The sequence below is a fragment of the Cydia pomonella genome, chromosome 27, assembly GCF_033807575.1.
Source record: "Cydia pomonella isolate Wapato2018A chromosome 27, ilCydPomo1, whole genome shotgun sequence".
Classification (NCBI taxonomy): Eukaryota; Metazoa; Arthropoda; class Insecta; order Lepidoptera; family Tortricidae; genus Cydia; species Cydia pomonella.
Window position 1 is genome coordinate 2,743,144 of NC_084729.1, and position 114,548 is coordinate 2,857,691.

General features: G+C 37.5%; 1 protein-coding gene across 1 annotated transcript; it reads left to right on the forward strand.

Moving 5' to 3' along the window:
- The first annotated feature begins 5,346 nt into the window (after nt 1–5,346).
- On the forward strand, nt 5,347–77,716 carry LOC133532734 (uncharacterized). The gene is made up of 10 exons (XM_061871515.1): nt 5,347–5,544; nt 39,899–40,497; nt 43,571–44,331; nt 60,439–60,566; nt 61,800–61,936; nt 65,101–65,224; nt 66,433–66,474; nt 67,548–67,654; nt 75,610–75,743; nt 76,715–77,716. The coding sequence occupies exons 2-10, from the start codon at nt 39,922–39,924 to the stop codon at nt 76,809–76,811; spliced, it is 2,106 nt and encodes a 701-aa protein (XP_061727499.1). The 5' UTR covers nt 5,347–5,544; nt 39,899–39,921; the 3' UTR covers nt 76,812–77,716.
- Nucleotides 77,717–114,548: the final 36,832 nt, after the last annotated feature.

Consider the following 114,548-nt stretch of genomic DNA (forward strand, 5'->3'; position numbering starts at 1 on the left):
ATTGCGTTTTTATTAAGTCATTACACAGTATACACTATTACTACATAAATATTTGCGCATCTATCTACTTTCGAATATTCGTTTGCGCTAAAAGTTGCTTTAGTTCCAAATGATAATCAGGCGGCGGGAAAATATTCTTTAGAACTAAGTTGACGCCCATTACAGATGGTCTTGTTTGGACTCGTGTAACTTATTGTGAAATGTTTTAACTAGGGCTATCATTTTAATGACAACTTTAAGCTGATATCCTGTTCTATCATTTAACAATAAAAAAGTACAGGTCAACGACCTCTTTTCCGAAAAAAAAGATAAAATGTAAAATAAAAGTAAATTTAAGAAGACGATTTTTATATTTTTTATTAATTATCGAGTAATTGTGGAAAATTCTTTATGACATTTATGCTTCAATTTATGCCCTAATTCATAAGCTATCGAATGATTATTATTTTTTAGATGTGCGATAGTTAAGGTGCAGTATTAAAGTGGTTGAGAAAAAACATAGGTATGGGGGGTGATTTGTCGATAAATTTAATCGTACTTGTAATACGTGGTTGACGGCTCCACGTACACAAACACATTGTATATATATTTATTCACAAATTTGGAAAGAGAGCGGGGAAGGAAATATCACACAGATCCTTAACTTCAGTAGGGCTAAGATGGTTGGCTCTTTATCATTTGTCACTTTGGCTGCCACGTTCTAACAACAAGTATGTAAGCGCCAAAGTGACGGGTATAGTGACAAGTGATAAAAACGGAACCAATGCTGCCACCGCAGGACGCAATTTTGGCTAATTTCGACAGCAAAGATAAAAAATATTAACTTTTAGGTTGGAAAAAAATAGTATCCCGATCTCACAAATGTATTTTCAAAAGATCTTACCTATTTCGTTGAGGTGTACTGAAGGCCAAAGGCCTATTTTGTTCCCGCGGGAGTTATGGATTGTGAAATAAAAAGCTATAACTCCCTAGGGAGTTATAGCTTTTTTAAATTATGACACTTATTCATACAAACAAAAAAGTATTTTAAAAGTAAAACTCACTTATACTACCTTTTAGTATAAGTGAGTTTTACTTTTAAAATACTGACGTTTATAATTTAATATTTTTGTTTATATTTAAAATTATTTATTTTGTTTAATTTAACAGCTATTTAATTTTTTTTATACATAATTTTCAATCGTGGCTGAATGCCGAATAGGTCTGTGCCTTCGATGCCTAACCTGTCGAGAAACTACAAAATGGCGGACGAAAGTTTGATGTCACCGTATTTAAGAATTATTTCGCTTAAAATTTAGTTTTTACTTCACAAGAGTGATGTAAAACATTGTGTGTAACTCCGGGGGTAAGAATATTGCAAACTCGGGTCTTTAATTCCCTCCATCCTGCGGCTGTCGGGAATGACCACCCTCGTATCCAAAATTTCACTTACCCCCCTCGTTGCACAATGTACTATTACCTTAAGAGGGATTATATTGAAAAGTAAAAATAATAATGTCTTAATATTTTATTGATAAGTCTTCCATTCCACGAACCATTGGAATTAGACCTCCTTTTATAGGAACCTGATTTGGATATAGTCTTGTAATCTTTGCAGATTATACATCGCGTTTTTTTTTATTTCCGTCAATTTCAAGGGTGCATTCTTGAGCTTAAATTAAGTAACTATTTGTTCCTCTTTTTGCGCCGAGGAAATAAAATAACAATCTGATATTGAGAACAAAAAATATTTTTATTCAAAGTTGGCAGCGATTTTGATAGCCAAGACGGTGCGAGTGTTAAATAAAGTTCATCTTTTCAGTGAAGTTTGACGTTTGAAATAACACTTGCACCTTCTAGGCTATCAAAATCGCTGCCAACTTACCTAGCGTCTGACTCCAGAATTTTGACGTTTAAAATAACACTTGCACCGTCCCGGCTATCAAAATCGCTGCCAACATAACTTGGTCTGACTCTATGAGTTTATGATGTTTAAATAGACTTAATAATAAACTAGTTATATATTGCATGTTATGAAATAAGTTACTGTTTATATTAGTCTTTTTATCGATTGAAAATAAAAAATTATATGAAATGCAATAATAAAAAATAGACGGTATAATTTGAATTAAAATATATTTAACGTTGTTGTTTGACTCAAGATAATGATGTACCCTAGATAAGTAATAGATAAATAATGTTTAATTAGAAAAATAATAGTATGTCTAATCCCATTAGCTGTAAAGTGTTGACATTTGTAAAATACCTATATTTTATCAATAAATATTTGATTGACTGATTGATTGATTGAAATAACACTTGCACCGTCTGGGTTATTAAAATCGTTGCCAACTTAGCTTGGTCTAACTCTACCTACTTACCTATGAAGTATTTACTTCACTTTAAATAAATTGAAGCCTGCTCAGAGATCAGACCTCTCACGATAGCCATCACAGCATTCATAGCCCATAGCCAAGCTATTTTTATCAAGTTGGTGTTATCCAGATTTGTCAAATCTATCCTTTAATAACATGGCAATAAGAGTCAAGCCTCGCGTCGTCGTGTATAACACGATCTATAACTACCTAACATACTTATCAATGGTAAAACCACGCATAATATTACAAACATAGTAACCAAATTAAAAAACCACAGGAATGTACTCACAGCCGTATATCGGCAGTGTTTTTTATTTTGCCGCGTGTTATTTGTAAGCACGTTGTATCTGTTTATTGATAATACTGTCTCTGTCTGGTAAAGTTGCTAATTAATAATGCTTTCTCGCTCTAAGCTATTTGGTAAAAAAAACCTAGTTATGCTTGAGCGGTTTTACAAGACCCATGGGCCTACCTACCACGAACTACGTTCGACTTGTTGCCTCTGTCGCACTTGTAAATTCGTAGGTACTACGTTCGACAGGGAGGCAACACGTCGAACGTGGTTCGCGGTAGGCCCCATGTTACATGATGGTGGTTGGTTTAGCCACTGCAAAGCTGCTAAAATCCGTAAAACGTCGAAAGAAAAGGTGGTCAAGTGGTCATTAAACAGAGTTGATGTTGACGTCATTCGCTAAAAATATGAGGTTGACATTTAAATTTAGTGTTGCTAGCTGATGAAGACATACCGTAATTGAGGGGTTTTATATTACGATTGACACATTTTTTTTGATATTTTCTGTTTCACTCGCTTAACCTCACCGGCTAGTCGGAATATGGAAAGTAAAAAAAATCGCTTATATATAAATACCTATGGCCATTTTTGCATACTATTCATTTCATACTGAAGATATTAGATTCAAGCGCAGTACTTGACGCTTATGCGGCAATAGTATATCTGTGAGTTTGAGTTAGAGTTTTTTTTTGAATTGGACTAATTTCTGTTAATGAATACATGTCTATTAAAGGATATTCAGTAATTTTTAGCCCAAGTCAAAAATAACTTACGCTTATAAACGATAACTTACGCTATGTATTTTTTGTATACCACGTGTGACAAGCAAGCATACGGCCCAACCGATGGTAAGCAGTCACCGTAGAATGTGGACGCCTGCAACTCCAGAGGTGTTACATACGCTTTGGCGATCCTTTATAAACCTGTACACTCCTTAAGTTGAAGAATCATATACTGTAAACCCTCGGGAAAACCTCGGCAGGGAGCTCATTCTACAACTTAAGCGTCCTCGGGTGGATATTCCTCTTAAACCGTACAGTGTGTGACTATTTAGACTCCAGGATGTGAGCAGTGGCGTAGTATGGGCGAATGGGGCTCTCGCCCACAGCCTCGCACTTGGGCCCCGTAAAGTCAACCTTTTTATTACCTTGGGAATAAACATTGAAAAGGGCCACACAGTCACAGGCGTAGTTTCGCCTACAGCAAGATTAGTTCACGCTTCGCCACTGGGTGTGAGGATGCCCCGTCCGACGGCGAGCGGTGCGGTGATAAAAAGTGGCCGGTAGCATAATGTCAAAACATCTTCAGAGAATAGCCTATTGTACAAGCAGTAGAACACACACAAAGAGGCAAAGTAGAGTAGAGTAGAGAGCGTTTATTCGTGGCAAAATAAAAAAGAAAACAACAAGTAACATAACATAACATATAAGCCACGAAATAGTCCCGACTCAGCATGGTGCTAGCCTGGCTGGGCTAGCACTGGTCTTCCAAGTCTCTCCTTAAACTGAAAGGTTCAATGCCGCTTGTGAGTTTGGGATCGTCAACGATTCGTACAGCGCGCCTTTGGACTGAGTCCACGGGTCCAAGCTGGCATCCAGGTGCTCCTGCCCAAAGGTGACAGCAGTACTCCATTTGGGGTCTATGTGTTGTTTCCAACCTTCACAGTCTCTTGATAGATAACTGGCAATGATTATTTGAATTCAGAACTATCGCCCTGCTGAAGGAATAAAGATCTGCAGGCGAATTCATTCAGAAAGTAACAAGCATCTGAGTTCGTCGATATTGATGTACTTAATTCGTTGTTGAAGAAAAAAGATCATAATATATTATCAGAAACCTACTTTGAGTGTTTTCATTCCCCACCTCAGATAGACCGTAACCCTTTTACAGTACTATATAAGTACAAATCGAACTTCCCTTTTTTATGGAACTGTATATCATTTGGGGAGATCTTCACCTCCTTTAAATATATATTACAAATAAATTATTATTAAAAAAAAAAACTATAAGAAATATTGTGGCTAGAGTCAGACCAAGATAAGTTGACAGCGATCTTGGCAGTGAAAGTATTATTTTAAACTTCAAACTTCTATAAAATTATGATGTTTACGTAACACTTGCACAGGCTGAGTTATCAAAGTCGCTGCCAACTTATATTGGTCTAAGTCTAGTACCATTTATAAAATCGTGTTTTGCTATCGGGATTTGACTTGCAAATGAAAGTGACGCAACCGCACTACGTAAATCCAAATTCTTGGTTTGGATTTACGCCAATGCCATTACAATAATAATAATATAATATTATATAATAAATATTATAGGATATTATTACACAAATTGACTACGTCCCACAGTACGCTCAATAAGGCTTGTGTTGAGGGTACTTAGACAACGATATATATAATATATAAATACTTAAATACATAGAAAACACCCATGACTCAGGAACAAATTTAATATCCATGCTCATCACACGAATAAATGCCCTTACCAGGATTTGAACCCTGAACTATCGGCTTCATTGGCAGGGTCACTACCCACTAGGCCAGACAGGTCGTCAATTATATAATAAATATTGTAAATATGAGTTCAGTTTCAGTTTTTAATTTTAATATACGTTTACAGTAAACGTCAAATTAAATATGGGGGAAAACTTTGGATTCCACTGGCAACATTAATGACGCAAACATTTTGACAGATCTACTTCGGCTGTTAACGCTGTCGCTGCGTTGCGTGGTCCGTGCGTACTCGTGCGCAACAAGCCAATATTTTGCAATAAAACGAATTAATTCCAGGAAAACCCGCGATTACCGGTTGTGATTTGTGAATAAACTGGATTAAAAACATTGGAGTGCAGTGAGTGTTGTTTTTGGACGGACCTTTGTCTATACGCAGGTAAGTGTTAAAAAAAAACAACTAGTTCTCTGTGGTGTTTTCGAAAGTTGTTTTTGCAAATTTAATTCGCTATCCGCGCGTCACACGTTTCGTACCTAGTTCTCAAGTCTCTAAACAGTACTTTTATGAGTTAAATGCGATCAGTATCTTGCTTTTTGCTGGTTATATTGTGTTTGAATAAATATGCGTTAGGTCATATTTGTTATGATAATTATGACTAGGTGCCTACGTTCGTGGTTTAGGTAAATTAAGGATTACTTGTATATTTGTCATTGAACTGACTAAATTACTTATAACTTTCATGTTAGGCTGTATTTTCTGTTCTGCGGTTTTCTCGTATTTTACATACTGGTTACCTACTTTATATTAAAACCTGTACTTGGTTCTTGCTGTGCTTAAAATACTTAAATAGCCTTTGGGAATTACCTGCTGTGGACTTGTTTACTGTAATTGTAGGCTGTGATTACATTTCTTAAACGGCTTAGAATGTGGAGGATATACAGGGTGGGCGCTGTAACATGAGCAAATAGTTAAAATATATATTGTACTCGTCAAATGATAAAACTTTTGGCTAACATACAACTTAATAATTATCTTTAATGTATGCTAACATCATTGTAATTGATGTTGCTTGTCACTCTTTAACATAACATAATTCACAATACATTGCACCTTAGAATAGAAACTTTACAGTGTACTATAAATCAAAACAAATTATTTTTAAAAGTAGCTGAACAAATGTTGGTGAGTCTGACACCTATATCTTGTTTTTATAAAAAAATTCATAGTTAATACTCTTTCACAACACAATTACGTTGAGGTCACAACTTACACTATTTAATATTTGTTTATTTGTTATTATTTATTAGCATTTCAGCAGCGTTTTCAAAGTAGTTATACTTAAATGCATTGCAACATGTTCCAGAGAGTTTAGGTTTATTAAAGAATTGCTGAGAACAGAAGACCTAGTAATCATATTTATTTTAACTTTACTGCACAAATATACAAAAAAAGTAACATATTGAGGCATTCCCTACCAGTCAAACATTGGGCTAAATAGAAACAGTTAGTATGGTGCAGGATTGTAAAGAGTTGATATGAAAATAGACACAAGTCGAGACTTTTATGATACTGACATAAATATGCATTTTAAATATACCTACATAATTATATACAAATTCAATATATATAAATAAACATACATTATATAATAATTATGTACCTAGTGTGAGATATCACACAGACATTTAGTCGCAGATGTTTCTAAAATTGTTTACACAATTTGCTAATAAACTAAATAATAAATAAATTAATATTATAGGACATTACAACAAATTGACTATGTCCCACAGTAAGTTCAAGAAGGTTTGTGTCGGTACTTGGTACATTGTTCGTCTATAAAGGTAGATACACAAACAAGACAAAAACAATAACAAAATATAATTTTTATATATTTGCGGTACACCATCTGTCCAAACTGAAGACATCGCAGTTGTAAATGGTTTTGATTGTTTTTTTGTTTTGTTTGACTGTAGTATTGTTTGACTGGTAACTTTTGGTTTGGTTTGGTTGCTCAGTATGTAATGTACTTGGCGCAAAACCTTTTAATTTCGGTTTCACTCGAAAAACCGTTATTTTTCAATCGGTTTTTATGAGAACAGTTCTTGTCAAATTAACCGGTTTAGAACAATAAAAACAAAATGTTCGGATTAAAACGGAAATAAACCTTTACCGGTATTTAAAAAACCGGTTGCTATTGCTATTAATTTGTCCTTGTTATAGGTACTAGGTTTATAATAATATATTTTTCCCTCAATTGAATCTGAGTCTTTCTAAATAGAATGAACCACACCATTAGTTATTTATAAGGTTCACTTTTATATAAATCTGTATGGAAATAATGCCTTATTGACAACGGAAAATAAGGACCATTATGATTTAAAAGGCGTTTTCGGTGATTATGCTATCAATAATGTGGTCAATATGGCGGACATGGCGGTACATTAATATCCTTAATAGTTATTTATGTAACTGCTCTAGAGTTCTGATAAGTGGTAGGTTTTTTTATTAAGTAATGCATCGAAATAACTGTAGCAATGCTGTAGAAATGTAGCAGAACTGTTGCGGAATAAACAGTACTACAATGTATCTTTTAGACAACATAAATCAAAGTAAATCTAATAAAAAAAAAATAATAATAAATAAATATTATAGGACATTATTACACAAATTGACTAAGTCCCACAGTAAGCTCTATAAGGCTTGTGTTGAGGATACTTATACATAGAAAACACCCATGACTCAGGAACAAATATTCATGCTCATCACACGAATAAATGCCCTTACCAGGATTTGAACCCGGGACCATCAGCTTCGTAGGCAGGGTCACTACCCACTAGGCCAAACCGGTCGTCAAAAATAGACAACAAATTATTGTTTCTGGTCATTAATTAATTATTTTACTATTTATATTTGACTTTGTATTTCAATTCAATTTTATATGGTTATAAAAAATAAAAAAATAAAATAAAAATAAAAATAAAATAAAAATAAAAATTATTTATTTTCAGATTCCTCCGATCCATAGATTGTTAGTTACAAGACACTTATAAAACTACATTAGTAAACTATCTTATATTACAGGTTTCATACAAATATATATTTCTTAGGTCGTATGATATGGAGTTCGGTATAACGGCGGAGAATATCCGAATCCCACCTCTCTGCTATCATTCTCAGGATTCAAAAATTCAAAATTCAAATTCAAAATTCTTTATTCAACAAAAACACGTAAATTATGATCAAAGGGATGGAGTCTCCCTGTAAGCAAAATAAATGCTTGTGTTGGGAGACACCGCTCTTCCTTTGGTAAGTTTTTTTAAGTACGAGTATAAATATCTTAGGATAACCAATATAAACTATTAACTAAACTAAACTAACTAAAGAACTAAAGGAGCGATAATACATTCTCTGAATACAGATAAAGTGCCTTACTGTACTAACAACAAACTATCTTAGAGATATTCTCTGTGTGTGTGTGTGTGTGTGTGTGTGTGTGCGTGTGTGTGTGTGCGCGCGCACGTGCGTGCGTTTGTGTGTGTGTGTGCGTGCGTGTGTGTGTGTGCGTGTGTGGATGCTGTTTGCGCTCCCCCTCATCCGCCTCACCACAGATGCCGTCTTCTTCCTCACTATAGCATAAAAGTCCTCTACAGCGGCATCGGCAAACATTCCAGAGGCGCTACAGAATCGAGGAAGCCCAAACAGCATTCTGAAAATGTTATTATATTAGATACGCAGGGTATTATAAGTCTTCAGCCTGAAACTGGCCCACAGGCCACACGTTATGCACCCCCTTCTTTATTTTATTCTTATTTCTGATCTGAAGGCGTTGTATAGTACATTACGATACAAGTGCGAAAAATAGGAAATTGGAAACGAGTGGCGATAAATTAAAACACGACCGAAGGGAGTGTTTTAAATCGACACGAGTTGCGAATTACCTAGTCGCACATGTATCGTACAACGTTTTACAGTACATATGGCCCTTTAAATGTTCGACACAGTAACGTAATATGCAAATTTTCGCACTAGTGCTATAAAGTAGCACCATATGTACTGTAAAATTATTTATTAAATTATATTGTTGTTTAAGGTATGATTGTAAATAAAATTGTTATTTTTATAAAATATTTTGATTTAGGCTAGTTAGTAAAATTTGCATGCTGTGTATGGACGGCTAAGAGGATGGACTTTCTTGCAAATATAAAATAAAATTTATTTATTTCAAGCTATTTGGCTCATATTTGTACAATATTTACACCACACACACATTATATAATGTAATATAATGTACCAAATATTGTAACTCCTTTTTTCGCAAATCTTATACCTTTAAACGAGTAATTCTTGTGTATATATCAGGGGTTCCCAAAGTGTGCGCCGCGGCGCCCTGGTGCGCCGTAGAAAGTAAAGAGGGGCGCCGTGAGTTCTATCATTATCCGAAACCACAAATATTCGCGGGTACTTATTTGAGCGCTCGCATCGGTAAATAATATAGCGTCGTGTCAGTCTTTTTCGACCGTGATTTTAAATTGACAAGGGCGCCGTTGCAAAATACTAAACTTGTAACTGCGCCGCATGTTGAAAAAGATTGGGAACCCCTGGTATATATATATATATATTTCTGTGATCTCGGAAACGGCTCTAACGATTTCGCTGAAATTTGGTATATGGGGGTTTTTGGGGGTAAACAATCTATCTAGATTAGTCTTATGTTTGGGAAAACGCGTGTTTTCGAGTTTTCATGCGTTTTTCTTTCGACGCAGAATATGGTCGGTAATCGGTTTCGTGTTGCCGGCCACTGTCCGTCTGGTCCAGCGGGTTAAGACACGGACTGCTAAACGAGTGTTACGGGTTTGAATCTCGCCCGGTGACTAACTTTTGTTTTTTTTATATGTTCAAGTTTATATAAAAAAAATTAATTTTTATTGTTTTAGACAAGTTTAATTTAATAAAAAAAATTAGTTAAAATTATCACCTATACACCACCATATTACAATAAATAGTTATAACCGAGCAAAGCTCGGTCGCCCAGGTACTAAATTATTATGAGTTATGAAACAACTGTTAGATCCTTCGAGGATATTTGTTACATGATTGGATGAACATTGATGAAGGAAAGACCGCCCAGCACGTGGAATTTCGTACATTTTCTCGCAGAGTCAGTGTTTAAACAATTTAAATGGCAGTTTCACAAACTATGAAATATAAGTAATGAAATAGCCACATTTACTTAATAAAGGATTGGTATTTTAGCCTAAGCCACAAACTGACGCACAAAACACATTTGATAGCAACACTATAGTTATTCATGTTTGCAATAAAGTCATATACGGTCATTTACGTGGGCAATGCATGGTCAATAATTACATTAATTACGTATTATTGGCTTACTTAATTACCCGTCTTATTCAGTGCCGGATTAAGACATTTTGGTGCCCTAAGCATTTCTAGACCATGGTGCCCCCTCATCAAGATTACATTGAATTTTCTTGGTAAATTGAGTGACGTTTATTGCCGCATTACTTCTGAGAATAGAATTTTCAATCCGTCACATCATTTTATCACGGAAATTGACAGAACTGCAGTATTAATGTTCCAAGAGTAGGTAAGGTCAAGTGTAAGCAAATTCGAAGACCGTGCTTCGCATAAGTCCGGAGGCCAAGCCAACCATGGTCCAAGTGTAAGCGAAGACGTAAGACATAGGCAGTATCCGCACAGGATTTTGGAACCTCTAGAGCTTTCCTGCGAAGCTCATTCATGTGAGGGCAAAGGCCGAGCTTCAGTAGGGGCTTAGCCATTGGCCGTTGGTTTTTGTCAGAACAAGTATGTACCAATGGCCACAAATGTTTTAAATAGCAAATTATTGTTTACGAAAACGGGACTTAATAGGGTAAGTTTTAAAATTACCTCTGACCCGACGTTTCAAGGCCGGCGTTGTCCCCATGGTCTCGGAGAAGACTGTGTAAAGTCGACATCATTATTTTGACGTTGGAGGTAATTTTAGAACTTAATCAAACGCGAATAAGGTTCGTTTTCTTAAATAATAATGTGTCACAATTAGGCCAATACAATAAGATTTTTTCGACCTAAAAATACGTGTAATCCGAGTTTTCTCCATTCCAGGAGGTGTGCATAAATGTTTCCTCCTTTTCAGTTTTTTTGCTTGTAAATCGAAAACGGTACGGCCGACGGAAAATTTGTTCTAATTACAAGTATTATTAAAATTTATATCTGAGGATCCGAAATGTAATTTAACTATGTTCTTGCAATAAAATATATTGATTGATTGATTGATTTAAGGTACCTTAATATGTATTCGTAGTACCTAAATTGTAAATTAGGTCGACATTTTTTATTTTTGGTAAAATCATGTTAATAATCCTAAAACGCTTTCTTACCAGTGTCTGATCCACCAAGTGCTATTGTAATTGATAGTGGGTTCCTTCTACATCAGGGGTGGCCAACTTGATTAGACCCAAGATCTCCTGTCTACCAATTACATATTTCGTGAAACCTTAAATGAAACTGGTCTACGTATTTATATTTTTTGCCTTGCCACGATCGACTGGACTAACAGTCGCGATCGACCGGTCGATCGCGATCGACCTGTTGGCCACCCCTGTTCTACATCGAGTGGTTTGGCAATCCAAAGGAAAAAATTATCTCCTTAGGATCCCAAAATGTATGCACACCTCCTGGGATAGAGCAATCTGATGGGATTACACGCATTTAGGACCAAATAAATGTATTAAAACAATTTCCAGCTTGCTGGGAATTAATTCCTCAAAACGCTATTTTTGGATCTAATTTGATTGGCCTAAATCGTGAAGGTGTTTTTAAAGGCAAAGTCTAAGGCTGAATGCGCGGAGCGTTCGATCAGCGCTTACGGATGAGGCCAAAGGTCGAGCTGGAAGAAAGCAAGGCTTGAATTTGACCAATGGCGAGGTATGAATAGCTGGACGTCCGCAGCGTCAGATCGCGGCGCGTTATCATATAATACAACTAATGGCGAGGTGTGAGCAAGGCAGCCCAGCTGCGAAAGAGGACAGCATGGATTTGGATCCATGGCCAAGCGAAAGTGGGGCAGTTTGCATAAAGTAGAAGGCCTGGCGTCGCATAAGACCTAACTAGGGTTGAAAAAACTCGGAATAATTCCCGTTTTTTCTAAAAGCCATGTTTTTTTAAGTTTTATTCGGAAAAAAACAATGTCACTTAGTTTATGTATTTTTCCGAAAAAAAAAACAAAAAAATCGGAAATAAACGGAAAAAAACGCATTTTGAAAAGAACTTGTGAATTTTTCCATTTATATTTAACCCATAGTTTACACCTGCTTAGTCGCGTGTTTTGTAATGCACATTAATACCTGTGACTTAATGGGTAAGTTTGCTGAATACCAAGCAAAAGGCGGTTTCTGGGCCAACGAATTCATATGGCAGCCTGTAATGACCATAAGTCCTCTGAATTGGTGGAAAGGTTTGTGTGGAACAAAACTTCTGTCAACTATTGCACTTGCAAATTAACAGTTCCACTGTCGACGACGTCATTGATTCGGGTATGATAGATTTAGATGATGGCAGTGACAGTGATTAATAAATGTAATAATTAGTATTAAAGTTTCATTTCTTTCCCAAAAAAACTGAAAAATACGGAAAAAGACGAAAATTTCAAAGCGTTCTGAAAAAACGATTTGATTTTTTCGAGATTTTTCAACCCTAGACCTAACGCCGAACTGCAAAAGAATGGCTTGAAATCGAACCTATGTAATCAAGGTCCTCCTACTGCTCGGCCTTTGCCTTAACTCGAAAGCGCAACTTGATAAGATGCTTTTGTTTTTCGGCCTTCGCAGGACCCTTTATTACACTTTGACAATTAGGTCACAGGATCGCGGCTCTGCAGCAACTCGGCCTGGCCGACACATCTGGTGTGCAAGAGACCAAAATACGCTACAAAATCGGTAATCTACGTCGAGAAAATCGGTTGGCCACAAGTCCGACGGTAAGATTTTTTGGCCATGAGCTTTGATGGCCTCCGCGTAAGGTTGGAGATGTGCTTACGTGTCCTCACTCTCTTACGATCCTTCGTTATTAGATGGGTACTTGCACACGTATCAAAAAGTTTCGTGTACATAAGTACTATACTACGAATGCGATGCTGATGCAGCCTGCGCGTTTTTTTTTTCCTATGATTTTGGTGCCCCCCTAGACGTGGTGCCCTAAGCAAGTGCTTATTTTGCTTATTGGTTAATCCGGCACTGGTCTTATTAAAACTATAATGGGAGTGGTAATTTCTCGATACACACGTACAGTCAAAGAATTTAATTTTCGTACCATTTAGGACCTTATCACAGTGACAATTAATATGAAAGTCGCTAGAAACCCTATACTATTGTCACTGTGACAAGGTACGAAATGGTACTGAAATTAAATTCCTTGACCGTACCTACTACTCTTTCCTGCGTTTTTGATCCTAGAGCACACAATAAAGTAATACCCGAGTAAAGTACTATCGTACAGAAAGGAAACTTCCTACAAAACCCTTTGTTAAAAAATGTTGTCCCTTTCTTATCTATGGAACTATCCCTTTCGGCTATTTAGGGTTACCAAAATTTATGTAATTATCTTATCTGTGGTTGTGCACGCAAAGGTCGTCAAGTTGTGCTAACCCTAATAATTGCTCGGAGCAATGCGTGGCAATGCTGAGCCGAACGGAACCGAGAAAGCCCGAACGGTCTAGTTTCCTCCCTCTGCCTAGAGCAATGATTTTTTTCAATACATATTCATATTATCAATATCTGCTTCCGACTGTTTTATTTTTTCTGATCATTCAAAAAGAAAAGCATCATACAAAACTGATGTAAATTAGCTCAAAAAGCAAAACGGTCCGAAACAGATAATTTCATTACCATTTAGATTTCAAAATGTAACGATTGGTTAAATTTTGGAGAAACAATCTAGAGAAACCTCGGTATTTTAAATTTTTCGCCTAAGAAGCAGTTGTCCTTATTGCTCTAATTGTAGGTGCCACCCCCTTAGCGCGACGGATAAAATGGGCTGTTGAATTTTGAATTTCTATGGGAGAGTAACATTTTTTTTCGCGATTTCGGGGTTGGTCCCATAGTCAAATTTGTGTCTGTGAACCTAGCATATCAAGTTTTTTTTTAGAGTTCTAGTAGCATCCCGAGTAGTTCTATAGTTCTAGGTAGTTTTTTTCATAGTTCTACTTATTTACGCGAAAAAAATGAAATTTGAAAATGAGATGCTAACTCCCCATTTTGACACATCCCAGCCGTTATCCACTCCACAGCCTCAAATTCAAGCTAAATGCAAGCTAGTAACATTTCTAGACGATATATAATGAGTACTCTTTAACTCGAAAAAAAAGAAAAAATTGTCACGTGTCAACGAGGCCTGGAGAGAAGCATGCAAAATATTAAAAAAATCCAAAAAATACGGCACTCTGAAATAAGAAGCATATCAAAAGCTATAGATGCTCTAAAATATGCCAAAAAGCTAAAATGGAAATGGGCCGTACATGTAGCACGACTGACAGACGGCCGATGGACCCAAAGAGTGACATCGTGGAAAGGCCCACGAGGGAAACGCGGTAGCGGAAGATTAAGAGATTAAGAGAGATTAAGATATTTATTAATAAAATTATAAATAATTTTACATGTGGAAGACCGCGAACAAGATGGGCGGACGAGATAAATAAAATAGCTGGTCCAAACTGGATGCAAATAGCCCAGAACAGAGCAAACTGGGCATCTTTGGAGGAGGCCTTCACCTGCAGAGGGGTTCTTGCACTTTACGTACTATTAGTTTTAAAAAAAAAGTTAGTGTTAATCATAATCTAGATTTAGTGTTTTTAGCTATGTGAAAATGTATAGTCTTAGTTTGCAGGAAATAAAAGGCTTTTTTATTTTATTTATTTATTTTATAATGAGTTCTAATCAAACTGTAGAACTATTAGGGATGCTACTAGAACTCTCAAATAAAATTAATTAATTAAAAATTAAGAAACGCCACATGCAGTTTAAAAGCGAACTGAAAAATGACAAATGGAAGTAATAGACACGTTTCGATCCCATCAGCGCTATTAATAATAATGTGTATTCAAAACGTGCATTTTATTAATTTCAGTGATTGTACACTTTTGTTTGTGATTGTCATTCATTCTCCGTTACTTCTGTTTTACTCATTTCCTCAAAGGTTAACTGGAAGAGATCCCAGGCAGGGATAAGTTCGCCTTTGTTGGATTTAATATACTATGTAACTGTGTTTTTCGTGTTTTTATTACTATGTACAATAAAGTATATACATACATACATAATAACATATTGGCATGTTTTCAAAACTTGGCCAATAAAACCTACATGATTATAGTAAGTATATGTATTATTTTTATAATCAATCAATAATATTTGTTCTTGTGGGATTATATTTTCTTAAAATATTTTATAAAATTCTTATTTTCACAAAATTAGATACGTACATATTGTATTTATATATTATGAATTGTGTTTCAAAGTTCTTCATTTTGATACCCCACTCGAGAGGTTTGCAAGTATTTTTTTTCTAAAGGTTGCGATATATGACGTATTTAGTCCGCCATATTAATTTTCTAATGACGTCACATAGCCTATGTCACCCGAAATGACGTAAGGATTCTAATGATATATCATACATCTAAATCGGATAAGGTATTCATAAGTTATGGTGGAATAAAGAAACTTACATACATACAAACATGAACTCTGAAAACAATACACTTCTTTTTTGGGCAGTCGTGTAAAAAAAGTCGTGCCATCATTTGATATGGTAGTTTCACAGACACCTAAATCACAGACTAAATAATACCATGTATAGATGGTAGACGCCACGACGCAATAATGTTTATTTAATTTATCGCAGCTAAGCCAATTAACAACTTATTCATGTCAAAACGACGTAACAGCTAAGAAATAATATGTACCAGTGTTTTGTAATATTGGTATTTATCTGCTGTATTTGTTATTATGTTATAAAGTCTTCCTATTGGCAAGTATTTTGCTCCACGGAGATCCCAAGACGTGCCAATACAAGGAGGATAACTCGCCAAGCTTAACGCAGATGGCGCTGCAATAATTTAGTTGCCAAATGCCCTGTTTTGAATTCCAGGTTTTAATAAACATTAGACCATTTCTTAACTAAGTACTCACAAATACATATTATAACTTCATTGAACCTCACGGTGACAATAAATCTCGAATGCTATCGAATGTCAGGAATTGCTTCTAAATTATCTTCCAAACTTTAACCAAAACTCATTGACATATATCTAAGGACGGGCCTTACGGGCTACAAGAATGAGGCCAGTATAGCGGTGTCACGCACACGAATTCGAGCCACTAGCGCGGTCTAACGCCACAACGCGATTGGTTGATGAGTACGCATCACGCTCGCGTTGGTCGCAAATATACTCTGTATCTTAAGATATTGAAATAAAAGTAAACAATCAATTTGTACATTTTCGGGTAGTTATAACATTTATAGATAAACTAACCAAATACAAAACCGCCTGGATCTGTGACTGAACGACCTGTTTAACCTACATTATTTGATGATGTAATGTTTTTATCTACCCTCAACTGTTTCAACATTTTGTTTACTTTTATTTAAATACCTAAAGAGACAGAGTATAGTTCACTACTGCACGATTGGCTTGAATTCGTGAGTGACACCGCTGAACTCGCACCAATCTTAGTACCCGGCTTGTCCTTAGATATATGTCAATGTCCAAACTGATTTAAATTTAAGTTTGTTATGTAATAAAAAAAAAAATCCCTAACAGTCTGTTAACGGAATTACAATTTTCGAAATAAGGAACCATGGAGAAAAATACCAGCTTGGGCTAGAGTCGCAGTAGGGTAAGGATGACTCACGACAGACCGGACCGTCATTTTTATTTTATTTTAATTTATTGATTCAAAAAATGTACACAGCATTACAGCGAATAATACACTGTGAAATTTATAATAGTATTTATACAAACTAGGTACATGATACAGTCTAGAAAGGAAAAACAGAACAAATGTAAGAAAGAAGACTAATACAAGACAGAAGATTCTCGCTTATCCATCGTCTCACAGAACTTCATACATTCTTTACACAGATCCATCCAACTACATGCAAATACATCACATTCCGGTGCTGATGCGAGGAGCTCGTTAATATATTGTAGTATCATAGAAAATAACGCCTCGGCCCGAGCCTGGCCCGGTCTAGTGCGAGTCATCCTTTAATTCGATAGCTCAGATGAGTGGTGGGCCGGTGCCACCGCGAGTTCATATATCAGTTTTTACACGCTTTTTTCTCCCCGCGGTTTTCATCGATTTTTGACTAGTTTTGATTCGTTACAGCGCGGCTTACGTGGGCGATGACTCGCGAATGCGACGCGGCGCGGCGGCCCAACGGCATTCGGAGATCGGCCACGTAGGACACTTCCATAGGTATCAAAGGATTGAATTCACCCGCGCCGCGCCGCGCTGCTTCGCGTTCGCGAGTTATTCGCTCAGATCAGACACTGCCTATGCCTTACTCCAACATTTACAACCATCCAACAACCCTATAGGCCGTACACCCTATTGTCCGTATTGTGCTTGTGTGTCTTTATTTGCTTATCCGTTGCTGTATGTACAACTTTTCTTTGTTTTTTTTTTGCGACAATAAATGACTTTTGATTATGTTTTTTTTTTATTTGCATTATATATAGAATTATAAGACAAACGGCTATTGGTTCTTCAATCTTCTATTTCTATTCTAGTCTGTCGGATTTTGAAAGAAATGAACACCTATTTTTTTATATTTTTTTATATATTTTTTAAGCATTGTCTAAAAAGACGCTTTTTTCGTTACTAGATTGCTGTGAAGGATTTCACATGTACGAAATCTACACATTTGGGTTCGTCTTTGACGTCTCTTAAAACTGGTCAGAGATTTTAATTTTAAACTAATTTACACACAAGTTATGGCCGGTAAACCAGTTTTTTGGCCTATCATTGTTCAACTTTGATGCCAAATATCTCGAAGACAGTAAACTTTGAAGTGAATATGGTATACTATTGTAGAAAATTACATGAAATATAGCCCGAATGAAAACACGCACGAAACGTTTAGCCATTTATTTTAGAGTGACATGTGTAAAAATCATGAAAAATATAAATTTAAATATTTGACAGCTGATCTCAAAAAGAGTTTGCAACATCCTCCCACCTTGGGCAAGAGGCCCAAAACTCTTCTCTATACGTCAGACTGTACTTCAAGTGGGTACAGGCGTTGCACTGCTCGTGTGAACTCTCCATCTGCTGTGCGTACCTTAGCCACTCTTACGCAACCGTCTGTACCAGGGAAAGTTTCGACAATCCTTCCTAAAGGCCACTAAATACGCTTTGAGTCAGTTTCTATCAAAACTACATCACCTACCCTTAAATTAGAGTCCCTCTCCTTGCCCTTCTGGATAAGCAACTGTATGTTCTCGTTACTGTGAGCCTGTTGATCACTGTGGAACTGGTAAGGTAAGTTTCGTTTCAATCATGAGGTCCTTCAAAAAGCGTATGAGGCGCTTCCACCAATCTTCCCGCCATGGCGCTGCAGGAGAACTAAACTTCCTCTTAATGTTCCTAACGTTCAGAGTCTTCAGAAGGTTATCAACTTCGTGGAAGTTAGAATCATTATCCGTGTATTTTGTGTCAACTCTTCCACGTCTCGGGATAAATCTTCGTAAGGCTATGAGAAAAGCTTCTGTCATTAGTGGTTTGGTCAATTCGATATGCACGGCTCGGTAAACTGCACACATGAACAAAATTATCCCAACCTTCCCTCCGGACCGCAGAAAAGAAAGACCGGCTATTAGGTCTATAATGTACTTAAAGATGAAAGTCAGTGTAGATAGAAACGTACTATAATCTGCAGTGTTGTTAGCGAGCACTACTTTCTTACTTTCTTTCAACTTATATTCATTTTCTAATACTACGTTCATTAGGACACTGCATGTGTTCATAACAGGTCCTTGAAGCGTCCATCCAAATTTAGTTTTTATTGCCACGAGGTTATTGTTCAGTTTTAAGAAACTCTCCGTGAGCAACACGCCTGCATGGTCTGCGCCGATCAACAGCCCGATGTCAGGTGCTGCCGCATCGCCGACGTCGCTCAGCGTAATATTATTTTTCTGTAACTCTTTAAACATCTCATGGTCTACATTTAAACGAGGAACATACCCGCAGAGCGTAGACTTGTCTCGCGCGGTCATTGTACATTCAAATTTCTTATCCAAGCTTGCTAGCGTGAACTCATAGGTATGAAATAGTTCCTTCTTAGTTTCAATCCCGCCAAAAAGACAATTTGATACGATTTCTTTGCCGACAGGTTTCAAGTCTAAATTTTCTATTATATCGCGACGTAAATAAGTCTTCTGTGCACCCGAATCAATAAAGCATCGTACTCGTATACATTTCTTATCGCTCATAATATTCGCCATGAACGTTTGCAACAGTGTAGTACTAGCCTTATATTGAGTTACATTATTATTTAAATTTGACGTTTCAACATTCGAAGTTTCTTCAGTTTCATTTTGACTTGACGTTTTAATGTCAGGGCACATCAATACAGAATGACGTTTGGAGCAGAAAAGGCATTTTGTGAAATTTTTGCATCTTTTCGCATTATGTCCGGTTTTTAAACAAATAAGGCACGCTCCTTTTTTATTTAGCATTTCCTTCCTAGCTTCATACGACATTTTGTTAGCTTTGTAGCACTCGAAGCTGCTATGCGATGCCTTTTCACACCAAACGCAACAAATCTTCTTACCTGCGTCTTCCGTTGACACCAAGCATGCCGCGGTGGGTTGAGTAGAAACGCTATGCAAACTGTTACCCGATGCTATCCCGGTGCGCGCGAGCTGGATCCGCTCTTCCGACTCCACTTCGCGTTTCAGGAACTGCATAAGCTGGTTCAGATGATCGTCGCCCTTCTCCTCCAGTACATGGGATCTCTGCCATGCTCGTAAAACAGATTCGGGCAAGGCGGACTCAACTAAAGGGAAAAGTAAAGCAGCGTATTTATCTATAGTGACACCTAAGCTTTCTAATGCTTGCAATTGCGTATTTAATTTATCGTATAAGTGGCCTAATTTATAAGAAGTATTACCTTTTGCTTGTGCTAGTACAAGATTAAGCAGTTCGCGCACATAAATGTCGATCAACATTTCGTCACGTGCAAACCTGGACTTCAATTGCTCAACAGCCTTCTTGTAGTTATCTCCCGACGGCGGAAAACTCTCGACGATTTCTCGCGCTGGAGTATCTGGAACAGTGCATTGGTAAAGGTACTGAAACTTATCTCCATCGTCTATTGTTTCGTCGTCGTCGATTTTCTGAAATTGACACCAAAAACCAATCCAATTTTTCGTATTGCCGTCAAACTTCCGTAACTCAAATTTCGGTAGACGGAATCGTCTTGAATGACAAGCACTACTGCATGCCGACTTCTCACAACATTGATGAGATTTTTGTGTGTTATTCGACACATCGCTGCCGCTAGACTTGCAAGACCTCTTCATGCGTTCGTTCTTCCGAGAAACGTTTTCGTACATGACTTTTATACGCTCCCAGTCGCTTAGATACTTATCGCTCGTCATGCAATCTTCATAAATTTCATCTTCAGTCATCTCGTCCGTTTTTAGCCATTCAGATCGAAGGTCATTGGCGTTAGGGACCTTGCCCTGTTAGTATGTATGTGTGGGTGAAATCTTGGAAGCTAAATTTGACCCACTTCCCGATTTGCGATTGAGCTGAAAATTTGTATACATACCTAAGTCGGATGACAATGCAATATTAATGTACCATCGAGCTGATCTGATGATGGAGACAGGAGGTGGCCATAGGAACTCTGTGATGAAACAACGCAACCTAATTGTGTTTGGGGTTTTTATAACTGTCTAGATGAGTATTAGTTGCCCGTGGTAAGAAAGTACAGTCAGCGACAAGTGTACCAAAAATTACAATTTGGAAAAAACGTATTTCCTTAATTTATTTCAAAGTCCCGTTGTAAGTAAAATGTGTGAAAACCGTGAAAGTTTATACAGCGCTTTAATAATTGGCATTTTTAACACCCTCGCGTAACCTCGAAATCTCTCGGCTATCTATATATAGCACAATATGTTGTTTTGTAACCTGAATTCGTTTCGCGTCTGTACGACCTTGCTTCTGTACACATTGGTCACATACTGTTAACTCAAAATATTTAATTGATTAATATAAGCATTTAATTTTAAAATTGAAGCGCTGGTGGCCTAGCGGTAAGAGCGTGTGACTTGCAAAACTGAGCTCGCGGGATTAAACCCCGGCTCGTACCAATGAGTTTTTGGAACTTGTGAACGAAATATCATTTGATATTTACCAGTCGCTTTTCGGTGAAGGAAAACATCGTGAGGAAACCGGACTAATCCCAAAAGGCCTAGTTTACCCTCGGGGTTAGAAGGTCAGATGGCAGTCGCTTTCGTAATAACTAGTGCGCCAAATCTTGGGATTAGTTGTCAAGCGGACCCCAGACTCCCATGAGCCGTGGCAAAATGCCGGGCCAACGCGAGGAAGAATATAAGTATTTCATTGATCTCACTGACGTACTGCGCTATATGTTATTATTATCATTTAAGTACTTTTTATCATTTAGTTACTTTTTATCATTTAAGTACTTTTGTAAGTTATTAAGTTAACTTCATGTTTACAAACATGTACCTACTTTTACCAACCTAATAAAATTCATTATTTACAATAACAATATTGACGACCGCTCTGGCCTAGTGGGTAGTGACCCTGCCTATTAAGCCGATGGTCCCGGGTTCAAATCCTGGTAAGGGCATTTATTTGTGTGATGAGCATGGATATTAGTTCCTGAGTCATGAGTGTTTTCTATGTATTTATATATTATATAGATATATCGTTTTCTAAGTACTCTCAACACAAGCCTTATTGAGCTTACTGTGGGGCTTAGTCAATTTGTGTAATAATGTCTTATAATATTTATTTATTTTATTGTGTTTTTTAATTTCATGTCCTTTTCCGCCTGCCTGGGGTCTCTTCTTAATCGGTCCAGCGGTTTAAGCATGAAGGGAACAGACATGTCGCAAACATACAAAAAAACCGGCCAAGTGCGATTCGGACTCGCGCACTAAGGGCTCCGTACCATTACGCAAAAATCGGCAAAAAGCACGTTTATTGTATGGGAGCCCCACTTAAATATTTATTTTATTCCGTTTTTTAGTGTTTGTTGTTATAGCGGCAACAGAAATACATAATTTGTGAAACTTTCAATTGTCTAGCTACCACGGTTGATGAGATATATGTACACCCCAAGGGTATACATATATTTCATAAATATGTATACATTTCTTCACCTTAATCCATTGCAATAAGGTGAAAAAATGCATACATATTTATGAACTCGACCGTACATATGCTCCTATACTAATAGGTCTACTCCCCATTTCCGACCGTTCCCGGAATCTCCCGAACCCGTCCGACAGGCATGACGTCACTATGATGACGTCACGTACTAGCCGGTGCCTGGTACAGCCGCCATCAGATATTATCGGAGCGGCTGACTTGTTCACAAATATCTAAACACGCTTCTATTTTACGACCGGTCTGGCCTAGTAGGTTAGTGCCTATGAAGCTGATGGTCCTGGGTTCGAATCCCGGTAAGGGCATTTATATGTGTGATGAATACAGATATTCGAATAACTCGCAAACGCGAAGCGGCGCGGCGCGGGTGAATTCAATCTTTTGATACATGGAAGTGTCCTGCGTGGGCGATCTCGTTGTGAACGCGAATGCCGTTGGCCGCCGCGTCGCATTTGCGAGTTATTCGCTCACGTAAGCCGCTGCGTAACGCGCTGGCATTTTAAATGACTAAGTGTGGCAATGTCATTATTAATGTCAAATATCTATGAAAGTATATGGTTTAAGATATTTATTTCTCAAAAGATTTACATAAATAACTTAATAAGACGTTTATAACACTCCAACACTGTTCTGTTTAGGTTTAGGGAGGTTCTTATAGGTCTGTGTTCCTCTTAAAGAGGTTTCTAGTTACAGAGGTAAAAAGCATGAAAGGTTCGTGGTATAGAGGTAATTACAAACATATTAATTACATTTTGAACATACAAGGACCCGGGTATGTCCTTAAATTACGTCTAAAAGAGAGGTATGGGCACTGTGAATGTCATCTCGCTTTGTGTACACACAGTCGGGCGCAGCACAGATGTCATTCCAGATCTAGAGCAGAGCCCAACTGGAGAAGTACCTCCAATTTACAGAAAACCGCAGCCAAATAACACTAGACCCTACTCATAGTGTTGTGTTTCTGCCGGTGAGTAAGGTTGCCAGAGCTCGACGAGGGTGCGGCATACGGTTGCCAATTTGTACTATATATTATACAAAAACAATATAGTATAAAAATACTATATTTTCATCATTAAAGAAAGGGGAATACAAAAGTGCCTGTGGTACCTTACTGCGGAATGTCAGGGTCCGCAACGCGCATGTAACACCTCTAGAGTTGCAGGCGTCCATAGGCTACGGAGACTGCTTACCAAGTAATGCCCGACCAGAAATATATGATCATTGTCAAGAGGGCGCTGTTATTCTCATGTATAGGGTGACAGTTCAGTTAAGTATGCAAAATTTAATTCCAATGAAATTCCGCAATATGGCGCGTGATCATATATTACTGGTCAGGCAGCATTGGACCCGGGTACGTCCTTAAACTACGTCCAAAAGAGAGGTATGGGCATAGTGAATGTCATCTCGCTTTGTGTGGTAGGGCACAGCCAGTGGATGTCATTCCAGATCTAGAGCAGAGCCCAACTAGCAAAAATATGTCATATAAATGTTGTACAAACGTTTTTCATAAAACTTGATGGTATGCAATTTAAGGCATACAAACGTTTAAATGACGCGATTTTGGCGCAGTTTTTATGGCTAAATAGTCGTTGAGTGGTCACTCAATCGTCATAAGCAAGCACATTTAGTCCTACAGCTGTCATAATAAATATATTAAACGACTTTTTAGTCGGAAAAGTATCGTAAGTTCTCGATTTGTAAATGCAATTGCTTGTAGAGTGATCATAATGCAGACGTTTCTACGACTAATGAGTCGGTGAAATGCAATAGCGAAGCAGTTTCAATCATAATATAATTACCTGTTTGTGTGTACTGTGCATGGATGATTGCCGGTCAAACAAGTCGTGAAAAATATTATACTTTTTACCATTTTAAGTACTTAAGTATAACCGACTCGACATCTATTACTGCAACTAAAATGGGTAATGGGTAAATCAGATACGCATGCGAAAATAATATTTTCGACGAATTTACTAGGTTTTCTAAGAAAATTTTAATGCCCCCTTTAAATATTGTTTATTTATTATATTTAATTAAATAAATTAATTTAATTTTTATATATGAGTAGTTATATGACTCATTTATAATTAAAAGCACTAGCTTACGACTTAAAACTCTTAAGCTAACACGATACGGCCGCCATCACCCTAATTCAGGGTTCCCTGGTGAACTTGGTGAACCTAATAGGTGAAACAAACAGTTTTGAAGTTAAGTCTGTGCTAGTAAGTAAAGAAGCACAACTCTGACGAACTTTGCATCTATAAGTACCGCTCCTTTTGAACTGCTTCCACTTTTTCCAATCTAATTTTAACATTTTGCGTATCAACACTGTATTAAGAACTGAAAATTTATGAAACAAATAAGCCGTAATCCCTATCTTTTAGCTATAAGACGGTCGTGTTTATGACTGTTGTATGGCACTTTAGCAATTTAACAGCTGTAAAAAGCTGATGTTATGATTAGTTGTACAGTAATCACTCATAAAGCTTTTCTATGACCAAAGTGCTGTAAGATGTCATATTGAGGTTGTAAAACCGGGAAAAGGTCTTGGTTAAAACTTTTGTACGACAGTGATTAAATTGCTTTATTACTATATTATACAAACGTCTGTACAACTGCGATTTAAGAACAATTTGCATTTAAACTAAAGTGCGGTATAAATGACATTTATACAACATCACGTTTTAAAACTTGCTTATTTACGACGCACCTACGATGAATTAGTCGTAAAAGGTTCAGATGTTATTACCAATTTGCTAGTTGGGAGCCCAACTGGGCAAGTACCTCAACCTTACAGAAAACATCAGCCAAATAACACTAGAACCTACTCATAGTGTTGTGTTCCTACCGGTGAGTAAGGTTACCAGAGCTCAACGAGGGGGGGGGGTTTAGGGTCGGCAACGCGCATGTAACTCCTCTGGAGTTGCAGGCGTACATAGGCTTATCTTATAATTTCCGGGGGCCCTTGCGGATACACTTCGACCCATAGGGCGTACATAGGCTATGGAGACTGCTTACCATCAGGCGGGCCGTATGCTTGTCTGCAACCGACGTAGTATAAAAAAAGGCACTACTTTATCATCACTATCAATAATCAACATCGTCTGACGAGATGACATCACTGATAGCCAATCAGGACTGTTATCAATTTTACCTATAAATTTACCAACTTAGTATCATCAGTATAACACGGGATATGACATCACTATCAGCCATAACCACTCACTTGATTTTGGTAACTATAGTTACCAGTACCCCTAGTGTAAATATTTTCGACAGCGAAACGTGACGTACGCGTTTGCGTTAAGTGTCATTTTGTGTGAGATTTTTGACTTTCCAAAACGTCCCGCTTGGCGCGCTGTTCAAAAACCCATACAAAATGAGACTTAACGCAAACGCGTACGTCACGTTTCGCTATCGACTAAAATTACACTAGGGGTACTGATATCACACTTATTTTATTATAATAATAGAAGTCACTGAAAAATATGAAGCATGTGAGTGGTTATCATTGTCAAACACTGTTTAGTGTTTACTTTGCAGTTTAGGATTTATTAGGATACTAGCTTCTACTCGCAACTACCTAGTTAACATTTAGTACTTAGTAATCCCAGCGCGCACAAGTTATTTGCGGAAATCGCGAACCGTCTGGTTGACGTAACTGGTGACCGAAGAGCTGGCGGCTTCCTCGCACAACGTATGAGTATTGCGATACGAGGAAATGCCGCCAGCATCCTTGGTACAATGCCTCAAGGGCCTATTTTAGAATTAAGCTAGTTATAGTAATACCTCTGCATGTATCTAATATGTAAATAAAGATTTTAATTTTAGTATAATTATGATTTCCGTTATAGAATCTCTCCCATGTCTTTCTCTAAGGCTCATTAGAGTTAGACCAAGCTAACTTGGCAGAGATTTTGATAACACAGATTATGCAAGTGCTATTTTAAACGTCATAATTTCATAGAAGTTTGGCCTTTGTAATAACACTTGCATAGTCTGTGCTGTCAAAATTGCTGCCAAATCGTAACAAATTACATCTTAATATATAAGCTGTTAAGGCGCCGGAACTTTTAGCGTTGCTCACGTACCACTACAGGCGTAGACAACATGCCAATCGTTTACGCTCCATAGCGAACGAAACGCAACTGTCTCTGTCGCACTAATATGGAAGATTGATAGAAAGAGATAACTACGCTACGCTACGGAGCGTGAACGATTGGCATCTTGTCTACGCCTGTAGTGGTACGTGAGCAACGCGTGGGCGTAGCCAACATGCCAATCGTTTACGCTGCGAAGCAAACGAAACGCAACTGTCACTGTCGCACTTATAGTTGTGCCGTTCTCGCGAACGCTCCCCGTTTTGTATAGAGAATGTTCTCGGGCGAGAACATTCTCCATAGTAAAAGGCGAACATTCTCGAGAACGGCACAACGAACTCGCACTAATATGAAAGAGTGATACAGACAAAGAGTAAACTAAGTATGACAGAGACAAAGCGTTTCGTTGTCATAGCGCAAGCGATTGTTAACTTGCCTAGGCACACACAGACGAAACTACAAAATTCAAAATTCAAAAATTTATTCTGCAAGTAGGCCTCAAGGGCTCTTTTACAAGTCAATACAACATTTATAGTAACATCATATAGTGACATGAAAAATACATAACAACATTTATAAATACAACAGCCAATACCTGGGTAAACATTACATAATAATAATCTTAAAATAAATAATTAATACAATACAATAGAGATGTATAGTCTCTATAGTTAAAAACACATTAAATCTGGAGATGTAAAAGGTCCCCAATGTCAGAGTACTAATACTAATAAAATTTGGAGGTGTAAAGTCTCTCCAAGTGTCAAAATAAAATTTATACTAAATAAATAAACCGCGTCTGGACTGTTAAACTAGCAGTCTCATAAACTACGTAGTAGTGAGACATTGGCATTGAATATTTTACAGAAATACATTAGAATTGCAAAATCGGGGCCTATTGGGAGATATGTACGAGTTGGCATTGCAAACTAGGAGAGTACAATACAATTATATGAACAGAATGCGAGATATGATGTTATAAAGTATTAGCCTGCATTGGATCTGTATGAAAAACCTCAGTGAAAAACGGCGTCACGGTCAAGTTTCCTACTCTTTATAGTTCTTTGGGATTAATTAAATAGAAATTGTGTCCGAAAATAGTAGTAGTATTAACCTTATCTTTGGCTGTATGTTACCGTAGTAACTAGCTATTTTAGGTAACTACTTTTGCACCAACATACACAAATGTCTCTGTTTGACCCAATGGTTGACTGGTAGAGAATGCCTTTTGGCATTAAGTTCGCCATTTGTACATTTTTCTTTGTGTGCAATAACGTTTAAAAAAATAAATAAAATAAATACTTTTTTCAAACCGAATCTGGCTGTCACGTGACAGTCATAGCCTAGTGTAGGGCCGCAGGATATATTTTAAATGTTAATAAGGTCTTTTCTTTTAAATAAACAATTCTTATTCGTATTGTTATTCTAAAATAACTGCGGTTTAGGTTTTTCTAATATTGTTTCTGGTGTTTTATTTCGTATTTCGTGCATAATGTGAAATAATTTATTTTAAATAAAGGCAACGTCCATATTCGCGACTAGTATGGAAGGTAAAGGCAAGGAACAAAATCTCCATATACCAAAACGTGTCCGACAAAAAACCATAAATAGGTGGCGCTACAATACCTAGAATACTTGAGAAAAAATTCTAATCATAGACAGCGCACTTCACTCCGTCAATAACGCCTAGGTTCTTAGCTACTCTAGCGCTACTGTGGAGAGATTCGGAACTATTATTTATAGCTGACAGCTGGACACTCCTTTTGTTATAAGTATGTAACTTTACTTTTGAGTGGCATTAACGTGAGACACTTTATTCGGTTCTTGTCTGTTTGTCTGATTTAACTTTCGTAACAATTCTGCCTATGGCGATCCTGTTCCTTGCCTCTAACTTCCGTAGATGCGATATTGATTAGATATGTCAGTGTCAAATCCTATGTCCGTCGTTAGATCAGCTCGATGGTACAGTGAGCATCAAAAATAGCGGATCAGATAACGCTTCAAAAGTATCTACCATTCTATAACAGCTAACAGTTCTGCTAATGGAGATTGTATTCCTTACCTCTACCTTCCATAGCTCGGAGCAAGAGCCGAAGTAGCCGAACCACAGAATAAATAATAGTATATATATTAGGGTCGGCAACGCGCATGTAACACCTCTGGAGTTGCAGGCGTACTTAGGCTACGGAGACTGCTTACCATCAGGCGGGCCGTATGCTTCTTTGCCACCGACGTAGTATTTAAAAAAAATAGGGGCATGTAAGCGCGAAAGTGACGGGTATAATGACAAGTGATAAAAATGGAACCATGTGGCCACCGCAAAATTATCTGGGGTTCGTTAAAATTATCTGTTTATTCACAACATTGACAACTTACGGCCAAAGTTCAGCGTGATAAAGTGATAAGTATTATATCGACTAGTCTTTAATGAGAGGGGTTTTCCAAGTTATTGGTTACGTAAACGCATAGATTATTTCGCAATGTCTGGCTTCTGTGTACGTAGAGGCATTCTGGCTAGGTTGGTAACACGCATTAGACATATCATATTAGACATATGCGTAGTGCTAATTGTTAATACATATTGTATTAACAATTAGCACTAGATATATCGTATCATATCTCTCGTATCGTATCTAATATCTCGTATTAGAGTTGAAGTCACGCACACAACAACAAAATTATGTAATAGCAGTGAGTTTTTGAAATTAGTATTCTTTTTTCGTACTTACTCATACGAGTATAGTCTGTTTTTTTTACCATTAAAAAGAAGGTAAGCGATTTTAGCGTGTCTTTTTATTGAAAAACACTTTTGAAAAATAAGTCACGGCAAATATGTAACATTTAAATCCTTTTGCTTTCATAAGTAATAGTTACCGATTTAAAAAAAGGGTCCTTCAATAAAAACATGTCAAGATTGATTAAGGTAGAAGTACTAGTGCTCGACGCTGCACTAGTCACCGACACGGGCACTTTATTTCATGGAAATATAGGTTAAATTTGAACAACGAAGATTTTTCTGTATTCGAACTTAATCCTTGTCCCTTTGACATAAAGTGCCCATGTCGAGTATTAGTGCAGCGTCGAGCTCTAGTACTTCTACCTTACCCTTTTTCTTATGCAAAAAAAAGGGAACCATATAGCAAGTTGAACAGCGTACTGCAAGATGGACCGAGGTTCTTCAAGGTGTATTTTATTTAGCTTAAATCGTGCGCGTGCATTACATTTACTCATTCATTCAACATTGTTTTTGCTATTAGTATCTAATCATTTACCTTAAGTCTCCTGCCGATACCGCCTATATATCTACATACACGTGTAGATGTGTCCTGCCCACCATGACATGCGCTGCCGAGACATGGATGCTCACTAAGCAGGCTGTGCATAAAATACGAATAACACAGAGAGCCATGGAGCGCGCCCGCCATGCTAGGCATTAAACTTCAAGACCGAGTGAGGTATGTCGAGATCCGACGCAGCACCAAGGTGAGGTCATTACCAAGCTGAAATGGAATTGGGCGGGACATGGTGCCAGGCATAGTGGCAGCATGGCAGGTGGACCAAAATGTTTAGGGATTCGGATGAAAGAAGCGCCTGGCGTCCGTTGGCAAGTTGGGCGGACGACATTCAAAAAATCGCGGGACACTTCTGGACGAGACTAGCCCAGGAGCGGGATATGTGGCGTACATGGAGAGAGGCCTGTGCTCAGCAGTGGGCGGCTGGAGGCTAAAATGATGATGAATGATAGGTTAATACGGGTAATTTGCGGGATAAGAGTGTCTGGCCTTCAAATTGGGGCCTGTGTGGCACTTCTATCGGCCGACTGTAGCCGGCTAACTAAAACGGCATTAAATGAAAACTAGGTTCGTATAGTAAAACAATATAATAGTAAAAATATATTCAATAAACTAATATTCGTCAGTATGCGAGTCTAAACCAATAAAATATCGTCACTGGCCTTAACGTTCTTGAATTCCAATCTTCGTCGAGCTGAACAATGAATTCCGGCAGCGGCGGCTCACCAGGCGCAAGCAGATTTAAACTTCAGCAGCGAATATCAAGAAAATAAGTAGCTTCAATCATGCCTTCAATTATAAACCATAAGAAAGGGCTACGTTGGAGGCAACCCATTAAGTACTAAGTAATTTTCAACAATAGTACAGCATTTCAGTTTGAATAATATTAAATAAATGTAATTTGAGTTGTGCGATTCGCCTTCAAATTGTCCAGAAAATTCACCTTAAAAAACAAAAGACCAGCGAAAACGGCATGTTTTTATACTACGTCGGTGACAAACAAGCATACGGCCCGCCTGATGGTAAGCAGTCTCCGTAGCCTATGTTAGCCTGCAAGTCCAGAGGAGTTACATGCGCGTTGCCGACCCTAACACCTCCACCACCTCGTTGGGCATGTTTTTTAGGGTTCCGTACCCAAAGGGTAAAACGGGACCCTATTACTAAGACTCCGCTGTCCGTCCGTCCGTCTATCTGTCACCAGACTGACATCTCATGAACCTTGATAGCTAGACAGTTGAAATTTTCACAGATGATGTATTTCTGTTGCCGCTATAACAACAAATATTAAAAAGTACGGAACCCTCGGTGGGCGAGCCCGACTCGCACTTGCCCGGTTTTTTATTACCGGCCAGTGCGCGCGGTGACTGCACCATGCAGGTTTGCCGTGTTACACCATCTTACAAGAAAAACCTGCATTTTGAATCAATTATAAATATTTAAATTTGAATCAAAGATAACTTTTTTTTTAAATTTATTTAAGGTCGCTTTTTAACAACAAAGGTCATTAGCGACCACAAGAGAATTACAATTTTTTATATATATCGATTAATTTTATAAACCTGAGTATATGTAAATATCCACTATTTAAACAATCACTTAAGGTGTTAGGCAACTTACAGATGTCTTTTTCTTTCTTATATGCTAAACACTCAACTAAAATATGGCTCACAGTCAACTCCAAACCGCATTTATCACATTTATTTTTTTCTTCCTTAGTGATAAGATAGCAATGGGTCAAGTTTGTGTGTCCTTTTCTTAACCTAGTAATCGCGATCTGATCTCTTCTACAACTTGTGTAAAAGTTGACTAATGATTTGGTCAGAGTCAGGATCCTTATCATGCGACAAGAATTTTCTGTTTTTCGATGATAACTTATTATATCCAACTACAAGATTGGCGTCGTTCCACAGTGAGACGGGAAGTTGATTTTGGAAATGCCCACAATTTAATTTGTTAGCACAACACAACTAATGTATGATCCATCTTTGAATTTCGAGGACATCATTGAATGCAGGTTTCCTCACGACGTTTTCCTTCCGACAACTGGTTTAGGTCATTGTTCCTGCAATGCGACTTGAAAACGTCTAAGTCTAAGTCAAAAAGTATAAGTATAAGTAGTAAACTCACAGAGAGACAAAATTTTCCGGTCTTAAATCTTGACAATAATGTACATAAAACATTTTTTTTTATTTTTTTATTTACCTAAATAGATGCCTCAACCTCACTGTCCAAGGCCCTAGATCACGCGGCCGCGGTAGGCCTAAGAAGCGCTGGCTGGAGGTCGTGAGAGCGGACATGGTGGAGAGCAATCTCACGTCTGAGGATGCCGAAGATCGGGCAAAGTGGAGAAGATTAAGTAGGAGAGCGGACCCTGGCGCTAGGCCGGGAAAACGCTAGGTTGAAGAAGATTTACCAAAAAAAAAATACAATATTTTAAGTACCTTAATCTAATTTTTCGCCAAACTGTGAAAACAAACTGTGCCAGTTGTTGGTTTGTTGGATTTACAATAGCCTGTGCTTGTTACTACACTGGGATGCTACCTGCGTGGACACAAGGCTCTGAAACCGGTTAAACTTTGCTTGCCGCATAACCTTTTAATTTCGGTTTCGCCGGAATAACCGTTATTTTAAAACCGATTTTTATGAGAACAGTTCTTGTCAAATTAACCGGTTTAGAACAATAAAAACCGGTTTCCTCCTATGTCGGTGTCTTTATTTACGATGGGACACCACCAGACTGGCCGGCTGTTTCGTCGCTCTTCGAATAAATCGTTTTTTAGTAAAAATACAATAAATAAAACAAAGTAAATAAAAAATGTAATAAAGAAAAAATAAAGTAAAAAAATGTAATAAATGTAAATGTAATGTGTGTAATAAAGTTCATAAAACGTTCGCGTTCTTATAAAAGTTCGGAGGAAAACCGATATAAACCGGTTTTTACCGGTATTTTATAAACCGGTCCCGAGCCTTGGTGGACACACTGGCACCGTCCCACCTCCAACGGACTTAATGTAAAAGCGGGCGGAGCGGCGGATAGTGCCGAAATTTCGAAACGTAATAAATATAAGAGCCTCGGTAGAGTACCATTTGGTATTAAAAGTCTAAGTCCAAGTTTTTTTACAGAAATCGCGAAGCGTCTGGTTGACGTAACTGGTGAGCGAAGAGCTAGCGGCTTCCTCGCACAACGTATCCGCATTGCGATACAACGAGGAAATGCCGCCAGCATCCTTGGTACAATGCGTCAAGGGCCTATTTTAGATTTAAGCTATTTATAGTGACACCACTGTATATATACATTATGTATACTGTTACACTGAAGTAAAACATAAAGTTAAATTTGATAAAAAACAACATAGCATATAACTATAGAAAATGAACTTGCCTAGGTCGCCCTTGACTGCGGTCGTCGTTCGGCCGATCGATATGTTTACGACCTTCACTTGATCGCTTCTATCATTTGTCGCGCGCCATGTCATGTCACGTTTTACCGCCATAATAACGAAGAATGTATCCTTCTAAGACCATATCCAGGTAATTAAGTAGTACTACTTCTATGTAATTTAAACCATATTTAATGGGTACAGAATTCCTTTTGTATCCACCTAACAAAAACTGCCAAATTGGGTACTTGAGAGTTACACATGTTGAATATTATAACAAAATTTAGTTAAATGGATAGAAAATGAGCCATCCATTATAAAAAAGTGGAATTTAAAAAATTATATTGAGATTATAAAAAAATACAAGGAGATTATAAAATATATATATATTTTTTGTTTTTCAAAAATAGAAAAGAAAATGTCACCATTCGATTCCTCACATTTTATTGAAAAATAAATTGTATCACAACTATACACATAAACGCAATATTTCAGGGTCAAAATGGCAATTTTCTTGATCTTCCATACATTTAGGACAGACATATGATGTGACGTCACATCACCTTATCATTTTGTTAGAGGCGTTTCAATCGTCGAGTGCGAGCGTCAGACTTTAACTCTCATTTCTGATCTTTGTGTTGCTTACATTCCATGAGTACTATATAGACATTTGATCCTCAAGAAAATCAAGATCGTTTGACATTATTTACAAAAAACAGTCGAGTAGCTAATTCGGGACCCACCGTTTTAAATAGAGGCATGAAATATTATTCGCGACCCATAGTTTGGGAAAATATGCCTTAGTTAAAGTTAAAGGCGTGTCATTACAATACAGTTTTTCCTTATAAACCAGCTGTATAAATACTAATTTAAATTGCTTGAGTATAAAGGTTTTTTAATATTTAATCTAGAAACATACAAACAAGAAAAATAACCGTCACTGAAGCATATTACGCTTATTCGTGCTGTACGTGGTTTTAAAGTGAATTGCTAGTGCCTATCTCATTTAAACCGCATCCACACTAGACGTGTGCGCGGCGCCGGCGCGCTGCCGCCGGGCTTTTTTTGCTACGCCGCCGCCGCCGATAAATGACCGGCGTGAAATCGGCGTGACCTTGAGTGTTGTTAATTAGCTATTCCAAGTTGGTATTTGGATTACAATATGGATTTTTTGTATTATATATGTTACAGTCTTCAAATATACATCAATTGTTAATTCAATGCAACAGAATAGCCAGTTGCACAAACTATTTTACACACCGATTAAAGCAACTGAGTAATCCTCAGTATTCAGCGTCAAGAAAGATGAGAGAGCGATATATGAACATGAAGTAGGATTTTTGCCTTTTAATTATGAATTCACATTGCCTCACATACGAAGGCAGCATGCTCCGTCATGGAAAGAATTAACTAAGCAACAAAAACCATGGGCCCTCAAGGTGGAACAGAAAAGGAAAACTAACTGCCTAATGTTGCGTCCATCATCCTTGCTTATTTGCTTGCGTCTTAAACTGTAGTGGAGTCCAGCACAAATCTGTGAACATTGATGGGCGAAAACTCTCGAAACCCTTAGGTTCCCAAAAAAGTCGTGAGTAAAAATATCGAGATATAGAAGAGAGACAGAGATTAACTGTCAATCTGGCGCACCGCGCAAATGCTTGCCCTGCGGAAATGTGCAAGCTGTAAATGGGTGAGGTAACATTTTCTTGTCACTCGATGGTTACCCAGGTTACAGTCACCTGGGTCACTGGGCTTTCAATAAACCAAACATTTTTGAAGTAGATACGCCCTTTCCATAATGGGAATGATAATATGACTTAGTACACAAGTTCTTCTAAGACACTGTGCCTGCCTGACGAGAATAACAACAAGAAATACATCGAAATGGCGGCTCTTCTGAAGAAAACTGAAGATGAAAGTTCTAGAGAGGTTTTAAAATCAACTGGCACTTTTGAGATGTGGTATTAACGAAGACGAAGACCTTTCTCAGAGAGCTCAATATCGCCACTGAGCTCTTCACAACATGCCTTGGGTGAACCCTTAGATTTTTTCGGACATATTATGCGGTTTCCAACGCATGATGTGAAGAAACACATGAATTTAGGTCGAATGAATGGCAAACTTGCTCGAGTTGGAGCATGTGTGAGATGGTCGAACGCTATGAAGAGGTCGGCTTGCGGCAGTCTGCACCGTGCATTCCATACGGCTTATGACCGCACGAAATGGAGACAAATAACATGTAGTCGCGATCCTCAGCAATGAGAAAACGAGAAAGAACTACGTACGACAAGAAAACCATTAAAAGAAAGCAAATCCACTGTGACTACTGTGAGTGATGAAGAAAATCTATCTATAGTCATTCGATTTGAAGCTGGCCCCGAGCGGCTAATCTTTTGTCAATCGTAACTAAAACCGCGCGTGCCACTACCTGCAAAATAAAAAGGGTCGTATAATTCTAATTGGCACCTGAGCGCGGGCTGGTCCAATGCTCAAAAAACCACTGTAGATGTAGGCGCGGTCTCCCATAACGCGCCCTTGTTCCGCATATCGAAGACACATTTTAGACTGGTTCGGTAGCGTTCGACTTGCCGGCACTCAGTAAAGGGACCATACAATGAATAGAAAATAAATTATTTTTCCGTTTGTTCATTTTGAATCTTATTTCAAGTAAGGTGAGGAAGGTTGCCAGAGCTCAACGAGGGGGGGCGGGTTTAGGGTCGGCAACGCGCATGTAACTCCTCTGGAGTTGCAGGCGTACATAGGCTACGGAGACTGCTTACCATCAGGCGAGCCGTATGCTTGTTTGCCACCGACATAATATAAAAAAAAAAATTACCATAGGAGCTGTAATTCAATTACCGGTTAAAGTGACCGGAACCTTTTTTTGCAGGTAGTGGCACGCGCGGTTTTAGTTAACAATAGATAAAGGATTAGCCGCTCGGGGCCAGCTACAAATCTAACGACTATAACAAATTTCAAGGATACTTGGAGTTCTGTTTTGTTAAAGTACGTTATTTTTAATACGATAAGCCATGGAAATCATGAGAAAATGGAGAGTTACAGATTGAATCGAAACTCATTGGGACCAGGTAACCAGACTTGCATTAAGGCAAGCCAGTTACTAAGGAATTATCCTATATTAATTTACAAATCCTGTTTTACTCACAGCCTATTCAAAACTATACCTAGTTCACTGACCAGCATTCTTAGATTGATCATATCCTCAAGAAAAACAACAAATCAATGATTTTTTTTAAGAAACCTGAAAGTCAAGGTCACGCCGAAAACACGCCGCCGCCGATTATTTTTTAATCGGCGGACACGTCTACTGTGATCTTGCCTCCAATTCTAAACAGGAAAGACAAATGCGAATATTCTAAGCCTGATATTGATGATATAATCGCTACTTTTAGGTATGTGTCTGTATTCGATAAGGCAAGCTATCTTCCGTATTATGAGAAGCCTATACAAACAGCAAGTGATCAAGTGATATGTTGACCTTGGGTTAATATTAAACATGGCCAGTGGGGGGAAAACTGCAGCGTTCCGGCGTTGTCGGCTCAGCGTTGCTACGAGGAATTATTAGGGTAGGCAAAACTTGACTTTCCTTTGCGTGCACAACCACAGATAAGATAATTACTGGAATTTTGACAACCTTAATAAAGGGACAACATAATTCGTCCCTGATTCGCTGTCAGATTTCGGTTTTGCAGGAAGTTTCCTTTCTGTACGGTAGTACTATTAGTGAGTATTATATTCTTTGATAATATGTATAAATATCAAATATTTAATTTAACATACACAATTAATAGCTATATTATCAAAAAACTAAGCCTGTACTATTATTGAAATTAAAAAAACTAAGCCTGTACTGTAGTACTATAATTTATTCTGTGCCATGGCGAATGGATGCAGTTCAAGGTAGCATTCAGGAATAAATTATACTAGGGTCACCACGCACAGTAAAGGAAGCAGTCAAGAGAATTTGAAAGCTTTTTTAGGTTTCGTAAAGGAGCTGGAATTGTTTGTTTTCCGGACAACATGACAATATGGAGTTAGCAATGTGCGAGTTGCCGAATTTCTGGAAACTTTCATCAGAAAATTTTCATGCAAGTTTCGACTTAGAAAGTTCCCGTTCAGGGGCTCATCTCTCGCACGGTATTAGACTAATATTATTAGTCCACGAACTGTCAAGTCGTATGGGTTACCATGGCAACACACTAATAATATCTATTAGACTAATGAGTTCGAGAAATGGACCCCAGATTAGGGTTTCTTAACTGTTGACGACTGTTTCATTTAACATGTACTTACATTATATTGGCGTCTGTTTCAATTGTCATAGAAATATAAACTAACTGTAAGAAGGTTTGTCAATACGTACTGAAAAAATACCGATAACATTTCATGAGAACTTTGCTATTTTTGAAATTTCTCTTTGGCACATTGCTATATGCAGTATGAAATTGTTTCTTAAAACACATCATCTCTGATTTGAGAACAGTTATCATTTCCTGTTATATTTCTTCGCAGTAATCCGGCTGATACGATTGATAAATAGCTGTAATCTCTTATCTGTGCATACTAGCTGGAAAATAAACAATAGAAAGTAATACTTAATCTACCACTTATTGCACTTATCTTATAGGCCGTTCGTATAGAAGTTGCTCGGTAATTTTCTAATAGAAGTTGAGTTTTTGGACTAAAAGCGGCAACGAAATTCTGCCACGAGTTGCTAAAGCTCGTATACATTTCGATATGCCAATCGATACTATCATACTGCAATGGCGTGTGGGGTGGCTCCACTAGCTCTGCACTAGGCACTGCCTCTCGAAAGGGCCCAAATGTTTGTGCTCAAGGTCATGCTTGGGAAGCGCCGGTGGTTCCTGACGGTCACCCACGTGACAGGCATAGCCTAGTGTGGCGCCGTAGGATATTTTTAAATGTTAACAAGGTTTTTTCTTTTAAATTAACAATTCTTATTCTTAAAAACTAGTTTGTACTAGCGAACCGCCCCGGCTTTGCACGGTCAGTGTCATATTTTAACCAAATTACATAAAACCTTAATAAATACCCCTAAACCTACCTCAAGAATCACTATATTCTATAGGTGAAAACCGCATGAAAATCCGTTCCGTACTTTTCGAGTTTATCGCGAACATACAGACAGACAGGCGCGGCACTTACTTGTCGAAGTCCGAACATATGCATAATAATATGAGAATGAGCAAATAAAATAAGAGAAGAATGACATAGACAAACGATCATTGTGTACAAAAATGTGTAATGCTATCTACAGTGTTGACCCTGTGATTGAAGCTAGACTATGACAATTTCGAGCTTCGAGTCGACAATTGGCGAGAGGTCGCACAGGACCGAGAAAAGTGGCGCTGTCTTGTGTCGGAGGCCAAGTCTCATTTTGGGTCGCTGAGCCAACGGAGTAGTAGTAGTAGTAGTAGTATGACAATTTGTCGAGTGAGACGGCTTCCTACACAGTTAGTCATATATACAGACGTATTCGTCCGTAAATTCGCAATAAACATGCCATCGCCCGAGCTTGGCAGCGTGCCGGTTGCTTGTTTACTAACAACGACCTACAGTCACACCGATGGCTTCTTCTGGTGCCATATCTATCGGATGTCGGCGATCATCATACGAAAGTTTTCTCTACTCTTTGCCGTTCTAGAAAGATCCGCGTCCGATCCAATCCCTAATATTTTTACTTCATGTTGTTCTAGGTCCTTTACCTCCGTTACTTTCTAATATGGCTAATTGCTATTTGAACTTGTAATAGAAATATCTATAGGACGATGACAGTAGTACAAATACTAATATGCCATCGAACTTTCCGTTTCTAAAAAAATCCCATTTTAGTTATTTCTTGTTATACTCGTATTTTAATGAAACGCTGTGTGGTATATACCTTGGTATGCCATTTGTGTTTTTCCCAAATAAAGTGATGCAAAAGTTGTGATAGGGTAAATTTCACCCATTTTGCGAGATACGTTGTCATCACTACTGTTGCACACGATTCGAACAAGAAGCCTAGCAGATACGCCAAACCCTTTGATGGGAAGAGATTTTTTGCGCCAAAGTTTTCGTCTATACATTTTTAATTCGGATCGATGTGACTCGAGAAATTGGTTACGCAACGGTGTGATACACACTCATTCTGATTTATTAACATAGTGGGTGGCGAAGTGCTGATGTGATACCGGGAAATTCTTGAAATAGAGCGTTTCCGACGATATCAGGTTAATTGTTACAGTATTTGTTGAAATTTACTTTTTATTAAATGGTGTATCTGTGAAGAGATAATTGAAGGGGACTTAATAGCTCTGTTGAAATGTTTTTAGTTTGTGCTATTTTTAAATTCAAATTATTCACGTCGACTCTAATAAAATGCTTTTTATTTCTCTCTCGTTTTTTGTTATTTAGGTTTTTAGCATTTTATACAGGTACATTAGACATACACCTGTTGGAATTTGAGATAGAAAATGAATTCTAAGCATTATCAGTGTGCTTTGTGCAATGTATAAAATAAGTATACTCGTATTTCAAGTCTTTTTTCTTTGTTTCAGAATGACATTAAGCTAAAATCAAGATGGGCACAGCTACAATGTTACACACAACTCCGATGGAGAAGGAGAAGAAGCCCAACTTGTTCAAACTCGTCCGAACACTCTTTCAAAAGAAAACCCAAAAACATGAAGAGAAACAGGAAGAGAAAAGAGAACCAAAACCAAAGACAACGCTCAAAGTCACCCCAGTCGCAACTCTGCTAGAAGAGTTTCAGAAAATATCTATAAAAGAAAAAGAAAACATCAACGAAGAAGATAAAAACGAATTGAACAAATTTACATACACACGAGACAGAAAAGATAGCGAAGATGACAATAAAGAATTCGAAAGAATCGAACCCCGTAACGATAGAGTCGGTTCACATTCCTCACAAGACAGTGGCTATTCTGAACAGGGTGATCAAAATGCAAAAGAAAACGACCAAGATGAAAAAGAAACGGATGAAAAAGACAGTGACGATGTGGTTAAGAAGATGGAAGCCTTGAAGATTGGGAAGAAGAAGCTGCAGACGGTGTTCTTGCCAAGAGCGCCGATAAAGACGAACAGGGAGGTGCCTGTCATGCATCCTTATAGCAGGGACGTGGAGAAATACAAAGAGGTATGTTGAAATTATTTAAATTCTTCGGACCAAGCTAACTGAAGACTTTGGGGTAACAGTGTGTTGAGTGCTACTATGACATCAAATTCCTGTGAAAATATGTCATTTTTGCACATATACACTTTGTCACGTACATGGTGTTGTAGAATAACAGTTTTGAATGATTCACGGTTAGTTTCACTAGACTTGAATCTACTGGGATATAAACCGTGATTACCTTTTATATTATTTTTGAGCTCCCGATATTTCGACGCAGTTACATTCAGTTACACAACTATTTATGTAAACTCCCCTATTCGCAAACTCCCAGCCGATTCCGCTCAGCAGTGATATTGACGACCGGTTTGGCCTAGTGGGTAGTGACCCTGCCTACGAAGCTGATGGTCCCGGGTTCAAATCCTGGTAAGGGCATTTATTCGTGTGATGAGCATGGATATTTGTTCCTGAGTCATGGGTGTTTTCTATGTATTTAAGTATTTATAAGTATTTATTTATATCGTTGTCTAAGTACCCTCAACACAAGCCTTATTGAGCTTACTGTGGGACTTAGTCAATTTGTGTAATAATGTCCAATAATATAAAAAAAAAGTTATGGTTGTAGAAGTAACTTGGCACGGTTAATGAGATGCTGATAAAGCGGCATCTCCTGGGAATTTGCGAATAGGCGAATAGCCATAGCTAGGGGAATGAGATTTTTGTACAATGACCCTTTTATCGTATGTCAGTCTGCTGTCGTGGCCGTTACTGTCAAGTATTTTAAGTGCAAGAGTGACGATATAGGGAGCGTGCAGGAGGCAGCACAGGAGCTGTTAGATTTATGGCGCGAAGCGTAAATGTGATGTTTATTGTTCCGATGTAGCCCACAAGATGGCAGAACCTACTATGCACAAGAAAACACTTGACGTGTAAATGTGCCTGTTTATGGTTCCGATTCAGACCACAAGATGGCAGACCCTCTAACGCGCACGGTCCCTATAACCGCAACGTCCGCAAGCATAATACCCAAATTTCGAGTACTACAGTGTTTTTAATCATTAGTACTGAAAAGTGAGTAGAATAGAATAGATTTTATTTGTATTAATTGTATATCGTCATATTACCTAAAACTACTTTTTACCTACGACGGAACGGAGACGGTATATGCGTTTGGGGTGAGAGGATGTTTGTGCAAACCATTTTTCTCAAAAACTTCTAGTCCGATTTTGATGCGGTTTTCAGTGATGGGTTCGGGTTTCATTGATGGGCTCGGGTTTGTTCGGGTGCATGCTCTTAGATAGGTGTTACGGTGACAACTCACCAGGGGGCGCTGCAGTAAACATTTATTTGTGCAAAATCACAACTATGAGTCCGATTTTGATGCGGTTTAATAATAAATTTCTATGCAAGTCAATACATGTCTATGTACTCGTAAGTTAATTGGATTATATATATATAAAGTATACTGAACACAAATTAATTTAAACATATTTTCATTAAATTGAATTATAAAGATTAAAATATCATATCCTCGTAAGGCCCAAGGTCCTACCTATAGGACTTATTCAGTTCGATTAAATTTAAATCATATTCAATTAGGACAGAGTTGCATTTGTTTTGTTTCGTGCAATTTTCAAACAAAATAAAATCCGTGCACTATAGGTTCAAATTCCAGTGGCAAATTTTGGATTTTTCATTTCTATGGCTGGGCCTTAAGAGGTTAAAAACGAATACAAATTACAAATATATATATAATTATTCAATTGTTTCGACATATTCATTCAACCAGGAATTCTTTTACTGAGTAATAAGCCTTTGTTGTGCAAAACGTTTTGACCTCACGTGTGAAGCGTCGTTCAGTACTAAGTTTTTTTATTATCTCAGGTAATTTATTATAAAGTACCCTCTAAATAGATAAGGTGAGTATCAAGGCTCGAGGCTCTTTATAAAATACCGGTAAAAACCGCTTTATTTCGGTTTCCCTCCGAATATTTATAACAACGAACGTTTAAGAACTTTATTGTAACCTAAAAAAACCGGTTTATTCGACGAGCGACGAAACGGCCGGCTGGCCTGATGGTTTGCCACGTAAACATAGACACCGAAATAGGAAGAAACCGATTTTTATTGCTCTAAACTGGTTAATAGTATGGTTTTTAAGATAACGGTTTTTCAAGCGAAATCGAAAATAAAAGGATTTGCGCCAAGTACATGATAACGGTTTGGAAATTTAACCGGTTTCCGAGCCTTGGTAAGTAAGTATATTTATATTTGTTCATGGAAGGACTCAGTCAGATGCTTTCGGTGGAACCTTGAGCCCCGAAGCTACCCTGAAACCCTATCAATACCAACCCTAGGGCGGATGTACAAAGATAGGGATTATATAACCCCAAAATGACAAAGGCACTACCACTACCAACAGAGAAGAACATATTCTAGTGGTTTTTATTTCCTGTACATCGCAAAAATAGAATTGTCTTCGGAGAACATAAAGAAATATTCAAGGAGGAAAAATTCAAAATCTGATTTAAAGAGTGTTGGTGCCAAACATAATTAAGATAAGTCAGTTTCAACTATCAATGTTGTTGTAACCTACTGGATTTACCCAACCTCTTTGGCCAACGCTCTCAAAATAACTGATAATTTGTTGGGTTTCATACCTATGTTTATATTCAGTAGCAGCTTAATAAATCAACCATGCGGTCTTTGGTAATATTTAGTACCTGATTTCACCTTGATTTGTCTTCCCTATTAATAAATAAACTAAAATCTGTGATCTCTAGGATGACTCACGCTAGACTGGGCCGGGGCCAGGCCGGAGCTACCGGCGCTTCGTTTTCTATGGAAAGCACCACGTGATCACCGATCAGCTGTCATAGTAAATGACGTGTCGGACGCCTCGGTCCGAGCCGGGGCTGGTCTAGCGTGAGTCATCCTGTCTTCTACAAAACTATGTCAGGATAGGGCGTTAGGGCGCCTTTGAAACAGCCTCCCTCGAATGTTTAACCATTTTCTTTTATAAAATCTGTACTTTCTTTAGCATATCATTCTTGGATATTCGGACCTTATCCAAATCTAATTAAACTATTTTTTTCAGGTGGTCAACACAAACACATTCTCCGGCGGCCAAGTCTTCGTCAAACCCAACACGGACCTCGCAGAGATCTCCCGCGCCATCTCCACCATCGAAACTAACGTCCAGAACTTCCCACTCAATAACGACCAGCGGGACTTCCTCCTAGAAACCGGCTTAGACTTCGTTACTCAAGAAATCAGTCCGCAAAAAGAGTCTGAACTGCCTGAGGAAATTCATTTCTGCATCGATGAACTAAACATGCTGAACGACACGCTAGCGTTCAGAGAGTACACAGATGTCTCTAACACCATTCTCAATTTCGATTTAGAGAACTATCAGATCACAAATCAGGAGCCCCAAGCTCATACTTTCCCTACTCCGCCTTACTCTGAGAACGCTTTAAGCCCTCTATCTCTAAACTTAGGCTCACCTCCGCTAACATCTCCAGCATATTCATCATCGCCTGGTAGATCGCCGAACTATAATGACTTGGAAAGATACCAGGAGATATCCGAGGCGTATCAAGAGCTCCCAAACTTTGAGAGTATAGAAAAACCTGTTCTAGAGAAGAAGAAATCCAATCCAACATCAATAATGTCGATGAAGCAATATAAAGATCTTCAGAAGGAGTTGTCGGCTGGGTTCTCAAAGTTTGAGTGCTGCATGATGACCCGGAAGGCGTGTAAGGAAATTTTCGAAGAGCACGCGAAGAAGCTAAGGATTGAAGAGCGGAAGGGGTTGTGCGTGAAGTTAGCGCGCTTGGATACACAGACGGCGTACGGGTGAGTACATTATTGTTACACGCTTTAAACCCGTGGTATATTAATCGATTTTTGGAGGCGCTCGGCTCACGACTGCTCGGAGCAATAATTGAGACACAGTACCGAGCGAGTAGACGTGCCTATATACGGATCCTTATGAAAGATTGCACACCGCTTGCGTGACGTGTGCGCGTACGGCTTCAACATTTTAGGCTACCGAACACATATTTTTATTGCTTTTACTCTTTAATAAAAGTTAGATTAAATTATTATATACAAAAAAAAACACATTATGTTATTAATTACATCCACACTTGATTAGCCAAAGTTTAATGAATAAATTAAATTAAATTATCCTTTTTGAACAAACAGTAACAATGAAACTAAGTGAAATAAATAAAATACGAGTATGTTAACTACTGAATGTCAATTTAAATTTTAAAAGGTTTGCTTTTACTTAATTCCACTCCGTGTCCTTATTTACAGTTTTATATGGTATTATTCAAACATTTCCTGATTGTTAATAATTTTCACAAATTAGAAACGCGAAACCTTCTTGATAGTTGCCAACAGAAAAAATAACGTATGAAAACTTGTAACAACTAATAGTAAACTTACAAAAAACGTAGTTTGGTTACCTGCACAAATGTACCAGTTGGAACAAGCTCTGCACCGATTAGGCAAACGACAGAGTGGGGCAGTGACACCATAAACGTTAAATAATGACATTTCCAATTCCGAAAATGCAAAATTATTGCAAAGTTTAGACGGGTTCTAAACAAGAATTCAACCTAACAAGTATATGAATAATAATGTATAATCCTTACCTTTGCAGAAAATGCTATTTTTGTCCCAGACTCGTGGGCCGCGATGACGCAATGCGCAGTTTTCCTCACTATGATAATGCGACCTCTCGATTGAAGGAATATAAATGCGAATTGGTCCATAAAATCGGTGAACAAATGTATTGAATTGAAGAAATTTTGCAGAATATTAAAGGATAAAGGGTTAATCCTGGTAAGGGCATTTATTCGTGTGATGAGCGTGGATATTTGTTCCTGAGTCATGGGTGTTTTCTATGTATTTAAGTATTTATAAATATTTATATACTTATTATATATATACCGTTGTCTAAGTAACCTCAATACAAGCCTTATTGAGCTTACTGTGGGACTTAGTCAATTTGTGTAATAATGTCCTATAATATTTATTTATTTATTTATAAAGACGATGTTAGACAAATAAACCTAGTCCTACAGTAATCTCAATAAGGTTTGCGTTGTGGGTGCTACCAAAAATATATAAATCCGTATTAGGGTGGTCAAAGTTTGTATGAAAAAAAAAGTAGAATACATTTTATCTCCACAAGGGACCCCCTTTATTCTGTTACGAAATAGTAATGTGTGTGCCATATTTATACTCATTTTGTCAATGATTGTGTGGTCGCTATAATTTTGTGATTTGCCAAAATCTCATACAGCATTGAAACAAAAACATACAAACTAACACAAAAGTAAACAATTCGACCGGCAAGTTTTTCCATACTTATAACTAATAGATAAAACGTAAAAAAAAGCAATTAAAAAATTTCTCTAGAACAGAATTATTGATCGGTTAATTTATTTTCATACATTTTTAAAGGCAGTAGTAGCTTAGTAGGGAATTGTAGCGCGCGTGTAAGCTCATATAGACCAAATGTAGAAAAAGAGACCAATAGACCAATTGTGGGGAATAGTAACGCGCGTGTAAGCTCGTATAGACCAATTGTAGGGAATAGTAACGCGCGTGTAAGCTCGTATAGACCAATTGTAGGGAATAGTAACGCGCGTGTAAACTCGTATAGACCAAATGTAGGGAATAGTAACGCGCGTATAAGCTTGTATAGACCAAATTTAGGGAACAGTAACGCGCGTGTAAGCTCGTATAGACCAAATGTAGGGAATAGTAACGCGCGTGTAAGCTCGTATAGACCAAATGTAGGGAATAGTAACGCGCGTGTAAGCTCGTATAGACCAAATGTAGGGAAAAGTAACGCGCGTGTAAGCTTGTATAGACCAAATGTAGGGAATAGTAACGCGCGTGTAAGCTCGTAACGCTGAAACGAACATATAAATACGCGCAGAAAACTACGCTAGACAAAAATAACCGCCATATTGAAGCCGGCAACCGACGGTGATATATCATACTTTTAAAAATGTATAACCAAAACAAGTAAAAACGTTTATAAACAGTTTTTTTTTGTTAAGTGTGTCAAACAGGATACAATAACATTCGATTGACATTGACACCATTCATTCTTCGTGAAAATTTGAAAAACAATTTTTTTCCTTGAATGTAACCGAGTTTTGCCGATTATTCGCTTTGTAAGCTCTCAATAAATGCCATGAAAATTGTTAGAACCATTTTCGAGAAATGTTTCGTTAATATTGTCTTAGTTATCTTAAATAAATTAATATTATAGGACATTATTACACAAATTGACTAAGCCCCACAGTAAGCTTAAGGCTTGTGTCGTGGATACTCAAACAACGATATATATATTATAAAAATACATAGAAAGCACCAATGACTCGGGAACAAATATATATGCTGATCACACAAATAAATGCCCTTACCGGGATTCGAACCCAGGACCATCGGCTTCTTAGGCAGGGTCACTACCCACTAGACCAGACCGGTCGACCAATCTTAGTAGGTCAGGAGAAATGTCTATTAAATATTAAGAATGATGCCTTTATAATAAATCTGTTTAATAAAATAATGAAGGGAGCGGAGTCTTTCAATCCGGAGGTCGCCGGTTCAAATCCTGGCTCGTACCAATGAGTGTTTTGGTACTTATGTACGGAATACGGAATATCATTTGATATTAACCACTAGCTTTCCGTTGAAGGTAAACTTCTTCCTCCTGTTGTCCCGGCATTTTTGCCACGGCTCATGGGAGCCTGGGGTCCGCTTGACTACTAATCCCAAGATTTGGCGTAGGATCTAGTTTTTACGAAAGCGACTGCCATCTGACCTGCCAACCCAGACGGTAAACTAGGCCTTGTTGGCATTAGTCCGGTTTCCTCACGATGTTTTCCTTCACCTAAAAGCGACTGGTAAATGTCAAATGATATTTCGTCCATAAGTTCCGAAAAGCTCATTGGTACGAGCCGGGGTTTGAACCCGCGACCTCCGGATTGCAAGTCGCACGCTCTTACAGCTAGGCCACCAGCGCTTGCCTTGCTTAAAAGCGCCTAGTAAATATCAAATGATATTTCGTCCATAAGTTCCGAAAAGCTCATTGGTACGAGCCGGGGTTTGAACCCGCGACCTCCGGATTGCAAGTCGCACGCTCTTACCGCTAGGCCACCAGCGCTTCTTCTGCGTTGAAGGAAAACAAATTCAAAGGGGTATGTAAAGTCCCCAATCTGCAGCGTGGGGACTATAGCCCACACCCTCTCGCGCATGAGAGGTCTGTGCCCAGCAGTGGGACGTATATAGGTTGAATTATTATAATGATAAAATAATGAACTATGTGTTAATAAAACTAAACGTAATTAACTTATACGGCAGCTAATTAATATCGCAACAATAATAAATATGTTTCATTGTCCTTAAGGACGATGGTTAATTATTTAATTTAAAAGTACTTTTGATCACATCCTAAAATAAGGAAACATCTAATGTTGTTTAGAATATTATCGTTTTGTGGGACTTCCCATAGCCCTTTTGGCAGGATGTTGTTTGGATCGAAAACCCTGTTTGATATATATGGGCGTACAAAAATACGATACCATCTGATCTGTACCCCTAGTGTAAATAAATTCGATTTCGAAACGTGACGTACGCGTTTGCGTTTAGTCTCATTTTGTATTGGATTTAGAAAGAGCGCGCCAAGCGGGACGTTTTGGAAACTCAAAATCCTATACAAAATGAGACTTACAGCAAACGCGTTCGTCACGTTATGATGTCGATCAAATTTACACTAGGGGTACTGATCACTTTTCAAACAAATATTTATTTCTGACATTATGATGGCATTTTTAGTACCTAATTAATGCTGTGTTATCCCTATTAATATATGTATATTTTTTACATTGTACACCACATTTTATTTACAATAACAATATACATAATGGATATATACAGAGAATTACTATAACTAACTTAAGAGGATACGGGAGCTGCGATTTAAATATATTAGGTGAATATATCCGTCTCGCTAACGGAAGCGGCTTCTAAAACTAGTGCGATAAGGGCAACGCTAGGTTAGGCGAATAATCCTGCGTACTCGTAAAACTCCCAAAAAACGATGTTTCATATTTGACTGTTTCCTCCTCCAAAATATAACCAAATGTAATAAAATTTTGAGATCTAAATGGTAATTAAATTATCTGTGTCCGACTGTTTTGCTTTTTGGGCTAATTAATGTCAATTTTGAATACCATGCTTCTCTTTGCGGCCTAGTAAATTAGGCCGTTTTTGCAAATATTTGAAGTGCACTAGCGCCTTAAGAAACAAAATTAAATATATAACAATATCTTTATAATGTGCTTATACATTTTTTTCATTGTTTTGTAAATATTTTACTTTTATATTCATATAAAAGTCGTCAAAAGATATGTCCCGCCGAGTTTTTTTTTTTAATACCACGACGGTGGCAAACAAGCATACGGCCCGCCTGATGGTAAGCAGTCACCGTAGCCTATGGACGCCTGCAACACCAGAGGCATTACATGCGCGTTGCCGACCCTTTAAAAACCTGTACACTGCTTTTTTGAAGAACCCCATACTGTAGCCCTCGGGAAAACCTCGGCAGGAAGCTCATTCCACAGCCTAAGCGTTCGCGGGAGGAAATTCCTCTTAAACCGCACAGTACGCGACCATTTAGGTTCTAGGGTGTGAGGATGAACACCCTGCCGACGGCGAGCGGTGCGATGATAGAAAGCGGCCGTTGGCATCATGTCAAACAATTCTTCAGAGCACAGCCCATTGTACAAGCGGTAGAACACAGAAGGAGGCAAAGTCTCTCCTTAGACTTAAAGGTTCAATACCGCTTGTGAGTTTGGGATCGTCGACGATTCGTACAGTTTCAATTCGTGAGTTTCTTGCCGGTCCATATTGGGATACCCTCCTCCAATTGAGGGGGGATTTAAATCTTCTCGGGTCAGAGGTGTAGCGTTAGAGCCGGTGTAGCTATATTTGACGTTCATAAGCGCATTGTAATATGCCTACTTGAATAATAAACTATCTTTATCTTATCTTTACGCCCATGTCCCATTATGGGCAACAAATAACCCGTCCAAATTACGTAGGTTTGTTTTTGGTATGTTGTCAGGAATGTTGAAACGTGTTTTTAATTTTGTCGCATTGCGTATGCTCTGTTCCTCACACATCTATAGCACATCTATAGGACCCGACCATCTATGAACCAGATCCATGCATTTTAGCCCTATGGTCAGAGGTACCCAGTAATAACTTATACAGGGGCCACACAAAGGCATATCCTTTTTATAATCATGAAGTAAAGCATTGTTTGAAACAATATCCTCAGGTAGAACTTGAAATGTACATCGAGTTTCAATAATAAGACGCTGGGATGGCTACCTGCGTGTTGAGAGCGCGAAAAACAACCGTATTTCATTTAAATCAAGGTTCAAAATAGAATGACAAATGGCAATGGACAGAGGCATAAGTAGGGGCTACTATACCTGAGGACTTACCGCGAAAATCGTCATTTCGTTACCTGCGTCTCTATCTTGCATATTGTAACGATAGAGAGGCAAATCAAACAGCCATACGAACGAAATGGTTCGCCGGTGTAGATGATTGTGTCTGAATAATATGGATACGTATTGTTTGATATTGTAGTATTGGTACCATCAGATTCAGATTTTTATTTATAAAACATAGTATTTTACATGTCAAAATTAGGTGACACATAAGTTAAATAGGTGTTTAACAGGTACATACATAGTATTTTTTAAAGTCTGCAAGTATTATTTTCTAAGTATTAACAAGAAAAAGAGGTTTAGTTTGCAATTTATAATTTCGGGTCGCTACACGTCTTGACAAATTCGTCAATAGTATAGCAAGCAAGATTTGTTAATAACGTTTTAAGACGATTTGCAAACGTGATATCGCTTCGTACTTGTTTTAACTCGACTGGTAGTGAGTTATATAATTTTGCACCCATGACACCAAGCGACCCTCGAATCTTTGCGAATCTGCAACGCGGCACGACTAAAAAACTACTTCGACGGGTACTGGAGTGAGTGGTGTATGTGTTCGGGTTTGCTCTCACATATTTGCAGGCGTTTAATATATATACGCTAGGCAGGGTGATAATCTTCGACTCCTTAAACAGATCCTTAGCGGGAATGTCGTACGCCTTTCTCATTATAATTCGAACAGCTCGTTTCTGGGTGAATCAACTTTTTTTGTTTTGTTATCCTGTCCCGTTGTCCAAGGGACAACAGTGGCACAGTTTGTTTGAAGAGACGTTGTATGCCGTTCTATTAACATGCTTAGTAGGGGGCCCATTATGGATATTGGTTATAACGACCACAAAAACGCAAGTTTAATTCATTTAAGTACCATAAAATCAGTATTTCAATGAACTTTTGTCCCCTGGACAACTAATCGTAACCATGGCAACGAGTGACGCTAAAAAGTTGATTCTCCCTTCTGCATCCTAAAGGCGCATCTAAAGGCATCAGCGACGGAATGTTAAAGTATACAATAGACGAAGCTATTAGTACCTACATTTATAGAGATTCAGACTGAATTAAAGCTCACAAAATTACCCCAAAGCGACTCAACTGTATTGCGCGCGGCTTGACAACGACAAATATTGTAATTAGGATTAACACGAGGGACCGCAATTTCGAGATCTCGCACAAATTTTCACGATTCAATCCCGTTGACAGGAAATCTCGATTTTTTCAGGCAATTTTTTTTTTTTATACCTCGACGGTGGCAAACAAGCATACGGCCCGCCTGATGGTAAGCCAGAGGCATTACATGCGCGTTGCCGACCCTTTGCAAATTGCGCGACCGAGATTGAAATATTGATCCGTGTCAATTACTTTGTTTTGAGTTATCTTTTTGACCTTAGATTCATAATGTGCAGTGCTATTGTGTGCGGCCTGCTTTAGCTGACGATAAATGTATAAGAATAAGAAACCACTTATTGCCACACAATAAAAAAAAACCAGATAGGTCACAAAATACAATGATTAACTTATAAAAAATTGGCATGCGCGGCAAAAGGAACGGGCTCAGCATACGCTGCGTCAGACATCTCATTACAAATTGACTGCGCAGCGCTGATTTTCAGTCCGTCCCCTTCACTGAACCACATTGATATGACATGCGGGTAAAACGGTTTTTTTTATTACCATAGATAGCTTATATGTACAATTATAGTATAAAAATGAGGACATTTTTATTACAAGTGAATATTTAATGTTTTAATTTGGTATTTACTTAACATTGACAACAGCCTTAGTGTAAATTTATTCGATAGTGTGACGTTAAAGTCGTGACGTTTGCGTTAAAGTCTCATTTAGTATGGTATTTAGACACAGCGCGCCAAGCGGAACGTTTTGGAAACTCAAAACCCCATACAAAATGAGACTTGCTTAACGCAAAGTTCAGTACCCCTAGTGTAAATAAATTCGATTTTGAAACGTGACGTACGCGTTTGCGTTTAGTCTCATTTTGTATTGGATTTAGAAAGAGCGCGCCAAGCGGGACGTTTTGGAAACTCAAAATCCTATACAAAATGAGACTTAACGCAAACGCGTTCGTCACGTTATGATGTCGATAAAATTTACACTAGGGGTACTGAACACTAGAAACATAAATTTACACTAGAAATTTATTCGATAGCGTGACGTGACGTACGCGTTTGCGCTAAGACTCATTCTGTATGGGATTTAAAAACAGCGCGCCAAGCGGGACGTTTTGGTACTGGTTACATTTATAACTTAAGTATTTTACTGAAAGCACTGCTGTGCGGAAGAATCATGCAAACTTTACGTACCGTAAAACCACCCAACTATAGTACAAAGCTCCCAACTATGGTCCACAAATAAACTCAATTTTTCTCGTTCAGGTGTGTATTTTACTATATTTTTGTAGTTCTAAGGCAAAGTATGTTTACAAATGGAAGGTAAAACTAGGAGTAAACCGAAAGGAACATTGGTATAGATACTTAATTTCCTTTTGAACTTGTGGACCATAGTTGCAGTATTGGACTATAGTTGGGTAGTTTTACGGTATCCACAATTATTTATATGATTTTTGCACGCTTATCCTAAATATTTTTATAAGTTGCTTAGTGCTATAAGTAACGTTTGTAGAAATTGTCCTAAACTCACAACATTTTTCCCTCCATTTGGCCTCAGAAATGCTGGTAAAAGCTTTCGGGTTCCTCCTGTTATATTATCTATTGTGACGGCCCTTTAATAGTACATTACGATACAAGTGCGAAAAATAGGAAATTCGAAACGAGTGACGATAAATTAAAACACGACCGAAGGGAGTGTTTTAAATCGACACGAGTTGCGATTACCTATTCGCACATGTATCGTACAACGTTTTACAGTACATATGGCCCTTTAAATGTTCGACACAGTAACGTAATATGCTAATTTTCGCACTAGTGCGGTAAAGTAGCACCATATGTACTGTAATAGTATTTTATGCAACAGTTGTATAAGAAGGGTCAAAAAAGGCGAGTGGCGTGAGTTACAATGTGAGCCGGAGCCGAAGGTGTAGGCGAACATTGTAAAGGAATACGCCACGAGCATTTTTTGACTTACTTATACAACGTTGCATACAATATTTTTCCTACGAGTTAACAAAAATAAATCTTAATTTAGGTAAACAAATTACAGCAAAAGTATATAGCCAAGACGCGCGAGCATACCTTGTTACGCGTCCGGCCCGCCCCGGGCCGCGGCCGGCCGGTCAGCGACACCTCGTAACTCATGAGGCCCTGGTACTTGCTACTTGCTAAATTAAATTTTAGGACAGTTTTTTCTCAATTTTGGCCACTGTAGCCTACGGAGACTAACAAGCAACGCTAAGCGGTCTTCGTAGTCTATGGGTGTTGCTATATTACGGGTGTCACATACGTGTTTCTGACTTTTGAAGTAATTATTTTTACTATGCAACCAAATGAATATTTTTAAGTTGGCAGCAATGCACTTAGTTTAAAACTGTATTCGTTTTGGTTTTGTTAGGTTGGTAGCCATTAATATTCGCAGTAACGTTATAGCGATTAAAAGCACAAGAGCTTTTATGAGTAATAGACAATATAGACTTTTCTTGAAACCTTTTATGTATGTTCTTATATTCGTGTTAATGAATGCATAAATGACAGATAACAGTAGAGGAGTAGGAAAAGTTCATTAACCCCGCGGAATCCAGGAAGTTCCAGATTCTTTGGGCCGTAATGTTCTGTATCTAATAGGGTTGCCACAGGAACAGAGAATGTGCATTGCAGTCTCCTCGGACTCCTGGCAGAACCTGCATTGTTATATATCCTGTCGCTGTTTTTAATACATAGTAAAGCAGTCTAGTAAACTGGGTGCTATAATGACCACAGCAAACGTCATAATAACGCTAAGTACGTTTTTCCCCGCCTTACTCAGTGGCACGTAATTTCTGACATGAATGGATATACGTATTTCTTTATTTCCCCATCGAAATAGGTACCTAAATCGGTCATTCATAGGTATAAAAATAGAGGCGTTAGAGTTCAGGTCACAGATGTCATTTAAGACGAATTGGTCTAATGCTAGTGGTTTTTTTTATAACAAGCATACGGCCCGCCTGATGGTAAGCAGTCTCCGTAGCCTATGGACGCCTGCAACTCTAGAGGAGTCACATGCGCGCTGGCGACCCCAACACTCCACTGTGCACACCCTTGTTGAGCTCTGGCAACCTTCCTCACCGGCAGGAACACAACACTATGGTATTGGTCCGCAGCAAGCTCGGTTCTCCATACAAACTTAGTTACGTTCTCATATTAAAACGACTAGCTAGATTGCTCTGAAACTTTGTACTTACAATAGGATAAGGTATATCTAGCCCTGTAATTAGTTTATGTAGCTTCAGATACCATAGTTAAAAAAATACAGCGAATTTAAGTTTTTCATACAAAACTTGTTTTTGCTCTATTTTATTTGTTTTATAAGCTGGACCTATATAAACTAATTACAGGATTAAAAAATAAATTTCCTGCTACCTAAAGGTTGTCTGGAAGAGATCGCTTTTTAGCGATAAGACCGCCTGTTCTCACCTGGTTCTATTTTCCTTTAAAATTCATTTGTAGTTTTACATGTATGTAATATGTATGATTGTTGGTGCAATAAAGAATATTTACTTACTTACAGGCATGGATATGCCTCATGTCATTGTACCTCCGCGGTGGGCCCAACATGGCGGATTCGGCATATATCTTTAGGTATTTAAATAAAAGTAAACAAACAATTTGTAAATTTTCGGATAGTTATAATATTTATTGGGTAACCAACCAAATACAAAACCGCCTGGATCTGTCACTGAACGACCTGACTTTAACCTACATTATTTGATCATGTAATGTTTCCATCTACCTTCAGCTGGCTTAATGAGCCATTTGTGGGTAGATTTTGTTTAATTTTATTTAAATACCTCTTTAGGTATCTTTATACAGAGTATTGCTTCCCGGACCAGGTGGTATGTAAACGCATTTCCCCCCAGGAAATTATAAGGGGGAAAAACGATATGGCGCGCCGCGCGAAACTTGCGACACAAATGTCAAAATCTATGTTGCTGTCCGGATTTTTGCCGTTTGCCAAAAATCCAAAATTTGTTACTGAAACTGTTTGAAAATTAAAGGAAAAAAAAATGCAATGAATTTTTAATTTTTAAGGCACTAGTTTTTACGAAAGCGACTGCCATCTGACCTTCCAACCCAGAAGGTAAAACTAGGCCTTGTTGGGATTAGTCCGGTTTCCTCACGATGTTTTCTTTCACCGAAAAGCGACTGGTAAATATCAAATAACATTTCGTACATAAGTTCCGAAAAACTTATGTACGAAATGTTATTTGGCAATGCATTTTTAATGTGGTTTGTGTTTAATCGAACTGAATAGGTCCTATAGGTAGGACTTTGGGCCGTACAAGGACATGATAATGAACCCCCGTCACTACAAAAACTAGGTAAATAAGTATAACAGTCCGTCAAGTCTTTTATAAGGAAGTCAAATGACTTTACATGTAATATAACAAACTATAATCATTTACGAAGCAGCCGGAAAATGCTTGCGCTACATACAACGTGTCCCAAAACTCAACGATAAGCCGGCACCAGAGGATGGAGCTGCTTATGATTAGTCGAGAAAAAATAAGGAAAAAAATATATCTCAATTATTTTAGAAATTACAGAAAAAAAATGAAATTCATTGAAAATCGACATCCCTAATGGTATTTTTAACGACCATGTCTACAAATATTCAAATATTACTGTTTTTTATTTTGTTTTTGGAAACTTCAGTAGCCCTGCTATCTAACACAGTTCTTAAAAATACCAAAATACATGTAGTTTTTACACAAAAAATAATCAAAATTCATTTTGTCCCTACAATTTTGAAAGATTGTTTCTTACAGTCCACTTTCAATCATCATGGTGTAAAAAAATAGTATCGACACCACTATGGCAATTATTTTCAAAAGTTGACGCAACTAACCAAGATTCCAAAATGGTATAATACTTTGGGAAACCTAGTCACAACAAAAAACAACGAATTTTTAAACAAGAACCGACATTTTTAAATGTTGATAATAATCACTTTTGAAAAGGGTTGTTGTTGCAAGTTTTAAAATTTCAATGGAAAATGTGGGTAGTTAATACAATTTTCAAGTCAGTACACTCTGATCCTTTGTTCGCTGTGCACCGTTCCGTATTAATTGATGTGGCTCTCATACTAACAACTCTTGGCTTTGCTTTTTGGACTGGTGATCTGCAAACTGTACTGACCTGAACATTTACTGTAGTATTAATAATGTAGTAAATGAATTTAAAAAAAAGGAAAAAAAATTGTACCATTTCTTTGCATTTATTCAACATTTTTCAACAACAAAAATCCTTTTTTGGGTACAGTAAAAGTGATTACCGCCAACATTAAATAATGTCGATTCTTGTTTAAAAATTCGTTGTTTTTTTTGTGACTAGGTTTCCTAAAGTATTATACCATTTTGGAATCTTGGTTAGTTGCGTCAACTTTTGAAAATAATTGCCATAGTGGTGTCGATACTATTTTTTTACACCATGATGATTGAAAGTGGACTGTAAGAAAAAATCTTTCAAAATTGTAGGGACAAAATGAATTTTGATTATTTTTTGTGTAAAAACTACATGTATTATGGTATTTTTAAGAACTGTGTTAGATAGCAGGGCTACTTAAGTTTCCAAAAACAAAACAAAAAACAGTAATATTTGAATATTTGTGACATGGTCGTTAAAAATACCATTAGGGATGTCGATTTTCGATGAATTTCATTTTTTTTCTGTAATTTCTAAAATAATTGAGATATATTTTTTTCCTTATTTTTTCTCGACTAATCATAAGCAGCTCCATCCTCTGGTGCCGGCTTATCGTTGAGTTTTGGGACACGTTGTATACGTACGTGCATACCTATATATGTATTATCTATATTAATAATTCCGTCGAGGTTTACGTTAGACCCGAATGAAATTATACTCAAATAAAAAGCGATAAAAAATAAGAGTTTTGAATCGACTACATATATTGACAAAATTCGGATTACCGCGTATTTTGCATTTAAAAGTGTTAATTTAATGACAAACACATTACGAAAGGTAGGCCATATTAATTGGTTTGGATAATGAATGACAGAGACGGGTGCGTTCGGAAATTGTGAATACGTTTGCGACGGCATGTTGGTTGGCACCCAGTGTGTAAGATGCACAAACTTTTTTTAAAGAATGACTATGTATGTCACTGTTTGTAAATGATGTATAAAGTAAGGCGCGGTAAATAAAATTTTCTATGGGAGGACAACCCTTCACGCCTACATTTTATAGCTGCATTTTTCTACTAACTGGGTGTGCCAGAGTTATTATTTAACCCGAGCAAAGCCGGGTTTTCGTCTAGTTATTATATAATTATAGGCGAGCAGCTATTTAATAGCTGATGAGCCTATGTTACACAGTGTCCTGTATTATACAGTTCAAAGTTTGTAAAGTCGTATCACATCACTAAGTAACATCAGTCTAACTTATTGTTTAAAAGCCACTTGTCCAATCTGTTTTTAAAACCATTGACCGAGGGAGCAGTTACAACGCTATCCGGTAAACTTCTCCAAGCCGCCACGACACGGTTGGACAAAGAATGATATGCAGCTTTAGTAGTAGTGGGAGTACGAACAATTCTTAGGCTGTGACCTCGGGTCTCGCGGCTGATAGTTCTCTTGTTGATTATATCGTGGATGTCGGGGAGGTTGTAACAGTGGGTAACAATCTTAAAACACTCGATAAGGTCTCCTCTCGCTCTCCTGGCTTTGAGTGTGGGCAGCTTCAGTACCTTTAGCCTTTCTTCATAAGGTAGGCGTTTGAGCATAAATTATGTATTGTACATATACACGAGATAAGGATAGTTGATACACTACAGCAGAGCATCTTTAATCCGTACCCACGCTAATACGAACACCTCTATAATCCGAACGACCGCGACCCCCCTCTCCACCCGCGCAACCGCTCAGGACTCAGGTTCTGACTTGCAGTGCCATGAAGTGCGTTTTAGGTGTTACACGTATTGTTTTATCGTCCGCAACGCGTCCGTTAGGCATTTTGTTATCGAATTAAAGCACCATACCGGAATTCTTCAAAAATACTGAGTGATTATTTTGTAGAATTGTTTGTAACTTACTTAAATATACGAAAATTGTCAAATATGCGTGTTTTATTCTGAAAAATTTCTATGAAAATTTCTGCATACTATAATCCAAACGCTCCGTGAGTCCGAACAGGGTATACATTTTGGGTGTTCGGATTAAAGAGGCTCTGCTGTAATTGCTATTCGACCTTGATTTGTATATTAAGACATGGTGGGGGGAAATGACCGAACGGGTCTGGTCTTACGTATACTTCAGTAGGAGTAGCAGAGAAAGGGCTATTAGTGTTTTTCCTTAACCCTATTACTAAGACTCCGCTGTCCGTCCGTCTGTCCATCTGTGACCAGGCTGTATCTGCTGAACCGTGATAGACAGCTGAAATTTTCACAGATGATGTAGTTCTCTTGCTGCTATAACAACAAATACTAAAAAACAGAATAAAATAAATATTTGAGGGGGCTCCCATACAACAAACGTAATTTTTTTGCCGTTTTTATAGATAATGGTACGGAACCCTTCATGACCGAACTTGGCCGGTTTTTTCTCGTTCACCACTAAAAATAAAATAAAATTGCGGACTTGGTTGACTTGGCTGTTAAAACAAATCCACCATTGCCTTAGAAAAAGTAATCAAGACTCGTGAAAGATTTAAAGTAATAGAAAGTAGGAAAGGCGGAGGTAAGGAATACAATTTCCTTAGGCAGAACTGTTGCAAAAGTGTCCAGCTGTCAGCTATAAATAATAGTTCCAAATCTCTCCAGAGTAGCGCTAGAGTAGCTAAGAACCTAGGCGTTATTGACGGAGTGAATAGCGCTGTCTATGATTTGATTCTTTTTCCTAGTATTCTAGGTATTGTAGCGCCACCTATTTAAGGTTTTTTGATGACAGTTTTTGATATATGGAGATTCCATTCCGTAGGCAGAACTGTTGCAAAAGTGTCCTGCTGTCAGCTATAAATAATAGTTCCAAAACTCTCCAGAGTAGCGCTAGAGTAGCTAAGAACCTAGGAGTTATTGACAGAGTGGTGCGCTGTCTATGATTTGTTTTTTTTTTCAAATATATTTAGTATTAAATATATTTCATATTTAAGGTTTTTTAACGGACACTTTTTGGTACATGGAGATTGTATTCCTTACATAATACCACCTTCGATAATAGAAAGTAAAGAAGCAGAACGTGACATATCATTGGTAAATATAAAAAAGCCATTACTCGATTGGACACTTAAGCTATCGGGACAAACAATTACGCTAATGGTTAATTAATTAATACATCGCATTGTTTCACTTTGTGTTTGTTTAAGTACTTATATCACGTAAATGTGTCATACACCAACATAGGAGGGGATGCATTCACGCGATTCGTTCGCAATTAGACAACAAAATAAGTAAAAAGTGGCCAAATGCGACTCGGACTTGCCCATGAAGGGTTCCGTACCATTTATGACGTATTAAAAAAAACTTCTTACTAGATCTCGCTCAAACCAATTTTCGGTGGAAGTTTGCCTGGTAATGTACATCATATATATTTTTTGTTTTCTCATTCTCTCATTTTAGAAGTTGCAGGGCACATTTTACCACTTTGGAAGTGTCTCTCGCGCAAACTATTCAGTTTAGAAAAACATATTAGAAACCTCAATATCATTTTTGAAGACTATGGGTTATAACGTATGGGTTTGATGAAAAAAAAATTTTGAGTTTCAGTTCTAAGTATGTGGAACCCCCAAAATGTATCGTTTTTTTTTCTATTTTTGTGTGAAAATCCTAATGCGGTTCACAGAATACATCTACTTACCAAGTTTCAACAGTATAGTTCTTATAGTTTCGGAAAAAAGTGGCTGTGACAGACGGACGGCCAGACAGACAGACATAGAGAATATTTTTTCTACTCTACTCTTGTCTGTCAAAAAATTGTCTATGGTAAACTTTGTTTTTAATTGACGTTCACTAGATAATAAAAAAATAGTTTTTGTAAGTTGGCAGCAATGCACTTAGTTTGAACACTATTAATTTTCATTTTGTTAGGTTGGTAGCCATTCATTACAGCATCGTCTTAGCGATTTTAAAGCACAAGTGCTGTTAATAGACAATATAGACTTCTTCAAACCTATTATGTATGTCCTGATATAAGTGTTCATGAATGCATAATTCAGATAACAGTAGAGAAGTAGATTTTTTTAAAATGGAATAGTTATGCCATTGACAATGAAACTTATATTCTATTCCTTTTTTACAGAGTCCTCCAACGAGTGTTGCTAAGTCTGTCGACAGACGGCAAGCAGGAAGACTTGCAGTGCGTCCTATTCAGTCTGTTATGCGAGAGAGTCCTGGCTCTGCGACCTGAGCTGTTCTTGGGAGACTTCGGTATGTCAAGGTTGCTCCAACAAGTGTTGCTAAATCTGTCGACAGATGGCAAGCAGGAAGACTAGCCGTGCGTTATGTTCAGTCTGTTATGCGAGAGTCCTGGCTCTGCGGCCTGAGCTGTTCTTGGGAGACTTCGGTAAGTCGAGATTCCTCCAACAAGTGGTGCTAAGTCAGTCGACAGACGGCAAGCAGGAAGACATGCAGTGCGCCTTGTTCTGCCTGTTATGCGAGAGGGTCCTGGCTCTACGACCTGAGCTGTTCTTGGGAGACTTCAGTAAGTCAATTAAGGTTCCTCCAACAAGTGGTGCTAAGTCTGCCGACAGACGGCAAGCAGGAAGACTTGCAGTGCGTCCTGTTCAGTCTGTTATGCGACAGGGTCCTGGCTCTGCAGCGTGAGCTGTTCTTGGGAGACTTCGGTAAATCAAGGTTCCTCCAACAATTGTTGCGAAGTCTGTCGACAGACGGCAAGCAGGAAGACTTGCAGTGCCTTCTGTTCAGTATGTTATGGGAGAAGGTCCTGGCTCTGCGGCTTGAGTTGCTGGCCTAGCCAAGATGACAATCGCTATAAGGTGACAACGAAACGTTTTGTTTTTCTATCACATTTCCATATTAGTGCTACAGTGACAGTTGCGTTTCGATCGCTACGAAGCGTAAGCGATTTGCATGTTGGCTACGCGGCCTGTTCTTGGGAGATTTAGGTAAGTTACCTACAAGGGTCCTAACACGACCCTACAAGTGTGGTTAACATTGCGATTCATAGCATTTAGATTACCCGCCTAAGTCTGGTGGAGCGGGACGAAAAAACGTGGATCACAAAATGTGGATTGCTATTGGTTGATTCCCGCTCGTCTGCTCTCATCTCCGCCTTAGAGAAAGGGCCTAATTAGCGACATGCGCGCGAGCATATAAATTTTGTTTCAAGTAGGTACCCGACAAATGTTAAATGAGTTAACGTACATGCGCCGAAGAACGTCCAACGTTTTTATTTATTATTGTTTTTAATATGAACTTGCAGTATAGTCTATAGCACCTACTAGCGAACATGGGTGCAAAATTGAACCTATACTATTCACACTTATAAAATTATGAAAGTAGACAACCTTAAGAACCGGGCTTTCTTAGCCGCAGATACCCTTTTTTCATATCTTTAGTCCCACGTTGAATTCGTAAGAACATTAGCGCATGCTACCGCTTTATGAGCAACTATTAAAATGTTTATCTCACCTGTTCCAGGTCTTGGTCTATTGAAATCCGCGGCTCTTCGCTGCCCTGGGAGGCCTATATTCACGCGCTATTTGGTGCAGTGCGTGAGGACCGCTCTGCAACTCAACCCCTCCTACATGGAGGGGCGGGAGAGCGTATTCCATGAGGTCAGTGTCACCCCTTACCCCAGGATTCTCCATCAGGACTACTATCTTCTCGCTGCCGCAGGACACATGAAGTCCCCTGCCCTGAAGGCCTATATTCACTTGCTACTTGGTGCAGTGTGTGAGGACCGCTCTGCGACTCAACCCCTCCTACATGGAGGGGCGGGAGAGCGTATTCCATGAGGTCAGTGTCACCTCTTACCCCAAAACCATCCATCAGGACTACCATCTTCTCGCTGCCGCAGGACACATGAAGTCCGCTGCCCTGAAGGCCTATATTCACGTGCTACTTGATGCATTGCGTGAGGACCGCTCTGCGACTGGGGTTGAGTCCTACATTGTGGGGCGGGAGAGCGTATTCCATGAGATCAGTGTCACCCCTTACCCCAGAACCATCCATCAGGATTACCATCTTCTCGCTGCGGCAGGACAGACACATACAGGCCTATATTCACGTGCTACTTGGTGCAGTGCGTGAGGACAGCTCTGCGACTCAACCCCTCCTAAATGGAGGGGTGGGAGAGCTTCCATTAGGTCAGTATTATCCCTTAATAAAGATCCCTCGTACTTACCGATGTTTAACTGCGGAAGGTCACGTATCACATACATTAAATATGAGTTTATTATGGAAAAATAACATTCACAGCTACCTCACATCCACTCCAGCTTCGTCATACTCGTAGCTGTTGCATGCAAAGATAGTACCTTTATCTACAATACTTTTGGTCAAAATATATATAAAATAATCCGCAATTAGCTTCGTTAAAGATTACAAGATATCATCGTATCATGTTGTAGGTATGCGTCATATCGCAAGCATACTTTTAGACTTATTGAATACATTTAAGCAATCAGCGATTACATTACTTACCTCGAAAGACCCGTGCCGAGATCCTTAGGAGGTTCCTTGACATTGAGGTATCGTATGCTCAGAAAGTGGAGTTTTTTTTTTAAATCTTACCGCTTCTTTAAATAAGAATACGGTTGCCAAAAATTTAATTAGCAATCTTGAGGATTTTTTCTAAACTCTGTATCTTTAGGTTTTTAAATAAAAGTAAACAAAATCGACCCTCAACCTCAAATGGCTCCTTAAGCTAGTTGAGGGAAGAGGAAAACATTACATAATCAAATAATGTAGGTTAAAGTCAGGTCGTTCAGTGACAGATCCAGGCGTTTTTTGTATTTGGTTGGTTAACCAAGAAATGTTTTAACTGCCCAAAAATGTACAAATTGTTTGTTTACTTTTATTTAAATACTTAAAGATACGTATAGAGACTTCAGCGATTAGAATCATGATTTTTCTTTCTAATGTTATGTCTAAAATTATGCACTTTAAAAATTTGTAATCAACAATGATGGCACGGACGGTGGGTTTCCGAGTAAAAATCTTATTCAATAACTCTTAAAAAAAAAATATATATTTTTTTTTTATTATGGCAACAAACAGTCATTACATGAAAAGATACAATAAATGGACTACGGAGAAGACAAACAGTGCCGAAACATTTTTCAAGTTATATTGTGGAAACATAGGAGTTGATACTGAGTGGTAAATAGATTCATTGTGCAACACAACAGACAGGTTTACAGCATTTAAACTGATCTATTACTTTATATACATATATGTATATAATATATTTATATTGGAAACCTTCCGCTGTCAGTTAAGTTGCCGACGTAATCCGGTTAACAGTGTAATTAAATGACAGTAAATAGGAATATTAAATGATTTCTTACAATCTTTATCCTTCTGATACAACACACACACACACATATATATGTATATCATTTAGGTTTTACAATATTCAATGTTCAAATTATCGGGGATTTCAATAAGCAATTACGTATTTCGTTTTTAGGGTTCCGTAGCCAAATGGCATAAAACGGAACCCTTATAGTTTCGCCATGTCCGTCTGTCTGTCTGTCTGTCTGTCTGTCTGTCTGTCTGTCTGTCCGAGGCTTTGCTCCGTGGGCGTTAGTGCTAGAAAGCTGAAATTTGGCATGGATATATAAATCAATAAAGCCGAGAAAGTCGTACAATAAAATCTAAAAATTTAATTTTTTTTAGGGTACCTCCCCTACACGTAAAGTGGGGGTGAACTTTTTTTTTCGCTTCAACCCTAGAGTGTGGGGTATCGTTGGAAAGGTCTTTCAAAACTAATAGGGGTTTTCAAGAAACATTTTTTGATAAAGTGAATATATTTGGAGATAATCGCTCCGAAAGAAAAAAAATGTGTCCCCCCCCTCTAACTTTTGAACCATAGGTCCAAAAAATATGAAAAAAATCGTGGAAGTAGAGCTTAAGAAAGACATTAAATGAAAACTATAGCGGACATGATCAGTTTAGCTGTTTTTGAGTTATCGCAAAAAGTTTTCCCTTCATAGTAAAAAGACTTATTTTAATTAGGTACTGATTATGCAAATTTGCCTATTTGTTTAACTCAGGTGAAAGGTACCGTTTCATCCCTTGGTTAACAATTTACTATACTTTAAGCTCTAGTTTAGCTTATTGTGACGGAAGAGTAACTACGGAACCCTACACTGAGCGTGGCCCGACATGCTCTTGGCCGGTTTTTAAAAGTTAAAGTGGATACATTAAAAGGGTTTATATGCAAAAATTTAATTTTTGATTTTTTTTTCTAAACTGAATAGTTTGCGCTAGAGACACTTCCAAACTGGTAAAATGTGTTCCCCCCCCCCCCTGTAACTTCTAAAATAACAGAATGATAAAACTAAAAAAAATATGTTATGTACAGTCAACCAATTTGACTCCCAGGCCACTATAGAACCATGCCATAATGACTTCTATGACAGTGCTTATTGAGTGATGCGTGTCAAGTATCTAGTAGTTAAAGCGACAAGGTTCTATAGTGGCCTAGGATTCAAATTGGTTGACTGTACATTACCATGCAAACTTCCACCGAAAATTCGTTTGAACGAGATCTAGTAAGTAGTTCTTTTTTAATACGTCATAAATGGTACGGAACCCTTCCTGGGCGAGTCCGATTCGCACTTGGCCGGTTTTTTATTGATTAAAATGTAAAAAATTTTTTAATTCAAAAACATGATATTACGCACGGTTCATGAGGACAGCGGAGTCTTAGTAATAGGGTCTCGTTTTACCCTTTGGGCACGGAACGCTAAAAACATGATTACTGATGTTTCAGACGGATGCGCTGGGCGACACACTCGTTACCGCCTGCGCTCGCGCCGGGGACACATATGCCGATGTACTCAACGAGCTAGTGTGCGATCCCCCAAACTCCAGACAAGGCCACGCTAACACTGAAGGTAAGTAATGTGGCACACACGCCTAGGACACGCCAACACTGATGTGGTTCGATCCGGTCGGGCCTCTTACATACCTAAACCTAGTAATATTCTCTAATCTTTTATAGTGCTATCTACAGTGTGCTACTATTAATTATTGTGATAAAAGCGTCTTAGTCTAATTAGTTATTGTTTTTGTTTTGTATAACTTGCTAAGCTTGAGTCGGTCAGGACCGAAGAACTAAAAGGAATGAAATCCCACCACGGACCGAAAGGAACTAGTTCATCTTAAGCGCTCTTAATCGGTCTCGGTCCTTTAGTTCAGTAGTCGGTACGTCGGTACCTAGTAACAAATCGGTCGGGAGCGAATGATCGGAATGAGTCAAGGGCAAGAAATTCGCCCGCTCACGCTCTCGCTCTGTTTATTTGCGAGCGAGAGCAAGACACATACCTAGTCATCCTGATTATTGCAAGTGAACTAAAAGAGCGAACTAGTTCCTTTGACCGATTGACCGAGATTGGAGCGCTCTTTTTAAAGACCGAGCGGGCACAACTCTAGCCTCTCGCAAGTTAAACTTGCGATGCTCACTGATTTACTTTTGATTTAATATATATTCTCATTAAGTGAAATGTAAAATTTCTTTTCAGAAATAAAGTACTTTAAACATAATATTAATGCTATTAAAAAAAAAACAGGCCAAGTGCAAGTCAGACTCGCGCACGAATGGTTCCGTACCATTACGCAAAAAACAGCAACAAATCACGTTTGTTGCCCCACTCAAATATTTATTTTAATCTGTTTTTAGTATTTGTTATAGTGGCAACAGAAATACGTCATCTGTGAAAATTTCTTGTCTAACTATCACGGTTCATGAGATACAGTCTGGTGACAGACAGACGGACAGTGGAGTCTTAGTAATAGGGTCCTATTATTTACCTCTGAGGGTACCGGAACCCTCAAAAGCACTGATAGATTTAAATGTAAAAAGACGCAGTAGCATATAAACATATTTAATTGTAACTCAATAGCTTCCCTTCAATATATTCCCTTCAATTGTTGTTTACTCTGATAGTACGTCTGGTACGTTGGTCAGGGGCTGCATCCCCATATCCTTGTCCATATAATCTTAGAAATAAGATTAGCTCTAAGTTAGATAAATATTTAAGTCATTGTGTTTCTAACAACAATAAAGAGTTTAATCTAATCTTATATTTAATTTTTTTTTCAGTACCGCCGCCCCTCTTCAGACAAGGCCACGCTAACACTGAAGGTATTGTATTGTATTCTAATGGGGGATTTTTCCGCAACTCGACGACTAATGCCTATTGTGCGTGACCGGGGTGGGGGTTAGGCTAGTCCAGCCAGCACAACTCCTCAAAGAATCATATCAAACCTTTGATGTTGAGTAGGACTCGGGGTGATCTCTGGGAGATCCGAGATGTTTTGACCTGTACGGAGACACTTCGCTGTATTCTAGCACCACGTGAGGGGCTGTCTCTTCTGTCTCCATGCACCCTCGGCATAGAGGACTGTCGGTAACACCTGATATGAAAAGATGTTTGTTAAATACATGACCTGTTATGACACTGGTTGCCATTCTCAGTCGGACTTTTTCTTGAAGGAGAGAGTTGGTGAACACTGAAGGTACAACAGTTCACATTTAACACTAACCACCGAAGAAGGCGACTGACACGTGGCGACAGCCCAATATCAACCGTGGCGTATAGTCGTTAGTTTTCAAGCCCTGGCCCTAATTCATTGTCTATTGTAAGTAAAACCGCACGTGCTACTTACCTGTATAAAAAAGGTTCGGTCACTTTAACCGGTTATTGAATTATAACTCCTATGGGAATAGTAATCAGATTCAAAATGAACTCCGTAAAAATATGTTGCGAGGCTGTTTGTGGTCCCTCTACGGTTACTGAGTGCCGACGAGTCGATAGCATTAATAACCAGTCTAAAATATGTCATCGAAATGCGTAACAAAGACGCGTTATCGGAGAGCGCACTTGTTTTTTAAACGTTGGACTAGCCCGCATGCTGGTGCCAATTATAATTATTTTTTGCATGTAGTAGCACGTGCGGTTTTCCTTACAATAGACAAAGAGTTAGCGGTAAGAGCTAGCTTGAAAACGATCCGCAAACATTTTTTGTTTTATTTTTAAAATTAATTTTTCATCTCCCCTGTTTGGATAGCTGAGTTGAAAATCGTTAACTCTATTCAAAGTACTTACCCATTTTATCTTGAAACATTATCGCTCTCTCTTCGTTTGAGCACCAAAATATCTCGAGTGCAGTGCGAAATGTACGAGCTTTGGTAAATAATGTACTATTATGTTTCAGGATACACGGCACTGCACGTGGCGTGCAAACTGCACAGCAAAGAGAATCCACATCTACGCATCGTGCACGTTCTCTTGCGACACGGCAAGGCGGACTTATGGGCTGGGGTGAGTTTCCTCCAGTAGGATGGACATACACTTACAGATCATGCTAAAAATAAAATGAAGCGTATAGGCACGTTTTTTATACTACGTCGGTAGCAAAACGTTTACGCCTGTACGCCTATAACTCCAGAGGAGTTACACGCCGACCCTAACACTCCGCACCCTCGTTGAGCTCTGGCAACCTTACTCCCCGGCAGGAACACGACACTATGAGTAGGGTCTAGTGTTATTTGGCTGCGGTTTTCTGTAAGGTACTTCTCCAGTTCGGCTCTGCTCTAGATTTGGAATGACGTTTGCTAACTACGTAATATGCCGGTTTCCTTCAGTTTTGGACGCTCCACGCGATAATCATCAAGCTTTAAAGCGGTTTAGAGTCTATATGTTTATTGGTATTCGGGCCATTCAATTTTGTTTGTAGATAAGTTTTTGACACTTTTTCGTAAAATGCATATATTAGAATACTTGGTCATTACTTTCATTTTCTGTTTTGTGAATGAATGAATGAATGAATGAATGAATGAATGAATGAATGAATGAATGAATGAATGAAAGTTTATTCACAAGAACATATGGTACATTAGATATCATTAACATTGTTGACCCTTGATATGCTCGGCCCTAGGGCATGTGAAAATTATTTGTATTGACACTGTTTATGCATGTCAAAGTAAAATACGTTACATAAATGTCGTGTTTCCTAAAATATTATCAAATACAAACATTAAATTATTAAATACAGACGTCAAGTTTTAAGTCTCAGTCAGTTAGTCATTCAAATTCCGCACATAAATTCATCAAACTGTTAGCTAATAACTAGTTAATCCAATTTACTTTTTTACGTCAAAATGAAGTAATAATTAGAATCAATAATGTCAAAATGAACCAGTAATTAGAATCTATAATGTCAAAACTTAAATGAAGTAATAATGAGAATTTATAATGTCAAAAGTTTACATGTCAAAATGAAATAATAATTAGAATTTATTATGTCAAAAGTTTACATGTCAAAATGAAATAATAATTAGAATTTATGATGTCAAAAGTTTACATGTCAAAATGAAATAATAATTAGAATTTATAATGTCAAAAGTTTACATGTCAAAATGAAATAATAATTAGAATTTATGATGTCAAAAGTTTACATGTCAAAATGAAATAATAATCAGAATTATAATGTCAAAAGTTTACATGCCAAAATGAAATATGGTATAATTAGAATTTATAATGTCAAAAGTTTACATGTCACAATGAAGTTATAGCTAGAAATTATAATTAAAATATTCATCAATGGTATAAAAACTTGCATTACACAATATATTTTTCAATTTAAATTTGAATTCATCATTTGGTAGCGACTTTATGTTTGCAGGAATTTTATTAAATATTTGTATACACATGTGATACGCGCTTTTTTTTCTTATTTTAAGCTTATAGGGCGGTAGTGCCATTTGGTACTGTCGAAGAGGTCTATTATTTATATTATTAAATGGCGGGAAGAGTTCTAGATTCTGCTTCACAAAGACAGCTGCTTCGTAAATGTATAGACTTGTCAGTGTCAATAAGTTAAGCTTTGCAAAATCAAGTCGGCACGAGTCTCTGCGACCTTTACCACAAATAGTTTTAATGCACTTTCTTTGAGCTACAGATGCACGTTCTATTTCAACTGAGTTTCCCCATAAGATGATCCCATATCTAAAAATAGACTCGATATACGCATGATATGTTACGAGAGCTGTTTTTTGCGAAACCGTTTCTTTGAGTCTCCATAATACATATATAAATCTATTAACTTTCTTACATACACTTTCTACATGTTTTTTCCAGTTACAGTGAGTGTCTAAAGTTAAGCCTAAGAATACAGAATCTTCTACTTCTTCTATTTCGATGTTGTCATGTAAAATGTTTATTATCTGTGGCGCTGCTTTATATGATCTAAACTGGATAAATTTTGTTTTGGTAAGATTTACCTTTAAATGATTTTCACTAAGCCAACCGATGACATCGTTCAATGCCATATTTACCTCGCATTCATATGAGTCTACATTGGTACCTTTGATTAATATCGTGGTATCGTCAGCAAATAGGATGCAATCATGTCGGATACATTCAGGTAAATCATTGATATATATCAAAAACAACAACGGGCCTAAAATGCTGCCTTGAGGCACCCCGTATGTATTAACTTTATACTGAGACTTATACGATTTCAGCTTATTTTGTTGAACCCTCTCAATTTGAGTACACTGCTTTCTTTCAGACAAGTAACTTTGGATCCAGGAATATGCGGGTCCTCTAATTCCATACCGTTGGAGTTTGTCTAAAAGTCGGCGGTGACAGACGGTGTCAAAAGCTTTAGACATATCCAACAGTAATACCCCAACTGGAATGCCTTTGTCTATACAGTCCGTAATTAAATTATTTAACTTAAAGCAAGCTAACGTCGTAGTTTTTTTTTTCCGAAAACCGTTTTGCTCGTCCTTTAAAATATTAAATTTGTCTAAGAAACTTTCGATTCTGTTGTACATGGCTCGTTCATAAATTTTAGCCATGACAGGGATTAATGTGATGGGACGATAATTACCTAATTCCGACTTGTTACCTTTTTTAAATATTGGTTTGACGACTGATTTTTTTAATATCGTAGGGAATGCACCTTGTTCGAAGGATTTGTTAATCAAATACGATAGATGAACTGCCAGTATCGATGAAATACTTTTTATGATTTTGGTCGGTATTTCATCAAATCCAGTAGAGGAGGTATTTTTAAGAGCGCATATGATTTTATATATTTCACTAGGACCAGTTGGCGTTAGAAACATACTGTTTTGTTGAGATTTAAAGGTTATTGGCTTTGGGAACTGATGGCTGTTATTAGATGATTGGTTTATATTAATATAATAATCATTAAATTCTTCTGCAATGTCTTGAGGCCTGTGTAATTGGATGTCATGCCTGTCTGTAATGCTAGTTATTTCTTTTTTAGATGTTTGATTGTAACTACCTTTGATTACATTCCACGCAGCTTTGCATTTATTTGATGAGTTTGATATGAATTTAGTATTTTGTATTTTTTTTGAGTGAGAGATGCATTTTTTAAGTATTCGTGTATAGTTATGCAGCCGTTCTTTATTCAAGTCTTTATTTTGTGTGCTTTTTTGATGTTTAAGGAACAGTTTTCTTTTCGTAACACAACATCGCTTAAGTGATTTCGTAATCCATTTCAGCTTTCTATTTGCGCTTGATATTTTTATCTTTATTACAGGAAAGCAAAGATTGTGGAATAGAACTATAAGATCATGAAATACGGTAAATGCTTTATCTGAACAATTTTCATCGTAAATTTCTGAGAACGAGAGCTGACTGACGTGATTTTTAAATATGAGGATATTTTCTTCGCTATAGTCTCGTTTCGTAGAGTACCATTCGCGTATGTAATTATTTATTTTAATGGGTAAAGTTACGATTTGAGCTGTGTTATGGTCTGATAGGCCTAATTGTACAGTTTTCCCTGTCGCCGTTTTTAGGCTGCTAATTATATGGTCGATGCAATTATTTTTCCGAGTAGGTTCATTTATATGACTAAACATATTATAGTTGTCAAGAAGAGCAAAATAGTCCTTTGTTGTGTTATTTTTAATTAACGTATTAATGTTGAGATCGCCACATATAATAATTTTTTTACGACTATTAGCTTTTGATCGGAGAAACTTTAGCATTTTCTCTAATTGTATAAAAAATGAATTTATGTTCGAATCAGGAGTTCTGTATAGGCACACGACTACCAAATTAGAGTTATGTATTTCGATGCCACAGCATTCAAATTCTCGTTGGATAGAAAATGTTTGTATGATAGGTAGATCATCTACATCAAGAGTTTTATCAACCACTATGGCGACACCGCCTCGTTTCTTAGGTCTAGAGTAAAAGGAGACTAATTCATAGTCTTTGAGAACAAGATTATTTTCGATACCAGAGGACAAAAACGTTTCTGAGAGGCAGATTACGTGTGGAGCAGTTCCTTCATTTTTAAAACTATCCAGGATTATTTCTAGTTCATCAATTTTTGATAAAATGCCAGCTATATTTTGGTGGAATAAGCGTAAAGTATCATGTTGAGACACGAAAAGTCCTATCTTGTGAGTCGCATGCGTTTATATCGTTCAGGTGGCTGCTTTCGGTAGACACGCGTGGTTGTGTATTTTCGAGGTATGCAGGCTCATTCTGGGAATGTTCGGGGCGCGGTGACTGACTACATGTTGGCTGCTGAGGCTGAAAGGCCTCCTGTGGCTGATTAGGGAGCTGAAGCTGTTTGGACTGCTGACCCTCAGTCTTTGAAGGCTGCTGCGGTTGTAGGGGTCGCTGTGACTTATCGTCATCGATTACCCATTCTTGGCCACTTATGAATAATCGTCCATTCCGTATGACAGCGTGTTTGCCGTTCTTTCGGGCGTTTTGAAGGCAGTCTCTCATTTGATGTCTTTTTTTTAATGCTGTGCTGTCTAATAGTTCGGCAACGGCATATCCAGTATTATAAAAACAGGACGCATTATTAAGTACATATTTCTTCATACGTTGACTGATCAGTTCGATTATGAGCGGGCGGCGAGCACCTTTTTTCCCAATTCGTGCTATAGTTTCGATGTAGGGATTTATGTTTATATGTAATATGTCGTAAAACATAGAACTAATCCGCGGAAAAAGATCTTCTTCAGTCTCTCCAAGATACTCATCTAGTCCATACAATATAAACTTTTTTTCGTTTTGTTTAGTGGAAGATATCAAGCTCGCACTGAGATGTGCTTGTAAATCTGTTATTTCTCTTTTTATTGTATTATTTTCATCCTGTAGGGTCCTTATTAATATGTTAGCATCTTGTAACTGTTTTGTCAGATTTTGTTGTTGAGTGTCAAGCATATTATTTCTCTGTAAGAAGTCGTTTTTGACCTTATCAATAGCCGCAGTTATTTCTGAATGGATTAATTGTTTTATGTCTTTTTTAATGGTTTCGTTGTGCTTAGTTAATTTTAAATCTAACAGGGCGCTGATCTGGTCGATTGTTATAGGTAGCTGACGGGATTGATTGGGTTGTGCTATACTACCTTTGTGTATATTTATCTGGGGTTCGTCTTGAGTGAGTTCATTCATCGATACATCTTGTGGTGCGGTTACGTCATAGGGTTTTCTTACGGGCGTATTATCATTTCTATTTCTCTTTGTAATATTCGAGCATGACGGGCAGTTCCATCTACGCTCAAGATCTTGTTTGCTTGATAAATAATTTGATAGGGTCATGCCAAGACAACAAAAATGGTAAGTATCTTTACATGCGACACATCTTACTATTACCGAGGGGTCAGTTATTAGGTCATCACATCCAATACACTTCATTTTGCTTAATTCTTTCACTCAAATCAAAGATAAAGTCCTATTGTTTGGCAGTAATGCAACACCGCATGCACATATGTATTTTTTGTATCAATAAGAAAAATAAAAAAGAACGGAAGAACAAAAAAATAAAAAATGCAAAAAAGTTTCTCAGTTCATAAGAATCGAACTCGGTCACTTTGCGCTACAGGCTTAACATATACCGCACAGCCATGAATGCACATACACAACGGGCGAAATTAAGTATCGTTAGATGATTTGACAAAAGACACGGTGATAAGCAAGACCCGATGGCAGCGGTCAAAGTCCAAGTCAATTTAAACGTAGAAACGGTCACTTTTATATTTACAATGTTCATATTTCTATTCACTTCGCAGTTTTTATTGTTTATGTCACTGTATTTATGTATTTTAAAACGGTTGGTTCTCACTTAAAGCATTTTTTTTGTTAGAATTCAGTCTAAAAATAAACATTTGCAAGTCTGTAGTATTTTGTATATTTACAACACTTCCTGGTCATATTGCACTTAGATAACTCTTCCACAGTTTTCACGTATAGTTATTATCACGTCAGTCTTATTTTTATTACATTTTGGCAGTATTTACTATTTTTAGCATTAAAAATATCGCAGAGCACTTGTTTACGTGACAGCCAGCGCCATCTAACGTGTTGTGATTAAGAAATAGGCTAAATTATTCTATAAAACTCGATAGCTTCGTTCAATAAATTTTCCTCAATTCAATGGTCCTTGATTGTCTCCCGATTTGTATGAAAATATAGCATTTACCACTGCGTTCAAAAATTCAAAATTCAAAAATTTATTCTGCATTTAGGCCTCAAGGGCTCTTTTACAAGTCAGTACAATATTTATAGTAACATCATATGGTGACATGAAAAATACATAACAACATTTATAAATACAACAGCCAATACCTGGTGTTGTCCAATTTTGGTGTCTAGCAGTGGCGCACCGCTACGGAACCAATACTTTTTGATGCATGTTTATGTAGACAAATTTGATAGTTTTGTATTAGGTAAATTACCTATGTATTTGACATTTCCTGCTGTAATGCAGTCGACCGCAGCAGTATTGCGGCACGACAATACTACTGACTGCATTGCTGTCAGAAAAACTTTAGCTATACTACACACTCAAAATTTGAGGGTTCAATGTAATAATTTTGGACCCGGGTACGTCCTTAAACTACGTCCAAAACGGAGGTATGGGCATTGTGAATTTCATCTCGCTTTGTGTGGTAGGGCACAGCCAGTGGATGTCATTCCAGATCTAGAGCAGAGCCCAACTGGGGGAGTACCTCCACCTTACAGAAAACCGCAGCCAAATAACACTACACCCTACTCATAGTGTTGTGTTCCTGCCGGTGAGTAAGGTTGCCCGAGCTCTACGAGGGGGGGCGGGTTTAGGGTCGGCAACGCGCATGTAACTCCTCTGGAGTTGCAGGCGTATATAGGCGACGGAGACTGCTTACCATCAGGCGGGCCGTATGTTTGTTTGCCACCGACGTAGTATAAAAAAAATAATGGAACCCTAAAAAGCTTTTGTTACAAAATTAAAAATCTACATACTTTCAAAATATTGATAACCAAGTATAAGAATGTTGTTAAAATACCCCTACTCGGACGGGAATAAATATATACCGTAAAACCACCCAACTATAGTCCAAAGCTCCCAACTATGGTCCACAAATAAACTAAATTTTTCTCGTTCAGGTGTGTATTTTACTATATTTTTGTAGTTCTAAGGCAAAGTATGTTTACAAATGGAAGGTAAAACTAGGAGTAAACCGAAAGGAACATTGGTATAGATACTTAATTTCCTTTTGAACTTGTGGACCATAGTTGCAGTATTGGACTATAGTTGGGTGGTTTTACGGTACTGGCAACATATTTCAAATCCTTAAATGATTTTTTAAATGATAAGTTTTAAAAATATAGTTAATGTACATAAAATAATATTAGATTACATAGTGCCTTTCTCCATATTTGCTGCGCCCAACAGGGTACATAATGTGAGAACATAGAATTAAGATTACCACCTGTATTTAACCATTATGTGCAATAAATGTATTGAGTATTGAGTATTCGTCGCGTCGCACGCACACGACGATCGTGTTTCGCCTTCGCTTTTCGCAGATAAGCCGTATGGAGACTATCGGTGTCTGTGTATTATGTCTATGGTTGGCACTTTGTACGTGTCGATATTTTATAATCGTACATTGACTGTACCTCTATAGTCTGTATCTTTAGGTATTTAAAAAAAGGTAAAATCTACCCTCAAATGGCTCCTTAAGGCAGTTCAGGGTAGATGAAAACATTACATGATCAAATATGTAGGTTTAAAGTCAGGTCGTTCAGTGACAGATCCAGGCGGTTTTGTATTTGGTTGGTTAACCAATAAATATTAAAACTACCCGAAAATGTACAAATTGTTTGTTTACCTTTTTTAAATACCTAAAGATACAGACTATAGCTAACAGATTTGTCCCCAAGTTAAATATTGGTGTACCATCGCTTCGCTCGGTCAATATGAAAGATGGCGTTGTCTGTCGCAGGACGTGAAGGGCGGGGACACGGCGCTGCACCTGGCCGTCAACTCCTCCACCTGCGAGCTGCGGCTCGTCATGACGCTGTTCCAACACTTGGACCGCGCCAAGTGGAAGCAGCTGGCCCACGTGTCCAACCGCAGGTGAGCATTCTACTTGCCAACCTTACGGAATATGTGGTAACACTATTTGAAATAGAGGTGGATTATCAAAGAAAACTGTAGCCACAGTAAATTTACTGCCAACTTTCGACACATGATTAAAATTTTTATGCGATTTTCTGTAAGGTGGAGGTACTTCCCCAGTTGGGCTCTGCTCTAGATCTGAAATGACATTCGCTGTGCTGTGCCCTACCACACAGAACATTGTTACATATCGAAAAATAGGCGTCTTCTAATAGACCTTAGGCCAAAGGTATGGCGGCATCGTTTCGAGGGATGCTCTTTAGTAGTATTTAACAAGATTCGGAACCGTTTTAAAAAATAGCGGTAAATACCGGTTTATTTCGGTTTTACTCCGAACTTAAGAATGCGTTATAATTAAGAACTTTATTGTAACCTGAATAACCCTGTTTATTCGACGAGGAAGAAACCGGTTTTTATTGTACTAAACCGGTTAATTGGACAAGAACTATTCTCATAAACAGGTTTCAAAATAACGGTTTTTCGAGTGAAACCGAAATTAAAAGTATTTGCGCGAAGTATATGATAACGGATTGGAAATTTAACTGGTTTCTGAGCCTTGGTGCTTAGTTTATAGGGCGTGTTAATACGTTTATATACACTTAAACTACAACCATAAATATCTACGTGATTAATTTTTTTATTGTACGTACTGACAAGTCTGCCCAGCTCTTGATAAGTACAATAGTTATTTACGATACAAATGCGAAAAATAGTAAATTCGTAACGAGTGGCGATAACACACGACCGAAGAAAATCGACACGAGTTGCGAATTACCTATTCGCACATGTATCGTACAACGTTTTACAGTACATATGACCCTTTAAATTTGAGACATAGTTACATAATGTGCTAATTTACGCACTAGTGCGGAAAAGTAGCACCATATGTACTGTAACATAAATTTATGATCAAAATATTTTGTTTCCAGCTCGGTGACGCCCATCGAGTACGCGCGCTCCCAGAGCAAGTCCATCAGCCGCCCCTACCCGCCCGAGGTGCTCGACTTCCTCAAGAAATGCCGTTGACCGTACATATATACATCGTATGAATGTCATACAAACATGAAAAGTCCTTTGGATAGACTATTTTTGGATTTGAGAATCCTTAACAAGGAATCTCAAATACCGGCCCGCAGAAACCGGGAAACCCTTAATTAAACTTGTTACCTTACCACACTAGCTTATTCTGAAGAGATTTGAAATAGAGGTGGATTGTTAAAGAAAGCTTTGTAGGCACAGTAAATTTACTGCCATCTTTCGACACATGATTAAAACTTTTAGAGCGCCATTTGACTTTGATCCATATTATTTTACTGATATGTGTTCAATTTGTTAAATATCAAAAAGTGGCGCCATCTTACCGGACATAACCCAAAGGTTATGGCGCCGTTCTTTAACAATTATTTTTTGTACGAGCTCACATTGCCCACTGATTTAACTTTGCTCACACTTCGTACCTATCACATTAGGTTAATATACAAATATATTCTAAAATGATGAAATATTAAACTAAAAGTTGTAGTGTTTCTTAAATAATAAAATAAGTGAAGTACATTTTGCAATTAAACTATACTTACCTACATTGATTTCCTACTGTTTCCTGGTGGGCAAAGTTGACATTACATTTTTATACGAAACACTATGAAATATGTACCTTATTTAGGTAAGGGTTTTAAGTTTCTTCTGTTTTTGTTGCCTGTAAATGTTTTTGAATGTCACGAATATTTTTTTTTATCTTTTCTTATCTTAAGTAAAGTGTTTACGAAGGACACGATAAGAAGGTATAATATATCGCAAATTAACATTTAAGATCATGTGTTTCACAGCTTAATTGTTCAGTGCCTTATGCGATATATAATTAAGTTATTATTAAGTTTTAGTTAAGTAAACCATGACATAAGGCGAAACTTATGAAATTTTCATGTCATTCATAGAGCTTAAAGCCGGGTTTTAGTAATAGTTGCATTATGTTTATTATTACCACAGAAGGTAATTTTACCAGTGAACAAAAGTTTAATACTAGGTATATAACGTACATAGAGTCAGATAAACCTAACTCTGTACACTTTTCGGTGACTAAGTGTCCATTAACTATAAATGAAATATGACGTTTACAGTGGCACTGCCACACTTTGTTCTGGCAAAGTCAGCAAAGACTTAGCTCAGTCGGATAAGTGTATTGGCAGATTCATAAAATAGATATATTGTGCGTCGATCACTTTTAATGTAAAAAAAAATAAAAAAAAAATAACACAAATGTGAATGAAATGACACCATTTAAAATTAGAGCTGTCTCTCTCGCACTTATATAAAATTATGTATATTTTTTATGTTATTTGCCTCATTAGTGCTGGTTTTTGTCACCGCGATAGTTTAACACCGAGTTTATTACAATATGAGATTTAGTTGTTATTCTTATTCATGCTAATCGTAATCTTGTTATAAGCATTTGGCTAAGTTAATCTGGTTCGAACGAATTTCGTTCGTGACGATATTTTTAGGGTTCCGTAGCCAAATGGCAAAAAACGGAACCCTTATAGATTCGTCATGTCCGTCTGTCTGTCCGATTTTTTTGTATATATGGATGGATTATCGCATTGCTTCTAAAATCCCATAAATGCTTAACATGTTTTAGAAATATGATATCAACTGGTTACTTTATATGCATTATTCGCATGAATAATTAATTAATTTAGTTGATAGAATGTGTTATACAATCCGGTTGAAACAAAATAGTTACGTTATTATTTGAGATTGACTTAAACATAATATTTGCATAATATTAATAATTAAATGTTAGAGATCTTAGATATGGTTAAAAATAGAATTATGAAGTCATGTGTACCTATTCTATAATCATCACAATGAACAATTGAACACACCACAATGCATATTAATTTATAAGTTTGTTTTCAATCGTAACTTAAGCTTAAGAATTGTCTGTCCTTGCAAAAATTATAAAGATTTGACATTTTTTTTCGGAAGTTCCAAATTATCAATGTGGTTACCTTAAAATGCACAGGGCCAAATTTATTTTTAATGCTGTAGATTTTAAGTATAATAAAAATTTCCCCATACATTGTTTTTTAGTAATAAGATAAATTGTTAAATATCGATAAAACAATTGACAAAAACAAAATGAGAACGGCAAGAATATGTCAATTTGGACACAAGCTTTTAATCTAACATCTGCTTAACCCTTTGACTGCGGAAAATGTCAACTGACGCGCGCGGCGACAGCCCAATATCAACCTTCGTGCATTCCGACAAGGTTCACGATGCGCCGCACAAGATAGGCGTGGCGTTCAAAGGGTTAAAACTTTGCTGGTATTGATCTCCCGCTTTCGCATATTGATCTGATGATCGTAGTGGTTTAAATTAGGAGAAAATTGAAATTAAAATAACCCACCATAATGGGCAAAAAATATTGTTGGTCAACTTTGCCCTCGAGGAGGCAAAGTTGTAACAAAATGTGGCAAAATAGCGCCATCTGTTAATAGTACTATGATACCTGCACATCCTTTTGAACGATAACGATAGTAATTCTTATATTAATGACAATCATTAATGTATTTTTTGCTTTGATGTGAATAGTATCGTGTTTGTTCGAAAGGATTTTTAAAACGAAATATGTGTATGTCGTTTATTATATATTCCATTTGAAATATTGTCGTAAAAACAATGAGTTATATATTTTGTTTGCAATAAAATGATAAGTTTTTACTGAACAACGTCTTTCTTTTTACCGATAAAGATTTCGCACATGTATCGTACAACGTTTTACAGTACATATGGCCCTTTAAATGTTCGACACAGTAACGTAATATGCTAATTTTCGCACTAGTGCGGTAAAGTAGCACCATATGTACTGTAATAGTACATTACGATACAAGAACGAAAAATAGGAAATTTGAAATGAGTGGCGATAAATTAAAACACGACCGAAGGGAGTGTTTTAAATCGTCACGCGTTACGAACTACCTTTTCGCACATGTATCGTACAACGTTTTACAGTACATATGGCCCTTACAATTTTGGACATACGTAATGTGCGTGTGCGTGTGTGTGTAATTTTGGGTTTCGTAATGTGCTGATTATCGCAACAGTGCGGTAAAGTAGCGCCATATGTACTGTAAAAATATTCGTCCGAAGCTTTGCTCCGAGATCGTTAGTGCTATAAAGCTGCAATTTAACACGGATACATGAACCATGCATGACATAGGACAGTAAAATACAAAGTTTTTTTCGGATACCTCCCAAACAGAATAGGGTTGTTTCCATCTACAAATCTTAGGGCAGAATAGTATCCCAATAAATTCTTATGGATTATAAGAACATGTTGAACTACCTTTAGTGAACCTCTAATGAGCATATTTTTGTAAATATTGAATTTAAAATATCTTTTAACACACGTCACGTCGAAACGACATTGAAGATTCTGATGACGTCACAACTCACGGTTTGACACTGGGCTATAACCGCGAAAATCGAAGTTCGTCATTGCGGGCATTTTTCTCTGTCATTCTAATTACGTCTTAGTAAGAGTAAAAGAAAAAGATCCCCACAATATACGATTTTCGGTTTTTGCTGTAGGCCCCCCGTTGTCTGTTCCAAAGAGTAAAATAAGTATATAGGTCTGTTCTCGCACAAAATTTAATATTCAAGCCGTAGCCATTTTGGTGGTGGGCAATTAACTGAAGCTTCGATATCTGCACTAAAAATTAACATCATAGAAATGCTAATGGACAATAAATACTTTATAATATATAAAAACTCATTATTATAGAAAACATATTTTATTAGCTGGTTAAAAACTCACACGCACGCATACACAGCTTGCCCACCACCTAAATGGCTACGGCTTGAGTATCAAATTCTGCACTGAGAATAGCACCTATATAATTACTTTACTCTTTGGTATGTACATAGTTGTGTCAAACCGTAAACTGTGACGTCATACAATTTTCAAAGAGCGTTTTGGGCGCGAAAGCATGGGTCAAAATATATTTTGTTAATTTAACATATTTAAAGCCGTCTTTAGAGTAAAAGTTAAATTTTAGGGCAACGTTTGGTTAATATAGAACGTATTACAAACGTTTCAAAAAATTGGAAACAACTCTTTATTTTTCTGAAAACAAAAATCACTTTAACCCAATCGTGTGGAATATCGTTGCAAAGGTCTTTCAAAACAAATTAGGGTCTCCTAAAACCATTTTTTGATATAATTAATATTTTCAGAAATAATCGCTCCTAAAGAAAAAAAATATGTGCCCCCCCCCCCCCTCTTACTTTTAAATGAAAGTGTCATTTTTGTTAAAAAATGTTCAAATATCAAGGAATATCACGCGAAACTCTGCGTAGGGGGCGCCACTACCACAATACATCACAATCTACCGCGAAACAAGAAAATCGAATTTTCGTTATCTAATCTCTATCACTCTTGCATATTCGAGTGATGAAGATAACTAAACTTCGATTTTCGCGTTTCCCGGTAGGCCCTTTGTAAACAAACCGCCTTGATGCATCAATGTCATATTTTATTATCTGTAAAAACATGTCAAAAAACAGTTTAAGGCACAAGTTACTCTATGGTTTATGAAAGGTGCTAGTGTTGCACTCTGGCGGCAGAACATAGCAGTAATACCCTATATATGGAGGCAAATTTCGGTAATTTCTACGAAACCATTAATTTTCTCTTCATTGGCTTTTCGTTCGTTTACAAACTAATCAACACAAACGCTTTGAAAATGATACATTATGCCGCATTAATAGTTATTTGTTTTACAAGGGGGCAAAGTTGTTAATCGCATTGATACCCGAGCAGGCGAAAGATTCCAAAATTGAACCACGAGCGTAGCGAGTAGTTCGAAAAGTTAAATCTTGAGCGTTGCGAGTGTTTCAAGGCAGGAGGGATAAACAAATTTTGCCTCCGAGTGAATCACAATTTTTTTCACCACACCAACCGGAAGAAAACGGTAACTAAGATATCAAATCATTTCGAAATGAACGTCATTAAATATTTATCATTCAAATCATTTAAAAGTTAATTCTATCAGCGACCATAAGAAAACACACAATTTGCATGAGATTACTTTGCCCCACATGTGGATAAAATGCAACTTTCTCATCAGTTTTTGAACAATCAATAGAGCCTTTACCATCGGGTGTGGTGAAAAATGTTTTGCCAAAGTATTTTTCGGCCATCTTGTATCTGAGATATCTATAAAAACAACGGTTGTTTAGCAGTTCATGTCCCCGTTTTACTCGTAGCAGGCATGCAAGTTAAGGCCAAGCCTTACAGCATGCGTGCTTAAGTCTCTCAGACAAATAAATGTCGTGTTACGAAATAAAACGAATAAAAGATTATTTTTAAAGGTCCTTTATTCTACAATGAATACAATTTTAGATACTTTCATACAAAACATAGGACAGGAATCAAAGGCATAGCTGATAGTATACACCGTGGGCTGGTAAAACCCGACAAATTTTAACCACGCATTCCTGAGGTCATGAGGAGCAAAAAATTTTATATAAGTTTTGGGAAAATTCGGCAATTTTTTTTTTATCAGTAAAAAAAATTTTTTTTTGCTTTTTTTTCATGCGACACGTTATTTCTTCTTACTTCTAGACCAAGTCACAGTGGCCGCGTCGCAGCCAAAAAGGAGTTTTTCGCTAAGTTATTACAGAAATGTTTTTTTACAAAAATTGTCATTATCTCTAAAACAAGACCGATTTCTGAAAACTTTCTATGACATTTTAGTCTCTAAATGCGGTCAAGAATACATCTTTAAAATCCGTCGGGTTATATCGGTGTAAAAAATAGAGAAGGGATTAAATTGTAATAAAAATTAGTTACAGTTCTTAAAGGTAAAATTAACAATTTCCAATTTGCTTTATCAAATCCAAAACAGCACAATCCGGTAGGTAATGAGATTCTGAAGTCATCATCATCAGCTGTCCTATCGTCTATAGCAGTTCATGCCGCCATAGCAGTTGGCGTGGAAGGCGTGTCCATGAGCCTGGCAGCAGGAGTCCTTCTCGGGGTCGCTGCGGCTGCAGACTATGTCGCACGGCGGGACGCGAACCTGGATCATAGGATGTAAGATAAAACTACTGTTTTTTCATCCATAACAAATCGATGTTGTAAAAATTCGGTAGGGTTCGGTAGTCTACTCTATTTTACATGTACCAGTGGGGACTCCCTCTGGTCGCATAACAACGTTTGTCATATTTTTAATTGTCATAAAACTTTATGCATACAATTGGGAGTCATAAAAATCTTTAGTCAGAATTATTCCTAAGCATAACTGGGTTTTTGTCATAAATGAGTTATGTCATAATTTTTATAGTCATAAATTTAATTCGCATAAAATTTTAGGTAAGGTTCGTTAGGTATGCACAAAAAATATATGACAAGTGCTATGTATGTCATCAAGTATTATGGCTAATGTAGAACATAATGTAATATGACTTTTCATTTGTATGCGCAATGATGATTATGACACAAGTTGTTATGCGTATCAAAGATATGACTTAAACTTTTATGCAACCGAATATGGACCCTTACTAGTGCCCTAAAGCAAAGAGAATTGGAAATAGAGGTGGATTGTCAAAGAAAATGTAGCCACAGTAAATTTACTGCCATCTTTCGACAGATAATTCCAACTTTTAGAAAGCCAATTGATCATTATTTTTTCACTGATAAGTATGTGTTAAATATCAAAAAGTAGCGCCATCTTACCGGACATAGGCCAAAGGTTGTGGCGCCATTGCTCGGAACGATGCCGCCACTTTTTCTTATTTAACAAATTTAACACATATCAGTGAAAGAATAAGGATCAAAGTCAAATGACGTTCTAAAAGTTTGAATCATGTGTAGAAAGATGGCAGTAAAGTATTCTTGCCTTCGTTTCAGGATTATTGAATCCTGCGTACATTGTTACGCCCTCGCCGTAAATATGTCATTTTGTCTCCTTGTGTCACAATTTGTGATAAAATGTGTCTCACAATCTACTATGTCCCTCTTAGCGGCAAGATGGCAGAACGTGTTCCACGAAAATTTGGATCTTTCTTATGAATAAGGTCGTTTTGGTTTTTTTGTAAGCTTTTGAATATTTCGTTAAGTAGGCAATCGTGAAAATTAGATCCCATCAATAACATTTTCATGTAAAATGTTGCCAAGACAAAACCATAAGGTCCGCACTGTTAAAAAATATCAGATCTCTTGTAGAGCCAAGCTTCTAACTCTACAAGCCCTAACTTCACAAACTTGCTTGGATGTTTCGTCGTTTCTAATAGTAAGAAGTATTGTATAATAATGAATAATCAATAGCACTACGTAAAGTAATACGTTTTGAGCAACAGTATTTAAAAAAATTAGAACAAGATCTTTTTGATTAATTGTAAAAATTTATTTATTTAGTCAAGTTTTACTAAAAAGGTAATATTCTCTGAAACTAGACTTAATAGTAAAAAAATTACGACATTTTAGGATCTAATGAATTGACGAGGTCCATATTACTGGTATCAATATCCAGTCAAGGTATTAAATATCGACATGGACAAAGTGCCAAAAATATGTACACGCGGCCTGAATTATTTCACATACATTATGGTTGCACCCACCGCCTACGGCCTGGCGGTCCAAGGGGCCTCGCGCCTCAACTATATCTCGGACACAACGTAAAAAATGTTCATTATTTCTTGCGCCACCAGAGGGCCTCGCTAAATGTACCTTGCCCACATAAAATTTTGGCCTTGCCCTGCCACTGATAGATAACATACATACATACATACATATAATCACGCCTATTTCCCGAAGGGGTAGGCAGAGACCACGGATTTCCAATTGCTACGATCCTGACATACCTCTTTCGCTTCCTTCACTTTCATGACAAATAGATAAATATTAAAAAAATCAACGGGATGCACTCCGGGAGTGCCGGCAGAAGTGAAAACTTGAATATTAACGTTTTGCATTTTTTTATTTTGGAATGGTTAGGGAATAATTTTGCAGGAATTGCTTTAATTATTAGTATAAAAGTACTATCATTTATGTGGTAAAATACAATGTTAATTTATTGCGCTATCGTACACAAATATTAAAAATATAACACTTGAGAACTACTTATTACAATTAATTAATATTAAAAAGTTTAACTTCCATTCATAATTTCAACGACTCTAACTAGCTTTAATGACATTGTAACAGTTTTCGATCAGGTCACGTGTCCGTCTTACGAATTTTCAATCTGTCGAATCTATCGGTCACGTGACCTGTCGCGAGTTTAAATTTTTTTCCCCATCGCAAAAAGTGCACAGTGCCGCTAAATAAGTTTTCACTTCAAAAATAGCAACATGCTACAAACCCAGTTATTGATAGCTTCAGTGTTGGCAATGAGTGCACAGGCGACGATGAGTAGGATCAAGCTTGTCTTGATAACGGCCATTTTGATTTTTCGAGATGGAAGGGGTTTCTGAAATGAAACAAACTAGGTATTTAAGTTCAATAACACAGATCGACCTAGCCCCAAAATAAACCAAGCTTGTACTATACTACCTACTAGGAGACGATATAGTAGTAGTAGTAGAGCCATTTATTCCAGACGATATACAAGGTGGCAAAAAATATGTGCAATCCCGATGCCATGGAGGACCAACCCCGAAATCGCGGGTCCAGGGAGTGACGAAAGTACGACTTTCCTCACTCCAGGGAGTGAGACAAAGTAGCTTTTTAATTGAGTTAAGACCATGAATACAGGAATAAAAACTTTACTTGACGTTGAATTTTTTTTTTACCTTAAATATGTTCTCACTACTGAGGTGAAAAGTTGTATGTGTCACACGAGAGCAAAGTTATTTTACATCTCGTGTTTTTGAGTCCCTCGCTCCGCTCAACATTCTAACTTAGAATCTTTCGCTTACTCGGGACTCAAAATCAACACTCGCAAGAAATACTAACTTTCCTATCTTGTTGCACAAATAACTATTTACACAGTTTTCAATCGTGGCTAAATACCGGATTAGGGTCTGTGCCTAACCTGTTAAAAATGACAATATGGCGGACGAATTTTCGAAATGACACCGTATTTACGAATAATTTCGCTTAAAATTTTGGTTTTTCCTCACAAGTGTTATGTTGTATTAAATTAAGTTTGTCAGTACCTGTATTCGTTGTATTAAATTAAGTTTGTCAGTACCTGTATTCGTTGTATTAAATTAAGTTTGTCAGTACCTGTATTCGTCTCGAAAGCAGGTATACTTGTGAGGTAATTACTGATTCAACTCGTATATATACGGCGTGTACACAAACAGGGAAAACTTAGTAAAGTGGTGTATTGATACAGTTTCCTCATCGTCTACATTGTTCATTCATAATATTTGCGCAGCTTAATGCGCGACAGGAAGGTAAATATATTTTTTTAAAGAAACTTAACAGGAAAATTAAAAAAAATACAATAAACAATAACAACCATTTTGCTGGCGGGAGCCAAGGCTCGGAAACCGGTTAAATTTCCAAACCATTATCATGCAGAGTGGCGCAAGTGCGTTGGAGATGGTCGCAACTTCTGCGACGAGGCCTGGTTTGCGGCACTGGCAGACAAAAGGGAAATAACCGGCCAAGAGCATGTCGGGCCACGCTCAGTGTAGGGTTCCGTAGTTACTCTTCCGTCACAATAAGCTAAACTTGAGCTTAAAGTGTAATAAATGGTACCTTTCACCCGAGTTGAACAAATAGGCAAATTTGCATAATCAGTACCTAATTAAAGTAAGTCTTTTTACTATGAAGGGAAAACATTTTGCGATAACTCAAAAACAGCTAAACTGATCATGTCCGCTATAGTTTTCATTTAATGTCTTTCTTAAGCTCTACTTCCACGATTTTTTTCATATTTGTTGGACCTATGGTTCAAAAGTTAGAGGGGGGGGGGGCACATTTTTTTTTTCTTTCGGAGCGATTATCTCCGAATATATTCACTTTATCAAAAAATGTTTCTTGAAAACCCCTATTAGTTTTGAAAGACCTTTCCAACGATACCCCACACTCTAGGGTTGAAGCGAAAAAAAAAATTCACCCCCACTTTACGTGTAGGGGACGTACCCTAAAAAAATTAATTTTTTAGATTTTATTGTACGACTTTGTCGGCTTTATTGATTTATATATCCATGCCAAATTTCAGCTTTCTAGCACTAACGACCACGGAGCAAAGCTTCGGACAGACAGACAGACAGACAGACAGACAGACGGACATGGCGAAACTATAAGGGTTCCGTTTTATGCCATTTGGCTACGGAACCCTAAAAAGGCACCGTAGCGAAACGTCACAGTCCGTCGCGAACTTCTCTTGCCAGCTCTGTGGCAGAGTATGCCGCTCTCGCATCGGTCTTTTCAGTCACCAAAAAAGATGTTTTGCGGACATTGCACTATAGATCGTCTGAAATAGACGCTAAGGCCAGTAGTAGTAGTATCATGTACTTGTTAAATCACTAATTAAATAAGTGAATGAGTATGAATGCGAGTTGAATTTTATTGCTAATGTCGACTCCATAGCTCGCTATTAGTTTTACCATGCGATAAAAACTCCGATGTCTACTCATGAACCGTGATAGTTAGACAGTTGAAATTTTCACAGATGATGTATTCTGTTACCAGTATAACAACAAATAAATACATGAGATACAGCCTGGAGACGGATAGACGGACGGACAGCAGAGTCTTAGTAATAGGGTTTTACCCTTCGGGTACGGAACACTAAAAACCACGTGTTACTGGAACAGAAACAGAAAGCAAATAGGTACAGCAGAACAATTACCTAGAAATGAAACAAAACTCACCACTTGATTTGCTATGATTATTTATTTCTCCAACCTTAACTTATCCACAGTAATGCCTTCTTAAAATCTACACTTCTCAATCCCTCAACAACCACGTCAGTCGACCGTTAACTTCGTTCTCCATTCCAACCCAGACATTTTTTTCATTATTCATAAGTACCCTCCTTTGTTTTTATCATTTTTCGAGCAAAGAGAAGGGAGCACGATACCAATATTACCAGATTAACCTTAATAATCACCCAAATAATTAAATTAATATTTTAAAATCATGACAGTATGTAGTAACAGTAGCTAATAATCAGTCTAGTTGTAACACCACATTTGCCCGTTAACACAGAAAGCGTATCCGAGGTACCCGTTATTAGTACAACACGCACTACTTTCTTGAATTTTTCCTGCAGAGCAGTAATCGTCACATCTAGGCACTCTCTCGTTTCGGGGGCTGAGCGCTTCTATATTAACTACGAGCGCTAATATTAGGAGCAGCGCTACTGTTCTAGAGAACATGGTTGTCGCTTTGCGAAATAAACTAGTAGTGACAGGTTGCCCTTTTTAGGGTTCCGTAGCCAAATGGCATAAAACGGAACCCTTATAGTTTCGCCATGTCCGTCTGTCTGTCTGTCTGTCTGTCTGTCTGTCTGTCTGTCTGTCTGTCTGTCTGTCTGTCCGAGGCTTTGCTCCGTGGTCGTTAATGCTAGAAAGCTGAAATTTGGCATGGATATATAAATCAATAAAGCCGACAAAGTCGTACAATAAAATCTAAAAATTTAATTTTTTTTAGGGTACCTCCCCTACACGTAAAGTGGGGGTGAATTTTTTTTTTCGCTTCAACCCTAGAGTGTGGGGTATCGTTGGAAAGGTCTTTCAAAACTAATAGGGGTTTTCAAAAAACATTTTTGATAAAGTGAATATATTCGGAGATAATCGCTCCGAAAGAAAAAAAATATGTGTCCCCCCCCCTCTAACTTTTGAACCATAGGTCCAAAAAATATGAAAAAAAATCGTGGAAGTAGAGCTTAAGAAAGACATTAAATGAAAACTATAGCGGACATGATCAGTTTAGCTGTTTTTGAGTTATCGCAAAAAGTTTTCCCTTCATAGTAAAAAGACTTATTTTAATTAGGTACTGATTATGCAAATTTGCCTATTTGTTTAACTCGGGTGAAAGGTACCGTTTCATCCCTTGGTTAACAATTTACTATACTTTAAGCTCCAGTTTAGCTTATTGTGACGGAAGAGTAACTACGGAACCCTACACTGAGCGTGGCCCGACATGCTCTTGGCCGGTTTTTTATATATTGGTGTATGTATACGAGGGGTGATCCAAAATGATGAATGATGAAGAGTATGAATAACACATCACATGTTTAATAGTTATTTGTTTTATAAGGGGGCAAAGTTGTTGTTTAACCGCTCATGCTAATATTGATACCCGAGCAAGCGAAAGATTCGATAAGTGGAATCTTGAGCGTTGTGAGGGTTTCAAGGCACGAGGGTTAAATAAACCTTTGCCTCCGAGTGAAACACAACATTTTTCACCACACTAACGCGAGGAAAATAATAGCTATGAAATACCAAAAAAAAAAAACCAAATAAAATCCAAATGAACGTAATTAAATATTTATCATCCAAAATTATCATTTAAAAATCAATTCGACCAGCTAACATAAGGAAACGACTCAAAATTTGCATCTGATTACTTTGCCCCACATGTGGATAAAACGCAACTTTCTCATTAGTTTTTGAACAATCAGGAGGGCCTTTACCAGTTGGTGTGGTGAAAAAACATTTATTTAGATTAATTTAGTCTCTTCGTGAGCTGACTAACATAAACCATCGTACCTCTAGATGTACTGTTTTAAAAAAAATGTTGACCCTTAAAAAATGCCTTAATAACGACCATTACTTCGCTATCATCCAAAAAATGTTTGCTTCTAAGATGTTATGACGACCAATTTGGCCTAGTGGATAGTGACCCTGCCTACGAAGCCGATGGTTCCGGGTTCAAATCCTGCTAAGAGCATTTATTCGTGTGATGAGCATGGATATTTGTTCCTGAGTCATGGGTGTTTTCTATTTATTTAAGTATTTATAAATATTTATATATTATATATATGGTTGCCTAAGTACCCTCAACACAAGCTTTATTGAGCTTACTGTGGGACTTAGTCAATTTGTGTAATAGTGTTCTATAATATTTATTTTATTATTTATTATTTATGTTTCAGCCGTGGAAAGGAAAAAAGACGCTGGGTGCTAGATTGAAATATGGGAAGTTTACTTGCAATTTGAGCCCTGCGTGACGTATGGCTGCCACTGCAACATCAGTCTTGTAGAGGGGTCTTTTGTTCGGCTGTGGACATTCTAGGCACCCAGCGAGTGGAGACATTTTTCATGTATAATTCATGTGTTAAGCTTTTTTTTAATACTGACAACCGAGATCCTCTTGAGTTCAACTAGATACCTGATATATATATATCTTTATATCTCAAAAGTTCAAATCCTGTTAAGGGCATTTATTCGTGTGATGAGCATGGATATTTGTTCCTGAGTCATGGGTGTTTTCTATGTATTTAAGTATTTATAAATCCTGATTTTTTTGGACGTTTTCTTTAGTAAAGATAATAAATAGGCAGTTTTCTTCAGTTTTCTCCATTTCCACGCATTTTTTCGACAATTCACGAATAAATGGATTTGTCTCACTAATAGATATATATATATATATATATATATATTTATTAACTAGCCAGGAAACGATTGTAAAACCGAACCTCTTTTTACTGTTTTCAACCACTAAAAGTAATTATCATTTCTTTTGGATCACCCTTCGTAAAATAACAAGTTTAGATAAATTACCCGGTCGTTCGTATCGCTTCTTATTATCATAGTAATTAAAAATAATTAATGGTAGGTATGCCATTAATGTTATCATTTTGGTACCTTAAATTGGAATATTCTTTAAATCCTAATCATCTTTTGGTAGCATGTGACCTAAAATCCTAATTTAAGCATAATAATATTTAACGTTAGCTACAGAATGAATTAAGAAGGGTTTTACTATCAATCAATCATATTCTTTATTTCAGACCAGGTCCATAATTATACTATGTATTGATATGAGTGACTTCTATAGCCTCTATTTTTTTATGATAACATCTTCTGATCTTCATCATAATAGTAGCTACCATTATTGCTTATTTATACGAAATTAAAGCTGATAAATTTTTCTACGAGAATAACTCAGTCAAGTTTTTCGATATCTTGTAAAGTTTTCGAAATATCCGCTCTTAAAAATCTGTAATTATGCATTAAATTTCCTTTAATAAAATATTATTAAAGGAAATTTAATGCATAATTACATACACCGTGAATACACGGTGCTCACAAAGTACCCGAAAGATTTTGACAGTGTATTTTCATCAGCTTACATTTTATATAAATGTTCATATAGCTAGGACGCATAGTCAAAAAAAAAATATAACTTTATTTGCTCGGATATGGTAACAAGGCAAGATCTTATGGCTAAGTTGTACATGCATATTCAACCTGCATGCAGGCGTGCAAATTATTTACACTTCTATTATTATTTAATATGTCATTAACAAATTTTAAACTGAAAATATAATATTGACGACCACATAATAAATAAAAGGGAAAAGAAAAACCTAAATGACTAACAATTACACTTTCTCGTGTCAAATACTCCTTAACGCTATAAAAACATTTGTCTAGCAGCCATATAGTTTTAAATGAGGTATTATTTTCTAACTTTATGTGTTCCGGCAGACTATTGTAAAGGACTATACACATGTAGCAGTGTTTTTTGTAAATGGCTGTTTGCCAGGAAGGCTGATGTAAAAGGTTATGTATATATAGAGACACGGAAGTGGAAGAATATAAATTTCTTAAAAAGAGGTCTGCAACTTTCTAGAAACCATGCGTTATCGCGTTATCTAATAGTCTCCGAGATAGAAGCGAAAATCCGAAAAATGGGACCTTCAAACCCCTTCTTCCCCCCCGGCTCAAGGGCTACGGCCGGGGACTTTTGATATGTTCACCTCCAGTGCAATCTCTAACTCTTCCGGTCCTCTGCCAACTCCTTAACCTTCTGGTATGACACGACCTGAATCTTTTCTTTTATTTCGTTGAATTTTTTTTCTCGTTCTTCCTCTTTTTCTCTTTCCTTCTATTTTACCTTCTATGATGTTCTTAAGGAGCACATCGTGTCGTAGCAGATGTCCAATGAGTATCCCAATACACACCTCATCATCATCATCATCATCGTCTCCTAACCGTTATCGGCCACAGCAACTGCTTTCTACCGCTGAGAGTGTCGCTGGTGCGCTCTCAGGTGACTGGCGTTAGGTTATACATACCTAGGTGACCTAGGTATGTATACCCTGACAATATTTTATTTCGTGTAAAAACACCAAAATATTAGGTTTGATAGATTATTTCAGATACCTGAATGTTACTTAGGTCTGATTTTTCAATCATCGGATAAAGTTATCTGTCAGATAAACACAACATTCTCTTTTTCTTCTTGCATGTGAAAGAAAGGGAGCGTGTATATGTGACTTTATCTGATATTTGAAAAATACGACCTTAATAGATCATAACATTCGGGGATAAAAAAAACTAACGGAATAAAGTGTAAGTAGAGCTTTATTATAAAAATTTAAAATAACAATCATTTATAACCAGTAGGTACCCCTAGTGTAAATTTAGTCAATAGCGAAACGTGACGTACGCGTTTGCGTTAAGTCTCATTTTGTATGGGTTTTTGAACAGCGCGCCAAGCGGGACGTTTTGGAAAGTCAAAAATCTCATATCTCGTACGTCACGTTTCGCTGTCGAAAATATTTACACTAGGGGTACTGTTCGCAATTAAGTATCTAATATCGTTTTAAATCAAAAGAATAAAATCATTAATTATAAGTATGTATTGTCAAAAAAAGACTTTTATTACTCATTAAAAAGAACATAATTATTAAACATCATCTTATATCCATTATTACAATCCCGATATCCTTTATATCAATTGGCGTTGCAGCACGTGTCTCGCTTCCGTAGTATGCGATTGCACACTCCGTCACATTGGGGTACTCTTTCCCACCACTCTCAACGGGATACCATTCTTGAGAGCTGACGGCAACCGCGGCAACCAGCATAGTATCTTTTGACACATTATTGGTTTCAGGACTTCCAGGTTCAAGTATGAGCTAATGCTTCGATGTCTTTGCAAAAATACTGCTTTATCGTTTTTTTACGGCCAGATAGAGACTGATCGCCTGTTTATACTGAATACAGAATTTTTGTAAAGCGAATAGTACAGTATATATATTTATTTATTTATCATATTTATGTATATATTTATATGTTATATACATATATATTTGTGCTGTTTTATTTTTTTCCTCTGTTCTGGTTCTCCATTTATATTTGCTACCCTTATACATATTTCTTCCTTACGGTAATTTCTACTACCTGAAGGTTGTCTGGAAGAGATCGCTTTTTAGCGATAAGACCGCCTGTTGTTGCTTAGTTTTTTTTTATGTTAATTGCTGTATTTAATCATGTTTTCGTTACGCACAATAAAGAACATTATTATTATTATTACAGTAGAACAATTACCTAGTATGTATGTAGTAACAGTAGCTAATAATCAGTCTAGTTGTAACACCACATTTGCCCGTTAACACAGAAAGCGTATCCGAGGTACCCGTTATTAGTACAACACGCACTACTTTCTTGAATTTTTCCTGCAGAGCAGTAATCGTCACATCTAGGCACTCTCTCTTTTCGGGGGCTGGGCGCTTCTACATTAACTACGAGCGCTATTATTAGGAGCAGCGCTACTGTTTTAGAGAACATGTTTGTTACTTTCCAAAATATTTGGTTGGTTTCAGGACTTCCAGTTTTAAGTATAAGTTGGTTGCTTCGATGTCTTCGTAAAAATACTGGTTGATCGTTTTTTCACGGCCCGATAGAGACTGGTTGACGGCTGTTCCGCTGTGAAAGTGTGAAATGGCGAAGCACGTACTTATTATATACCAACAGTTTTAAAAACAATTATTCTTATTGAAACAACTGTTATAATATGACTTTGGTAAGAAAGGAATAAAACCATATGCATAATAGATATATTGATTTAAGCAAGCTGGGGACAGCAAGCTCGGCCGAATTTCACCTTCCCATACAAACAGAGTTTCGTTCTCATTTTAAAACTGCGTGTTGGATCATGTCGGATAGAAAACTCACAAGATCTTAATCTCAGAGACGGAATATATATATATATCGTTATATAATAATAAAGTCAGAGGGTTTTTATTAACCATGTATGTATATGAATAATATTTCTTATGGGTTTCTGTTATTTTTTTGGGTTAACGTCTTCACCATATTGATACCATTGTCCTCTTGCATTGTATCCTGCAGGATAATACGGAACGGAAGGTGTAAAGGGCAAATTAAGTTGTATGAAATATAGTAATGAAGAAAATTCAAATGGTAGTTACTGCTAGTATCAAAAAAAATTAATGTTCTTTATTCTTTTTTAGGTATACAGTTTATTGTACCTTATGGATAGGGCCAAATATTACATAAAATCAACAAAAGCGGTTATATCTTATCTACACTAGCCCCGCACCGACTCTGCAAAGATAAAGTATGACAGTGCCATTAATGTATATAAAGGTCATATTTTCATAAGAATTTGACTATTATGGTGACATTTCCGCACTGTCGCTTGCCCAATTAGTGCAGAGTTGCAGAGTTAAAGACTTTAATAACAGTACATCTGCCCCCGTTCACACGAGGCATACGTGACGTGCCCGTGTTGCCGGCAGCACTCCGCCTTCTCCCTGTCGATGCGGTTACAGACCTCGTCACACGCCGACACTCGGGTCCACGCGTTGGTTGCCTCCGTCGCGGCAACCAGTGTCAGTGCGACCAGCAACAATATTGTCGTTTTTGAGAACATGGTTGATGATTGATAAGTGTGCAGTTAATTGCAATGGTGGCTTTTATATTCATTGCGTCGTGCATTGGTATGATTAAAGTTTGGAGTAGTGAACAGGTTTTGACAATTCGCCTCTTTTTTTTATCGCTTTTTACTATCGGAGAATTAATTAATTATAATTTAGTTACTCCTTTTGCGTCGTGAATTGGTATGATTAAAATTTGGAGACGTGTTTGGTTTTGATAATTAACCGGTGTTATTCATTACTTTTTACTATCGAGGAATAAATTAATTATAATGTAGGTAGTTACTTCATTAATGCTTATAAAATCCATTGGTTGGCTTATGGGTACATGATGAAATCGGAAATGTGATCAATAATGCGGTCAAGTCAAAAATATGAAACCCATGTATGAAAACAGTCGTGGTATCTAGACGCAACCGCAGACATTCTCAGAAAATGACCAAATTGCTAAGAATGCAAAATGTCTGGTCAAAAATGGAATATTATGTCCGTTGTTTATGGCCATGCTCCGGTCTGATGTATTTTTTTGGCCTTTCAAATTTCTATTCAAATTAACCTGTTTAGAGCAATAAAAACTGGTTTCTTCCGGTTGCATATTTACGTGGCACACCAACAGGCCGGCCGGCCGTTTCGTCGCTCGTCGAATAAACCGGTTTTTTAGGTTACAATAACGTTCTTAAAACGTTCGCGTTCTTGTAAAAGTTCGGAGGAAAACCGAAATAATTCGGTTTTTACCGGTGTTTTATAAACCGGTTCCGAGCCTTGGGGCCTAGCTAATGTTAAGGGCAAAGCCTCGATTCACTTTAACCTCTTGCAGCAACAAAGTTGTTTAGAATATTGTAAACGCCGTTTTTTAAATAAATGGTGTGTACTCCATGGTGGGAAAATTTGCTGGCTATGGATGAGGTCTTGGTGGCTCAGATGGCAGAGCGCTGGAGTATCTATCCAGATGCCGTGAGTTCAAGTCTCACAAAAGGCAGTAATTTTTTTCACTTTTAAATTTATCCTATACTTAATAGCATAATTTCGCAGACGTTATTGCTTGTTAAAAATATATAATATATTAATAAAATTGTGTACTTGTGTGTTAATTAAGTCCTTCTTTTTTATAACCTTTTTTATATGTTTCCCATCACCTAGTAATCCTGACAATCGGCAGTCGGATTAAAAATTCTTTAGACAATTTTTTTAAAAGTAGTTAAGTATAATTTATCCCCCCTTCTTTTTTCGTGCCCTGAATTATAGGTTTCCTTTTTTAGGGTTCCGTACCCAAAGGGTAAATCGGGACCCTATTAAATTATCTGACAAAGCAAACGTGGATTCATATGTGTAGGAGGTGATAAACTAATAAGAAGGTAGTTTTGTTCACTGTACCACACCACTACCTTTTTAGGGTTCCGTAGCCAAATGGCAAAAAACGGAACCCTTATAGATTCGTCATGTCCGTCTGTCTGTCCGATTATGTCACAGCCACTTTTTTCCGTAACTATAAGAGCTGTATTGTTCAAACTTAGTAAGTGGATGTATTCTATGAACCGCATTAAGATGTTCACACAAAAATAGAAAAAAAAAACAATAAACTTTGGGGGTTCCCAATACTTAGAACTGAAACTCAAAAAATCTTTTTTCATCAAACCCATACGTGTGGGGTATCTATGGATAGGTCTTCAAAAATGATATTGAGGTTTCTAATATCATTTTTTTCTAAAATGAATAGTTTGCGCGAAAGACACTTCCAAAGTGGTAAAATGTGTCCCCCCCCCCCCCCCCCGTAACTTCTAAAATAACAGAATTAAAAAACTAAAAAAAAATATATGATATACATTGTCATGCAAACTTCCACCGAAAATTGGTTTGAACGCGATCTAGTAAGTAGTTTTTTTTAATACGTTATAAAATTAAAAAAAAAAACATCAAACCCATACGTGTGGGGTATCTATGGATAGGTCTTCAAAAATGATATTTAGGTTTCTAATATCTTTTTTTTCTTAACTGAATAGTTTGCGCGAGAGACACTTCTAAAGTGAAAAAATGTGTCCCCCCCCCCCCTGTAACTTCTAAAATAACAGAATGAAAAATCTAAAAAAATAAATGATATACATTACCATGCAAACTTCCACCGAAAATTGGTTTGGACGAGATCTAGTAAGTAGTTTTTTTTAATAAGTCATAAAATAAAAATATTTTTTTTTTCATCAAACCCATACGTGTGGGGTATCTACGGATAGGTCTTCAAAAATGATATTGAGGTTTCTAATATCATTTTTTTCTTAACTGAATAGTTTGCGCGAGAGACACTTCCAAAGTGGTAAAATGTGTGTCCAAAATGGTAAAATGTTGAACAAGATCTAGTAAGTAGTTTTTTTTAATACGTCATAAATAGTACGGAACCCTTCATGCGCGAGTCCGACTCGCACTTGGCCGCTTTTTTTAGTCCTAGCGTTAGTCCCGGTTTATTGCCACGGCTGATGGGAGCCTGGAGTCCGCTTGGCAACTAATCACAAGAATTGGCGTAGATACTAGTTTTTACGAAAGCGACTGCTATCTGACCTTCCAACCCAGAGGCTACTCTGCCTACTCTAACTAGGCCTTATTGGGATTAGTCTGGTTTCCTCACGATGTTTTCTTTCACCGATAAGCGACTGGTAAATATCAAATGATATATATCAAATGATAAAGCGTTTATTTGTTTGCTGCAAATACACACAATTTAAAAACACAGGCAAACAGAGAAATACACACTTAACAAAGTACACAATTATAGGTCATTGCACTCTGTTTCTTCCACTGTTATCTACGTCAGTCAGACAATAATTATTTTCGCAACAAGAGAGGAAAGTTGGTTTTTCTTGCGAGGGACTCAAAACACGAGATCTAAAATAACTTTTCTCGCGTGTGACACATACAACTTTTCACCTCAGTAGTGAGAACATATTAAAGGTTAAAAAAAATCAACATAAAGTAAAGTTAACCACATTTATTTACATTCATAAATTAAAGGCATCATCATTATGACGAAAGCTTGTCTCACTCCCTGAAAGTTAGTAGGCTTGCTCGAGCTGCTGAGGTGAAAAATATATACTTAGGAGTTAGGTAAAGTTGCAAATGGAAGCATCAATTTTCGTTTTTGTTTTTGAAACAAGTCATCAACATTTAGATATCATGCAAAAAACATAATCGGACAGACAGACGGACATGACGAATCTATAAGGGTTCCGTTTTTTGCCATTTGGCTACCGAACCCTAAAAAAGGTGTATCCGGTTACTACGGAACCCTACATTGCATGAGCATGATCCGATACGCCCTTGGCCGATTTTTGTTCGATGAGAACATACAACTTTCATACATATATTATTAGCAGCATATATTCCAACTTTAAGTAATTAATGAGCACTTTTATCTCTAGCTAATCCACAAATACCACCATAAATAAACCGATAAAAAAACAATTATCAGAACCTGTTCATTTAAAATACTTCCCCACAATATAAAAAGCCTAAAACCTTTAAAGCGTTACCATTTCTCACTATTCAAATAAGCGAGATGTTCTCGAAAACCATAATTTTACTTTTTTTAGTCGTGTTGGCAACCACGGAGGCGGCGGCACCCAAAAAGTACAGGGTGTCGAATTGCGACGAGTACTGCAATGGGAGTAAGGAAGAAAAATTATCCTGCTGTTTGGAGAACCGTTATACCGCTTTCGCTTCGTGTAAGAATGGGCAGTTTTATTGCAAGTAATAGCTGTTTATAATGTACCAATAAATGTAATTAAATAGATAAGGTTTTTCATTGTTACCCATTGTACTATATGCCTAAATGAACATATTACTGCCTGCAACATAAATATGCGACGCACGTAATTGTATAAATAACATGTAAGCAATATTAGCCTATAAATAAGTTATGTTCAGTTTTACCCGCTCTTCTATATACTTGTAAACCAAGAATACAACACATCTTCGGCAATGTATGAGTGTTTACTTAATCTCCTTTCAATCCTCCAATTATCAACTTATTCGATGGCGACCCATACCAGAGGAGGACCAAGAAAAAGAACACCACGGCGCATCACATAGAAGAATGAAGACAGGAGTCGAGGCAAGAAGATCACCCTAAAGAAGATTGAAGTCGAAGAACCTTTCCTCATGCATTTTTTCAAGAAAGAAAGCTACCCACACATTTTAAGACGAACCCTCCCACGCAGTCTGAAAACCAGCGCTAGGCCCTCTGCTTGGCATATGCTGAGATTGGAGCCCATTGCCCAATCATCAGGTATTAAATGTTGAATTACCTATCTTTCTAATTAATTTGTATTTAGTATTTAAGGTTATTATATTGTACTTTATTGATAAGGTTTTTTGTGGCAATAAATATTTTCTCTCTCTCTCTCTCTCTCTCTCTCTCTCATTTTCAATTCCGAAAAAAGAAGAAAGAAAATATGACCAAGAACCAAAATTCAAATTAAGAAGAGTGCGAAGAAAGAAGAGCGTTGTCCAGGGTTATCCCGGCTCGCAACTCAAGAGGTGTCCAGGGTTATCCCGGCCCATTTCAAGAGGAGTCCAGGGTTATCCCGGCCCATTTCAAGAGGAGTCCAGGGTTAGCCCGGTTAGGGTTAGGGTTTACTTAAGTGGCGAAGACACAACAATCCGACGTGACAGGATGTGGCTGTGATGTTATCATGTTACTTTAGAATAATGCATTTTATAAACTTAAAACTAAATTGCAATAAAGCAACTAAGAAATGTAAAAATGAATACGATAAACAAAGTAGGTATATTAAACTGTAATAATAATATTAAGAAATTATGGGAGAAAATAAACAGTTTGTTAGGAAATAATAAAATCTCATTAGACAGTTCCGTCCTTAGTAATATGGTAGATCAAGGTAACACTATTAGAGACATCTGTAATAAGTTTGCATTTACTTTTTCAAACGAGATAGAACAAATTAAGCACACGTGTAACGATATATGGTTAGATAGGAACAACTATGTAAACAAGGCGAACGTGTGTATGAAATGGCAACCCGTGCATAGCAAAGATGTCAAACGTGTAATTAATCTAATAGATAAAAATAAAGCGCCGGGGAGCGATCTTGTACGCATGTCTGACCTGAAGCTAGTCGTAGATAAAGTAAGTCCAGTCATAGCCAAATTGATTAATTTATCAGTTGCTCAACATAAATATCCTAATAAGTTAAAAGAATCTCTAGTTCGCCCAATCCATAAAAAGGGTGACCGTAAGGTATACTCAAACTATCGACCAATATCCATTCTCTCCAGTATAGATAAAATAGTTGAAAAATGTATAATCAATCAAACAAGCTCCTTTCTTCAAAAAAACAGTATATTAAATGATTGTCAACATGGGTTCCAGAAAAATAAAAGTACTGCCACTCTTTTGTCCAAATTCACTGATGAAATAAATACTTACTTAGACGATAAAAAAATTGTTGTAGCAATATTCTATGATTTTAAAAAAGCATTCGACACTTTAGATACAAACACCCTTTTAAATGGAATGGCCGAATGTGGTGTGGGGCAGCCGCTAAACGAATGGTTTCGCGACTATCTCACGTCACGTTCATACCGCGTTAAGATTGGTGACGACCTAAGTGATGAGACACTAGTACATTGTGGAGTACCGCAGGGCTCCGTATGTGGCCCTGTGTGTTACCTAATGCATGTAAATAGCTTATGTGGAGTTTTGCGAAACTGTTCCATGCACACATGTTTGCTGACGATCTATGCACCCTACGCGCAGGAACCAATATGATAGAAACTTGTCGTCTAGTTCAACAAGATATAGATTCAGTAGTTAAGTGGTCTCATGACAATGGGATTATATTGAATTCAGATAAAACGAAGCTCCTAATTATACAGTCGCCATATTTAAGTCCATCAGAAATGCCCCTCCCTATGTATACCCACAGTTTTACTTGCCTTCATAATAACTTACACGATTGCCATTGTAGACCAATAGAAAAAGTAGATTGTGTTACATATTTAGGTGTTAAAGTAGATTCCGCATTTTCTTGGCAACAACATATAAATTATATCTGTAGCAAACTTAGAATTTTATTAGGAAGATTTTACCACCTTAGTTTTAAAGTACCAATTAATATATTAAAATGCTTATACTTTGCCATAGTAGATTCCGTGTTAAGTTATGCCCTTGATTGCTATGGTCTCACTTTCAAATCGTACATAGATAAAGTAGAAGCGATACAAATTAGATTCTTAAAGTTACTTGTCAGTAAAAAAACTAGAAACAGCTGTAAAGGTAATTATAATAAACTATTTAAAATTTGTAAAATACTCCCAGTCAGTCTAAAACACAAATACCTCTTAGCTATTAACAACCACAGCAATAAGGTGCATATCTCGACACGATTAGAACATAAACATAATACAAGATCAGTGGCTGTGCAAAAATATGAAATACCCCGCGTTACCAACTATTATGGAGATAGAACATTAAGAAAAAGATTGCCGTATTTTTTAAATAGTCTGCCTGAAAATATCAGACTTGAGCCCAATAAAATTAAATTTAAAAAAGCACTAAAGCTGCACCTAATGGAAACACTTGGGTGACAATTGTATGCCTGTGCCTGCAAATGTCACTCAAGTGAAGAGAGTTATATTCATGGTGTAAGTTTTAATTAATAATATGTTACGTTGACTATGTACGTAAGAACTTATAACAGAGACTCGCGCCTGCAGTCAAACTGTGTAAACAGTTTTGCAGGAAACTGTACTAGATCATAAGTTTATTCCATGAAATAATAATAAAATAATAATAATAATAATAAAAGGCGACAAAATGGCGTGGCTCCATTGAATCATCTGGTTTTGTGTCAGATTCGGCAGTTTGCACCGGAATCTCCGAAACTCGACTTTACTACTATACTACTACCATTGTATTGTTATTGTACCTATTATTTGAAATATCAAAGTCTAAATTAAAAATTATGCTTGTTATTTTCAAAATTCCAAAGTATGCTTGTTATAATTGTTAATCGTGCTCGTGTATTATCTTATTTACTGAATGTTACTGTTGAATTCAACTTTAAATTAAAAGTACCCAATAATTGTACTTTTTTTCGGAGTAAAGGAATTTGAATTAGCTATAAGTGGAAACTGTTTTGGCTTATGTTCTAACTTTATCTTGTACCTTATTGTATTATTATGTGCTGTAGGTTTCCCAAATAAATAAATTAAATTAAAACTAAACTATAGGTACATATTTAGTGGCACAGAACCTCTGACTCTCTGGCTGGCTCTGGCTCGACATCAAAGTCTGGAGCATCGTCGCAAGGTTGCCAGCCTTTTACCTTTCTTCTTCTTCGAACTTTTACACTGTTTTTTTTTTATTTTATACTACGTCGGTGGCAAACAAGCATACGGCCCGCCTGATGGTAAGGAGTCTCCGTAGCCTATGTACGCCTGCAACTCCAGAGGAGTTCCATGCGCGTTGCCGACCCTAAACCCGCCCCCCCTCGTTGAGCTTTTACACTGTATCAGGGAAATGTCACATAAGCTACAAATTTGCTCTTAAAGTCCCATGACTGGTGCCGTTACCCTAATTGGTCTTCCATGCTTAAATCATCGACCAACGATCATAATTAAGTACAGTTTTATAACCATTTTATGCCATTTTCAAACAAAAATCAATTAGTGACCCTGCCTATGAAGCCGATGTTCCCGGGTTCAAATCCTATTAAGGGCATTTATTTGTGTGATGAGCACGAATATATTAGTCATCGGTGTTTTCTATGTATTTAAGTATTTATATATCATACAACGATATATAAATACCCACAACACAAGCCTTATTGAGCTTACTGTGGGACTTAGTCAATTTGTGTAATAATGTCCTATAATATTTATTAATTTGTGGCACCTAGTCAGTAAGGCGCTATCTACTGTAACTAACATAAAACAGTAAATATAAATCAACTTTTTTAACACATGAATACCAGTAAACGTCAAAAATTTAGAACAAGGATGAAAAATGATACCAAAAATTAAAACCAAAACCCTTTATTGACCATATCTAGTACATAGGTAGTTAATATACAATGTCTAATTGTCCCAGCAGTTCATCCAGCCGTAACGGCAATCAGCATGGCCCCTGCTGTAACCGTGCGCGCGGCAGCACTCGTCTCTCTCCGCGAAGCTTCTCTGGCAAACTATGTTGCACGGGTCCACGCGTATCGCCGCTGTGGTTGCCAACATGGCGCACACGACGAGTAAAAACATGGCTACCTTTAGTGCTGCCATCTTTGAGCTGAGTTGTTATTGTTAGCTTTTTTTTTTACAAATTAATTATAGTCGAACGGATATATTCCGTCCCTATTACGTGCTATTACTCTTTAAAGTATGTTCGCTTTGAGACTTCGTTCCGTTTATATACGATATGAATGACATAGACGCCCTCTTATAGATTGCGCTTCATGATGTATTACTTTTTTACTTTATATTTACTTTCAGAGTACTTAAAAAAAATGTTCTATACCCCTAGTGTACATTAATTCGATGGTGTAAGCTGACGTACGCGTATGCGTTAAGTCTCATTTTGTATGAGATTTTGAGTTTCCAAAACGTCCCGCTTTTCCATACTAAATTAGAGTTAACGCAAATTCATACATCACGTTTCGTTATCGAATAAATTTACACTAGGGGCACTGTTAGTAGGCCTCGACTGCCTCTTTTACGTAAATAAAAAAATTACAGTGACATGAAAATAATAAATACAACAGTCGGTCATTGCTTGTATGTATATCATCAAACTATCTCTAAATTTCAAATAACACGAGTATATTACATACCCCGGATTTTTGTGTGCGGGAATGTTTTTAGACAATAAATAGGTTTAATTTATAAAAACAAAAACTATTTTGACATTTCTAAGTACACGAGAAACAAAGTTATAAATAGTACTAAATCATTTCCGCACTCCGCACCCAAAATTCCGGGGTATGAAGAAATAAATAAATAAATGAATACGGCTATGCGGTGTTTATTTTGTATGTTGTTACTTGTGAATAAATTTCTCATTCGTTCATTACCTCGTTCGAATAGTCGCGGTTACAACATATGTGTTGTTCACCAATATTTTAGTCGCCAACAGCCTTAGTTTACCCCTATTTACACGCATTGTTGCTATTTACACAAATATAAACACAAAACGGGAAAGCAACAGCCCGCGTAATCAACATACCAATCGTTAACGCTCCTTAACGTATCATAGTCATCTCTCTCTATCACTCTTCCAATTAGTGCGACAGTGACAGTTGAGTTTTCTTCGCTACGGAGCGTTACGATAAGCGTGTTGGATATGCGAGCTGTAAAGAAAAGTGGAATTTTCATATTTAAAGGGACTAGTTGAAAAAACTTTTTTGCCAGGGATAAATATTTGCTTGGAAGTTAATACCTAATAAAGTCATCAAAGGGTTTTTCTGTTAAAAATTGTATGGACAACTTCAGACTCCCAGGGACCACTTGTTAAGAACCACACTGACAAAAAAAACATTTAAAAACAATTGAAATTGCATTAACGTTTAATGCTTTAAACATAAAACTATATAAGCCTATCATCATCTCTTTGGCCTATCGAACAAAACAGTAAATTTTAATGTTCCGAAAAGACAGTAAGTTTTACTATTTTTTATAGTGACTTTTCGTTTATTTTTAACGTTTTTTTCAATACTTAATTAGAAATGTTCAAACAGTTAACGTATTTTGGGTTGTATTTTACAGTTTTACAAACATTTGTTGATATTAACTTAAATCTAAAAGATGTGTGTTTATAAGATTTGTCGATATTGTATATACTTAACAGTTAATCTTAATAAAAATCGCTTTCATATGTGCTCGATGGATCATATTTTTTTTCAGTGCAGTGACGTGTAATCATATATTCCTATTCAAATACTTTTGGTACTATTATAATAATTATGATGTTATTTTAATTGATACATAGTTTTAAGGATAAATTGCAATACCTACCCGTTCTGCGTCCATGAGATACTTACTCTTTCGCATGTAAATACCATCCTGTAATTACCATGGTGCAATAAAGGAAGAATAAAGAATAATTAATGCTCCTTCTAGAAGATATATCTGTGGTCTGTGGAAATGGAAAATGCCGGCCGGGCTTCGTGAAATGCGCAGTAGGTGGACCAGTATATTCTGAGCTTGCTTTCACCATGTTTGCTATGAATGTAAATGTCTGTGCTGCTATGCAGATGTTCAGGGGTTTTGTTTTCTTTATAACAGTAAAAAAATTCTTTTTCCTTAACGGTCAATTCTCAACCGACCAATAGTCGATTTATTTTTCAAAATCGTGGAAATTGTAAGGATGTTGCAAGGTCTACAGTTCATAGAGCCACAAGTTATGTACATAGGTAGGTAAAGTCGCCTTCAGATTTATCGGAGCGACGGAGGTGGTCAAAATATCTGAACATGCACATACCGCCTTGACAATAGAGGCGTATTCAGATATTTGTGAGCATCTCGGCCGCTCCAATATACTTGATGGCGACGGTTCGGGATTCTTCGGAAGTTCTCCCCTCTGAGAGGACAACGGCCAACGCTACAAGACCAGAAAGCAAACGACACTGACGCAAGGACGCACGTACTTACGTCCTTCATAATTTTGATTTAACTACCACGATTAAACCGATTAGGATCCGTAAGAATGCCGAAATCGAGGAGTTAGTGGCCGAACCCAATATCATCGGCGAAACGAAATGCCACAGACTTCGCTGGTTCGGCCATTTACTGAGGATGGGTGAGGATCGAGGTGTTAAGAGAGCTTATTTGGGACAACCGACTGGTCGCCGTCCAGTGGGTCGGCCCAGATACCGCTGGAGCGACAGTGTACAGGCGGATCTGTGCCAACTCAAAGCCGACAACTGGCAGGAAGTGGCACAGGATCGGGACAGGTGGCATTCTCTCGTTTTGGAAACCAAGACCCTCTTTGGATCACTGCGCCACGATAGTTAGTTAGTTAGTTAGTTTACTACGATTAAACGAATCATTTAAAAAACATTTTTTAATCGAAGAAACCATCAACCAGCGACTGTACATTTACAATAAGGACTTTTGTCTGATGGAAAGCCACATTTGTTCCGGTCGACATGAATATGACGATTCGATTGTATTTACATGTAGGTAAAAATAAAAATTAATGAATTGCCCTTCATAAATAAGGTTTAAACAAACAGCTCGCCACACAATCCCCCGATGAAAAAAACAAGGAAAAAGTTCCATTCATTGTTAAACATAGGTACTTGAACGTTTAATAACATATTTATTTAACTTAGGGACACTTGCTCATTCCATTGTCATTATGTTATTATGTGTTTTTTTAATGCAAATAAAGGATTGAATGTGAATATAAATATTGTTAGCCAACTAACTCTGAGTTAAGCTTTTAACCCTAGATGCTTAGTATAAATATGCTAAATGCGTGCTCCAGTGAGGGAGAATGCGACAAACACGTTTTAACATTCCTGACAACATACCGAAAACAACCTATGTAATTTGGTCGGGTTATTTTACGGTGCCCGTAAATTATTGCAGGTTACTAAATAAACACCCTGTATTTCAAGTGGTAGTAGATCTAATCTAATGCGACGAAGTGGGTATCTCTCACATTCTTTTTTGGATTTCTATGAGCTAATAATCAAATAAACAGATTATACAGGTATATACAATGCAATTGTTGTAAGAATATTGTCTCACTCACTGTTTCTTAAGTATATGTCATCTATTTCATTTTGGAAATAAATGGGTAGGTCCCCATCCTCCTCCTCCCTACGCTTAATATGTCTGCGGTTGCGTTTGCGTCTAATTGCCACGACAATTTACAATACAATACAAAACAATACAAATACTCTTTATTGCACACCTCAATACAGAAACAATGCAAATAAAATAATACAACACATTAAGAAGAGGTAAACAATAGCGCGGTCTTATCGCTAAAAAGCGATCTCTCCCAGACAATCTTTAGGTAGCGGAATTAAGTAAATTAATGTCATGTCAGTAGGTGTTCCAGATGCAATAGCACAGAATAAACAGAAAACAAAACAATATATAATATACAAATATAAATAAAAAATATATATAAATACATATACATACATACACCCTTTTTATACATTTTGTATTAATGGTTGCAGCAATAAGACCGCTGACGTATTTTTTGAGAATAAATAAATAATAAATATTATAGGGACATTCTTACTCAAATTGACTAAGTCCCGCGGTACTTACAAATACTTAAATACATAGAAAACATCCATGCCTCAGGAACAAGTATCTGTGTTCATTACACAAATACATGCCCTTACCGGGATTCGAACCCAGGACCATCGGCTTCATAGGCAGGGTCACTACCCACTAGGCCAGACCGGACGTGAAAAGAAAGAATGTAACGAAAAGTACTTACAATAAATATAATAACGAAATATTTATTTTTATTTTTTATACTACGTCGGTGGCAAACAAGCATACGGCCCGCCTGATGGTAAGCAGTCTCCGTAGCCTATGTACGCTTGTAACTCCAGAGGAGTTACATGCGCGTTGCCGACCCTAAATTGATTTAATATTTTGCACGGAATTTTACAGAAATTCCATGCATTCCCCGCGTCTAAAAAAACAAAGGTACCTAGATGTAGACTGCAGATACAGCTGTTTCCTTAAAAATTACTATATAAACGGTGTAAAGCGTGAATTCTTACAGTTCTGCTGTTCTCAGTTGTCAGTCATGGTATGTTACAAATTAACTTTGTTGACCGCGCTGGTGGTCGTGCTCGCTATTGGCGTGCAGTATTCTGAGGCGTTTGTAGATGCTTGCAATGAGGTTTGTAGCAGGTGAGAATTGTTATAGTTATATTAATTATTCTCAGAGTTTTTAATTGTAGTTCTTTACAACAGTAGCCCCACATTTTTTTTATACTACCTCGGTGGCAAACAAGCATACGGCCCGCCTGATGGTAAGCAGTCTCCGTAGCCCATGTACGCCTACATCACCCACACCACACCAACTTAGTACCTATGTTAAAGGCACCTATCATGGAACATTTTCGAGAAAATTGGAGTATTTTTGATATTTCACCGACATCTGTAAAATTCCTACCGCATTATGCTTTAAAAGTTGAAACTCCAAATTTGTCCTCTATGTTTTCTATGTATTTAATGAAAGCTACTGCAATTGGGTTCAATATTATTAACCAATTAAAACTATGTTTTTTTGCTCCACTCATGGGATGTATGGCGTCATTAATTTTCAAACTAACAAATATCAATGAAAAATTAAACTTGAGCAGCTCTTTGGCTCTTGTTTATGGTAAAATGTTGTCAGCGTTTATAAAGTGATGGTAAATACTTGTTTTACAGGATTTGTCTATACCATCCCATTACTGGTGCCTGTTCCATTATAGGGGTGTTTACTATACAAGGTTTAATAAAAATAGAGGGGATTAGGAAAAAGTAGAAGAAAAAAATGGCCTTTGTATGGAAGCAAAGAGAATTAGAAATAGAAGTGGATTGTCAAAGCAAACTTTGTAGTTACAATAAATTTACTGCCATCTTTCGACACATGATGGGCCTACGCTAGCTGACGCGGACGCCCGCCGCGTGCGCACGCACGCGGGTGCTATTTGTAGGTGAAATCCGCCGCACGCGTCCGCTTTAGTTAGCGTTGCTCATACTATTTTTCGTTAACCCGCTCGTCCGCTCCGTGCACCCGCGCCAGCTAGCGGAGGCCCTAATAGCGCCATCGCTCGAAACGATGCCGCCATACCTTTGGCCTATGATCTATTATCTAAGAAAGATGTTTCTTTTGTCAGGAGTAAAGCTGAGTGGGATGAGTGCTGCCGAGCCCACGGCTACCCGAAGGGCGCTGTGGACTGCCGCTACCACGGCCGCATGAACTGCTGGACATAAACCTAGGGAAGAGCGGTGCTTCCCAACACATTGTTTTGCTTACCGGGTGGCTCCATCCCCTGCACCAAAAAAATGTATATTATTATGAAATAAATAATTTTATTATATTTAATCTTTATTGCACAATACATGAAGGTACAAATGGCGGTCTTAATGCCTTAAGGCATTCTCTACCAGTCAACCAATGGCTTAAACCAGAAAGATTAAGTAGGTGCAGTGTCATTTAAAGTAAAATCATTTGTAACCGAGACTATATATGAATATAAACTATATACTGATAAACTTACACATATACTTAATACAAATAAACATACATAATTATACCAAGTATGAATCATTAAGTTGATGAAGAAGAAAATTTGTTGATGAAGAACAATTTTATTTATTTATTTGAACTTTAATGCACTAAATACGAAAAAGAATGTACAAATGGCGGACTTAATGCTTAATCGCATTCTCTACCAGTCAACCATCGGGCTAAACAGACATGTAAAAATGGTGGAAGGAGAAAGAAATAATATTATTGATATTTATTAGAACTAACGAAAACAACTGAAAAACTTGATATAATTTTGTATTTTCGTATGACAAGATGGAAACTGATGTTATCTCATATTCTCATAAGTAAAATTCTGACAAAAATTATAAACTTAGGTCAAAGATTTTAGAATGAATGTTTTATTTTTCATGTTTGTTACTGACTTTTTACCAAAGATTACCCAAGCACCATTATGTATGTCTGAATCTGTCTTAATGTATGGCCTGAGAGTTTACAGACTCGATTTCTGCGGGACCCAAGTCTCTAAATTTTTGTCTCTTAATGTCTAGCTGATTTTGTACAGTACTGGTTCCCGGTCTGCCTCTTTTTCGGTCATGTTTCTTACCGATAGATAAGATAAGATAAGATAAGATAATCATTTATTTGATAAAACATGAGTTGATAAGCTGTTAGTATACAAATTCAGTTCTTTACATGTTCGGCTGGGATTTCAGCATTCAAATATTAATCACAAAAATAAATTACAAATATAAAAGAAGCCGTACTGAAAAATATTGGGAAAAAAAATGTCAATGTGTGTCAATGTCAAATTACTAAACTAAATTATCTAAAAAGTATGAATTTTAAAATGTTGTATTGATTCACTAATGTCATAAAAACAATGTTCCCATAGTTAACTGTACAGTTCTTTACATGTCTGGCTGGCATTTCAGCATTCGAATATTAAGCACGAAAATAAATTACAAACAAAACAAGCATTCCATTAAAATGTCAAAAATTTAAATCAAATATTAATATGTGTCGATGTCAAATTACTTAATTAAATAATCTAAACATTATTATTTTTAAAATATTGTATTAAATCATTTATGTTATAAAAACAATGTTCCATCAGTAAACTGTACTGTACTGTACTGTACCGAGTTCACATAGTCTCGGAAACTTCGAGCCGAAACATAGCAAGAGTGCTCAATTTTTCGTTAGTTTTTTGAAACATGACATCTTTGTAGAAAATCCACGAGTTTATCATTGCTAAATCAATAAAGTGGTGAAACAATTTCATATACCAAGTGTTCTACTTTTAATTTGTATATGATACCGTCCTATGTAGCTGCCTACGAGGCCTACTCCGCCTATGTGGCTGTTATAATCTGTGACTATTTTAGGGCAGTCAATTTTAATATATTGCTTTAGTGATTTATCAAATCGACTAAGTTTTGTAAGGGGTTGAACTTCCACATATAAATTCCCCAAAATTCCTTCCTTTAGTTGTTTATCTAATTAATAAAAAAAATGAAATAGAATAACCTACAAATATCATTGAAATCATGTATGAGTGAAATTATTTAGCAAAACAATTTCGGTTCGATACGAAAAAGTGCTGGGAATGCATAATGTAAGCTAGATCGTACATGATCAAATATGCAAATATGTTTACTTTTAGATTGAGAACTTTATTAAATTAAGTAAACGTAACATCGTTATGATATGAGTTACAAAATTATAATAATAAATAATTAGTTACTTAGTTCAAAGTTCAATTCAAACCCGCCAAACACACTCAACGTAAATCTTAAATATTTAACTTTTTCTAAATTGACGCCATCTTGCTTATAAACACTTATAACTTTTTTTAAATACAGTTTTGCCAACAAATCAGTAGTAAATGTGAAAATACGTTAGTCTTCCTTGCACAATCACTCTTAAGAATATAAAAAAATGTATCTAGTTTTCAAACACTAACTATGTTTTGGTAATGTACGATGCATCTTACACCATGCATTTAAGGGTTTAATTTTGCAGAATGAAGGCCAAATCGAAATCGATTAGTGCGTCCTTCGAATCGTCTAGAATACTTTTTGATTGATAAAAACGGAAGCCAAGGTATAGACGTCAAGAAAGCTCTTCAAATCTTGCAGGATGGAGCCCTGATGTAAATTAAAAAATACATTTAAATAAAATCATTTATTCCGGTAAAAAACCCTGCTTTTACAGTATTTTTTCTTCTGCCAAACTGCAAGATAGTTTGTTGGCAGACGGAACTCCCTTAAAGACAGATGGGTTAGGTTAGGTTAGATGGGATGGGTGTAGAAGAATGTGTCCAATCCAACGTCTAGTAGCAGTGCATCTCGCCATTAACAGTGCAATAGGCACGGCTGTAGCCATGGGCGCGACAGCATTCATCTCTTTCAGGTGGTATACGGTTGCAGACTTGGTCACAGGGCCAGACACGGTCCCCCGCGGCGGTTGCCATGACAATCGCCAACACGACGAGGATGAGCAGAGTCTTGAGGGTAGCCATTTTGGAAGTTTCAACGTGAAGTTTAATTCAGTTGTGTGAAGATTGGACGGGCGCTGGGCTTTATATAGACGGACGTAAACAAGTTCGCAGCTGCAATTCAGCTGCAATTTTCCTTATTTTGTTAGTTTGAAATGTAAATATTTTTCTGTAATGGGGTAGACCGAGGCGAATCGGTTCACAGGGCGAATTCATTCAAACTTAAAAAAATGGTGATGTTTAAACTATTATGAGTGTCGTCGCCGACTAAGATTAGAACAAGCGGGCATCTCGCTCGTTTTTTCCCAGAACGTGCAAGTTGTGGAATGAGCTACCTTCTGAGGTGTTTCCCTTGCGCTATGACATGGGGTTCTTCAAGAAGCAGGTTTTTAGGGTTCTCAAAGGTTGGCAACGCATAAGTGGCTCCTCCGATGTTGCTTATGTCCATGGGCGGCGATGACTGCTTCCCATCAGGTGGATCGTCTGCTCGTTTGCAGCCATTTACATAAAAAAAAAAAAAAAATTGCAGAATGAAGGCCAAATCGAAATCGATTAGTGCGTCCTTCGAATCGTCTAGAATACTTTTTGATTGATAAAAACGGAAGCCAAGGTATAGACGTCAAGAAAGCTCTTCAAATCTTGCAGGATGGAGCCCTGATGTAAATTAAAAAATACATTTAAATAAAATCATTTATTCCGGTAAAAAACCCTGCTTTTACAATATTTTTTCTTCTGCCAAACTGCAAGATAGTTTGTTGGCAGACGGAACTCCCTTAAAGACAGATGGGTTAGGTTAGGTTAGATGGGATGGGTGTAGAAGAATGTGTCCAATCCAACGTCTAGTAGCAGTGCATCTCGCCATTAACAGTGCAATAGGCACGGCTGTAGCCATGGGCGCGACAGCATTCATCTCTTTCAGGTGGTATACGGTTGCAGACTTGGTCACAGGGCCAGACACGGTCCCCCGCGGCGGTTGCCATGACAATCGCCAACACGACGAGGATGAGCAGAGTCTTGAGGGTAGCCATTTTGGAAGTTTCAACGTGAAGTTTAATTCAGTTGTGTGAAGATTGGACGGGCGCTGGGCTTTATATAGACGGACGTAAACAAGTTCGCAGCTGCAATTCAGCTGCAATTTTCCTTATTTTGTTAGTTTGAAATGTAAATATTTTTCTGTAATGGGGTAGACCGAGGCGAATCGGTTCACAGGGCGAATTCATTCAAACTTAAAAAAATGGTGATGTTTAAACTATTATGAGTGTCGTCGCCGACTAAGATTAGAACAAGCGGGCATCTCGCTCGTTTTTTCCCAGAACGTGCAAGTTGTGGAATGAGCTACCTTCTGAGGTGTTTCCCTTGCGCTATGACATGGGGTTCTTCAAGAAGCAGGTTTTTAGGGTTCTCAAAGGTTGGCAACGCATAAGTGGCTCCTCCGATGTTGCTTATGTCCATGGGCGGCGATGACTGCTTCCCATCAGGCGGATCGTCTGCTCGTTTGCAGCCTATTACATAAAAAAAAAAAAAAAAAAATTGCAGAATGAAGGCCAAATCGAAATCGATTAGTGCGTCCTTCGAATCGTCTAGAATACTTTTTGATTGATAAAAACGGAAGCCAAGGTATAGACGTCAAGAAAGCTCTTCAAATCTTGCAGGATGGAGCCCTGATGTAAATTAAAAAATACATTTAAATAAAATCATTTATTCCGGTAAAAAACCCTGCTTTTACAATATTTTTTCTTCTGCCAAACTGCAAGATAGTTTGTTGGCAGACGGAACTCCCTTAAAGACAGATGGGTTAGGTTAGGTTAGATGGGATGGGTGTAGAAGAATGTGTCCAATCCAACGTCTAGTAGCAGTGCATCTCGCCATTATCAGTGCAATAGGCACGGCTGTAGCCATGGGCGCGACAGCATTCATCTCTTTCAGGTGGTATACGGTTGCAGACTTGGTCACAGGGCCAGACACGGTAGCCCGCGGCGGTTGCCATTACAATCGCCAACACGACGAGGATGAGCAGAGTCTTGAGGGTAGCCATTTTGGAAGTTTCAACGTGAAGTTTAATTCAGTTGTGTGAAGATTGGACGGGCGCTGGGCTTTATATAGACGGACGTAAACAAGTTCGCAGCTGCAATTCAGCTGCAATTTTCCTTATTTTGTTAGTTTGAAATGTAAATATTTTTCTGTAATGGGGTAGACCGAGGCGAATCGGTTCACAGGGCGAATTCGTTCAAACTTAAAAATTGGTGATGTTTAAACTATTATGACTGTCGTCGCCGACTAAGATTAAAACAGGCTTAAATGTATACTTACAGTTATAGGTAAAAGTGACGCATACTTTTAGCGTTTTACTGCCCCCTGATACTCGGCCGCCGCTCCGGCCGCGCGTGCCGTGCATTTGATATGAATAGTGGCTAAGGTGCTGGCGCACGTAGACCAAGCACCGTCCTCTCTCCCACGACACTAAAGTTAGGCCATCAGGCCGTTTGCTGTCCGTGCGACTTAGACCCGGAGGCTCAAGCACGGATGGAACATCCGCTGACCTGAGCGCCTTCTGGACCATGTCGTTCAGGGCATGGTGACACGGATGCCTCCCGACGCATCGCCGGCAACTCAATGCATGATGGCCGTCAGCCCCCACCGTGGAACCGCAGATGCATACGTGTACATACATCGCAGCCCTGGTGGAGAGCGACGGACACCCGCAATGAGTCTCCGTCGAGTAACGTGTCCAGTTGAGGGGAGTAACGCCTGCAGCCAAGCCCCTGATTATGGCTGCGACACAGCCAGTAGCCTTGCGCGGTCGACCCCCGAAGCGTTTCTAGAAATTTACCCCCTTACTTTCATTTAAGCCTGTTTTAATCTTAGTCGGCGGCGACAGTCATACATAAGTAACAGTTTAAACATCACCATTTTTTTAAAGTTTGAATCGATTCGACCTGTGAGCCGGTTATTGAAACAAACCCTATCTATATGACAGCCGACACGTGTACTGTTGAACTCGCCGATTAAGGCATCGATATACAAATTGAAAAGTTTAGGTGAGGTCAGTCCCCCTTGCCGCACCTCGCATTCCAGACTCCAGACCGTACTCATCCGACAACACACTACCCCAGCGAACACAATTTCGCTGGCCAGCATACCAACATATAAATATGCGTGTGAGTTCCTCAGAAAATGCACTTCGTTAAGTTTCTACCAAAGTAGAT

What these genes read in the sequence shown, in the direction of transcription:
- LOC133532734 (XM_061871515.1), top strand. Translation starts at nt 39,922, where the DNA reads ATGGGCACAGCTACAATGTTACACACAACTCCGATGGAGAAGGAGAAG. An exon ending in ACGTGGAGAAATACAAAGAG is followed by an intron (nt 40,498 to 43,570) that starts GTATGTTGAAAT and finishes TATTTTTTTCAG; the next exon opens with GTGGTCAACACAAACACATT. An exon ending in GATACACAGACGGCGTACGG is followed by an intron (nt 44,332 to 60,438) that starts GTGAGTACATTA and finishes CCTTTTTTACAG; the next exon opens with AGTCCTCCAACGAGTGTTGC.